Consider the following 144,179-nt stretch of genomic DNA (forward strand, 5'->3'; position numbering starts at 1 on the left):
ACAGCAGAGATGACAAAGCTCGTCCTGCTCAAATTCTTGATGGTACACTGCAAAATGATATGATAATTCCATCACACTGAGTGCACGTTCACAAAGTCAGCAGCTCAGTTTTGCTTACTTTGCAGCATGCCGTGGGCGTTTTAGGGATGTTATTCCATTCACTGGTAGGATGGGATGTTTCACACGTCAATGTGGCTTTGGGACCTCAGTCTGGACGTAGTCAGAAGGTATCTGCATGGTATTTTCAGAAAGACCATCTCCCTCTGCTCCTTCAAATCTTATGTGTATGCTCTCAATATTAATATTTCTGTTTTGGTGTCACTCTTTTTTGTTCTCTGTTTCTGTGAAAAACAGTCCCACTGCATATTTTCAGAGGGATGATCAAAAAATGCAGGTCCCCAGGCATTCAGAAGCATAAAAATGTTGTTGGTTCAGGTGCTTCACTTTAGAAAGGTGAAACCATAGCAATTCAGGCCTCTCAGTTTCCTTGCGTCCCATCATGTGAGACACCTTAGGTCAGGTTATTCGATATGGAAGGGCAAAATGCTTGCACAACCGATCACGTGCAGGAGAACGCGATGAGGACTGCCCGGGTACAAGAATGCACGGGCTGGTATGTCTCCACCCCTGCAGCCCTGGGGAAGGACCCGGGGCTTGGAGACTAGTGATGCTGCAATGGGGTCATGGCTTCACCCAGAACGCACGACCCTGGAGCAAAGGGAGACTGCGGCACGGAGCTGCTGCCGGGGGTACTGGTGGCACTGGAAGGGGAGTGCAGAGCTGCGGCCATCAGGCAGGTCTGATCTCTGAACGTGGAGCTGAGAGGGCCATGTTCCCAGTTCAGGAATGGCATCCGTGGGGGCTACCAGGGACTGGCTGCATCCTATGCCAGCAGGCTGCCTCGTCTGAGCAGTGCCCAGTAACTTCGGTGAAGGATGTGGGCAAGGCAGGCTCTTTGAAAACTGTTAAAAGCTTCAGGAAAGAAGTTGACCTGTCTGTGGGCTGGCCATGGAGGAGGCAAGGAGTAACTGTTGCTTAAAATGCAGCTCCAAAATGCAGGAACCCAGGAAGCTGCTTTAGGTTCATCTTTCATGCTCCTTAGGACATGGCTACAGAGCATGGCTTATTCTGCTATGGCCTGCCAGGGTATCGGAAGTGGCACAAGCTCTTTAATGTGGGTACAGCATATAGCAAGCAAAGTTTGCAAAGAAAAGTAATCGCCCTTGTAAGAGCAACCAGCGCACTGGAAAAAACAGAGATTTCAGGTACTTGGGCCTTTTTGCAGGTTGTCTGCTCCTTACACAACCACAGATACAGACGTGGTTACTACAACACTGTATAGGTGCTCTGTAATACGTGGCTGTTCCCATGGGGAAAAGGAAATATAGACAAACTTATGTAAAAGTTATGTATTGTATTTAAAAACAAAACAAAACAAAACAAACCCACAACAACAAACAAACCAATTCACCCCCCTCCCCCCCAACTAAATCACACTAACTAAAACTATTGAACCCTTCCCAACTCAGTTTGGCTTTAAATCTGGCTTTAAAACCTTTAAATCTTGCCACATATTGCTAACACATGACTTCGCAAAAAAGTCTGGGTTCTCCGCATCCACTCCTGCACAGCTGACAAAAGCATAAGCTATTTCATTAAAACGTAAAGCTGATCATTTATTTTGCTGACAGACCACTTTAGAGAAGGCAGGTACACCTGGATGCTTGGTGACAAGCAGGATCTGAAGGTTGCTTCAAGGCTCCCGGCTGCTGTGACACGAGGGCAGGGCAGGCTGGGAAGTCCAAGCAGCCGCTCTGAAAATTGGTGAGGTTCTGCACAGTCGCAAATGAATACATTCATACATTTGCCTTCCCCATGCTTTTTGTATATTCACTGTGTTATGCTGTGCCTGGGTTTCATGCTATCTAAAAGGTCCACGTTGCCAGTTCTTGAGGGTTTTTGACCACTGACTAGAAAGCAACTGGCGTACAGAGAGGAATGCGTTTTCTCAGTGGTTTTGGTAGCATGATCAGTGATGAAACAGCCAAAAAACTAATTATCCAAATGGTTGTCCGCAGCCTGGAGACCAAGCACCATTGAAATGCGTGAGGCAACGCACACTTTCTGAACACCTTTGGTTTAGTCCGGCTGCCAACTTTGGGAATTAACGCTGTAGCAATTTGCACTTGTTTCATGTTTTCATAGCTACAGATCTGGAGACATAGATCCAAACCCAAGCCCCTACATTTTGGAGAACTGGGGGATCCTGAGCTCCATGGAGTATTGATGAAAGAGTATAAAACCCTGGGTGCCATTCAGCCATGCTTAACGCAGCCTCTGCCTTTGTTCTTGGTGGCTATTTTCTAGTCTGAGTTTGTTTCGTTATTCTTTTTCTTTCTTCCAGCAGACTTGCAAGGAAATCTTTTAGACCTACAATACCCTTGCAGTAGTATAGGCTTTGAATTGAATCAAGTTCCTCTGGACATTTGAAATAATGAGGAGGTCATTAAATGTGAATTTTGTATTGGGCTAAGCAAATTGAGTAAGAAGCGGTTACAGAGAATGCAATAAACATCTCCTAAGTAAGAAAACACTTCAGATGTGGGAGGAAAAAAAAGTCCTGGCTTCTAAAGTAGCTGTATAGACAATAGTTCCTTTAGGACTTGCAACTGAAAAGTTCCTTATTTGATGTCCCAAGATGATGTAAGATCTCTCAGCACAAGATGCTGAGCTATTAGGAGATTTGGATTAGGAAGGCATCATTCCTGAGACTAAGGGAGTACTGTAGCTAGGATTCTTATTCTGCGAAGAAACATAAAGGGCTAGCAGCAGAACATTGTGCTACTGTATTGGCAAGATGACAAGGTTTGAAAGTGGCAAACATCAAATAAATAGGTGGAAGTGCAATTACTCTGAACAAATTGCTTTTTCTCTCTTTTATTTCACTATTTTTCTCACTTTCTTTCATTATTGCTGTTAAGCACTAATTACACTACGATTCATATTACAATCTGTAAGAATAATTGGTCCTGTTTTACAGCACATCCTATAAAAGGACCATTTTGCAAGGCGTTGACAGGAGATTGCTGAAGCTGTTCTCATTCAGTGTCCAATACATCTCTGATAAGACACGGCACTGATTTCAAGAATGGGCTTCTGTGGTTTTGAGTATTTGTTCATGATAACCATCTCGATGAAATTTTGTATCATACAAAAAATCAAAGGACAGGACTGCATCATTAATGCCTGAATTTATGTGCAGTAAAGCAACTTCAACCTTTAACTGACCTCTGATATTTTTAACGCTGCATTTCCTATAAAACAATAAATGCGAAGAGCAAGGATGTGGATACACATGAAGAATTATTTTTGTTTTAAAGGTTCGTGCCTGTCCACTCTCCTCTGAGGTGCAAAAATACTCACGGGGCGAGGTTTTGGTTGTTTTATTTTTAAGGGGGGGAGGGAGAGGCAAAGCAACACATGGTCAAGTATTAATGGGAGTAACGACAGAAACCACTTGTGCATGCCCAAGAAAGGCTGCAGGCATAGATTTTTTTGGCCAAGAAGGAGAAGGAAGGCTCTTCTTCTCAGAGAGTTTCTGATGAGTGGGCAGACCCTGAGCCGGCTGGGGGAAACTCCGCTGCTTCTGCCCTTTGTGATAAAGGGACTGACGGCGGAGAGCGTGGGACCTCCGGCAGCTCCAGCACTAGGAAAAAGTGAAAAGGGGAAACAAATGAGCACCCGTTTAACCCCAAGCCATGCCATGGTGAATAAAACCAACCCAAATGCCCAAGGACACGATAAGGAGAAATGATGTAGCTGCTTAAACCAGTGAGAGGGTCCCAGATAATAAATAGAGGAACTGGAATTGCTCATTTATGAGCATAAATTCAATAGAGATGGCATTGTTGGAACTTCATGGGGAAATTCTGGTGACTGAAATCTTTAAATCACTGGTTATAATCTCTTAAGAAAGGTTTAGTGGACAGAAGGGGATGAGAAATGGCACAGTATCACCAAAAAAAAAAAATCCAGCATGATTTATTTACTAGTGACAAATGACAAAGAAATGATCTCATGGATTGATTTCCCACCATGAAATGTGCAAAATGGAGTATGAGTTTCTGTCTGTGAGAGAGCAGCCATTTTTATGGAGGAGATGACGACTAGCTCCTTCAGCTACTATCTATAATGTATAGGAGGAAAAAGAAAGTTGCATTTTTGTAGAAGACGTTAATCCAAAAGATATATGCTGGCGGTCTCCTGTTGCCAGCACTGAAGCACTTTCAGAATCACTAAATAAAAGTCTTAATTTTCTTGCTTAAAAAGTATTGCATCAGAGACCGGGGAAACTCTAGACTAGACTTTTGCCTCAGCAGAGGGGAGGAGCCACAGTACTAAAAATTAGAGGTACAGTAAAGAAATAAAAATGTTCATAACTTGATTGCGTTTGTTGAAGGCAAACAAAATGCAAATCAGTAGCTTTAGCTGATACAATTTCACAAAGCAGAAAACAATTCCGAACTAAGTCAGTTGGGGGGAAAAATGTAAATGATAATTGGAAAATGTCTAAGAATATTTTACAGGTTGCCTAATAAGCTGTAACTGGGAAAAAATAAGGGTACATTAGTTTTGAGAAAAACAACAACATCCTGGCTGAGAGGGAGCTGTTAAAATAAAAATCCTCCTCTCTGTGAATATATAATAAACGGAAGAATGGGAAACTGAGAGTGACAAATATAAGACAGAAATGTCTAACTGGACAAGCTGATGCAGCTCATATAGGATGAGGTACGAAACACTTGAGGTAAGGTAAGGTATTAAACACTTGAGCCCTAAGCTTTTTAAGAATAAAAATGGACCTTCCCTTCTGAGCCTACCAGTGCTATTGGTGAAATGAAAGCTTTGCAACTAACGGCAGAGAAAGGACTTGAAGGTATTTATAGATACAAAACAGGGATGTTATAGCCCTGTCGTATGACTGTAGGATATTTTCCCCTCCGGTAATAGTTTGGGAGAATGCTATATTGCAGCTAAACTTTTGAAAGCATGTAACTTCCCTCCAGGAAACTGAGGGGAGCCGAGGGGGTGTTGGGAGTGTTTGTGGCGCTGGGGAAGCCCCCAGGAAGGAGGGGAGGAAGCTAACGTGTTTAACCTGTTAGCATTTCAGTGGACACAGCCAATCATGAGTCACGGGAAAAATAATAGAAACCATGACACCGGACTGACAATGCTTTGAAAACAATATAATGAGTGTCAACGACTGATAGAAAAATGCCTCCCATCAAACCAACCTGAGAGCTTTGTAATGTGCTTGTAAAAGGTGGCTGATAAAAATAATGTTGCTATCATATATTTAGAGTTGTAGAACGATTTTTTTTCTTGGATGATACTTGACGCTTGCGTAGAAAGTGATAGTGATACAAAATCAGCATACAAGTAAATACGACCTGCTTCAGCAGAACAGCAAGAGAAATTATTTATCACAAAGTGATGCAAGTATTGGTCTTACCCTTGTAATGCTTCATGAGGCTCCTGGAAGGCAACCTCAAGTCTGATGGCTGATCAAGCTTTCAGAAGGGGTGCCACGAGCACAGAGCCAAGTCAGTTCTGAAAAAGATCAGTTTGAAAATTATATCTTTGGTTTCTCTGTGCAGCTGCTCTTCCTCACCAAAGCAGAGAAAACCGGTGCCTCCTACCTACTGGTAAAGATTAATATATTGAAAAATAGAAAAACATAACAGATGCTATAAAAGTGGCATATGGGTAGGGACCTGACATTGTCAGACTTATACAAACCGGTAGCTATCTCCAAAGGCTGTTCATGAATAATGAAGCTAATTTTCAGATTTCATCTTCATGTTCAGAGAGTTCATAATTCTTCAGAACTGTTTCTTGCCAGTGTTCCTTAATGGTAATTACAGATAAAGGTTAGTGCTTGCAGCAGGTCTTAAAAATGGAGTAGATCAACAGAAAAATTAAGCAGTATTTAGTCTTCCTGTCCCCCACCCATCCGTTGTGCTAACTGATACTTAAGGCAATGAAAGCAATTTCTGACTATAAGAACTGGAGTTTGAGACGAGTTAAATTCTCATATCTCAAATAAGATTGAAATATGCTCTAAAATGGCTTCAAAGTGTTGCTAATTCAATAGCACATTCACTCTCGTAATACTATACTGCATGGAAATGTGGCGTTTGCTTAGTGAGTTTGAAAGCCACAGGCAACGGTTTAGGGAACGTCTGTGCTTTCAGAGTGAAGAATGGCAGGAGAAGAAAGTTTTGGACACCTTTGTTAGGCAAACATGCACATTACTATGTTTACTGAGGTGTCTTCTTGACGACAGCACATCCATTCCATTTACACTAAGTAGAACCAGTTTTCTTTTCACTTTCGAAAGGTTTCCTCCACCATCTCTGGTCTAGAAATGAATTCTATGTTTATTGGCCAAATTTATTAAGAAATTTTGTTTTTAAATAGAATAAACTTAGTGGCAATGAAGTGTCAGACTGGAAGAGCAGGAGTCAGAGATGCTCTACATGAGAAGCGCAAAGGTTGCACAGAGAAGAGCAACAGTTCCCCAAAGTTCCTCTATGCCATAACTTGTCTCAGGGTCTCACTTTTAAAGAAGAAAGGGAAATAATTATCTCCCTCATTTTCAGTTAGGGCGCTAGTTCAGCGTGAGTTCAGCTGAAGTCTGTTTTTCACCAGGTTCGAAGCATGTTAGATCATGTCCTAATACTTCAGCGCTCCAATTCGGTCTCACTGAGATGATGGAACTGGAGCAACGCACCTCCCTTTCATCAGGCTGTTTGCAAATGTAACTGTGCTTGAAGAATAAATGCATTAGGATATTTTCCTGACTTGCTTGCAAAAATTATTTTCTCCTTTGGCATTCCATTTTGCCTCCCCTCATTTCTTAAGGCGTGCTCGCAAGTGCCCCACCACCATCCTTTCCTCTTGTAGCATGTACTAGAAAAGAGGAATCTGATTTTCAAGAAAAACATGCCAGGTGGGAGAAATAAACTCTGCGCCTGCAATGTCTCAGTAAACGTTCTGGGGACAAAACAAAGAGCATGTTTGTCTGAGAATACTGCGTTTCACTGAGTTCCTCCCCCGGGAGAGATATTAGGAGGTACAATCTCCTCTCCCTTTGGCTGCAGATCAGTACGGTCCCTTTGCTTGTTGTGTGAGGGTGTCCCTCCTGCCTGGATGTGCTGCGGTCCTGCTGGGCTGCCCTCACATGAGAAGGTCTCACAGCAAAGGTGTGCAGCAGTGTTGGCTACAACACAGAGGGAAGGGGGTTTTTTGGCTTTGAGGGTGATTCTGTCAACTGGATGCTGTAAGTCCCAAATCAAACTGGCATGAGCAGAGGTGGGTTCTTGTTCCTTCCTAGCTGAGGGTGTTTCTGCGTGTTCCCCAGGGCAGACCCCATGCCTTGGGATGTGTTATCACCTCAACTGCATAGCCAGTGTTTCACATAGCCCTCAGGGCTTTTATACGTTCCTCAAACTCACCGTGTGCATGCTACTATGGGTGCTTTGAACCTTGCGATTGATTCAAGACTGGGATGGGAAATGAAGAAACACAAATTTATCATTGAGTCCTCAGAAGCTGAGAAGCCTAAAAAATCACTATCATTGCTACGTTTGAAAACTGGAAGTACAGATCTATTAAAAAACCTGTCCCGAGGAATGCCGCTCTCCTAAACTTGATATTAACTTTCCTATGGTCAATACTTCTGGAGAGGCACCAGGTCTGCCCTCAGGTCTCTCCAAGGACAGCCTTTGCCCTGGTGTGTAGTGGGCAGCCCTCTCAGGGGCAGCTTTTTCTCCTAAATATATTATCTGACTACCTGTGTGACCAAGCTGATGAAGCCCAACAGGCAAGCTGGTGTCCTTGGGAGCAAGCAGATTAACACAGAGCCAATGCCTCCCCCTGAAAATCTTTCTGAGGTATTTCGTGCTCTCCCTGAGCCAGGCGGTATCGGCAAATTCTGCATTGTCAGCGCAGTTGTGTAGCACAGGGGACAGACTCAAGTATGACCCGAAATGGAAGACCCAGAATGAAGCGTAACTTACAGCTCAGTTCAACAACACGGACATCCCCCTGCCTGTCGCATTCCTGACCGGGGCTGCAATGGAGGATTTTGTGGTTTGTCTGTTCAAATACTGTGAACTTTTCCTCTATAAAAGAAATGACACTGTTTTACGTGCTGTATGAAAAAAGCACAGCATAAACTTTGCAACACAATTGTGCTTTCACCCCTTTTTTTTTGAGTTAAAAACTGCCAAAGTGCTATGACTTACAGTATCTTTTCAAAGTGGTAACATCTTCCCTGTTGAAGCGATGCCAGAATTTTCCTCCATGGTTTATCCTCTCCACTCCTCTAGGGGTAAGTCTTAATTTTAAGCATTAAACAAAATTCTACACTTTGTGTATGAACAAGAAAGTAAGATAATGCTCCCCCCACCCTCCCCCTTCTAGCCCCAGTTGCAGTGACCATCTGGAGACTTCCCCGTTCAACTTTGGATGAACTTCAGCTGAAGTACGAGAGCCAGTTTGGCTCCACACAAGCTGTTCCAAGCCTCATTGTTGCTATTAGCAGTTTGTCTTAGTGACAAGGCTGCATTTTGCCTATTGAAGGTTTGGTTTTAGTGATTCAGCGTGTTCCCATTGTTTGCAATTGAGAGCAGATCATTCAGGCTCTTATGTTTCCAGTGCCGTGGATACAAAGCAAAAAGGCAGCTCTTGTTCACAATAGCTTATTATCCTGGGGTGGGTTTTTTGTTGTCTTTATGGGTTTTTTTGGATAGATGCACAATAGTTGCAAGCTCTTTTCAGGGGCAGGTTCTTTTCTTGATTTCCTTGTACAGTGTTTATTGCAACGGGGCTCTGTTTGCTTGTAGCCTTCAAAGCAAGCCAGTTATGGCATAAGGTGAGGACCAAACCCCCAGTTTTTTGTTAAGGGTGGCTGCAGCCTGTATCTAGCTGTTGTCAACAGGCAGTGCATTGTCACCATTTATCAGGGCACAGGTGACACTTGCAGAGGCTACATAGGAGAAGCTGGATTTTATTGTTCTCTAAGTACATTGGCAACAACAGCTTGGAAAATGATTGCAATGAGGATAAAATTATGGCAATAAACAAAGTTATTCCAAGGATACATTCTTTGCTTCTGATTACATGAAGCTGGGAGTTACTGTCAAAACAGCAGAGAGTGGTATTCTACAGGAAAAACTGGAAAACACAGATAATTTGAATAACAGTAACAAGAAGGAGTGTAGGGTCATGAACCTAGAAGCTTAATAATGAGCTCTCAGCTCATACCAGAAATGCTTATCTGTTGTAAGCAATGGATACAGAGAAAGCCCCGAGTGCATTGGTTAATCATAAATTGGCTTTGAGCTACCGCTGTGGTGTAATGTGGCTGAGTAAAAGACAAATGCAACTTCAGAGCGTTCGGGGGAGGAATTTTTCGAGAACGACGGGGAAATAGAATCATAGAATCACAGAATGGTTAGAGTTGAAAGGGACCTTAAAGATCATCTCATTCCAACCCCTCTGCCATGGGCAGGGACACCTCCCACTAGACCAGGCTGCTCAAAGCCCCATCCAGCCTGGCCTTGAACACTTCCAGGGATGGGGCATTGACAACTTCCCTGGGCAACCTGTTCCAGTGTCTCACCACCCTCAGAGTAAAGAATTTCTTCCTGATATCTAATCTAAATCTCCCCTCTTTCAGTTTAAAACTGTTACCCCTTGTCCTATCATTACTCTCCCTGATAAAGAGTCCCTCCCCATCTCTCCTGTAGGCCCCCTTCAGGTACTGGAAGGCTGCTATAAGGTCTCTCTGGAGCCTTCTCCAGGCTGAACAACCCCAGCTCTCTCAGTCTGTCCTCATAGCACAGGTGCTCCTGTGCTGATTATTTTCATGGCTCTCGACTGGACCTATTCCAACTGGACATGTTCCAACAGATCCATGTCCTTCTTGTGCTGAGGACTCCAGAGCTGGACACAGTACTCCAGGTGAGGTCTCACAAGAGCAGAGTGGAGGGGCAGAATCACCTCCTTTGACCTGCTGGCCATGCTTCTTTTGAAGCGGCCCAGGATGTGATTGGCCTTCCAGGCTGCAAGCGCGCATTGCCTGCTCATGTTGAGCTTCTCGTCCACCAGCACCTCCAAGCCCTTCTCCTCAGGGCTGCTCTCAAGCCATTCTCTGCCTAACCTGTATTTGTGCCTGGGATTGCCACGACCCAGGTGCAGGACCTTGCACTTGGCCTGGTTGAACTTCATGAGGTTCATACAGGCCCACCTCTCAAGCCTGTCCAGGTTCCTCTGGATGGCATCCCTTCCCTCCAGCGTGTCGACTGCTCCACACAGCTTGGTGTCATTGGCAAACTTGCTGTGGGTGCACTCAATCCCACTGTAACGCTGTTTTGCTTGTAAAACTGCACCTGGAGTTGTCTTTACCATATTTTTCACCCATGTTGGAAGACAGATGAATTCAGCTGGAGCAGGTGCAGCGAATGCCAACAGAGATTAGCACTGGGCAGTCTTAATATACAGGAGTAAACTGGAAGAGCTTGACTTATCCATCCTAGCAAAATAAAGGCTAAGGAAGAATGCAACTGTGCTCTATAAATACAAGAGTGAATTAAACACAAGGAGTGAGAAGGCATATTTCAACAAAGGTACAATATTGCCTTGAGCAAATAGGTGGGTATGGTTTGCCTGTGATCAAAGTTCCTAACAAAAGGTTCTGGAATACTAATAGGAGAAAGAAACTAAAACACTCTTCAGATAGATTTTAATACATTTATGGAGCTGTCTGTATGAAATAGTTACCTATAAAGAGAAATTGAAACCACGGGGTCCCTTTTACATTGTGTTCCTAGGGTTCCTGAAGTAACTTGTTAATAACATGTTTTAATTTTGAATTTTGTTAAGCAAGTATTATGCCAGGCATTATGTGTGCCTGAATAGCACTCACCTTGGGACTAAAAGCTTGCAGTTGCAAGTCTTAAATACTCTGGTCTTGGACTAAATCAAGCAGACTCTCTAGTTTAGAGAGGTAGAATTCATAAATGTACCCACCTTCAAAAAATTTCAACTTAGGAACATGAAGTTGGAGGCCCCTCCTTCACCAGAATACTTCTGCTTCTTCATCCCTGTGTCCTTTCTCTCTTTGGTCTTCCTAAGTCTCTGGCTTCTTGAATGAGTTACCAGTTCCTATGACACTTAATCCTTCCCCTCTTGCATGTGTTTTCTGCCTCCTGGTGTTTCGCAGCCCTCCTAGACAACCATTCTGTGCTTCTCTGTGTCTCTTCCCAAGTAGAACTGGTCCCCTCTTGGGTCGCGCAACGAAGCGCCTGGTGCTCTTACTCCATACATTGTGGTGCAGGAGCTTGTCTCTCCGTTGGGATTAGTGTTGGCAAACTACAGTGGCGACCCAGCAGCTGTCCCAGGTCACAGCACAGTGCAGGCAGGTGCCTGGCTGCTGCCAGCCAGCGCTCCCCACCTCTGCTCCTGCTCCCTCATTGCTGCATCTTTTACACCCGCCTGCAGCAGCCTTTCAGCCAGCCTTTCCTTTGCCCAGTAACTCCAAGCCCTTTTTCTCTCCCACCGCCCTGCACCCTCTCCTGAAGAGGAGAGATCCATCACACACCAGCAGCAGTGGCGGCGAGGCAGGCCACACAAATCTGGTCACCAACCAACCAGCGTCACCAGTGACATGCAAGAACAGTCCCCCTAGGTAAACAAATATCAGTTCCCAGCACTTTGAATTCCACTTCATCACATGTAGTCTGGAGAAGCGAAGGCTCCACAGAGACCTTATTGCGGCCTTTCAATACTTAAAGGGGGCCTACAGGAGAGATGGGGAGGCACTCTTTATCAGGGAGTGGAGTGATAAGACGAGGGGTAATGGTTTCCAACTGAAAGAGGGGAAGATTTAGATATCAGGAAGAAATTCTTTCCTGTGAGGGTGGTGGGGCACCGGAACAGGTTGCCCAGGGAAGCTGTGGATGCCTCATCCCTGGAAGTGTTCAAGGCCAGGCTGGATGGGGCTTTGAGCAGCCTGGTCTAGTGGGAGGTGTCCCTGCCCACGGCAGGGGGGCTGGAACTAGATGATCTCTAAGGTCCCTTCCAATTCTAACCATTCTGTGATTGTACGTTGTGCTGCAGCAGTTGCTTGTGACTCTCAACAGCATTTACACCCTTATTGTACCGGTATGGGACCACAGAACAGGCTGTAGAACTGCACACAGGACCAAGCAGAGCCACCTGGTTGGGTTCCTGCTGCTTTCTCTGAACACCCTGTACCACTGAGCTAAAAACTGAGCTAAAACCACTTTTTATTGCTGTTCAACAGTGAGCATGGGAGGATGCCCATGCTGGGTGGGGAAAAGCCTTTCTTCTGTTTACAAAAAAAAAGGTTAGCTTGGATTCCCTTAATTGAATCTGGACATTAGTCAAGCAAAGGTGTGGTGAGCTAATTAAGATGGTTGCGAGTGTTTTTCATTTCCTGCCTCTTTCTAACATTCCTGTAATTGGATGCCTTCCTTTTTATTTGAGAGACATACTGAAAAATGAGCAACTTAGATTAACCTTTTTTGCTTTTTTCCTTTTTTATTCCTGCCCTCTCTGATGGCATTGCGGGCACCAGTTTAACATGAAGTATGACTGCTGTATAACCCTAGCAGTCTCTTAGAATTTTAGACGGGCTGTGCCCACATCTTCATCCTTTTTCAGTTCCTCCCCTCCTGTATGCGAGTTCAGTGGTATTGCTCTCAGTATCCTGGGGGCCAGAGCTGAAGGGGGGGGTGGGGGCTGGGACACCCCTTTCCCCGTTGCAGCTTTCCAGATAAATCAGTTCCTAGATGAATCATAAAATTGATGGAGAAGTGACTAGCACTGTGGAAGGGGAAGCTACAATGAAGTCGCAGTAACTATTTGTCATGGTTTGGGCCAGACAGGCCACGGAGACTGGCCCAACGCCTAAAAAATGAAAAATGTAGGAATAAAGTAGCAGCAGTCAGCTTAAATTTTGCTTTGACTTTCTTCTTACCCTAAGTCTGTTAAGGAGGGTGAGGGAAAAAACACATATATGGAAACTGCATAAACTGCAACAGCGGATGGCAGTTGTATTTAAAAACATCTTACAGCAAAAGCAATGTCCTTAACGGTTTCTCAGTGCCTGAAGAAAAAAAAATTTGCGACCCCAAACTTTTAAGCAGATTGCTCATTTGCTAAAGCTCTAGCTTTTGTTTCCTTCAGGAAACACTGGAATTACCTGGGCTCCCTGTGTGCGAAGGTTACACCCACCCCCTGCCGTGGCTAAGCTGCAATGCCATAAAACTTTCAACTCTATCATTTCAGCCAATTGTTTTCCAAGGGAGCTGTACAAAATGTTTGTGTAGGCAGGGTGGGTTTTATCTTTTTTTTTTTTCTTTACCCCGCAGAACTTCCTGCTCCCTGGAATTCCTCTACTTCTGTAACAAGGGGTTTTGAGAGTCTAATTATCCATCACGGAAACTTCAGTTTATACCTCCGTGGCCATGACTTGACACTGGTGGCAGCTACATAAAGCTCTGCTCAGAGTTTCCTGTCACAACCACGATACCTACAGGTAAGCCAGGGTGTTAAGCTACTTCAGGAACTGCTGAGGGGGACAAAGTCAACTACTTCAAAATGGTTTTCTAATATGAAGACAGCAAAAATCTCTTAGATACCCTCTTGAAAAACTCTTGCATACATCCTGAAGCTGCTCGACCATCCTGGTTTCCAAGCTCTCACCTCTGGCTTGGTGAAATTCCAGCATTAGATAGGAGAGGGCAGAAAGAGCATCAAGCCCCCCAAAAAGCAAAACAGCTGGGCGTGGGAGCAAGATGGGATCCTTGTTGGGGCTGCCTTGAATCTAATAGCCCAGAAATTAAAGTATCTACCCAGGAGTTTTGTTTTCAAGGCTTTACAACTTTGAATTCAAAGATGGGTCTCAAACACTAACATGCAGTTATGAACTTTCAGAGTTGCAGAATGGATGTCCGCTTGTCTGGTTTGTACCTTCCCTACTGCTTATTTCACTGCACAGTTATTCTACGGTCAGAAATCTTCCAACAGAAGGAACTCTGAAGGACCTGTGTCAGAACAGCCAATCGCTCTGATCACCTGAATGCTCGTTTAGAAGATGCTGGAGACTGGAATCAGAGCCCTGCTTTAAAAAAACCCAGAAGTAGTGCAGATATGGGAACAGTGCCCCTTCACCTACCCCTCCTCTACCTGCCTGGCAAACGTGGAGTGGGGATCTTTGCTTGATCCAGTTTTTCCATCGGATTTCTCTTAATATCAGGGGAAGTTTAAAGAGAAAGATTGCCAACCATAAGCAGGCATGTTCCTCTGGGACAGAAGTCGGGCCAGAAGTCAGGCCAGAACTAATTTCCAAGGGAGAGCACAATTCTCCGCCTGTTCTCTTCTGTAACACTCCAAGGCTCCCCACGTCCCTCTGGGAATGCTCTCCACAGTCAGCCTTTTATCTCAAACTCTGGGCAAAAGATACTCACCCTTACTTTTAGAAACAGCGAGTGGCAGGTCTGGCTTTGGGATGCGACTGAATCAAAGAGCAGGTATTCCAAGCATAGGTCCAGGTATTCCAACTTGGACAACGGATAACCTCACCAAGAGCTCTGGTCAGTAAGCTGCTAGAAGACAAGATGCACACAGTGACAGTATGATTAGAGCGTACCTCAATTATTGAACAAGACAACGGTGAAAATAGTCTGTTGGAACCCCCACTAACAGAAAAAGCAAGTTTCCAGAAAACCGTTCTATGAAAAGCCAGATAGCATCAGACTAGAGAAAAAATGTATACCTTGTTTTTTTTAATATTTAAATTAAAATTTTAATTTTACTTCTCAAATTTTAATCATGTGGTATTTTTAACCATGTACCATTTTAATCATGTGGGAAAGGTATTGGAACAGCTCACTTTGAGGTGTGGAAAATTCACCAATTCACTTACAATTTTTAGAAATAAGGTGTTGGGTTTTTTTTTTTTATATAGGTGACAGTATGGTCTAAGATAAGATATAATTGAGGAAGATTCTGTATGTTACCATATTGGACTACATCTCAATCGTTTTCACTGCCTTACATTTTTTACATTTGTGCAAGCTGTAAACGATGACTGAAAGCAAATCTGATGCAAAATCAAACTTACCAACTTACCCCTCATTTTTTTTTTTTTTCAACTTTTGAAAAATGGAAATTACACCATTCAAACAGATTATTAGCTGTTTAGTAGGTCGTCCAGTCTACCAACATTATGGTTTGGAAATTTGATTCACATTACTATTGTGCTGAATGGCCATCCATGAAGGAATAGGTAGCAATTACTCTTATGGAGAGTTACACCGAAGAAGATAAAATGAATACTTACTAAGAAAAAAAATTAAGTGCTGATTATAAAGACCGGTGACAAAGGAAGAAGAAAACAACTACTCAAGGACTAGTAGACATCTTTCCCCAGAAGAGTAATCTGCATGATTTGTAAACCTGGAAGTTATTTCACCTCTTGCATGAGATTGTGAGAAGGGATTTTATTTATTATTTTTTTTAATTAACTATCTATATGTTATTCTCATTTCCTTTTGTATTTATCTGTTGGTGCATGGATCCTTGATACCTTTGTTCCGTTAGAGCTTGTCTGATTGCTCCATTACAAAAGTCTACGCTCCAGAAGGAAACCACCCCTTTGGCAACAATGCAATTTTCACAGGAAAGTTCAGGTCAGTTCTTTAATGGGTCAGAGACCTTACACACCCTCTGGGGATGGAAAAAAGCACTTCCACAGACATAAGATACATAATTTCAACTTGGTGTTTTTAATATCAGTTAGAAATGGTTCTTAATAACAGACATATTTACTTAATGATTCACTTTGCCTTGATTACATAGTAACAAGAGCTGTGACGATTCCATCCTGCATTACTGTATATGGTCTTCTTAAAATGGATTATTATTTCTGCATAAGAGAATTAACTGTAGGGACACATTTCTAGACCATCTCCACAGCCTTCTTGCTTTAGCTGAACAGCAAGTCCCATGTTATGAAAAAGACGCAGATTTCTGATGCTGAAAGACATCGTGGTTGTGCCTCTTCACTTCTTCTAGCTGGATCATTGGGAATTTTACTTGTTTTTCAAACCATTTGGCTACAGTGAGAAGCTGCTTCTCCTGGAATGAACGTCCAATGAACTGAAGCCCAATGGGCAAGCCCCTCTCTGAAAGAGCTGTGGGAACATTTATGGCTGGCAGTCCTGAAAGAAAAAAAGAAAAGATACACATGCAAACACTTACTAATAAACAAATCCACTTGGAGTATTTTTTGTAACAATTCTACTCTTAGAATTGTTTTTATGTAGTAGAAAAAGAGTAGTTAAAAATAATTTCAGTCAGTGAACTAAGGATACTGCCAAGTGATCACAAGAAATGAATCAGAGTGATTTAAGGAGTCAGCATCCTCTGAAAAGACACTCAACTCTCCTAAGAAAGAGATTTTGGTCTCTGGAACTTGAAGGGATTCATCATAGCAGCCCTTATCCAGCTCCCAGGTGCCTCATTTTAAAATCTCGTCTTACATTTCATAGCGTTTCATAAATAAGCTATCCTTATAACAGGTTATTGCTGTTAAGATTACAACACAGAGGGGAAATATCCTGACTCTGAAGAAAAGGTTAAATAGCTGAAGCGAATGGATATTAAAAATGACTAGGCAGGGGAAAACGTAGTTGAATTCCTGTCCCTACTCACCAGCCATGTTTGCAGCCTGTGTTAGGATGTCATCTTGCGTGCTGCGGGTTCTGTTGTCTTCTTTGATGAATTCCCTATATGGTACTGCGTCACTCAGAGTGGTAGGAGTGAGTAAAATATCAACACCGCCCCCGAAAACCTTCAAAAAGTCATTCGCAATGAGACGTCTGACTCTCTGTGCCTTGATAAAGTAATTCTCATAGTTCCTAGAAAGAAATACGGACATGAGGGCCTGAAACTAACTCAAAAAATACAGAACTTAATTTCTTAGTTACTGTAAAAAAGACAAGGCCAGTATTCCTTCCAGTCAAAAGACTAACACTAGTACTTGAGTTTTTGATATGCCAGAAGCTTAGTCATCAAACATGGCGTTTTATGCTCTCATAGCAACGAAGCTGTTAGAGAAGGAAGAGAGGAGGGCATACTGCTGAAGAAAGGTGAAGGGAAAACAAAACCCTAGTTTACAATAACTAACTAAAAATTAAAACAATGCTTTTATGACCTTTCTGAAACTAAACCGTGGATTGAATTTCACTGCAGGGCAGCACAGCAAAGCCTAGGAACAATACGGAACTAAGCAGGCTTGGAAAATAGGCATTAATCATTTAGGATTCAATCCAGCAAGATACTTAAAGCATGTGAAAAAGCCCCATCATCTACGGAGGTCTCCATGTGGTCTATGATCTCTAAACCGTCTCTACGCAATTCTGAAGCAGAAACAAATTAGTCAGTTTTATGTCTACTGTTCCTTTTAACTTCATAATGCAGAACTGGTAAACGTGGAATCCTTAAATTCAGAGAAGTTCAGTTTCAAAAGCAATTGCCACCTAAAACCACAGCTATTCTAAAGAAAAAAAAAAAAGAGGGAGAAGTATTAAAAACTGCTATATGCCAGAGTTTTTTTAGATAACACAACTGAAACTGCCCATAAGCCACTTTGTAAGAGTAATCTAAGGATTTATGTTTCTGAAAAACAGCAATTAAAGTCATTATAATCAATAATAGACATGAGATTCAAGGTAAGAAGTTGTGTCATGGGAATTAGCCTTTTTTCTACAATCATTTCTGAAATCATCCTAGCTGTTAACTTCAGAAAAACAGTAAAAGGAACAAAATGGACCTCAAACAATATTTTAAACTGGAAAGACTATTTTGGGCTTAAATGAAAAAATACTGTTAAATCAAACACATGCTCTCTGTTAATTCTGATACAATGTTGACAAGCTTCCATTGCTTCCTCAACAACCACCTAGTTATTTTACAAATTTCAAAAAAAAAAAAAAAAAGTGCAAAATGCAGTATTTGCAAGAGAGACAGGTGTTTTTTCTCCACTATTTATTCTAAGAATGCTTTCTGAACCCTGGGTTCTGTTCTTCAAAAGTAATTTACTGTGGACAGGAACAGGACTCTCCTGTTCAATCTTGATGGAAGCCAATTGTATATTTCTTCACAGAAGAGTGAACTACCTGAATTTTAAAGCAGCCTTCGGAAATCTGATCGGGACAGTTGTAACCAGAAGGAGCACACTTGGCAGGAATATCGGCATTCCATAAAAGATGATTGTTACATACTGACTGACAACATTCCTGTCTCTGAGAGCAACTAGAAGCCACATGCGATAAATACTCTTGCTGACAGAGGTCTTTCTGTAGCGCACTTGCTTTGAGACTGATTACACGACTAATATTTCTGTTAGTATCTGAACAACTTAAGACATAGAAAAACAGCAGTTTCACTAACATAAATTAGGAATGTTGGATAAGGAGTGAAAACTAGGAAAAAAAAAAAAGTCAAACTGATCCATGCACCAGCTTCTCTACGTGAGCTGGATAAAATCCTGTCTCCTGTAAAGACATCAGCTCAGGATCTTTGCCACAGCACCTTCCTTTCCCTGTATACTGAGGCAAAGAACTGTGGTTAATTTAATTGCCGTATCTTCTGGCTTTCTCTGGAACAGCCTCAGTAGAACGTACCAGCAGTTTTTCTATGCAGTTTTAACGAGATTAGCAGCTACAGAACTTTTAACACTATGACAGTAATGGCTTTAGTATGATTTCAATGGAATACCATAGGATAGATTTTTGCTTAATTTAACTAATAGGTGCCAACAATACTGTGGTAGGAGAAAAAAAAAAAAAGCTCACTGGTAAGACTAAGGGAAAACATTATTTTTCACTATTAACAGTTGACTAGGTATTCTATAGCTAAAGCAATAATAGTAATACAGGTAGCTACTAATATAAGGACAATTTTTTTTTCATGTCATCATGAACGATTCATCACCATTTGCTTAAAATATCGTTAATTTAGCAAATTTGAGTTTCAAGATGTTCTGCTTACTGTTTCAATAAGAAATAGTTTCCTGACAGAATTCTTCCTCTTACAACATCATTAAAGCCTTCTCTTCGTGTTGCAGCATACATACTTTCTGTGGACTTGTTCATGTCAGAACGGTGTCCTGAAAACAAAAACCAATTTGGAAATTAATACTTTTTGTAATCCTTAAGATTTGACAACATTAGGTAACGTTATACATAGTAATAAATAGGCCACTGTTTGCTGCAGTCTGACACGCTCCTATTCTGGAAAAAAACCAAAACACATTCCTGTTTTATTACAGAAATATTGAACAGATTTTAAGCCCAGACACTTTTGTGTCTAGAAATGAAATACATTACAATATCTATTTATTTACTCTTTTTTATTTGGACAGGTTTTTCACTCTATTCCATCTTGGAGAAATAACACCAAACATTCAACCATGACAAGCACCTCTACTAAAACTAATAATTTTTAATGGCATCCAGCAATGTTTCTATTGTCTGAGAAAAAAATAGTTTTTTCAAAGGCCTTACCATATTCCAGTCCATCAAACCTGGCCATATTTGATGCCACTTCTGCTGTGCACAGCACGTGATAGCAGACAATTGAGTAACGAGTGTGTGGTAGACTCACTTCAATTACTTTAGCACCCGCATTCTTAAAGAGGTCGGCAGCCTTTGACCAGAGAGCCAGAATTTCACTAGAAAGCCCTGGTGCATGATATTCCTTAGAGAAAAACAAGAAGGGGAGTGATTTTACATATTGGATTACTTCTAATGGCAACAAAAATGCAAATACTCCTTGCTAAAATACACTGAAACTATTACCTCACCACTATATGATTTAAAGTACTTATTAAAGCTTCTTGCATCTATTAAGTATTATAAAATCCAGCGGTATTAAATTAACAGGATTCAGCCTTCTTAAGAATATTATGTTCATCTCAGTAGGATTAACCCACGTACCACAGACCGTGGAATTTCAACAGTTTCTTCTGAGGAAGAAACTGCCCAGTTGTCCACTTATTTGTCTATTCATGGAGACTACACTGCCCTTTTCTGCAATTCGTAGGTAGAAACTCTTCAGGTTTAAATCCTAAATACTAGGGCTACTGTGAACAGGAAAGATAAAAAGAAGTTACGGCCACAGTGTATCAGTAGCAACTGGCATGAAACAAACAAAACAAGCCACCAAAGAACTACAATCAAGGGGTTGGGAGAAGACTTAGAAAAGCTACGTTCCTGTTTAAAAGGTAAGTTAAAAATATTCCATTCAAATTCTCTATTTTTGAAGATACTTGCGTTAGTTCTAACCCACAATACCAGGCTCATAATACTGTCTGATTTCTGAGTAGCTGTGACCCATGTTTAGTATATGAGTGTATGTGTTTAGGAGAATGTGTAGTAGTAGAAAGCAACTGTCCAAAGGATATGGATAATGAACCAATACCACTATTTTAGATTTATCAAAATCTAACCAGTATGCAGCTACTCTGTTTTCTAGGCATACATTTTTTGCATTTCACAGATCCTGAATAATGAATTGGTCAGTGGACATCTCTGTTTACCAAATTAAATCTTTTGGTATACCTACTCTAGCACAGGGTTAAATACGGAGAATCAAACTAATAAATGTTATTCACATTGTCTCTTTGAAGGCAGAGCCTTTACTAAATTACAATAGGCAATTAAAAATTGGCTGAAGTCCCACAGGTTGTGCCTAAATTACAAGTATGCTTATAGTTACAAACACAATTGAATTGCATGCATCAGAAGCCAGATTACAGTTGTCTTTCAATCCCTATTAGAGCTCTGCAAACCATAACTCCTTGTGCCACTTGATTGCCTTCAAAATTCTGCTTCGTATTAACACAGTGCCATTTAGACAAGTATCTCACAGCACCGCACAAACCAGTACTAACGTCACTGTACGAGAAGGCACTAAACGCAACTTTTTTGAGGTTGTACAGGTGACTGATGAAAGAGTCAGAGAGATCAGACTGATGAAGAAACAGAGAGAACCAAGAACTGAAGTGCCCCGTTTCCCTTGGAACTTCCCGAAAGTGTTTCCCACAACGATGACAGAATGTGCATATGCTCACTCCGAATCGCCTGCACAGACAACAGAGCACATACTGCTCTTTTCCACGAGCTGCTTGTACTGTCTTCTCTGTTTTAAATGGTGAGAAACTGTGAGGGGGTGGGCAAGACACAAATATTTTTTTGTTAGGTGTCCTACTTGCTGTTCCTGTCCACAATTGTTGACAGGATTTAAATGTTACCTTTGGAATTCCTATCGAGAGCTTGCTGACATCAGGCAAACTGGGTAGTTCAAATGGCTTAAAGTTGTCCTGAATTGTGGTAGAGTCTTTAGGATCATGTCCAGCAAGTGAACCTGAAATATGACACGACATATGAAGAACAGAAAAAAGCACACTGGGTAGCCAGAATTCAACTTGTTTTGAGACAATGTTGTAAGCAAAGACATGTTGTATACAAAGACATATGAAGTAGCAATACCTAACACAACTGCTGCGTCATCCACACATCTGGTTAGGATTCCAGGCACATCCATGGAATTCACTAGAGGAATGAGACCATGGCGAGAGATCAGTCCATATGTTGGCTTTAAACCTACTACACCACAGTGAGCAGCAGGGTTTCTGGTAGATCCTCCTGTGTCTGACCCTAAGGCTCTATGGTTTCAAAAGGATTATCATTAGTAAAATAATTCAGAACACTTCCAAATAATAAAAATGCCTTTAAGATGCATGGATTTAAAAACACGTGAATTCTTCCACATTAAAAGTCATAACCCCACAGCCTCAATTTTAGTGTGCTCCCTAGGTGTGCTTTATCTTTTTTCTCTTATTTTTCTTAGGGCCTCTGAATTAGTCATCAGGAGAGCCCACTTCTTTCCACAAAGCAGAGGCAGACAGGCAGAATTTAGGCCATCTGCATGTGGCCCTAAAGATCTACTTCTGCCTTCTCTGTTGGTCTGTTCCAATTCTGTGGACTCCAAAAGATGTGTCTCATATGATTTAGCAGATACATTTCAGACACTGATATCTTATTTATTCAGTAGCCAATACACTCTGAATACAAATCAATAGCAACACAGTACACTTTATGCTCCTAACAATAGGCCATACTTTTCAAAGTCTAGGATGTTTTTCCTGTTTCCAAATTTACAAAGCATAGCATCAGAACTCCCAGTTTAGAGTAGCTTAGGTGTGTTTTTAGAACGTGGTATTTAATTTTTAAGTTGACTTTTTTTTTTTGGTTGTTGTTCTTTCACAGGTGAAAGTTTGTTCTATCTAAACTGAAATGTTTATAAAGAACTGTAATGGAATTGGAAATTCATATTGAAATGAAACTTGCTCTTCCCTTGTTTTGAATAATTTTAATTCAAGCATCGTTAAAAAAAAACAAAAACAAACCAGCTTTCATCCAAATCTTTGCCAAAAATAAATCAAACTTCGGAAGGAAGTATAATTTTTATTGAAGCGGATATGTAACTCTTCCCATAGGAATCTGTTTCTGAGATGGCTCAACCAATTCAATTGACTTTGCTGAAGTGGAAGTTTTTCAAAGCTTTTGTGTTGATATAAAACATCTTCAATTTTGTAGCATTTCTGTACATCCAAATCTCAAATTGAAAAAGACAAAGACTGGCAGCATTCCTGATGCTTGAAAGAAACTAATAGAGTGGATATACAATAGGTTATAGGCAATGAAATAGTTGGATGAAAAATCTCCCTGATCAGACAAAGTGCTGAGCAGTACAAAATAGGAGTTCAGCACACAAAAGATGCCAGACCATATCAGGATCAGGCCAGTCTTGCTCAAGACAAGGACCAGCAGTCCTTGAGAACGGCTGCACTGAGTTCAGTTTCAACAGTATTAAAATATTGAGTAGACTACATCCTAGCAAAGGGCAATGAGATGAAGAGAAGGATCATTAAAAAAAAAAAGAATAAAATAAATTGAGTTTTGTATATAAAAACATTGTATTTGTTTTACAAAAAGCTGTAATCAACATTAGCAAAAAAGTCTGTGCGTAAACAAGGACACAGTAACTAAGGAGCATTCTTGAACGTCTTCCAGTTAAGAGCACAACTGAAACCATCTTCTATAAAATGTGCTCCACTATGTAGCTCTAAAAACCTACATAAAATGAAAGGTGTAAAGCTTTAAGGATCAGATTTTTTTTTAACAGTTGGGTGGGGAAGACACAGACAACTGATTTGCTAAATAGTGTGTTGTTATTCTGTGCAGGTAATAATAGTTGTAAAAAGAAAAAAATATTATTTTGGCTTGTTTAAATACCTTTAAAATAAAAAAAAAAAAACCACCACAACACAAAAACCTAAAACTGTCTTCTAACTTTTTAAAACAGACAAGTTTGTAAGTATCTGTGTATCCTTTTGTTAAGTCAGGGATTTGAAAGCTTTCAGATTCCGAATCTCGTGTATTATTACATAACTCTGCTACAGAAACAAAGGAGGGGAGGAAAAATTCTTCCCATTTGCTGAATTACATTTAAAGCAGGTATTTGTGTAACACACTGAGGAAGAGGATGCATCACAAACTCCATGTTAATTTTAAGAGAGTACGTGGGAATAACAATAAAACTCTCATTCCTTTACTGCCATTATAATTTTATTTCACAAAGTGTAAAGTGGTCACATCAGTATGCTGAATAACACTCAAAATGAACAAGCCTAAATGTGCCTACATAGATTGATTCTGGCTTCATGATATGCCACACAGAAACTAGGGATGCTGAAATAAGTTCTTGCATGCCAGTGCAAATATCCCTCACATTTCAAAATAGATATTAAGAAAACTATAAAATTAAAACCTTGCATCATATTTTGAGACATTTAATAAAAAACAATTTTAAAAAGCCTCTTACGCAAAACATGTGAAAGATGACACAGCAGCCGCACTGCCTCCTGAGCTCCCTCCTGCTATTACCCAGTTAGACTCTTCGTCCTCAGAATGCGATTTTGAGACAGATTTTTCCTTGTACTGTCTTGAATAACTCCAGGGATTTCTGACTGGTCCAAACACCCCATCCGTACTCCCAGATCTGAGATAAGTCAGATAGGACAAATACAGACAGAAGTGACAGACGACACACTGCATTCACCAAGTTTTTTTCTTTATCCAATTCTTCATGCTTCAACCTAGCAAATTCAATTTCAACACAAAAGGACTGATGTACATAAACCCCTGTGGTATCAACTTCGACAATGTTACACAGAGCTGTAAAGTTTATAGATCTTCACCCCTTTCCGACACACAACCTGAACTCTCTTTCTAACTTCTGTTAATGCCACTGAAAAGAATGTAATCACAAAACCATAAAACTGATTTAAGCTACGTAACAGTAAAGCTGCAGGTCTGCTTCAAAACAAAGGTCTTCTGGTTTCCTAACCCTGCATTTGGAAAAGGCAAAAGAAGATGACCAGAATCTTGTGGAAAACCATGCTGCTAGAGAGAGAGGGGAAAAGCCCCGCACTTTTCTGTAAATAACACACTATTACTCACTCTGTAGCCCTCTCCTGAGGCCACAGTTAGCTGGTTCAGAGTGCCAGACTGGCTTCTCAGAAACTGGTTTTAGTCAGCTTGTGGTCACCTAAGTGAGAGCTGCCACCAGAAGCAAGGGCAGGAGTACTTTTCTCCTTCCTCACAACCTCTACCCCATGTTCCCCCTGACGCCACGGTGCCAGTGTTATCAGCCAAATCATCAGACAGAGCAGGCAGTTGACACAGCAGTTGAAAACTAACCTTATTGAGACATCATTACTTTTGAGCTGGATCAGCTCCCTGATCAAGCTCATGGTGCAGCCACGTTGCTGATAGCACAAGAGACCATGCAAACACACACCAGAGATGAGAGGCCAGCAGTGGGAGAAGCCTTTTTAGGAGTATCCTGTGCTTTAATGAGCTTAGACAAGTTGTGATACTGCACAATCAGTTTTTTCCATGCTTTTTCCCTGCTCTTCCTCTAAAGAGTGTCTCTTCAACACAGAAATTACTTTATCCAATACAGCCAAAGTATTTCCACCCCATCCATGTGAATTCCCAATCAAATCTCTGTCTTCAGTTTATGTAAAATAAAAACAAAACCAAAACACAACACTTATCGTTTCTTATATGTAACTGAAGTCCCAGACATTCCTTTCCAGAACCCACCAGTTGTAGTGACAGAGACGCCCATCCATAATGGCCCAATGCTATTCCCTGCTATAGCTTGGCTGCCTTCACTGATTTGCTGGAGAATTAATTTGTGAGAGCATTTCCCAACATGCTCCTGACAAAAAATCATCAACACTAGCTTAGGCAATTTAAAGTGCTGCTCCAGATTAGCCTGTTTACAGCAAATCAGCCAGTACTCGTACAGATTACTCCAGTGGCTGAACGGCAGAGGCAGTGACTGCCATTGGGGGCATGACAATAATTAGCTAAGGGCAAAAACCACCAGTAAAGAGAGAGAAAAAGGCAGCAATTAACTGGTGTTTTAACCAATTCTACTAACACACTACTGGATCTGGAAGAAGTCAACTCACCCTTTGCCTTCTGCAAAGGCTATACCACCTCCTTCTCCTCAAACACAACTATAGTCAAACACTACGTTCATAAAACTCAGCATGTATATAATTTACACAACAGTATAAATCCTCAGTGACAAACTGATGCAGCTCTGTATACACTTCACAGGTAAGTATTCATTATTTTCTAACCTCACAGAAAGAGGAGTTAACGATTACAGGTAGATCGGAACAGACGGTGTGTACTCTATTTAATGTGCAATCACACATTAAAAATAATAAACATCACTCACCCCATTGCAAATTCATCTAGGTTTGTTTTTCCTAAAAGCACAGCTCCCTGATCCAGTAACTTCTGAACTACTGTAGCATTGTAAGGAGAAATATAACCTGAAAACAATGAGAACAATTAAGATAGTGATTGGTGAGATACAGCTGTTGTCATTATTTGTGCGTAAGAATTGCCAGTTCACAGTGCCATATTTTTGCTTCAAGATAATATGAGGAATTTACAAAATCTAGCAAAAGTAAACCAAATGCTGTTTTGTTTGCAATGTCTTTTTTTTTTTCCCTCCAAAACTTTCAACACAATAATTTCTAGAGTGTGGAGCTAAGACTTCACATAAACAAGTTACCACAAGGGTTGCAAATTACTGCATTCAGCCAATTTGCAGGAACTGTCTAAAATTAGAAGAAATGAGAAACAGCTCTTTACAGAGAAGCGCTAAGCTATCTTGAGTTATCTCCCATTGCCATGAGATATAGAAGCATATGGTTAACCACAAGCTGAAATACTACCTGGCTATCCTGTGATCAAATGTGTGCACCCTTGACCACTTAGACCTTACGTAAATCATGATGAGAACCATGACACTTACACGAGATCCCTAGATAGCAACCTTTCGTGAATATTGACAGAGGTTTCTCCACCCCCACCCTCAACAGGAATAACGAGGACAACATCACTCCTAATACTCAGCCATGACATTCCAGTCAACCACAGCAGCTCTGAGAACATGCTTTAAGGAAAAGCATCTCAACTAATACAACACTTTTTTAAATGGCAAACTCATATTTTGTCTTCTTCTACTATTAAAAAAACCGATAATCAGATTAGCATTCTGCTAATTTAATTGAGCCATCTTCCACAAAACTTTTCAGGTTTTGTGCAGAATAAAAGAGATAAGGAAAGTTTTCTACTTTTTCTTTTACTATGAAAACATTCTAACACCTTGAAAATGTCCATGGCATGTTAATAGAAACAATGAGCTTAGGAAATTTAAAATATTAAAAAAGCCCTATAGAATGTGTCTGTATATCAGGAACATAGAGAAAATAAATGTCTAGTCTTCCTATGGCCATATGAAAAAATACTTAAGTCAACAATTATCAACAAAACAAAACAAAAAAAACAGACTGTCTTTGCATTTTGCTAGACAGAACAGCAGCAAACAGCTCTCCTGTGGACCTAAAAGTACCACGAAGCAAAATGTGAACTACAGACCAATTCTATTTTAGCATATGGAGTATAATAAACATCGCATTGTTAAAAGCATGTAACTATATGAATAGAGGAGATAATGTGCTTACACAAGAAACAGATGCATCTGTAATGCCAGATGAGCTTGGCAGAAGAAATTAGATAAACATATTTTCTCAAATGAGTTCAGCTCATTTTTTGAAAATAGATTTCTGGAAGACTCCACTCCATAAACCTTCTAAAGAGAAGAGCAAGAGCTCTGAAATGAGATCTGATTTTACATTAAAAGCTCTACTGTACCTTTTAGCATGTTTGATGCACATGTTGTCTCAATGCCAGCTGTATTAAAGTTGTCTTTTACTGCAATAGGAATTCCATCTAAAACACCCAGTGGCTGACCTGCATTAGAAATTATTGCAAAGACAACAGAGATTAAAGCAAAGCGTGCTATACATATAGTCTTCTTATCAATTACAATTTATTTTACCTGTCCCTTCGGGTGTTTTTTGGAAGTAAGGATGCTATCCACTTCGCATTTTAATGGTTGTCTATTACATTTTCAACAACAATCTTCCATTCTAACTCTAGTATTGAGCATTCTACCTAGCCCAGACCTGACCCCACAGATCTGCAAATGTATCTAAGCCTGAAAGACAGGCAGCTGCTTTCATGTAGGTTAGTTATCCCAAAGGAGTGCTCACCTCTTCAAAAATGACTACGTAATGCTTATTTGAGCCATAGATGCTGACTAAATCTACTCCATCCCTAGGCTGGGAGACATAAATTCTGCCTACGTGACATACACAGTAGCTATGATCTAAAAAAAATTACTGAAGCAGGGAAAATCTTCCCTAGATGATCAATTATCCACCATCTAGAAAAAAATTAAAATAAAATCACAACACCTATGTCAGGAAGAAAACACTCTGGCTGGCAATTTTCTTAAGCTGTCAGAGGACAGCAAGTGTCACCCAGGACGGAAAACAAGTACCCTATTAGGTGAAAGTTTCCCTTTTCTGTCTTCTGGGAAACACAAAGAAAAAGGAGAATGCTCAGCCTCTAAATGCAGGTAACAGGGTTTAATGCTGTTCTGTTCACCAACAAATAACTGCAACTAATGAAGTTGCTCTACTTTCATTTGCTTTCTTAATTTAAAACCTGACAGGCTGAGCCAGATGTCTGTCCACCTCAGCCAACAGGCCTGCAAAAGACCACTGCATCCTCCTGATCGTGGTAACCATTGGCCACCAATTTAAAATAAACTGCTGAGGGAAGGAGGAGGCAACCTGTAGCAGTGCTGTTGAAGAAGCACAGAGCCTGTTTAACCTGCAGTAACTCCCTGGTTTGGTCTAGATCTTTGACTTCTGAAGTGAATACACTGCCGAGTGCCAAGCATGTACCCACCAGCATGCACCCACTGATGTCTTGTCCACAACCCTCAGCCCCCAACAGTCTGCCGAATACACTTACTTTAAAAAGAAAATTTGCTTCATCTAACACAAAGGGCTCCTCCGCAACAGTCCTTTTAAAGGACCTGACACCAAGTACGCGCGAACATACCTCTTTTGTACCTTTTCTCTGACTCTTCAGCCTGCTTCAGAGCTGCTTCCTCCGCTACAGTAATGTAAGCATTAAGAAACCTGGTGCTTTTGATGAGGGCAAGGCACCTCTGGCAGAGCTCCGTGGGGGTGACATGGCCTTCCTTCAACGCCGACGACACCTGAAAGCGCCAAACCAGCTGACACATCCCGCTGCGGGGCGTTCAGGGGCTACAGTGCTATCCCCGACGCCGTTTCGGGACGGGCTCCCCCCCGGTCCTTGCCGCGCCCGGTCCCCCGCCGCCCTAGGGATGGTGGACGCGAAGGGGACGCGGCGGTAGGCCCGCTCGCTCCGCCGGTCACCTTGCGAGCCCGCCCCCCTCCTCGTCGTGCCCTCCCGGCACCGCGGCGGTTCGCAGGGAGGGCTGACACGGCTCACCTCTCGGAGGGAGGCGCGCAGCATGGCGAACCCCCACACTCCCCGCCGCCTCACGCCCGCCGGTCCGCCGCGACCCTTCTCCTGGGACGCCGGCTGGGCGCCGCCATCTTGCCGCAACACCCAGCGGCGCCATTGGCCGGGCCAGCAAGAAGGCGGCCCCCCATTGGCCGCGGGTGCCGCCGGGGCGAAGAGGAGGGTAGGGCAGGCCGAGCCGGGTCTCTGTGACTGAGGGCGGAGGGGAGCGGGAACTGCCGCGTCCCAGACCGATTCCGCGCGGGTGCCCGCTGCGTGGCTCGGCTCGGCTCGGCTCGGCTCGGCCCGGCCCGGCCCGGCCCGGCCCGGCCCGGCTCGGCTCGGCTCGGCTCGGCTCGGCTCCCCCAGCCATGCTGTCACGGGGGGCGGCGAGCGGGCGGGCGCTGCGCGGAGCGGCGCGGGCGGGCGTGCAGTCGCCGCCGATCCGCGGCCTCCGCGCCTCTCCGCGGGCGCGGTCGGCCATGCCCTCCTGGGTCATAGACCGGTACGGCCACAACGACGTGCTGCGCTTCACCCGGGACATGGTGTTCCCCACCATCCACTTCCCCAACGAGGTCATCATTAAGGTTCACGCCGCCAGCCTGAACCCCATCGACCTTAGCATGAGAAGTAAGTGCCGGGCCCGAGGGGCCGGGGCCTGGCTGGCGTGATGGCAGGGGGTGTGCTTAGGAGCGCGGCTTCCACATGTCCCCCGGCGTCCAAAACTGTGGAGACGTTGTCACCAGCCTGCCCCGGGAGGCACCTGTCGCGGCGGTGTCAAGAGGGACCCCCTTGAAGCACTTGTTGCCCCCTGTCCCTGTGGGAAACCCATCTCTTGGACACTTACTTTCCCAAGTTCTTAGGGTAAAAACGGTACAAAAAGTCTTTCTGAAGAGGAGAGTGTGTGTATTGCCGGGGGAAGCTTTTAATCTGAGTGACTAATTGCTGTCCTCTGCAGCCTTGAAGTTCCCAAGTCAGCTTCCCTTTGATAGTAGCATAACCATGGCAGGGTTTGCCTCCTGGCCTTCTCCCCTGTCCCCACCATCTGGGTGGTGGTACTCCCTTGACCAAGAGACTCGCCCTTCCAAGGAGCAGCCATTTCCCCTGAGATGTCCTGGATTTTCCCATCTCTTTGAGGTGAATGGGACTGAAGGTCAAAGTTGGCTCAAAGATGGCACGTGTGACCTAGTCCAGACCATGCTGTTTGTCGTCATGTGTCTTCATCCTGAATTGTCATCTGAGTACCTCCTGTCCTCTACATCTTTGACTGACTCTTCGTATTTGACCCATTTAACCAGTTTTTTCCTCGATTTCAATGTCCAAAATAGAAGAAGGAAGTTGCAGTAGTAGACAACCTTATATTTCATGTTGAGAAGTAATCTTGCATATCAAATAAGATTCAGGAGCGCATGCAGAGATACCTGCAGGCAGCCTACCGACAGAGCTGTAATTTGTGTTTGGGGTCTCTACATTTTTAAAAATCTTTGTATATGGTTGTGGGTTTGATTATGGGACATTTGCTGTCTGAGGATTCCTGTTGAATGACTCACTTGAAGTGCAACTAGTATTTTGAATCTGTAAAAGTATTTGGAAGAAACTACACTTTCATCCTGCTTTCAAGGTGCCTGCTTTTGTGTCTCTCTCTTTTCTTTTCAGTATTAAAACTCTAGCGTAATAGGGCATCTAGGCAGACTTGTCCAAACACTTGGAAGGGCATACATGCCCGAATGCAGACTTTTTTTAGGCTGAGCAGAGTTTTAGATGGGTGATTCTGAGAGTTCACAGCATTTAGCTATTGCTTACTGGGCCCCAGCCAAAACTGTGCCATGCACCAGGCTAAAAACTGAGCACTGCAAATAGCTAAGTACCAGTGCTCAGCCTGTGCCCTGGACCTGTTTAATTTACTTAATTCCCTTCAGTGGTGCCCAGTGACAGGACAAGGGGCAATGGGCACAAACTTGAAAATAGGAAGTTTCACCTAAACATGAGGAGGAACTTTCCTTACTTCGAGAGTGGCAGAGCACTGGAGCAGGCTGCCCAGAGAGGTGGTGGAGTCTCATCTCTGGAGACATTCCAAACCCACCTGGACGCGTCCCTGTGCAACCTGCTCTGGGTGACCCTGCTCTGGCAGGGGGGTTGGACTAGATGATCTCCAGAGGTCCCTTCCAGCCCCTACCATTCTGTGAACAGAAGTTCAGGTTCCTCATCTTAGGGGATGTGCCTTAATATTTTTTACAGTGATGCTCATGTTGCTTTTTATAGTACTTTATTTGAAAAGACAAATGGAGTTCTTGGATTTGTTGCTTGGAGTTCTTTTGGATTTGTAGCTACATGATGCTGTTGGAAAATAGAGTATTTCCAGCAGACTTAGAATTTCTGACAGTGTTCACCATACTATATATTTTTATAATGGAGAGCCGTTTCATGAACAAATAAGCCAGAATGAGATTTGCTCTTTAGTTGTAAATTCTGTAAAAATATAAAGTATTGTGGATTTTTTGCATGCTTAATGTATAACAGAAATGAGGCACATTAGGTACAGACAATGCTTTCTAATTGCAATTGTCCAATTAATAAATGAAAACACAGTGTGGTGTGTCATGGTTAATTTCATGTTTTGCAGGTGGTTATGGTGCAACTGCACTAAATATGAAGCGAGATCCCCTGAAAATCAAAAGCATGGACACTGAATTTCCACTAACACTTGGTCGAGATGTCTCTGGTGTTATTATGGAATGTGGACTGAGTGTGTCTTATTTCAAACCTGGAGATGAGGTGGTACTTCCAATATCTCTTTTTCTAAAATGTATAGATAAAATATGCTATAAGATGTTCAGCTTTCATTTTCCTCTTAAGAAAATTCTTTTTCTTTAATGTTGTTACACTCTGAATGAGGACAATCTGGCAGTAAATTTCTAGAATGCTTTCTTCCCTACTGATTTTTCTCTGAAAAATGTGGTCTTTCCCAGACTTGCTTCTGCAAGTTAATTTCCCTTCTGTTTTTTAATTTTTGGTCCATTTCAGTGGCAGCAAGAGAGGAATTTATTTATTTATTTATAAGTGCACACTCAAGATGCTCCTTCATTTTTGACTCAAGACAGAATTCTAACAGGAAGGGGTTAGTTGTTATTTTTTTCTTGAGTAACTTAGGATAGGAACTCTGGCATAACCCAAGAACCACTTCATGAGTCCCCACATAAATACTGTTATTGTTTGCTTTCACCTTCACCAGTTTGCTTTCACATTTCACCAGTTTTAGTATAGAAGTTCTGATTCTGCTCCCGCTAGCCTCATCCCCTCCAATGTGGGCTTTCTTGGCATGGAAGTAGTTTGGGGTTTTTGAAAAATTATGTCTTGTACACAGTGTATAGTACAATTTATTTACGTAGCTCTGCAGTCCTTCATTTAGTCAGTCTTGTGATGTCTTTTGTGTAAAGAGTAAGCTAAACTGGTTTCTGATAAGCAATAGTAAAGACATTCTGCAAATTGGAAAAAAGATTATTTTAACGAAGAAGACTTTTCTGTGTAGGTATGATCATGCGCTACGTCACAAAAATTCATAGTTGTTTTCTGTTTGGTTTTAGGTGTGGGCAGCAATTCCTCCATGGAAACAGGGCACTCTCTCAGAGTTTGTGGTAGCTAGTGGAAACGAGGTAAACCTTCATAAATGTGGCTAACAGACAAAACCCAAAAATTTTAGACTGGTATTTTTTTTTCTTCATTGTCTAAGTAACTGTTTATTTCTTAGTGCTTGGATTGATTTAGACTCCAGGTAGTTATGAAGATAATTGAAAATGTGGAATACACAATCTGCAATTCAGTAAAGCTTGGTTGAATATTTCAGTGTCACGTAAGATCTGCTGTGTGACTTGGATACGGTTGCTTTTATTTCAGGTGTCTTTCAAGCCAAAGTGTCTCAGTCACACAGAAGCTGCCTCCTTACCATACGTAGGTCTCACAGCCTGGTCTGCAGTTAACCAAGTTGGAGGACTGAACAAAAGTAATTGTGGTGGGAAAAGGTAAGGAAATAGTTCTGATGCTAAAACTTAGTGTTTCATTTTTACACTGATTAGCTGCTTCTAAAACATGTCCAACAGTGATGAAGACTGTTATACCATGATATTCACAAAGACCAGCTGGCCTGAAGATGCTAGGTTCAGTCTACACAACTGCTGAGGGAGGCTTCTTTCAAGGGAAGTTCAGACAAGGACCCTCACTGAAGTGTCTCTAGTCACTTGCTGCTCTCCTTCTCTATATAGTGACTACACAGAGGTAGTCCAATGTGTATCTAATGCATAGGACTATATAAAGAATTTCAGGATGGTATCTCTAGGAATTTATAGGGACTTTGCCTTTCTGCCTGCTATGACAGCTCTCTAAATGCAACATCCTCTCTTTGAGTTATTTTGGCAGCTCACAAAAAGTCCTCTCAGCCACAGAGGTGGGGTTCACTCAGTTCCTACATATGTGGGCCATTTGGAACAGACTGGTTTTCCAGCTTTTTAGAAAAAAATGAGCAGGTGACTGTGTCTCATTTGACCTGTAGAAGTTCTCATCAGAACTTTGATGAGGTCAGGAATGCAGAAGAGAAGAGGAAAACGTGCAAGATGAGCAGCCAAATCAAATAGAAAAATTGGCTTTGTTTATCGGCCTGTTAATCTGACAATGGCAGATGGAGGACAGAAGAGAAAAAATGCATTGAAAAGATTGGAGCAGATACCATTTTTTTCCTGATAATTGAAATTTGCAGTTATTTTGGCCTATGGATGTTTGTATAAATAGATAGCAAAATGTTCAGAACGGAAAGAAGGGCAAAAGTAAAAATACTGGAATTGAAAAATAATCATGAAAATTACTATGCTGCACCAAAAATTTAGGTCAGAGAGTAATTACTGGTCAGCAGGACATATATGCCTGACCTCCTCTTATCTTAGGTGTTGCTGTTGTAGTGCAACACATTGCAAAGGACACTAGATCTATTTAAATTCTTCATCCGCATCTTCAGCAGATAATTGAGTGAGTGGTTGTTCATATGTCACGGTAAATTTCATCACGAAAATATCAAGTTATTGTTTGTTCTAAAGATAAATAATGCTTTGAGAAAATGAAATTGCAAAATTTAAAGCAATTTCAAAGAAGCGTTACTGAAATTACCTTCCAGCTAGTGACAAAATTCTAGATACGTTGCTGCCTTTTTTATTTTTCAGTATTTTGACTTTTTTATTATCTTAGGTTTCACATGTAAATAGAATTAACCTAAAGATATGTTGATAAGCTAGCCTTGTTTAAAGTATCTTTCCAATCTTCAGGTAAGTGATTAGATTGTTAAAAGTGAAATTCAAACTGCATTTATATCGTGTCTTTACATTTAACATTTACTTTTATGTTCCAAATAAATATTTAGTTGCTCTGTCGGCAAAAAACAGTTTAATGTACTTACAAAATTATGATGTTTCCCATCTAGAAGTTTTGAATTGTAAAAACAGCAGAGCTGTATAGCAGAGCTATACATTACTCTCTCAAGGCAATAATTTTAAAATACAAAAATTTACATAATGTTTCTTAATTTCTTGAAATAATTTAATGTTTGGTAAGAAGTTACGTACATATGTGATTTTATGTTGGTCTTTTTGTCTCCTGTAGGTGTATGTAAATAGCTATGTAGAAGGGTGTGTATACACACAAGAGTGTGTCTTATTTTGAAAGAGCAGCTGTATTCCTTGATGAAAGCTACTTCACTGATACTTTATTGCAGTGTTAAGACATCTTAGAAACAGCGAGATTTTTCTATTGGTGTGTATTGTTTTCTTTGCCTCTTTAAGGTGGAAGGGTGGGCTAACCAGACATACTCGCTATCAGTCTGTACGTTGATCTGGCAGGAGTATCTGCTGCATCTGCGCACACTTTCACAAATTTTGTTTTCGCAAGTTACCTGAAGTGTGCTCACATTGTTCATGTCTCCTACTTCACTGTAACTCCAGTCATTTCTCCATAACTTTTATGCTGTGCAACTGTAATTTATGTTGGTATTCTTGCACGAGCCGAAAGTGAATGTTCTTGTTATCCAAAACGTTCAGAATGACTCTGTTATTTTGGAGTTCTCTGTGGATAAGGAGAGCTTCTCATATGTGCCAGTGTCCAGATTCAGTAGAAAAGAGATTGTTTGTCCAACAACAACTGTTAAATATCTTGCTTGCTGTATTCACAAAAAGCATGATAAAAAAACCCAAACCTGACAGTTTGAGAAGTTCTTGAAAACATTTATATTAATATTATGTAGAGGTCTTTTACATAAATACAGAGTCAGTATTTTATTTGTTTAAGTATGCTGGAGAGAGGTGCTGGATTTTGTTACTGTAAGCTATTAAATGTACTCCTGGTTTTTATTGTTGCAATGAAAATTTGAATGATATAATACCTCTAGAAAATATATTTTTTTAAAGTCTATGTGTCATTTCATCATTTTATCTGTTGAGAAGTACAAAGTGAGTGTAGATCGTAAAACTTCTTGATAGGATAAATGCTTCTTGATACAGGAATAAATCTCTTAGGGACATTTTGTTGGCATAATCAAATGCAATTTAATTTTATATTTATATATACAAATTTATATAATATATGTTATATATAAATTTATATACATACACAATTGATATATTTATTCAATAAATATTTTTATTTGGCATGTAGCTGAGTCACTGAAAATTGTTACTTGTTTATAATCTGGAGGAAATGTTAATCCTTGATCTGTACACCCACTGCCCACCCCCTGTGTCTTTTGGTGGAGGGGAGACACCGGGAGCTGAAAGTGCTCCTGGCTCTCTGACGCTAGTTTCTGACCACACCATAGTTCCAAGCAGGGTCCAGGCAGAAGGGCTAAACTCTCAAATCCCATGGCATGCTCATCTGGAGAGATCTGCTGACTCTCTGATTATTTCAACCGCCAGAGCCTCATATGGGGCTTGTTGAATGCTGGCTTGAATTATGTGCTTCTGTCAAAAGGGCGCAAAGCCTAGGGTATGAATGTTTGTTTTGTTCTTTCGAGAGAATTGGTTCTGTTGGATCTCTCTTCAGACCAAATATTTCATTAGTTTGTTCCCTCGTGCACATGCTTATATATTAGTTTACTCCTGACCTCACCTTTGCAGTGAAACAAGTAGTTTATCTGATATGTTTTCCCCTGGCTGTGTTTTCCCCAGGCAATGCGAACAAACTGTGCTTTGGCACTTTCCACCATCTGTGGTCCTTCAGTACCGTCCTAAGAGGTCCTGCACCTTCAAACCCTTCCCCACTTCCTTGTGTTGTGCCAAACAAGATGTCTTGCTGTCCTCAGTGCTGTAAAAATGCTGATCTGTTGAGCTGCAGCACATGGACCTCCTGTGCAGACGTAGTTTGTCTCTGAAGCAAAGAGCTTTCTTAAAGTCACAATATACGGAGAGAGTTTTAAAAATTCGAAGGTCTGGGAGAAAATAGCCCACATAACATAGGAACAAATCAGATCTGGAAAGTATTTCTACTGAAGAATCTCAAGGGCTTTTATTGAAGGAGAAAATAAAAAGAAGTCCTAGCCAAGCAGCCTCCCAAAACTGATATTGTTTCCTAAATCCTTGAGCAAAGTGTACATTTTAAAATGACAGCTTTCTCCCAAATTTGTAGTGGAAGAAATGCCCTTTTAAGCATGGAGTAAAATTGGAAAGGCAGTTTGACAAGGTTTTTTTGAAAGGATTTAATTGTAGCTGTCCTTTGTAACGATAAAGATGGGCTTAACCCAATATCTTGAGTGTAGCATCCCTGAGCCTTTTCAAGTATCACAAAATTTAAATATGAATGTTGCTTCAGGCATGTGTCCTTAGAAGCATGGTTCTGAGGATAAGTGCAGATTTAAAAGCTGCGGGCATTGTGGTTTCAGATTCTTAATCTGAATTTTGCAGCTTGTATCAGTGAAATAGGAGGGAACAGAATCTGATCAGTTACAAAAGAGGATGCATTTTTAAATGGATACTGTGACCAAAGCCAAGTCTCTTAGGTTACTTCAAAGAATTTTTGTAAACTGAGACTCCAGGTTGTATATTACAATTTTGCACTGTGAAAAGCAATTTCCTTCAACATCTAGCACAGTAAGATTTAAAACAGGAACACCAGCAGCTTCTGAAGATACTGAAATTTTTCTGGCAAACAGAAGTTCTGAGAAACATGATGTTCCCCAAGCCTATGCCAAGACTTCCTCTTGGATCTTCCTTTTGGCCTAGAATTAGCAAATGGGCCCAAAGTCCAAGTACTGTTAGTAACTTCGGCAGCAAGGCTTTCTTACTAATTCACTTTCTGAAGTTGAGTTATTTAATAAAATATCCAGATGAAATTTTAGAACAGTGATTAGGCTGCTAGCAGTAAGGTTCTCACACAACTAAACTTGCATTAATTTTTATGACATTTAGGGTAGTGCGTGCATTTAAAATGAACTCTCACTTGCTAATAATTTGGTAATTTCCTCTTTCATTTTCTTCCTTGTTTGCCAGTTTCCACAACCTGGCATTTACAGGGTCTTGTAGAGATGTAGTGAACTAGAAAAATTCTACTGCCTTTTTTCTGAAGAAAAAGGCAGATATCTTCATTTAATAGAACTTAAACTTGATTATGGTGTTGCTACTTCATTGCATTTTTGTCTTTCTGTTAGATAAATGTTATGCAATATGGGAAAATTATGTTGTATGTATTCTGAAGTTCCCAGTCTCCCTAAATAATGTGATACTAAACTACTTTTAGATAACAACAATTTGTATAAAATGTTGGTGAATCAGATTTTTTTTCTTTAAGAGATACAGCAGTGGAGTCTGGGAGACAGAAAGACTCGTAATTGATTTTGTCCCAAACTGAACAATTATGTTTGAGCAAGTGAGGGACAGGGGTTTTGGGTGATAAATGTTACTGCCTGACAGCTCCCCTGCCTGGATTTAGTGGAAAGCACATACAAGGAAGTCTCTTTGGCTGTGCTGAGGTAATGCTCTTGGCATAGGAAAGATGATCAACAATGTTAAGTCACATTATTGGTTATCTGAAGAGTTAACCACTAAGTAACATTGAATGACAAATACAATCTTTTGCTTAAAATAATTTGGTGTCAGCGATGTATAAGAAGCATTAGAATACATAGTTACTATGGAGTTTATTTAAAGAACTTTTTAATATATTTTAATTTTGTTTTACAGAGTATTAATATTAGGAGCTTCAGGAGGAGTTGGTACTTTTGCTGTACAGGTAATATAAACCAGCATGCCCAGGATCCACCTTCAAACTATTCAATATGAAAAAAAATTTAACAGAAGGGAATTGTGAGAAGGAATAGTGAAATAGCAAGCTACTGATCGATCTGTCTGATACATCTGATCGATATTTCCAAAACTGAAATATTTTCAGGTTTATTGCTTTTGATTTGTTATGTTTTATTACTTTAAAGTAGGAAGCAGGGACTTTCAAAGAAAAGAGTGGTGAATGTAGGTAGTGAAAGATCACATTTCACAGTTTGCGTGCAGGAAGTCTGATTGGTCCAACTTGAAATATGTAGCCTGTTTCCGTTATCTTTCAGTCCGCTCTGCTCCATAAATATGAAAAGAACTTGGTGTATGCGTAGATTGAGAATGTATCATCTACCATAACTGTTGTAGGTGGTCAAATGATAGGAGAGGCACCAGGCTTTTATGTGCAGTATATGTAAAGAGCAGTGGTTTAAGATTAACTTTCCCTCACTGTCTTTGCCCTGCTGCCCTTTTGGCTGTCTTCATTCCAGTAGCTTTCAACTTTGGAGAGTCAACGTGCTCTTTTACTGATCCATTTGTTGTGGAACATCCTCTTTTCATGCTGTCGTTTAATTTGGGGATTTTGATCCTAATTGGTGTCATCTTACGCTGAAACATCTTTCTCTTGAGAATAGGAAAAAAATGTAGAAGTTTGGCGATTGCATCACTGTGTTACATGTTACTAGACCATAAACAGTTGTTTTAAAGAGGCTTACAGGAGAGTTTCCAGTGGTATGCTGTTTGCCTGATCCATGGTAAAGCACGTGGCTAAATTAGATCAGTACGAAAGGCTGACCAGCCACTGACTAGTTGTGATTTCTACCTGATTAATTGTGAGTAAGCTACATTAATCTTTTTTACATTTATTCTGGATTAATTAACGTGAATGAAAAATGAGATTACAAAAGAGATAAATAACTAGAAAAATCCTTCACTTTGCTATAGCTTTTGGAGTAGAAGATAACCTGACATCCTCCCTGTGGTAAATCACAGATGACTTCCTTCTTTTTCTCATTATTAACATTTAAGCCATTTAAAGTGAGATAGATATATGAAATACTTAATGAGCAGGTAGGAATATAAAATATTTTAATTTTAAATATTTAATAATATTTAATGGTTGATCTGGTGACAGTTTTGTGGATTGTTAACTTGGGCAATACCTCTTGGTATACATTTAGCTGTCAGATTCAGATGGTAAACTGAGTATTTTATTTAAAGTCTTATTTATCCAGAGACCTGATATCTGTAAGTGGCACTAAAAAACCACCCTCCTTCCACCACACCAACTCCCCCCTCCCCAAAACCTCCTTAAATATTGATAAATTCTAACCACTGTTTGTCTGTGGGATGTGTGACAAGTTACCCTGTGTTGGAGCCTAGTCTCCCTACTCCCTACTAAAGGTCCTAATTTATTATATAAACATAATGAGACTTTGGCTTTTTAAGTGGTTCTCAATGTTTCACTCAATTTTAAACTCTGGACTTTTGTTTTTTTTATACTCGTTTTTAGCTACTGAAGGCCTGGGGTGCTCATGTAACAGCAGTTTGTTCTCATGATGCCAGCACGCTGATGAAAAAGCTTGGAGCAGATGATGTGATTGATTACAAATCTGGAAATCTGGAAGAGCAACTTAAAACATTACCCTTGTACGTGTTTGTGTTGCTTATATTGAGATGAAGGAGTTGGTGGTCAGACCTTCTGCCTTTTGGTTACTTTACTCCAGTCTATCAGAACTCCCTCTTTTTTTTTTTGTTTCTTCCCCATTTCTAAAGTGTTACTTTGTAAAGCAAATTCATCCCATCCCTTTTTGAATGCAGTTTGCCAAGTGAATATCCCAATATCTTTCATTGTAAGACTAAGTGAGTTAATTGGGCTTGTGGAGGCAAGTTCACTTTCACGTGGTTCTCTTCAATGACTGGGATTCGAACAGTTCTGTCACCTTCCCTCCAAGGTTCTTGGAACATTTACAAAGCATGAATAAATTAAAACAAGTCTCAGAAATCCTGTGTGAGGTTAGCAAATAGTAAAATTGATCTTCTAGAGGGAAGAACTGTGTCATGAAGCAGTTAAGTGACTTGCCTGAAGGTCTTTACTCCCAGCTGAGTTGCACAGTGGCTAAATTTCTCTTCTGTACCATTGTGCGTGGCTGTCTCTGATAAACAATTACACTTAGCTTGTCATAGCTGTGTTTAAACTAGCTTGAGGGTTTTCTCTAAAACTGAAGTCTTTTTTCGTTTTGTAATCTTTCCATCTGTTTAGTCTACTGTGATTTGTATTTGAATGTGTTATTTACACTGCTCCTTTTAGTTAGATCACATTAACTTTCTGGGAGAGGAAATAGAAGCTGTTCAATCTACGAAAGAATCTTACTGATAACTAAGATAGTTATCAGTAAGATAGATAACTAAGATAGATAACTGAGAAGGCATGTGCCCTTTAACTATGGTGTGGTTGTCAGCAGGCCTGAAGTCAACTGTGAGGTTACTGTCACTGACCGTATGGGGAGGGTGTGCAGCAACTAACTTAGCAGTTTGCAAGCAGCGCTAAATTTGCCTTTGTGCAGTTCAACATCTTAAATGCTAAACACCCATTCTAGCAAGTGACCCTTTTTAGAAGCTGTCAACAGCACTGTCTTAGGGTACAGTTTTGTGATACGGGTAAGACCACTAGGGGAATGGTCTTCTTTCCCTCCCGTTTTCAGTTGTACTGACTCTTCAGACCCCAGAGTGGGCTAGTTTTTCCCAGAGCATTAGTTTTCATGATTTTAATTTCTCTTGTTGGCAGGTAACTGTTAGGTTGACTGAACTGTAACATGAAATCACATCCTTGGAAGACAGGCAGGAAAACTGTCTTTCCAGAGATAAGAACTTTTCTATTTAATTTGCTTATTTTCCCTCTTATTTGTAGGTTATTTAGGTTAGATGCATGTGTATATGCATTTCTGTTGCAATCTGGAGATTGCTGAAAATATACAGATGAAAAAGCTCACGTGCTGGGATAATGAGAAGGAATGCTGAAACTGTGGCTTGTTGCCAGAGGCTGCATATACCCATTCATGGAGGGAAGGAAGGTTTTAGACCCTTTGCATTGTTAGGTTCTTTGTCGAATAGGTGGAAAAGAGCTGCCAGTAGAGGTAAAATGGCCCTCAAACAAATACGGAAGTCAAAAAAGACTTTTAGAAGTGAAGCTGAGAATTGGGTCACAGGAAAGATGTGAGCAGATAAGATGGAGTAGAGTAGAGAATATTTTTTATGTAACTTTGGCCACTGAAACTGACTTTCACGTGAGTACAGCATGTACAGGAGATGTTCCTACTCCGGGCGTGAGTCCAGACTAGTTTTTACATGCACATACTATATTGTTCAATGCTAGGACTAGACCTCAAGACTGTACCAGTAGTCTTAGTGGGAGGGCTGAAGAGATAGAGTTCTAGAAGGCTTTAAGCAAGTACTGAATGTAGTTGTGCATCTAAGAGTCTACTTTTTGGAGTTTAAGTGCAGTTTAAGTTATCTAAATAGCCTGTGTCTGCTGTGCAGCGAATGTACTCCCGTTGAACAGTAAAACTGGGATTTAGCGGAAATTTTGGGACTTTCGTGCCGCTGTCTTGCAGGCAGATTATTTTATTGCATTGGAGTGACAGATAGAAATGTAAACTATAGCCAGTTTCTGATATGAATTAGCGTAATTATGATGAAATTGTTTTTCCCATATCATGATTTTAAACCTGTTGTTTACATGTCTGCAGATTTGATTTCATCCTAGATAATGTTGGTGGATCCACTGAGAAGTGGGCTCTAGATCTCCTGAAGAAATGGTCAGGAGCAACATATGTTACCTTGGTGACACCTTTCCTGATCAATATGGACAAACTTGGAGTGGCTGATGGAATGCTACAAACAGGAGTCACTGTTGGTTCCAAAACTGTAAAGGTATTTGACAAAATCCTATATATTTTAATATGATGTAGTAGCCTAGTGGCTTCCTTTGTGGCTTGGATGCTAGTCATGTGGCTCATCTAGAGGCATCTGCTTTATTTTCCTCATATATCATTAAGGATACTTCAGATGCATTTTTATTCTTTCCTTCTTTCTTGTACTGAAAAAAAAAATGCATTGGGGTGGTGCTGATTGGTGTATGTGGTAGTCTGAGGTGCTTTGAAGTTTTGCGTCTTTATAGTGCTTTTCATTGTGGCCTTTTCCATATGGCTTCCCTAGTGAGTCCTGCTGACAGCTCGCGTTTCACAGTAAACAGAGCAAATCCCTGCCTCATTGAAGTCAGGCTAATTTTGCTGCTTGCTTTAGGCTGGTCAGGCTTTCTTTCTCTCAAAACATTGTTCCATGACTGATTCTCTTCATCCTATTCCAGCACCAGAGAGTAATAAAATTGGTTGAGGGTGGCTAGAAAGTCTTTTCATCTCTTTCATGTTCGTATGTCTGGATGGTGATACTGATTTTTCTAGTTTTCATAAGTGGATCTTAAAACGTTCTGCCAGTGGCCAGATCAGTGAGGCTTTTGAGAACTTTTCTCTTTCTTCTCTCAACGTGTGTACTTGCTCTCCAAATGAGTGCTTTTCAAGCAGTTGCTATGGTATTCCTGTAATGGCATGGTTGAATGAGATTCTAAGTCCTGCACCAATACTTTCAAAGGAAAGCTCAAAAACAAAATTAAAAGGCTGGGAAGAAATAATGTAATATTATTTCTCAGTGTGCATGTTTCCATGATGAGGAGCATCGTATGCCATGTATTAAAAATCATCTCTCTCTGGCAGATGATGGCTCTTTTTCCTGTAATGATCTACTCAGAGGAGGTGGTCTTGACTTGAGCTTGTGAGTTCTTCCCAAAATGCTTTTCATGTGAGCTGCCATCTGTCATTGGATGGTGGTACCTTTGGCAGATGGGATTGTGGAAAATTTAATCACTGACACTGAGGTGGAAGGTTCTAAATGTCACATGGCTGCGTTTATTTCGCCCTCTTTGTGAATGTAATTATATAGCACCATTTCTCTCTTACGTAATAAATAATGCTGTTTCTAGCTGCAGAGTCAAGGTGGTTGTTTTTCTCAACTAGCTGACTTGTGCAATTGGACACAAAATTCACCCTGATCCTATTGCGGTAATACAACATCCCATCTGTACATTTAATCCACATGCTTAGTGACTTTTTTTTTTTTTTTTTCAGAAACTAGCGTATAATTTCCATGTCTTTTCCTTCAGTTACTTCTCTAGCGCTTCTGTCATTAATTTCAGTTCCAGTTTCAGTTTCTTCTCATGATTTTCTAATATATTTGTGATCTTTCTTGCAGCATCTCTTTAAAGGAGTCCATTATCGGTGGGCGTTTTTTATGCCAAGTGGCCCAAGTTTGGATGAAATAGCAGAACTAGTTGATTCTGGAAAGGTATGTCAGTAATGGTTATTTGGGTATTTGTGCTGAAAGAGGTGCTGCTTTGACTCAAAATGGTTGTCGTTCACAGTTAGGGAATAAAAATGTTATAAGAGTCACAGTGAGGAAAACTAGTTAAGAATTTACTTGCTCCAGTTTCTAATTTCTACCTTTGGCATGGAATTTAGGAGTTCATAATCGTTAAGACTGTTCTGCCTTCTCCCTCTCCACCCTACCTGTTTTTAAAAACACAAAGTTTACCGAGTTATGAGGAAAGAATGTCCACGATTGTTTATTTTTGCCGGTGGGAATCATTTAGCACGAACTTAGTGTTGAAAATGATATGTTTTAAGAGGCCTCATTTGGTTCATTTGGTCAGGATAAACATGACTGCGTGTATCTGCATATGCAAAGTTGCCTAGCCTGGATGATCAGGAGTCCTGCCCCTAATGTGTGCAGAACTAGAATATTCAGGTTATTGCAGGTCATAGGCGATCTGCATCGGCAGAGTGGTGACAAGAATCTTGTGTTTCATTATTTCAGTGCTTCAGAGTATAACGCTTGCGCTAATTCAGCACAGTGACGTGGAATATTGTGAGCGTTCATAAGCTTTCGGGGAATCTCTTAGTGGCCTTGGGGGAAAGGCATGAAGTGGCAGATAGCTTATTGCTTTTTGGATCTGAATTCAGCTTTATGAGCTTGTTACAAAATGTGTATGAGAGTGAGCAGTTGATTGCCTGTTTATTGGACTGTGTGGTGCAGTGTCCTCCCTTGGATAATTTCACGTTGCCAAAATTCCCAGAGTTGGGAATATGGACAACTGCTGTTAATCTTTCTGTATGGTACCTAAGCAGAAGAGGAAGCAGAGTCTGTCATGACCGCTGGTAAATCCCAGCATGTGAACTGTCAGGCCATCTTGTGCTCAAAATTTGTGCATATTAATAAATTTAGATCTCTCAGAGTTTGAGCATTGATCTCCTTTTTCCCTATGCATTGTGCTCCAGAGTTTGGAGAAGAGTCAATAAATTGCTGTCGTACTTAAGGCCTGATTGCTTCCATTTGCCACCTCAGTGCTGCTGATAGGAATAAAAATTTTCCTGGATTCAGCCGCTCCTATTCCTCTGTCGTGTCCAGTGTGCTGCTGACACAGCTAGTAGAAAGTCTGTTGCCTAAAAAGTTACCTACTCATAAATAGAGGCTGCATCAGCAAATAAGCTGTGAGGAAGTGTGTTCCTGGCTACAGCTCTGCACCACTCTGCTTTGCATTATGTCCAGCGCTGTAGGCATTATCCCATGGTCTAGAAAGAAACCCTAGGAGATGCTCCTCATCCTGTGATTGCATCCAGTCACACTACTAAATTATAATTGACTAAGAAACAGAAACGCCCTTGTCTTCGTTCTTACCGTTTGTCCTGATTCTTAGCCACTCGCAATTTGTTTTGTGTTCCGCTCCTACCTTGTGTGCAAAACAAATGCAGAATATGCCCATGAAAGCCTCTTGAGAAACACCTGTTTATGCAATAGAGATAGGGCTTAATTGGTGTTCTCTGCCTAATAATCTGGACAGGTGAATGGTAATGCCATTTAAAATGTACGTCATACATATATAAATGTCCCGATGTACTTTTTGTTGTAAGATGATCGCGAGGACAAAGATGTTTGCTTGGTCTTTTATTCTGTGTGCAAAAACAGGTCATAATGTCAGACTGTTTATCTGCATAGTCATTATTCTAGCAGCATTTTACTCTATTTTGTAAAATGTTGTAAACACCCGTGCTATCATCAGTATTTTATAAGACACAGATGTGTTGTATTTTGACAGATGTTAAAAAGACTATGACCTTTATTGTCTAGGCACTAGAGTTCTCTTAAATGGACAAATCATCCATTCAGAAGAGCAGGTGTTTGGAAAAAAGGCAGGAGAGAATTACTGGAGGAAGTGTACCATAATCTCCTAACTAAGTGAAAAGAAATATTTATGTTTGACTAGGAAGGAATAAATGAGAATTGGAAAAAAACAAAACACAAAGAATAACCGTGTAGCAAGAAGACTTCGGGAAACCAGGAAAATGAGGTCATGTAGTTGAACTTCTTAGTTTTGAGTGAATACAGTTTTGAGTAAGGAAGATTTAGTTATTTTGAAATTTCAGTGAATCGCCTTTTCTGTTACAGACGTGAGATTGTATTAAGTGTGAATAGGAGAGCAATTGGAGAGCTTCTGAAAATGAGAGGCTTTTTTCAGGAAAGTATAATCATGAGGGGCGATTTAAATGAAGGAAATTAAAAAGAGCTGATGATTTAAAGAGATGATGTTACAGTGAGTGAAGCTTTGAAGAGTATATACCCCTGAAGCAGTTACAGAACATACTGATTTATCAGGGTTTTTTCTTTTATTTCTTTTGCAGCAACACAGGTTTTTAGTTCTGATGAGTGAATCTTTTGCGAAAGCAAAAGTATTCTCAATCCTTCCGTGGATGAAGAATGAGAAAAAAGGGCATTTTGTTTAAAGATGCCCGGTTTTCACATGGGTGATCTTTGCAGCAAGGAATAAAGATTTGCAAAATGTCAGCTATGAGGAGTTCTTTCAACAGCCTTTTTTAATGGGGAGGAGAGGATTTGATGAGCTGGTAGTGCAAGGAAGGAGAGTAATTTTCCTTTTGTAATTTACCTGCACATCAGCTCAGTTCTGAGGGTTGTAAAACCATTTTCAGTTTATGAGCTGTTTTCTCTGCCTTGCAGCTGGACATCTTGCAAAGAGGCTGTTGTAGGACTGAGCGGGTGGGAGGCTGATGCCTCAGAAGTGGGCACAGAGGAAATCAAGTATTTCCTCATGAAATTTTAGAGATACTGGCTACTTTCTGAACTGCTGGGAAGTCCCTGTTGTGAGTTGAACTCCGCCAGTTAATTACGAGCCAGTAAAGACTGGCTTAACATGAGTTGATGAAGTTGGGGATCTCTTTCCATGGCAGAACGTTCCTGGTGAATTACAAGGTTCTCATCTAAAGACAACTGAAATCAGCAGGGCCTCGAGTTCAGGACACAGATCTGCTGGCACCCGGTTTGCTGAAGCATTGTCACTGGTCTCTGCTGCCAGCATCATCACTGAAAGGCTTCTTAGGAATCAGTTTGATGTATTTGTGGTCAACATTGTGGATTTAACGTTGACAGTCTTGTTTTTTGCTACTTTTTAAACTTTTTCCTCCTTTCTAAGCATGTGCCATTTAGTCCTTGTGAAAATACACCAAGCTCTCATAACTTACGTTGCCTGATGGAGGCTGAAAAGACTCCTTAGTGTCGTAAGGGGGAGCACTAAGTATGTTGTATATTCCTGCTGGACCATGATAGGACGTGGGTTAACATGCAGCCCTACAGAAATGTGAAATTCAGTGCCATTTAAATGCAGTGCGTGTGTGTGTGTGTGCAGTATTTCGGGTGGCTTAATGCTCTTTTCTTCCAATGGGCTGATGGGTGAAAGTTGATTTTGCAGAAGGAAGGCTAAAGGACAGGTAGAGTCTCCGATCATGAAATGATCATTCTCTGTGTTGCTTGCTTTCTAGATAAATGTTACAGCGCAGGCACAAATAAGAAAAACAATTGCATGCCTATATTAATGTAATTTGTGCCTAGTGTTGATGATACATTTTGCTGAAGACACCAGATGCTTCGGACTTAGCACCTGCTGCTGTGGTTTGGAGGACAGGACGTTGACTGTTCTTTGGCTCTGCTGCTGTCTTCCTGTGCGACGCTGGGCAAATCACAAAACCTTTTGCTAGTGTAATTTCTCTATCTACTAATGAGGACTTTATCTACCTTTGGTGATTTGCTCTGAGATGCCCTGTTAAAATGTGGAATTCAATTGTTTTCTATTGCTAGTCTTTGCTATTCAGGAAGTAAATAACACAAATGGATATGGTCATCCACTTTGATATTACTTGGGTTTTGAGTTGTTTGGATGGCGATGATTTGAGATGGCTTACATTCCTCCTGCTAGTATAGGTTATCACGAATTCTTGATTCTATCTATCTTAACCCATGTGTATTGATTTGTTTCCAATTCATCTTGTTACAGTTCTGCAAATAACTTTTTCCCTGGCCTTTGTTGCACAATTGTTGCAGATTTCTCTCATCTGTATGAGTATCAAACAGCTAATGTAACATAGTGAGTCCTTGAATGTTTTCCAAATCTGGCATCTCTGGATGTGGCCTTCTCTGCAGTAATCCCAGTCTTTGTCTTTATGGCTGCGCTAAGGTATCTTAAGGTAGCCAAGGTGACTCGTCCTTGGGTGGTGCCTGCTTCACTGTCCCTATCTGAAAAAGGACACTAGGGTAGCAATTCTGTACTTAAATGTCTAAATTGACTACAGATCAGTCCTTCTCCCCGCTCTCTTTAGTCACTCACACTCATTCCGACGGCCATCTTTCTCCATGCTAAATTGCAAAGCTCGCACTTTTTTTTCTTCTTTTTTTAAAAAACTTTATGTTTTCTTGTTGCAGTGCTTTTGCTTGCCAGGTTGGTTGGCTAGAGCCCAGAGATGTTGATCAAGGAGAGGTTGCCAAAAGCTCTGTTCAGTCCGTTCTCTTCCAAAGGGAACTTCTATCTGCATTTTGTCACGGCCACCAAAAAAAACCACTGTGATTTTTATTAAAACACATCTGCTCCTCTTCCTCCAGGACATGGTAGCTTGCTTATGCTCTTTATGAAAGTGCTGTGTGATTACATCAGAAAATGTCTGTGAAGAAGACTTAATGGAAATTTTGCATACTGTGGAGAGATAGGGTCTTGAATATGTAAGCTCACATAAACCATGATGAGGTCTGGAAAAAATTTGTCATATACCAGGGATTTAATCAAATGTTTTGCCTCAGCCTGATGTAATTGCATATTCTGTCAAAAGTCAGTCCTAGTGTTCTGAGCTCTAGTCTCCTAGTGTAGGAGGGAATTATGTCTAGCACAGTGGTGAAATGTGGCGTCAACAAGACAGCTCTTGTCTGTCGTGAGTTTAATTTGCTGAGAGCTGGGGAGATGCAGGCCATGTAGGACTGTTCTTCTAATATATATATAAAATACATAATATGCTTTCATCTATAAGTATATATATACTCACATATATATATATAAAAAAAACTGTACATAAGTTTGTTCTGTCTCAATTATATGGTAGCAGTAATTACCAGCCTACATATGAGGACAACTACCATGAACATGACTGCTAGGGGATTCCAGAAGAGAGAGTTGCTCTTTCCTTTAGTTAGTAAGTTTTTTGGCGTGGTTCAGTGGGTAACTAAACCCAGGATCTTCCTCACTTCTACTAATTTAAGCTTGGGCTAGGCTGGCACACACTACAGTTCTGGGCTTGTTCCAGTTTCTTACTGCTCTTCATTGTGTTCTATAGAAGCTGTTCCGCCAGGGCCAATTAATGAACTAGAGATTTTTTTTTTAAGCCTTTTCTACACTCCAGACCATACCCTGATAGCCTGCTTAACTGGGATTTGTCTTCTGGTATTTTAATAATTGTAAATGATACTCATGAGTTATTGTGGGGTACTGTCAGAGGCTTGATGTGAAACAACGTACCTTGCCTTGAAAAACGTGCAAAACCTGGTAATACACTTGTTTGTAAGATGCCTGTGGGAGTAGACCCCAGGACACATGCTTTCCATTCCCACGTCTTAACCACTGCACCACCATTGTTCTTATGAGCATATGAGACTGGATCGGGGGATCATTTTTACTTCTGTTAGGTATTTGGGATAGAAGTTATCACGTATCCTTTAATGTGCTGTTGGATGAAAGTACGTATTCTCCAAAATATAAGTTAATCAAAAATATAGTACTGTATAGTTGCAAAGCTACCCATACAACACATGACCAGAGCCAGATGTTCCAGAAGATAAGAACTTTAATCTTTGTCTTCAGTGAGGGTTGACCCCAGAACATAATGATGGAAAGCAATACGAAGCTGAGCATACATTGTTGCACACCACTTTAAGAGGAAGGAAGGCTGAAGAAAGGGGTGGGATTAAGACCCAAAGAACATGGAACTGGAGTACAGCAGAGAAGGAGATGCTCGGCTAAAGGGAAGAAATGACGGGAACAGCAGTGTCCCAATACAGTATGTTTTCCATGAGATGACAATAAAGTGCTGAACAGATAACTAAATGTTTAATTACAGGACAGGGACTGTTCTTCATAATGATTTATGTTCAAACCTCTTCTTGTCATTGAAGGGAGACTTACTGAAAGCCAAAGGAGAGTATCAAGCTCTGCATTTGTGCTCATCTATACTGCATTTGGGCATGGTAGTAATTTCTGAAGGAAGACAGCCTTTATCTTCTAACTCAGCTAGTCAAAATGGCAAGCCCTCAAGAGGATTTTGAGGTCTGGTGGAGCACATCACAGCTCTTGTTCTGTGCACAAGCAAGTCTTTTCCAAAGCATGTACACATGAGTGTGCTCATGGCTGCTTACCAAGGCGTAAGTAGGGTGCGTGCACTGGGAGGCAGCAGCCGGGAGGGAGGCACTCTGCAAAGCAGGGCTGCCCTGCGGCTTTGACATGGCCATCCTTTACAAACCTGGGGGAGAGCCAATGCACTGTCATTGCCCTTGGAGGGGGGACTTAATTTTCTTTTCTGCTTTGAGCTAGGCTTGCTCTGAGGGCCTCTCAGTCCGGTTGTCTCTCTCCTGAGGATTTCAAGGCTCTAGCTCTCCCTCCAGTGGCAGGAAGCAGCTCCACACTGAGTGGAGCGACTTGTTGCTAATGCGAGGGTCAAAGCTGTCTTCATTCCCTTCATGTTTTCTCGCTTGTCCCCTCCTGATAAATTCAGACTGTCCTTGCTAATACAGAGATAGGGCCCTGCATGGGTGGGCTTTGCCATTAGCAGGAGCGTGTTCCTGCTGACCAGTCAGCTCCTGCCAGTGCCTGTTCGCTGCCTGCTGCGTTCAGAGCTGGATTGGCTGTGGTGCCGCTTCTGTGCTCTATGTCGGATAGCCTTAATCAGCGTCAGCAATTACTCTCTCTATTTTTCCAAACACATGAGTTCATTTCAAGAGACCTGAGATTCATTTCTATAGTATGTCCTGCTTCGGAGAGAATGAAGAGGAAGAAAATACCTTTCAGGCCCAGTCTGTTTTCAGATAAACATTTCAATGCGGGTGTGTGTAATCCTTTCTCTCTCAGACTTTAGTTTAATCCCTTTTCCCTGAACAAATAGGTGTCCTCTGGCAAGGAACTGATGTGTGGCTGTAAATAGGCAGTGTTTTTATTATCCAGTTAATCTCCATTTATTATCACACATTCAACAAACAGCAGACGCTCCCCTACTTGTTTGTCTGTTCACAGGAAGAAATTTTATCTTAGTCAGTGGATTATGGTAAAGGCTGAGTGAATCACTGTGCTGCAACACGGTCAGCCCTTTCAGGGTTATTCAAACAATGGGACTGACCAGCCAGCCAGATAAAACGTTTAATGCTCTAGATTGTCAGGATCATCAATTTAGTATTCATGTCTCTCTATAGCACTGCCTAAAGCCAGCGTTTAAATGGAGCTGGAGGTTACATCAATGTAGCAGATGGGCTTTGAGCGTGTGGTGGCTGCAATACACACGGTGTTTTGAACTGTGAGGCTGAATTCAGGGTTCCTCTGAATCCCTGTGTCACCACTTTTCAAATGCGGTCCTTTGAACTTTACCTAACAGGCTGAGGACATAACATACCTCGCTCTGTCAGGGTTATAAGCTGCAACCTACAATAAATGACTGTGGGTAGCAGAACATTAAAGGGCCTTGTTCATTTTTTTCTCAGCTGCTGCACGTGTCTGAAATTAACTTCTGCCTTTCCCTGGAATCCCTCGTGCAGCTGCACTGCTTGCTTCCCTGAATACCTTTCCCCTCCTCCCAGCCTCTTGCCCTGCTCGGGTCATCCGTGTCCATGCTCCAGCAGCCTGAGTTTCTGTATTCTCTCTTTTTTTTTCTTAACAGAAGCACAGCTTTGTATGTAACTGCCATTAACAATAAGTACTTGTACAAGTGCTGCGCTTGTGTTTGGCTCACCAAGGTTGCTGCATTGTTTTGTTCCCAGGCTTCTGCTACGAAAGCAAGGGTTGGTCTTCATCAAAACAGTCACTGCTGATCAGCAGCACGTTCCTCCTGCTGATAGTCACGGCAGCTGCAGTTTACTCGGGTGCTCAGTTTACCCAAAGCCATGATCTCATTCAGTGTTTTTGCTGCTTTGCTGATGCCCGAGATGACATTTCCATTCTGTGCTGCATGCTGACCAAACATGACTTTGTCTTGATCATTTGTGCCCCCTATTTGTCCCCCAGGTGAGCAGCAGCAGGTGTTGCACAGTATCTTTCTGGGCTCCTGTGCCGCGTGTTACTATTCCTTTTGCTAGAGGTTTGTTTACAGGGATTGTCCTGGCAGAACAAGGGGAAGAAATTACCCAGCCTTGCACCCTGCAGCAGGGCAAGTTTGAGGCAAGGTTGAATGTATTTATTTGCACAGTTGCTCTCCTAGTGATTTGGCCGCTAATTCTCACTTTTTCTTTGGAGGGGGTTCACTCATTCCTACTTTTCTGCCATGTAAAGTTTCACACTACTGCCAAGCTTGCTTTGACAAAATAAAATGGAAAATTTAGTGACAAGAATGGGCGATACTGCAGTGTAATAGTTAGATTACTGATGATTTGGATTACTGTTACTATATAAGCAAAACCAGTAGTTATTTTAGTGCAAAGAATGGGCTTCAAGGTAAGGCACTGCGCATGAATAGAAATAAAACTGAGTTGAGAAAAGGACCTACGTGAGCACAGACGACGACAAGAAGACTGCATTTGTTGTGCTGTTGGGGAGGGTGCTGGGTGGTCAGTGCTGCTGCTGGGAAAACGGGTGCGTATGAAAACCTTTTCTTGGTAGTGCTGCACTTCCACCTTCTAAGCAGCATGTCCGAGTGTGTACCCCTTGCCTTCTGGGAAAAGCAAGCAAGCCCTCTGAAAGATGGCACTGTTCTGATGCTGGCAAATTGTGCGTCTCCTTATTGCTGTTGTATTCCTTTTCTGTTTAGCAAGATGCATGTCCTACCAGGAGAGGGCAGTTGCCACCTCTGGAGTATTCATCAAGACAGAGTGCACGGTAGTAGCTGCGAGGAAAAAGCCTGAAGGTGTTTTTTCACTGACACAAGTAACAAGGATCTTTTTCCAGCGCAGTAAATAGGGTGTTTGGCTCTTTGTTACTTCAGATCTTCATCACTGTGCGAGCTAGCTGCAGACTCATCTACTGTTAATGTTTTCCTCCGATAGGAGGATTAGCATCAGCTCGTCAGTGTGAGAAAATGCACTGGGCTGGTGGTAAGGCATCCACGGCAAGAGACCAACTCGAGGGGGTAGGCAGGATCTTTGGGAGGGGGTGTGGGAGGTACTTTTGTACACAGAGCTTATTTTAGCCTTTGGAAGGCTGATGCAGAACTTGACAGTAGAAAAAGTCTCCTCCCTTAGACTGTCAGCAACAAGTCTTTTTCAGAAGCAGCTGGGATTTCTTACGCCTCTGTCAGTACACGACGATGTCTAAAGAAAGTGCTCATAGGGTTTTTGGACTCCTTAGTTAATGGGGACAGTGAATAGGGTTGTTTCGCCTTCAGTATTAGAAATGAGTCTAAAACAATCCAGAAGGCTACTCTACAAAATTAATGCCGAAATAGCAGTTGATGCAAGCTGGGCTTAATGAGGTATGCCTATTGGAATACACAGTGGCTGAATTTTCAAGTGTATCTAAATGATTCAGCAACAAATGTTTGTGGACTCGTTTTTTTTGTACTTCACTTGTGGCCAAGGCTTGTAAGGGTACTGAGGCACGTACTGATGCAAACAGGCACTAGTTTCATAAGTATCTTTAAACACCTGACCTCTTGAAAATCTTGGGTTTAACAAGAAAAATAGTAGACAAATATGAGAAACAAAAAAAAAAGTTTCTTCCTTTTCCTCAGTGTATCATTATGGACAACAAAAAGCTGAATCACAATGTCATCTTTTAAAGGGACTTAAAAGTTAGAGCCTGGCATGATGACTTTATTGTTAAGAGTCTCCAGTGAGAGCTCCAAACTGGGCTAATAGAGATGTTTCAAAACTTGGGGAAAGAGCAGCAAAAAGCCTTCTCCTGCATGCAGAGGGGTCCCTGAAAAAAGTTAAAAGCTAGTGACTACATCATTTGGCAACTTCTGCCCTAAATACTATAAACTTCCCCTCTTTCTCCATACAGTTTTGAAATGTGAAGGTGAGATGTTATTTTATTCCTAATGTAATGACACTTTTTTCTTTATTCTCTAGATTCAACCAGTTATTGATCAAGTCTTCTCTTTTTCTGAAGTTCCAAAGGCCTTTCTGAAATTGGAAGGAGGACATGCACGTGGAAAAACAGTGATTGATGTAATTAGTAAAAAATAAAGTATCTGTAATCATTATTCTGCCCTCAGTCAGTCCTTTACTGGTAAATTACGCTTGAACATGAATTGGTACATAGCATTTGGTTTCCTTAAAAGCTCACAAAGGGTGCATAACTAAAAAAAAAAAGTGTTGTTTTAGCAAAGCCTCTTTTATTCCTTCATACTCTGCCTGTTAATATGCAGTCAAGAAATGTCCTAATGTCCCTTAGGTATTTCTACGTGATAACCATGTTAAGAATGTAGTTGTGACTTTTGCGGAACACCCCTCACTCTTGGGATAAGAGGAACAGCCAGCAGCGTTTTTGGTTTGGAGATCTTGGAGCTTTTATTTTCCAGATATTTTAACTAAGTCTTGAAGGGCTGAGGCACACCTTTTATCTAATTGTCCAGATAAAGCTTGTGCTGTCCTTTTTTCCGTGGCCTTTCCTAGTTCTGAGTAATAATATATATTAATAAGGTGAACAATCTAGTTCATTCTCAGAACCTGTACGCTTTTCCTGAATTAAGTAGTCACGTTGCTGTCTCAAGACCAGTACCTTAATCTTAATAGGGCAAATCTCTCATGGCATAACTAATCTGAGCAGAAGCACAGAACAAAATCAATCTGTAACTGATAATTACTCTAATTATGTAATTCCCAGCACAGCATTTAGGCAGGTAGGCTAGTCGTGGTTTTGGCAGTAATCGGGAGACCCTGTTCCTTCCACGCCCCCTATCGCTGCTGGTGGTGGTGAAGTGCTTTGAGGGGTCTATGGCTGTTGGTCTGTTTTTAAACTTACCATTTTGCCAGAGATGGGCTACAGACTTCCCCTGCAATTATGCAGGTACGTTGAAGGAAAGTGGTAGCCTCTTAATGGAGAGCTGCACGTTTACTGTGGTGCAGCTACGGTGATGGAAAAACCATGTCATGCTGCGCTTCCACCAGGGGACAGAAGCAGCAGCCATGTGAACTGTGGCCCCACGTACAAAGGCGCTGAAGACGCGCTTGTACAGGAGAAGCATCCATTCCTCAGAGCCTGCAGCTATTCCACACCGCGTATTCACTCCTCATTAGCCAGCGGCTGCAGAGGGATTACAGACAGAGAAAGGCACAAGACAGGAGCAAAACTAACTGTAAAAAGTCAGCTTTCTCCCTTTAAAAATAATTCCAATAAAAAGTTACCTACCTTAAATTTATTTGTAAAATGCTATATTATATATATAGCAAGAGCACATCAATATGACAAAGTACCACTTTGGAACTAATAATAACACATTTTCTATGAAGAACTAAAAGCAGCACATTTCAGAGCAACAAAACTTCAGTACGTCTGTACAAAAGGAAGAAAATTAGTAAGGCACTTCCTTTAGGGTGGTAACAATAAAAGCACCAGTATCCTTTGAGGCAATACAATAGTAATGAAAATGTTAATTTTAAACAGACTTACTATGCAAGACAAAGGCCTGGATGCTCCTAGGAGCAGCTTGTAATAACACTGGTCTAAACCAGAACAAAACACAGCAGCATAGTACAAGACTGGGTTTGTATTTTACCTTTTTGCCAACATTATTATGGAAAACCAGCAAGACCAGATTAAGAGCAGGGCAACAGAAGTATTTCTGCAATCATTAGTGTATCTTACTTGTCACAAGCTCTTTACTAAACCAGTAACGCTTACTTCGAACGGGCCCAGCCCTTGTGACGGGGCACGTACCCAGGTTTGGCTATGCCCCCTACTAGAGCAGTCTGACATTTCTGCTCAGCAGCAAACCAGGAGCCAGCAGCCCACCAGACACTGCTCTCCGACATCGCCAGAAATACCTGGGAGTCCCACATTCTCCATGGTAAGCCCAACCGTCAGCGGCTGAAAAACTTAGTAACCATGGTGCTTAGGTGCTTTTGCAGTCATGTAGAGTGATACTTTCCCTAAGAATTCTTGTTTTCTACCTGATTTTGGAGTTCGGGAAGACTGTACTTACTGGAACTGTTCCAAAGGGTAAAAATTTGACTTGGCAAAAAAGTAAAACAGCCGTAACTCAAAAAGTTAGGCAGCCTAGAAAATGGGCACGTTCTTCACATTTCGATGCATCCTTTTGCCACCCTTCTCTTTTTCTAACAAACATCTACTAATTTACATAGTCTCTCTACATGAGAAAAATCTAGACTTTTTTAATTTAGAACTCACTATATTAGCATACTAACTATATTTGAAGGCACATGTTAAAAACTCTTTGGATGTGCTGTGTGCTAGCAGTCTTTAAACTTTCAGTAAACATAAGTTTGTTCCAGTGAAACAAATATATTAATTTTCAGTAGTGAATATTTCTCTATATTATAGCCCGTAGGTCCAAGTTGCTATACCCACATACACATTGCACTCCTGTCCTTTATGAAATAAGCTTTAATTATTTTTTTAGCCCTTCTCTCAGTTGGAAAAAAAAAAAAAAACACCTTTAAAAATAATTTAAAATTATACTTATTCTCTATTCTGGATTAACACAATTGTAACTCCATGGGGTCTTTCCCACCTTTAGTTCTTCTATTCTAGCCCGAGGCATAACTACCACTCTTTATCTCATATCGAGTTGTGATGATTTAAAAAAAAAAAAAAAAAGAGAAAAAAGGTTGAGAGATACTCAAGCTTTTATAGAGATAATAATCTTAGACAGGTGAAATCATTCTGTTGCTTGTTCTTTTTAAAATTGCAAAGAAAAGACAAAACTCTCATTGCTGATCCTGTATCCTTCAGAGATGGCAGCGCCAATCCTAGTGTCCAGAATAGTGGCCAATTCAAACATCATCTTTGCTTGTTTGGGTTTATACAACCAGTGGTTCCCAACACTGCGTTAACTTTTCTTCGTTGACTGCGTTGACAACAACGTGGTCACGATCGTATTGTGCGCCCCCTGTAAAGAAAAATTTCAAAGAGTGTAGATTATCTTTGAAATAAGAGACATGCACGCTAGGTTTCAGGGCAACTCTAATAAAGTGCTGGTGTAGACAGTTTCTCTTCTCAAGGCACTGAAAAGACAAACTGATTTTCATCACTGCCTGCTATTGGAATTCATTTTGAAACAGGGGAGGGTGCCTGCTCCTCCTCACCCCTTCAGCCACCCCTCGGCTTTTTCAGCCCGGATGGGAAAGGAAGGAAACACTGCAATGCAGTCAGGTGCAGCTCCTTTAAAACTGTCACTTCCCAAAAGTCAAACTTGGCTGTTCAGGTTCCCCTCAACAGTTGTCACTAAGGATGATGTTTACACGATGAAAAAAGTCCTGCTGCTAACAGACAATGCGAGCATGACCACACCAGGGATGAGGTCTGGTACTCATTTACTCCTAACCATTGTAATCCTGTATTTTGACCAGCTGCATCACAAGTCACCACACACAGAATATCACCCGATGTTCAGCTGCTTGCACTGGCAGCTGAACACACCCGAATGCAACATACAACCCTTTCTCAGAAGGGCTTAATTCACTCACGTGATGCAATGCCAAACGTGCCCATAGAAGAGCACCACTAGTATCCTGACTTAAGAAACTCGGAAGCAAAGAAATGCTTGACTGGAGCTGAAAGTCAGAACTGACATGTTTTTCTCCAATCTAGCACAGTGCAGAAATGTAGGACACGTGCATCTCGTGTAGCACAACACACCTGCAGTGGCAGGTAATATTCCCATTGGAAACAGTAACCTGAGCCAACCATTTATACAGAGCACCAGGACACTCTTATGGACGCCGTCTTTCCTTTCTGCACCTCGATAGCCTCGCTCTCCCGGAAAGTGCAAAAGACAGCCTGGCAGCTGACAGCTTATGATGGGCGTAACTGATATGGATTCAGCACATCTCCGAAAGAAATATGCTCGGCACCTGGAGTCCTGCACGGGCAGGCATAACTAAGAGCAGCTCTTGTACTAAGAAAATGCCACCTCAAGCACCTTGGGTGATCTCCGCTTCAGGAGTCTGGGGAGGACCTTCTGGTGCCACTGTCCCAAATCAGAAAGGTCTCTGAGAAGGTTAACACCAACGTGGTTTCTCTCCTGGCCATCACCAGGCAATTACTAAAAAGCAGTAGATACACAGTAGGAATACTTGCAAAGTTCCTCAGAAAGAGGGGAAAAAAAAGAAGGGAATATCAGATCAAACACTCCCACGGGAAAAAAGCCTAACCAGCGGCTACAAAAAATAACATCAGCTACATAGCTCAGTTATCACTGTGAGCACAAAAAATATTTTGTAAGCAGTGTTTGACAGAATATAAACATGTTACAATGGAAAAAGATGGGATTTTTTTCAGTGGAACAAGAGACTATTTTCTTTGCTAGTGCGGTGCTCTGGACAAGGCTTCGCGCTATGCCAGTATCTCCACCAGGTGGCACCGGTAACTGCCCCGCTGAACAACTACATTCACTTGCTGAAGAATTCGTTAGTGCTCGATTTGGGGTCAAGAATGGATCAGCAGAAGTGGCAGAAACAGGTAATGTTCCTACTAGGCTTTCTCAAATAAAAGCTAAATGTACCTAGTCTTTCATATTTACCTTACACATTCACTTTTTTCTTTAAACTAAGGATGCATCTATACTTTCATCGCCAGACCTATCCATTGTGAAGTTCTTCAATTATAAATGCAGAATACGTAATTGTTTTTAACACGATTAACTGAAGACAAGGCAGCATAATAGTATTTCTGCTTGTTTGGTGCAACTCAGAACCGACTTTAGAAACAGGTGTGCAGAGTCACCGTGACTAAAGGCTCTCCCTTGAACTGCAGTCTTTTTGACAAGTTTATAATTAATCTATCACTAGCTTTTTATGTCACTAAAGAGACTTTGTGACTATTTGTGCCAGTGTTGTGTTATGGTCAGACATCAGATAATGCTTTTCTCACAGTTCTGATAGTCCTGCCCTTTTTAGTTCTAAAGTACTGGCTGCTGACTCTGTTTTTTGGTTTGGTTTTGGGTTTTCTGGTTGGGTTTGCTTGGTTTGTGGGGTTTTTTTTGGTAATTGCTGTAATTAATGTCACAGCATCAATGCAATATTAGTTTTAAAACAGCCAAGATTAACAGCTATAGAAAATGATTACTCTCCCCACCCAAAAATGCCGTTATCTAAGAATATCTGATTATGCTAATTCTGCTAATCATTCCATTTGCTGCTTTTTCAGACCTACAAAACTGTGAAAACGAAGTTTAGAAACACTATCTACATGAATCAAATTTCTGTGACAAAAGCGACTGTAAAACACACATCAAGCGTGCACAGACCTTAGGCTGCTATGGCAGAACCTCACGTTTGCAATAAAGGTATAGCCATTAATAAACAAATGAAAAAAAACTTTTTACATCCAATCACATCAGTGTACAGCAGTGTACAGCTTTCCCAATATCCTTTGGCTATTGCATCTACAACTACTATATAAGAAAATTTGCTCTATACAAATTAAAGTTAATGAGAAGCTAGGTTTTTCTTGCTTCAGCATTTTTAAATAATTATATTCACATCACCCAGTGCCACCTAAAATTAACTGAGGATATCTAGAGTGAGTGGACACTGGGAATACAAGATAAGCAAGTACTGTGAGTTACTAAACTCTTATGTAGGAAAAATGAAATTAAGTCCTAGGGCCTGTATAATTCAGGAGGTCAGACTAGCTAATCGGGTCTTTTTTGATTCTAGATTAAAGTACCTATAACACCATCCTTAATTTATAGGCACGTTTAGTGCCTATCCCACTGTAAATACCGTGTAATTAAGACACAATGTAATGAGATAACACATTTGCTTACCTTTGATATCTAAAACCAGGTTGGGTTTCATCTTGCTGTAAATCCTGCCATCGGGACTAATATGCCAATATTGTTTGTCTTCATTCCGCTCAAATGACAGACCGAGTTTAGAGCCAGGAGTTATAAGATTTCCAACAATTGTCAAGCAGCAGTCCTCGGCCATCTGTATAACCAGAAAGGCAACAGCAATTATTCAAAAGGCCTTACTTCTAGTATCCACTGGTTTTTGATCAGGTAGGAGAGATGTCAGCAGGTGCAAACGGAATCTAGGAACTACTTTCCCTAAAGGAATGTATTTTTGCCCCAAACTCAAGACTACTTATTTTTCTTTTGTTCCTGTTTCTGCTGACACTCTCCACTACACAAGAACATTAAAATAACCATGCTGTATCAGATCAAAAGGTGCAATTAGCACCTGCCTCCAGCAGTGGCCAACAACAGATGCTATGGGAGATTACATTCACTCTGCTCTTGGGTGCAGGATGTTCCTCGTAAACTCTCCCAGTCTACAGCAATTTCCAGTCCAGAGACTTTTCCATGCAGAGCTGACACCGTTAGTATCTGGAGGGTTTCTGTCCCATATGTGAATTTGTTACCCACTTTCCACTGAGATCAATGTAACCCTTTTACACGTACACCCTTCTGTATCGTAACGCTTCCATGGCAAGCAGTTCCAAATCTTAACTACTACTATTACAAAAAAGATAAAATGAAACAATAATTTGATAGGCAACTACTAGTTTTATTTGATGTTCTCCTCACCCCTCTTCCCCTCCCTACGTTTGCAGAAATTTCAATCATATCATCCCTCAAACCGCACCCTTTGCAGGCTAAAAAGTCCTAGCTATTTTCTCTCTTCCTTGCATAGAAGCCCTCTGTCTCATCTGGTCATCCTTTTTTTGCTCTTTAATTGTTTCTAGTTCTGCAATAACCTTTTGAGATAAAGGACATAACTGCACGGTGTAGAGTGTATGAATTTCACAGTGTGTCACAGTAGTATTTTCCTCTTTGTTCCATGTTCTTTTCCTGGTCATTTGTATTACTTGATGTCAAAACTCTGCAAATGTCTTTATGGTTAAAAAAAGAACTGGCAAAAAAACCAAATCAAGCTTCCTTGAAAAGAATATTAAGGCTGTATTAACAGTTAATTATTTTATGTGAACAGTGATTTTTCAATAGATCACCATAAGCCACCTCGTAACTTCTGAATAGACTTCAGTGGCAGATTAAACAAGGTTATCTGCCATTGTTGATACGGCCCTAAATTATTAAATATGTAGTTTTGAAGAAGTAGTACTTCTTACTATCATAACCTAGAACTGAAGTAAGTTGATTTAGTTCTGCAGTTCTGAAATTCTCATCTGTATCTAGGCTACTACTTCACCCTTCTCCAAGAAACTCATGAAGAGTGAGAAGACCTGAATTCATATCTGCTATTTGTATCTGTTTCTGACAAAACAAGCAGAAGGACTTTCATAACCTGCTTACTGGTTACCCACCTATCTAAAACAGCCCTTCCTTGAAGACCTCAGCATACCTCAAGGTACCATGACTCACGAGTCAGTGAGATGACCCAAGCTTACAGGAGGAAAGGCACAAGTTCTTCCAGTAACCTGTCTCTGCCTACATGCACGCGACTGCCCACCCACCAGCTTAATTTTCTTTTTAAAATGTGGTGAAAGCCAAATTTTTTTTTGGTGCAAAATACATTTACTGATATTCAACAGAAAGATGGCAGAGCTCTGTAAGAGTTCGGTAATTTAAGATCAATGCTGTGAGCTTGCACCCTGCACTAAGCTACCCGATTGCTGTACAGCACGAGTGTGTATTTTCTGTACATAGAAAAACTGCTTTATGAGATACAGAGACAGGGACAAAAAACAAAAGCATTTATCCAGAGCCATGTAACACCACACTGTCGCGATATGAATACTTGCAGTGAAATGTTTGAGAGGCGCTAGCAAGACAGAAGTCTTTTGTATGCGATATTAAAGCTTTTAGCTTACTTGGCACCATTTTGCTGTCTGCATAAATCTCTTTTACTACCGCATGTGTCCTGTAAACATGTCCAAACAATGCCTTAGCTTATTAACAGTAAGATTCTTCCCTCCAGCATAGATGACATAGTTATAAATGGCTCCTTTGAAGTTATACAATCCTATAGAAAAAGTTCACATGATTCTTTGCTGTCAAGCTGTTTAACAGTATTAAAGTAACTTAATTTTCTTTGGCCGCCATCCCTACCTAAGACTGTTCATGCTTAAACATTATGAACTGCGCATACCTCTGCTCACCTTAATGACAATTCGCACACGATTAGTTTTATGGACTGTGAGAAAAGTAGGACTTCACTTGGAAACTTGTACAGAGGAATGGAAAAGGGATGAATTTGACAAATACAGGGATAACCACTAAAAAAAACTAACCAACCAAAAAAACCCCAAAGAGTGGGATTTTATCTTACAGCTTGCCTGAATGCAGAAGAGGATATAACCTACATTACACTAATTGACCCACCACAAGGTACGCATGGTTAAAAATATTATCAGGAAGGGTCAGCATTTTAAAAGGTCTCCCCTGCTTTGACACTTCTGTGATATTTTCACCGTGGAGAAAGAGGGCATGAAAGTGGAAGGAGCTCATCAAGAGTAGACAACGATCTCCTGGTGTTGATTGTACTTATGAGGCTACTATTCTTTAGGGGAAAAAGTAAAGAATAACTAAAATCTCTCAAAATTTCAATTACATCAAAAAAGGTATCTTACAAGTAGTTTATAACACCTGAAAAGACAGAATTCAACAAAAGACACCAACAACAACCACCAAAAAAAACCCTTACCCAAAAAACAACCCCTACAAAAAGACTGTATTACAGCTGAAATGGAATAAGCTTATAAAATACATTAAGATGATACAGTAGGAATTGAATTCAGAAAGCCCTACTATTGGAGAAGAAAAAATTTCACATTGAACTTGAACCTCACCCGGCACCTTATGAATCCATCCTGATAAACCCAGATTTGATCATCTGAGTCTGTATCTTCTGCAACCTGTATTCTGAGAAGATTCAGATTGTCTAAGTTTCCATCAGCTGACATGAATTTTCCCGTTTCCTTGTTTCGAAGCCTGAAGTACACGCGTTTCTACAGGAAAAAAAAAAAACATAACTCTAACCACAGTCTCAGCACAGAACACATCCTGCTCTGATTAACTTCAGAGCAATTACTGTTCGGTGCTGAACCCCACGCCTCCCTCTTTCTTTCAGAAAGCTTAATTTTCCATTCTAGAATTTAATTCCAAAGTCCATAAATGTCTAGGACAAGCCAAGCTTGGAGAACTCCCCATTCTGCATGGAGAATTTTAGACTTTCCTCTGCAATCAGATCAGCACATGGTGGAAAGCTAAGAATTTTTAATTCAGAGCAGCACCAGCTTCTCTCTGGTAACTTCTTGCATAAATGCTCTTAGCTTTCATTAAGGATGCACTCGTGCAGTGCTGCTTATTTCACTGGCAGCAAGTATTACGCTGCACATTCATGCTGCTGCTTGTTACACATTAAATTTCTGTTTAGAGAAGCTCTCAGCCAGGGCAGTCAAAATGCATTATTCCTAACTCTGCTTAAGGCTATACAATGACAGCAAGCAAATGCATTTGGTTACAGGTACAAGTAATCCGTGAATTACAAAAACTTGCTTCCTCAATAAAATAGGGCTCAGCAAGACCCTCAAATATTAAAGCTCACAGGACTGCTGCAGCATTGGACCAAAGCACATGGTCCTTTTTTAGAGAACAAAATGAAAAGGACACCACAAGAATAAATTTTGCATTAGATATGAAAATTATTCTGCTATGTAATAAGCAGGGAAGGACTTTACCCCCTAAATCAACACAAAATCACTACTAATTGAAGTATCCAATTTTGTAGACCGACTTTCTTGTTGTTCCAAAAATAATGCAGATAGTACAGACAGTACACCAGTGACCAGTGTGGGTGCTAATTATAAAACAACTTAAAATAATTTATATACAGTAGTTATAGCCATTATTTGTTAAAATCATTTAGCCAATCCTTATATGCTGTATTCTCTATTTTGGTTTAAAGTATACTTAATGAACAGTTTAAGAAGTAGAACTGCAAAGCCACGTAGCATAATCAAATAGCTTTTATTACAAGCGAAACCGTAGAGCAATTTCTTTACACAATTGCCACTACTGAAGCTTATGACATGCATCAAGACCATAACATTGCTTTGAACTGTGTAATATTCCCCCACCCCATTACAAAATATAAATTAGTACTTGACAATCTCACGTCAGAGCCTACTCACCTGCAGTAAAGGTCTCAGAGAACCTATCTGGCGATAGCCACTCATTTTATGCCAATCTGGAATTTCATTTGGTGATAACAACATCTGACGCCCCCTATAATTACTATGCTCATAAATAATCCATCTATGAGGGGAAAAAAAAAAAAAAGAAAAAGAAAAAAGACAGAATGCTTTTACTGCCAAATCCTGCTTTGGAATCAATAAATGGGTTTAACAGAAATTTTCCCCACATAGTAGTAGCATTTAGCTTTGGAAAGGCAATGACCTTCTTTTTAACTCAAAAGTAATAAAATCATGTTCGGATTTAGATCAATAGCATTAAGATGAGTACACTGGAGTTCACATTTTAAAGGCCTGTTATTTAAAAATTACAAGCTGAATGAAACAAAGCATTTTCTTGCCTTAAAGGGAGAACCCAACTTTTAAGTATCATCTGTTTTCAGGAGGTACTCTGACTCCTCAAGGAGCATATATGTATATGATATATATGCTGTATATGATAGAGTGCTGCATGTGTAGAACCAGTAGTTCTGTGTATCTTAATTTGCACAGGCCTGACCCACATGGGAAAGAACTACTAGGGATGCAGACTGAAACAGGCAAATACTGGAACTGCAACAGGGTGAAGTTCTCTAGGGTATTTTGATAGAGGTTTTATTTCAGAACACCTTTCCTCTTTCCAAATACCTGAAAGAAAAAAAAAGAAGGGAAAAAAAGAAAAAAAAGACAGAGAGAGAGGAAAAAAAGGCATAGGCTAAACAAAAAACATATTTTGTTTAGCATAGCCTACCACACATCCAACCACACTTACAATCAGATTGAGAGCAACCTGTCAGAACCTGACTTCTGCTTCTCTGCTGTTGGCACAGGCAATAAATTCCAACTAGACTTTGAAATAGGCTGCAATGCAGTGAAATTCCTTGAGTTTTCTCTCACTGAGTTGTTGGGACTGTCCAAGAGCCATAGGTTTTTGAGTACAAGAACACTCAATATGCACATTTTCCCTGTTATCTCCTTTCCTCCAACTGATTTGTCAGTATTTGTCTATATCCTATATCCAGAAAAAGCACACTCACCTTAATTTTGCTGCTTTTCACAGCCTAATGCACATCTCTGCCGAGGTATGAAATTAAGAGAATCATAAATGGATGTCTCTTAGCAAAGGAAGAGAAAACGAAAACCCCTTCATGAAGAGAGGCACTAGGGGCAAGGACCCTCTGAAACCTGTATTTTAGCACATTTCAGCAGCTGACCCTGCTAAAATGAAATCAGAATTTTCATATCATACTCTATACGTTTCCAATGATCAACCAGAAAAAACATATCTATTCACTGGACAGGAAACATGCACAGTTCACAACTCCGTTACCCAGAATCATGGTAACCACGTTCTTGGCAAAGAAGTAACTTGATGCTTGAGTTCATGTTATTTCACGTTATGCAAAGTGGGAATCAGCTATATTGTGGTTATGGTGAAAGATATTGAAATCTCAGGAGACTTCAGAATACGGAGCATGTACCTTTATGTTTCAAACTTCAGTTCAGCGTGCTAAGGAAACCCTTTGATCAGCTTATACAAACGGGGAAAATGGTTTGCTCTACAGATCTGGTATTAGCTATCCACTTGAGGGCAGTCTTAAGCTATCCAACAGCATCTCTCTAGCACACACCTTGGAAATTTACCTCTCCAAAAGAATACATTTAAATGCAAAGCAACAGTAACATGGATCCATCATTAAAAAAAAATAAGTCACTTTCTTCAAGTTACAAAAAACCTGAACATATACTTGGGGCAAGTATCTTGGAGGTAGAGGCTAACAACAGGGAAAAAAAGAAAAAGAGAAATTTAACAGCACTAGAAGATAGCACAGTAGTTTTCAAAAGACTTCCAGACAGTTTTTAAACTTCATCACAGACTATTTTTACAAGATCTTCAAAAAGAAATTTAGAGAACACAAGTGCTTAAAAATAGCTAAGGAATTTAACTGATAGATTTACAACCCAGTTCCTGAAGTAAAAGGGATTATTACTAATGCCAAAAGGGGCCAGATCACGATCTGATTGTACCATTGCGTCCATAACATCAGGTAAAAGGATGAACGTGAAGACTTGTTAAAACATTTGAACTTACAACACAGATCACAAATTGAATGATTTTATTTTATTTTTTTTTATGACTGAGATCTAAACAAAGAGCACAGAAGTTGCTTTTAAGGATGCTGTGCAAGCTGGCTTTTATGATATGGCGTGAGAGAAGACACTAGTTTCCTTGTGAGCTTTATTCAAATTTATTTAAACTTCTAGCACAGGGCACCAGTCAGTGATAAAATTTTATTGAAAGAGGATGTGAAAAGGTTCTACAAGAAGAAACTGCATTAATGCACTACACACATTATGACATTCTAATTTTATGCTCCTTGCTTTCTAACATCTGTATTTTTTCTGTTGAATAACTACGTCATTCTAAAGAATCAAAAAGTGATTTTAAACTTACATGCCGCCAAGGACTTGAACTGAAGCTATTCGAGGATTGTATCCCAGGAACTGGAGATTTAAGATTTCCGTACTGAATTCAATTTTCTTTCCTTGGAAACCCACCTTTTCAAAAAGAGCTATGCACGGCTCAGAAAGCTCCTGCAAAAGGAAGATGAGCACTTTTATAGGATGTTAGAACTCCAGATGCTAACTGTGAACATCATTACTCCACACAGCTCTTTTATTCCAGAGGCTTCCTCTTGATTGTTTTAAGATCAAAGACCCTGAATAATGTTTTTGCTCTGCAACAGGTTACTTAGAAGAAAGTTTTAAAAGTAGTAATAAAAAGCTCTTATACAAAACACACAAGGAATCTTCTCGCATGACACGTAAAACTTCCTTATCTTAAGGCACACACAAATGTCTCTGTAGTTGATTCTTGCATAGTACCTTAAGTATGTTTTTAAATACATTTTAATTAATGCCATATCCCTCTTCCATTGCACTAAACACCACTCATTGTAGGAATTTTTACCTTCAGACCTGCACACACAGTAAAGATAATATTGATTTCTACAGCTTCAAATGATGCCAGCCTTGCCTCACTGCTTATCACTTGCTGCTCTCATTATTAACTCTTGAAGTAGCTTATGGCAACATCAATCTCTGACTAGACAAAAGCATCAAGATTCGTTCTTCTGAGGTGAAATTCACAACTCAAGCAAAAACCATAAAATCTGAATCCTCCAAATTGCTGTGGGGAGGTGATTCTTCTCCCTCTGTCAAAACACTTCTGGTGTCAAAGGGATTCTGCCCACATGAAGCCCCCTGCATCGTTTAAATGCCTTCTAGGTAATGAACCTTGGACTCAATTTTTTTTTCCCCATGTGGTAAGGTGCCTGCAGTGGACTGGAAATAACCTCTCACAATTAAGGCCTTCCCTTGGAAGCTGGGAGGTAAGGGTTTGAAAACCCTCCGGGTAAAGTCAATTAAGCCTGAGTGTCCTGGTGTTAGTTTATGCTCACAGATAGAAATGACCCTGACACTCCCTTTCTTGCAAGTCTTCCAGCAACGACTGCATAAAGCCAACGCCACAGCCAGAAGAGCTCCTTCCTGCTGGCATGTGTTCAGCATGCTCGAAACACATCAACTGGATCAGGAACGCCCGACATGACGCGAAGTCTCGACAGACCCGCATCGGGCCTCAGGCATGGAAACAGGCCCTCCAAGGCAGAGGGTGGCTCCGTAGATGCACGGCAGCGGATATTCGCGCTTCCGTGTGACTTTGTTAGGCAAGACCTCATGTCTACCAATTTCTAGACAGTGCTTAAATTCCTCTTTAATCTTCCTTTAGATGTTTAAGGGCCCAGATGACAACGTTGCATGAGCGTCACCATTATCCACGCAGCAGTCCAGGTTATCACTCAGCAGCTGAGCTATGCTCCCTGATCGCACCCACACTGCCAGGCTGTGGCAAATGCCAGAAGACGTCTTCCAACTTATACCAAAATCAGAGTATGCTCATCCCCACCATGAAAGGTTAACGCCAGTTAGACTGTCATGCGTCATCACAGGTAAAGAGCCCACCAGGAGCAGTAAAACCGTTATGATGTGAGGTGCCTGCGACCCCTCAGCCCTTTTACAGACCTGAACCTGCACTCTGAGACTCACTACTGGCCAGGCAGCAGCCCTTGAGCCATGTGCAACGCTTCAGGAATAACCTACTTACAAAGAAAACACACAGGCAGAAAAGGCAATCCTCCAATTTTCGGCCACAACTTCCATTCTAGGCATTTTTTTAGATTGAGCAGTACCACTGTTCTATAAAATGTTCCCCACAGAAAGAAGTGCAAGGTCAGCTCACGAGTTTTCTTTCAGTACTTCCCATGTAGTCCACTGTACAAAGCTGGTGCTCCTGTTTATCTACATTCAGTTACTTCACAGAGTTGCTCATTAAAAAGAAGTATTTTCAGCATGACTGTTCAAGCATAAACCACATTCACAGGTTTGGGTTTTTTGAATCATATGTTCAGGAAAAAGAACATGTAGCCAATTCAAGAAGGAAAAATGCTATTTTCTATCTGCAGCACAACCACATGGAGCATGCAAAGCAAGCACAATCGAGCAAAGATGCAGTGGTACAAAAAACCAAAACCCCTGAGCTTATGAATAAAAGCCCTTTTAAGTTTCACTTTCAAGTTCATTGAATATCCCTTTCATTTCCTTTTTTTATGGTTCCTTCGAAATGGAAGGAACCTTCGCAAAGGGGAGTTAAACTAGATAAGTATAGTAACATGACATATTAAAATAGCAAAGGTGCTTCTTGTACAGAAATGTCACAGAAAAATCATGAGGAAAGTTATGGGAATGGCAGATGGTGGGGAGGCATTAAGATTGGCACTGCCAAAAACACAGTCCCAAAATAAATCTGACAGGTGAAACCAGTATTTAGAATAATATGGTTCAAGCTTATGTGAAATTATGAAAAATGAACAGTATAATATGATCATTTCCACCTAACTTCTTATTCTCTGTATTCTGGTTTACTAATAAACCACTGAGCAAAACAACCCATTTTCCTCTTCTCTGCAGGTAGGAAGCCTCTGAAGAAGGAAGCGGCAGCACATGACTTGCAGGCAGACGCAGCTCCATGCTACTGTCTGACATGTGATAAATTGTAGGGCTAGAATAAGTTTCAAAAGTTTTAAGAACTTGAAGAGGCACAGAACTGGCATTGGCTGTTTTAACACAACTGTTTCTGTAACAAATAATAAATTTTCCAAAAGCAAGCTGATCATTCCAGCTTGAAAAAAGCATTTTAAACCCAAGAACTCAATACTGACATGTACAAAAGAGCCTATTTTAGTTCACGGTGATCACCCACCAAGCTTGGCTAGAAACACTTCTAATACTTTTAACAGGATCGTTCTACTGGACAGCCAAGGAGTTCAGAAGGCAGACATACTTGCTGCAGATGTTTGTTTACACTGTACATCAAAATGCTCCAGAGACATGAAAGAGGATGACACATTTTAGTTCTCCTTTGTCAACTGCTACATCACTGACTGGTTACCAAAATTACAGTGGTGTGCAATAAAGTTGCCAAATTCAAAGAGAGTCAATAGTGTACTGCTTTTTAAAAATGAGTGCCATCTCTTCATATTGCTGTAAGTTCCTGGATTCTTGACCACATTTTGCTAGTAATTACTTTGATCTTAAAAGATATTTGCAGATTCCTCAAGTGATCCATCATAATGATTGGTTATAGGCTTGAGCAAACTTGTTCCTTGCCACTGATGAGTTACAAAATATGTAAATGTTGTTTAGTTTGTATCCACCACACATAACAACAACACTGTCTGATTTTGCCAAATGGCACTGGGTGTTGCTTTACTTTATCTGGAAGGATGCATTATTTCATGATTAACTCAAATTGCATTTCCTTGATGATAGCAATAGTGGTTTATAATTACATGTACTTCATGCAAAGTTGCTTAGTTAAGTCTGCTTTTTTAATATGCATAAAAAACAAGGTCCTCAGTACAGATGTTTCTTCAAACTGTCCTACTGACATTTTCTCAACCCACTCTAAGTGGTCTCTCCTACTGGGAAATAAAGAGTCTATCTGACACATCCTTGACTCCTTTTACAGAAGGCCTTTTTATAAGCTGTTATTAAGAACAGTGATGCCAGGCAGCTGCTTCTGTGATGTCCTCGCCTTTGCAGAAACAGCACAGAGGTCAAAAAAACTGACTGCAGCTAGGACATTTAACTGCTACTGCATAGAAAATAAAAATAAAAATACTCCTCTGCTATCTGTGTGTCCCTAGCATTTTTACTGTTGCAAAAAATGGGGAGGGCAGAGTCAGTGTACTTAGCTTTACTCTACAATATTTCTAATAGCTTTACTTACAATATTTATAATCCGTAAAGATTTTAGAACTGCTTGGGGTGAACAACCCATTGCCGTCAGATCAGGATAGATTCCTTCTTCTAACACATACTGGTTACCAGAGAATTCTTCCTCGTCATACACTACGCAGCTGCAGGAAGAAAGAGAAGAAATTGCCTCTTAAGAATTCTATTTAAGTAAAATGATGCTAGTGTTTCTCAGTCTTTAGCAAGAGCTACTGACAGAGACTGTATTTACAATGTTTTGTCCTGAGAAGCTGAAGACCGATGTGTAAACTTCAAAGCATTGTTCTCTGTAACTCCCCATATGCAAAACCACTTCAGGTATTAGAAATCTTGTTGCTTTTTTACAACTTTTACCATTGTAGCGATTTTGCAATATTCACTCAATATAAAACTTACCTGCCATCTAAAATTTTTGAAGACTTCACAGCAAATGAATCAATACATCTTGTGTTTTTTTCAAATATTTGGCAGTTACCCTTGAATTCAGGCTCTGAAAATAACTGGACCTTTAAAAAAGTTGCAAACATAGTTTAAAACAATTCATTCTTCAACCTTCAGTAACATGTCTCTAGCATTACTTCTATAACTAGATAAAAACATACTTAAAACACCCAGGTATCCTCAGTTGCATATATTATTTGTTAGCTCTTCAGTGTTGCAATCCTTCTTCAAGATAGAAAGGTAACAATACCAAAAATTACTTCCGGCTGTAAATCACTCAGTAATATACAAAAGAATTAAAACATTAACAAAGATAGCTCCTTGGACTATCCGCTAGAGAAGATTTTTAAATTCCCACAGAATAGCCAGAATAGGCACACCTTTACTAAAGGGCCATGAGTGGTTTTATTTTATATTATTAATCCATTTAATCTCCGAAATACGTACTCTTCCCACTAAATGAAAACTGTCTCTCAGATCATAAATGGTGCATAATCTTGGCAAAGTACTCAGACAGCATGCCAACAGGCATAGTATATATTCCCAGGGCAGATGGGCTTTATGTGCCTGTTACAGCTATAGTTACAGTCATGTCAGTGCTTCTTTCTCTGCTCGGAGGATAAGAGAAGATACATCAGACAGAGTCTTTTGTCCTCGTTAAAAAGAAAAAAAAAATCTAAGCAGCAAACCTGCTAATTTGCTTAGAGGATAATTAACCCTGATCACACAGAAGTCATTCACATTATCGCATGCCTACCAGCTTTATTCACTCTTAGCAGAGATGCAAGTGTGGGCATGTACAGCGTTCTCCAAAGAGGAACATGCTGACAAGGGATGCAGTCTGTTGACTACAAGCCATTACTTCTTTGTTTCCTTAGGATAAGGTCTTAATAGGCGCATAATATATAGTTGCAAATAATTTTTCATGCACATAGCTGAAAATAAGCAGCCTTGAGATTTTTATTCCCCACAGTTTATACATTTTCCTATGCAGGAGATTACAGAAAGGCATGCTACTAATCAAGAATACAAAACGAGACAGCTAAGACTTCTCTCCCTAGTTTCTAGTTCCATAACACGCTCACCATTTTGACTGAAATGAAAATAAAAGTAACTTTGTACAGAGACAAACATGAAAAGGTTCAGAATTATGAAAGGATGAAAAAAGCCGCCCATTAGTCTCACTGTCAAAAGTACGTATTAGGTCTTGCACGCAGGAGACAGTCCAACGTAAAAATATGTTAACTCACTGAACGGACAAGTTCTCCCTGCCATTTCCTTCTCTTAGTTATTGACAAAGATGGCATTAACTTTTAAGCACAACTCAGCAGTATTTGTGAGTGAATGAGACTCCCTTCTACTGCAACCACCATTAGCAGAACTGTTAAACAAAGAACTGGGTTCAAAAGGAATTAAGTCACAACTGTACCATCAACAACATCTAACTTGCAGAGCCCTCACCTCAGCAACAGACTGCGGGTACCTGCACCTCTGCACAGAGGGCTGCAGGCTCCAGCTCCTCAGAACAATCACCAACACCCCCAAAAACAGTTCACTTGCTAAACCAAATCATTGCCTGTGCCCTGAGAAAGTTCTGATGGCAGCTGTGTATTAAATCCCACCTTCCTTGGGCCTTAATGTGCCATACTTAAGAGGTCTGGAAAGCAGCCTTCCTTCACCTGCAGTTCTCACTCTTTGTCTGACTAGTCAACCACCTGTGCAAATACCTGGGTGTTACACTAGACAAAAAAACCATTTCTTTATTTATACATGTTACAGATAGTACACAGTATGTTTCGTGCACTTATGAGAAGTATCTTACCTTGACTTTACCCCTTTCGCTTCCAACAATATCCTGCATAAGTTTGGAGAGGACAAAAAAAGAAAAAAAAAACCAACTTTTTAAACAGTGATAAAATAACAAACATACAAAATTTTACTATTGATTATTGTTTAAAGAATGTAAATAAATTGAATTCGATAGAAAAAGTATAGCTCCAAACACTTCAGAGAAACTTGAAAAACAAGTATAAAATGAACTCCTTACCATAATGATCGGCTGAACAGACGATATTTTGCAATTCTTTCCTCCCCATGCCTCAATGCTGGGATATAGCCCTTTAGACAGTATATACTGCTCCCCTGTAAACTCAGGATTCTCATAAGCCACCCATCTAAGAGAGACAGAAGAAGAAGGTGATGGCTAGAAGTCACACTACTTTTCCAAAATACAGATGTGTATATTCACTACTGTCTTAATGTAAGAACAAATAAAAAACTTTTTCCCCCCTCAAGAGCCAAAAGGTGATGCTATTAAAACCCTAAACCACCACATGTATCTGATACTCCAAAACCCATGCAAATTTCACTTCCATTCACCCTACTATGTTGATATGAATCAGAGTGAATTAGCTAAAGCAGACCACAAATTCAAATACATCATCTGCTAGATATCCTAAAAGCTGTCTCCAGTAAGAATATTTTGAGATGTTTCACAATTCTACTGTTTTATCTAGATCAAGTTCTTCTCTAGAAAAAAAGACAGATATCGGAATAGAACTTTTTGGATAAAACTAACTTTCAGAGTCATCTTGGCAGTAAAGATAGGAATACTGATTTTTTTAGTGTTGCCTGTACCTACAGTTCAGTTGTGTTTAAGCAAACACACACCCCAACAGAAAGCTGAGCTGCGACAACAGGCATGTATGCTAATGAGAGCAGACTGCTCCCTGCTAGGAAGCACAGACATCAGCAGGAAGAACATCCTTGAAAGTTAAGCATTAAAACCATCACAAATTTGACCAGATTAATGTATTTAAATTCAAAGCCATTATTGTATGAATGCTCAGTCAGATCTCATGCCTAACACAGGCCACAAACTCAGATTTCTGCATCAAAACCATAACTTCTGTCTCAGTCAGAATATGCCTTTTTTAAAGACATTGAACTTTTGAGATACACACTTGAAGTATTAGAAAAGCAACCAAATCACTACATATATATCTCCAATGTTCAGTTATCCCTGGAGTGCTTTATTTCTAATCTGAATTATCTGCTATCAGCTAGTCTTGCTACGCATAGCCTACTACATTCAAGAAACCTTCTATTACGGCATTCTAACCCTGACTCCATACCAAACGCCCAGATAAAGCATTCCCACATCAGCACTACCTTTGGTTTTGTGATAACCTGCATAACTTCTGCTGCCTTTCACTGCTCGACTTCCCAACCTTTCCCATAATTATATTCTGGCTCTTTTTTAAACTCATCTTTTTTTTCTGTTGTTTGTTGGTTTTGTGGGTTTTTTTGAGTGCTGATATTACAGCTGGCCCCAGTAACAGCTGAGTCTCATTCATTTTATTTATGCAGGGATCAAGACATCTTGCTGGTTCCTGGTTCTACAGGATAATCTTCTACTCATAGTCAATTTTTAATTTTAGCCAACAAGTATATGCTAGGTTATGCCAAAACCCACTTTCAGTGCAGTCTTCTTATAGTTTCAACAGTAACAAAAAGTTTCACATCATAAAGCAGTAAAATGATACGAAACTTATAATTTGCAGTGGATGCTAACTCTCACCAGCTAAATTCACCATAAAATGGCCTACATGTGTCAAGCAACTGGATTCTATTAAACTGTAGTTTTATTCCAAGAACAAAACGCCAGAGTCTCTGCAAATGTAAGAAGTGGGATAACTTCAAACTGAAATAAAGCTGCATCAACATGTATGTGCTGAGAGTATGAAATTTGTATTATTTATCCATGGCAAACACTCATATTGTGATTCACATTTATCACTATTCACATCTCTTGGTTTGCCTCAGATATAATCAATTATTCTAACTTGTTATGCACTAATTACTTAAGGCATATTTCAAGGCACATTTCAAAATCACCTCATAGTAATTCATCAAAGAGACATCGGTATGTACAATAAATTGAGCAGGCAGTTCAGATGTCTCAGGTGTGTCTATACCTGTATGCCACATATACCAAAAGCTGTGAAAGTGAGGTTTCCTTAACCAATTTCTTCAGCAGACATTCATTAGATTTTTCAATGCACAAATGCCAGGATACAACTACAGTGCATGACAGTTTAACTTGATTGACATCTATGCAAACAAGTGTTTCTGATATTAAGGGAATGATAAAACATGCTAGATGCCTCCTAAGAATCTCTCGGTAGCAGTTATTTCGTTTCACCCCATCTAAAAAGAAGGCTGAATATAGAAGTAATCAACATATCTCACTTTAAGCATATGTTTATGTTGAAATCAATGGGATTTAAATAAGCAAGTACCACTCTCCCATGCAAGTCAGCCCATACAGTTAGAGAGTCAGGGCTTATAAGTGACATACTTGTGCCTTTACACTACCTTCAGAAGCCCACAGAAGCTGCTGAGACTAGTAATAACAGCAGCAAGGCCAGGCAGCTGAATTTGGTACCAGCTAAACCTGTCAGACCTCATGACTATCCCCTAGGAAGGAGCAGTGCCTTAATCCAACTTCTGAGTAACAGAAAGGCCTGGAGAGCAAGTCATGGCCTCCATATCTAAGCAAGAGCGTCACATCTCAGCTGCCAGGCACCACAAAAACTGAAGTACTGCTCTGCAGCAAGGCAACAACAATCCTGCCCCACAGGGAGCTAATTCTCCTAACGCAACAGTTTTTGTAACCCCCAGCCCTACAAATTGCCTTAGTTAGGCTGAGCAACAGCCTCGTCCCAGGTTGCTGGCAGGGTGGTGCTGGAGACCTTCGCTCCTCTGCACCATCCATGTCCCTGGAACCACAGATGGAGAGAAAAGTGTCAATTATATATTGTTGATACTATTACATGCACAGTATCTTTTCCCAAACCCTTTTATATATGATATCTAGGAACCGCACCTCCAAACAGGGTCTGGAAGAACAGCCAAGAAAAGAACCCAGAGGCAGTAACTTGCCAAATATCAGCTTTGCTCATGGTTAGCCCAGGATTCATCTTACCTAACTTTACCTTTCAAAACATTGCCCATTTCTCATAACGTATGCTCTTCCTAGTGTTAGCTGAGAGGGGTAATCCCCCCTTTTTGCATTGCTCAGACTCATTTTAGGACAGGACAGATTACTTAAATCCTGGAAGGACCTTCTCTCTCAGCTACGGAAGAAATGGCAACATCTTCATTTAACTAAATGCCATAGTTGTAAAAAGTAAGCTTTCAGGCACAGAAGCAGTCCTTCAGGCCTGAAATAGAATTCACAATCTTTAAAGCTTAAATACTACACAGAGACAATGGGGTTTAAATCACTTGCAGATTTGTAGCATGATTAACAGAGGTAATAAAATTCTGTTTATAGGAAAGAGAGGAAACAGGTTCTTTACATACCCCTTCGTTCTTGTGGTTCCTAGTACCCCAGGGACATGCGAACTTTAATTTCATGAATCCTTGAAAGGTTTTTTCAAATGTCAGTTCAGCTCGGTTCAGAGATGGAGGGAAGATTTGTTTGAAATGTTCTCCCACGGGGTACCCAAGGGCTCTTGCCCTTTTCAGCTCCCAGGGGAGGTTTGTTCTTGTACCTTGTGTCTCTTTAGTTTCACCCATGTTTCCTTCCCCAGTGCATCCAGATTAAATTTAATATATTCTGTCTCCTGTATATGAACTACTCATCACCTAATGACTTCCTTAATATCACTATCCATATGTACACTAGAAGCAGCCAAATCTGCACTGTGGACTACTAACTTAAAAATTAGGGGAAAACCAGGCTGATTACAGGACCACAGTAAAACAAATGCCTACTTAAAAAAAAAAACAACAACAACAAAAAAAACCCCAACAAAAATCTGAAGTTCTTCCACTAAGTTCAAAAAGTATCAACTAAAAGACAGGGGCTTTTTCAGTATATTTACCAAAAGTTTGGTGTGTTTATGGATAAAGAAAAGGCACACTTCAAATGCAATTCCTGTTATTTTGATCACTATTAAATACAAGGTTGAAGAGTTATTAAGCAGAGAGGAAATCAAAATTGTACAGCAGTTGATTTTAGTACTTGCTTAAACTTGTAAAGGGTGTTACTTGTTGCTAGTAAACACTTCCATTTTCCGACACTTAAAACTCTGCCAACTTGAAGGTAAAGATCAAACCCTACTTAAAAGAAGAAAGCCCTCTCCTATTTTCAGACAGCCTGGATTCCTTTTCTCCAGCCCCAACAGCAGAAGAAAAAAATACTTTTGATTTTATGTTTGCCCAATCTCTGAAGAATGATGAAGAGCAAAAGATGTACCGATTTTTCAAGAGTCAATCCTCATCACTTTAGGATTTTTTTTTCAAGATGTCTTTACAACAGATTGAGCAAACACATTAAAATATTGCTTGGAAACATTCTTCAGAAACACAATAGCTGAAAATTTTCATGCAGCTAGCGCTCAGTTAACCCAAAATGGAGTATTCACTCCCCAAATACAGAGCTGGGCTGTCTTCAGCATACAGTCTAAAGATGCAGTTTAGCTTAGAACTTGTTCAGTAGTATCTGTGCTCTGCAGTGTCAGGCTTTCTTTTCTTTGATATACCCTTTAAATTACAGAGCAATCAAATTAATTATGTGGGAAATACAGATCATCTGTTATCCGTTATCATCTGTTATCTGCTTAACCCAGAAACCCGTAGTTAAAAAATTGCTATGAAAGGTTCAGGGCTTCTTACATTTTTGAGATTTTTTTTAATGAAGTCTTTTCAATACGATACCAGGAAGGTTACTTCGAAATAGTATGAGAAGCTTCTATTAAATCTGTCACAGTTCACTATGACATCATGTACGTTACAGTCTAAACAGCTCAGGAAATTGCTCAATGGATTATTCATCACTCGATGACTGATTTCTTGGAAGGAAAGATATAAAAATTGTCTACCTGAACAGTTACTTAATACTTAAAATAAAGCATTTTATTACGAAGCATGACTTAATGTGAATCACTCACCGTTTCTCACACATTAGCATTTAGCAAGAACACCACCACAAAATGCCCAAACACTCACAACCTCTTTGGAAACAAAAGGGTCGTACAAGACTGGTAAGAGTTGAGTGCTAGTCACCTGTTATGAACAATGCACCTAAATTTTTAAAAAGCTTATTGCTACCAATGACATCTTTAAGAGACTACGAGGTGAGATTACAAGAGCATTGGCAGAGTCTGTGGGACAAGAGTTTTGTTTGTAATGACTTCTAGCTGCCTTTACCATCAGAGCATTAGAGTCGCTCTTAATGACTAGAATACTCAAACTCGATTCCTATCTCAGCTGCAACAGACACATTTACTAGAACAACTACACAAAGGGTGTGATAGGTAACCCACAATTTGTTTCCCAACCTTCAGAGGTGACTCTTTCCCATGAATCTCCCTTGCATATTACAGAAGACAAAAGGACACAGTGGCTTCAAAGGTCACCAGGCAGAAAAAAAACCTGCTGTCGCACCATGTTCATGTACAAATTAAAAGCATTCCTCTGGAATGCACTGAGCTTGATTCTGCAATCTTTATCCAGATAAAACTTGCAGAGATATCACACACATAACACACAGAAAGATTTAGGGTGTGGCTGGGTAAGGCAGAGCTTTCAGCAAGTCACCTACATATACCAGGCAGGGAGAGAGACTGCACATCTCATACTCTTTTGGTTCTACTACCTTAAGTAATTTTGTATGTTTGGAGACATGATTGCTAATACCTGTTTGTATTTCCAAAACACTTTGATGCAGACTGCAAGGCTGTGAAACTCAATCTGCAATTGATGTACTAAACAAATCAAACAAGTCTATCAACTTATCAACTGTGTGTGCCAACTCACATGGCACAGAGAGTAAGAGTTGTTAATGACCACGACAATGCAAAAGTTTTGGGAACCACTGTGTTAAAAAAAAAAAAAAGAAAGCAACATTACTTTTCAGAACAGTTAAAGTCCCCTTAAGTCTCCTTAATATCAGAATGTCTTCGTGAGCATGGTAAGAGTTATCTCCATTTTACACACAACTGAGAGAAAGTGCAAGGAATTTGCCCCTGGTCAAACACAAGAACCCTGGAAATTACCTCTGTAACAATTTTGCTATTGAAATGCTTAAAAAGAAAAATAAAAATACAGCCATGAGAACATGCTATTTCTACCTTCCTGATGAAATCTCATCTCATACTTTCATACTTTGTGTATCACATGTCAACATTTCCTGGGACCATCTGATCTTATCGTGAGAAGAAAACCAATTTACTGTACATATTCACAAAAACTTCTTTTCACATTCTGCAGTCAAGGGCAGAAAATTTTATCTGAAGACTCCACACAGACATTAGAAGTCAGAGTGCTGAAAAACATCTGCAAATACTATCAAATTCTAAAAAGAATAGCACACTTTAAATTACACAGGGATTAAAAATATCACTTACACGCCACTTAGCACATTTATAGACTGTGTCCTCAGCCCGTATCCAGTGTCTTTCAAATTGGAAATAATTCCTAACACATTAATGTTGGAACCCTTTGATCCAAAGTCTTTTTCACTGTACATTATCATATGGGAGCTTGTGAAGTCCTATTAAAACAAAGAGAAGCATCATAAGGAAAATGCAACAGGATGTCTCACTGCACTCAGGAGATGCCTACTACATGTTCTTGGAACTTACACCAACAATCGGTCGCAGTGACTGCAACTCTTCATCATAGCCACCCCAGTCTGTCCAATCCCGATACGCTCCTTCTTCCAGCAAGTACTGATGGCCTTCAAACCGGGGCTTCTCATAACCGACCCAACTAAACAACAACAACAGAATCTGCGTGTGAAAATGGACAACTGCCACTCCATGTTGTTATGGAGCAGATACAGATGTGTGAAATTTGTTCTTTCGCTGTGAACGTTTGCAAGTTTAACCCAGGCATATCTCTAAACCCAAAACCTAGGGAAACAGGGAAAACAAACAAGTACTGAATTTGTCCACTGCAATTTCCAGCCTATGGAGTTACTACCTCAGTGATGCGGAAATATTGCTGCTGTTTTCCCACACTTACACTCCTCCCAGTACTTTCATGGATCCCACTGATGTAAATGGAAGTCTTGTCTTTTCTTCTGATTCCTTGTCATCAAGCGTAAAGATCTCTGATTCTATTTCCACATTTCTCCCTTCAAAGAAAGGCTTCTCATAAATGATTACCTGTAGTGGAAATGAAGTAAAAGAAAAGTTGCAGACAGCATGAAAATACTGACAACAGACAGTTTCTTTTGCCATGACACATAAAGAGAAGGCACGATTATGAAACTAATTAGTGGGATCTCTCTATTGTCTTCAAGATGTCTTTCCCTCAGAGATGCAACATGAGGGCTTGAATGTTCACTACCCATCTGCATTATCCAGATAGCTGTTAATGCTGTCATATATGTGACATCACATATGATGAATGCATAAATGTGACAAATTGCAGTTTCATGGTGTGGTCACATACAGCAGGACTAGCCACTAAACCGTCAGTAGTTGGTACACAATCAAGATATATTTATCTACCCATGTTTAGTTCATGTGTTATAAAATACCTTTAGACAATCGAATAAATATTGACTTTTACCTTTGGCTCTCCACTGAATTCAACTTTGCGACCACCCTGTTAAAAAAAAAAAAAAAAGAAAAGAAAAAATAAGTTGCCTAAACTTAGTCAGACAACTTACAGGCAACTATAAGAGTCATCAACTCTTCACAAAAAGACAGAATTAAGATGAAGCCTTCCTTGAAGAACACAAGTGAAAATAAGAAGGCAGATTAAAGGCAGAAATGGATGCAATCAATTGTTGAAAGTTCAAGAATTTTATAGACTAAAAATTTTGGTTTTTAAAGAGTTACTTTTTTGTTAGCCTTGAAAAATCTAGCCACCTTAACACATTATTTCTAACACATAAACACAGGTCACATAACTTGCTAGTAATAACAATATTTTACCATTTTCAAGGGCCTCATAGACCTAATGTAGGCTTCTTTCTTGTCCCAGAATGCTAAATTAGGATATTCACCAGGCTCCAACATTAAAGGGATTCCCTGGAAACCAGGTTCTTCATAAATTAGCCATCTAAAGCAAGGAAGAGAGGAAAGCAAAAGATAAAAACCCCAGAACACTTCTGAACAGTAAAGAACAAGACAATGTGCTTACTTTAGAAAAGACATCATTGTACCCCCAATAAAACTTCGTTTCTTTACCATCAAAATTGCCAAGTACAAGCTGACACACTGCCAAAGTTCTGTGCCCGTGCAGGAACCACCAATAACGCATGTGTTTTGTTTGAATAGGCAAAAAAAAAAAATCAGTACAAAGGAGAGACAGTTAAGAATTTGACTGTCTTATCTGAGGGGAACCCAAGTTTTAAACTGAAGTTTCAAGACTTAAGCTTACTCTGTATTATTTTTAGAATAGTTTTAAAATATGCAGAACCAATTTTCAAGAAGTTGAAAGATCTCTACTAATCTAGACTTGGATTTGTTGCAAAATCTGTTGAATAGAGAATTCTAAACTTGCGTTACTTACTAATACATAGAAAAACCTGACAACTCCTTAGAGATCTACTTCCACATGGCTTGTATCTGCTAATAAATCTGCTTTGAAAGACATGACTTTCAAAATTCCTGACTGGGACAGCAACAGTAGCTTTTCAAAGCTTTTTCAAGAAAATCTTAACCAGTAATCTGACTGGAAACAAAGAAACATACTGCTGATCTCTGCATAAGAATGGCAATGTATTTCTTCCAGTTAAATTTACTGATCTCTCAGAAGTGCAGCATGGAGCAGTATAAAACACATCCTGAACAGGAACGTTTTAGCTTTAGTTTTATTGCTGTCTACAGCTGAATGTTTGATATATTGTGTGTCCTGTAGTCACAACGCCCAGTAAACCCTCAACTTCACTGCAAGAATTTAAACACATGGAAGACCAAAGAGAGAGCACAAGCAGAAGATAAAGGTGCATTGACTCATTTTTGTTGGCAGCTTTTAGTAAACAGCAATTAACCATGAACACTGGGAAACCTTAAGAAGATACAACCACACCCACATGGCAAGGTGACTCAGAATCAGAGCCTCCTTCAACTGCCAGTGCAGTGAACTATGTTATGCCTGTAAACCAAGGAAAGAAAAAAAATCCTGCAACACGCAAAAAAAGCTGCAACAGCTTACCGAATTTCTCATGCAAGCAACCAGCAGAAGCAACTTCTTTCTACACGGGACTAATGAACTGACATCCGAAAAAGGCCAGGCTGGATGGGGCTTTGAGCAGCCTGGTCTAGTGGGAGGTGTCCCTGCCCACGGCAGGGGGTCGGAACTAGATGATCTTTAAGGTCCCTTCCAACCCAAACCATTCTACGATTCTATGATTATTTTTCAACTGTCTGTTTTGCTTTCTGGTGCAAATATTAGCCTGCTTTCCCTCAGGGGATCCAAATGCAACAGAGTGAAATTACAACTGTAAGAGTTTATACACCTTTAGCACAAAGACTGTCACACTGATGCAAAATAAGGACCAGTCCGAAGCCCGAGAGATGTACACAGACTCTGCTTCCTTTCCAAACATTTTGTAATTTCACTATTCGCAGAATGCTTTTAAGTGAGGGACAGAAATAAAGTGGAGAGGTCGATAAATCAATTAATAATCAATCTCCAAATAATATATCTGATTTCATTACTCTCGGCAGATGTGTAATTTGGATTAAGCTTGCCATTCAACAGAAATAACCTTCTGTCAGAGAACAAACTACTTGGACATCTTAAAATTTCCCTATATACCTGAGTGCTTCATTTTTTCCACAAATCAAGGTGTAAAGATTTAATCAGATAAAATACCCTCTACTGAACAACTAAAACGCCCCATCCATCCTGTGGCACATTTAAATATATCTTTGCAATGGTATGGAACGCTTCTCTTTAGTGGGGCAGTTTTTGACAGTTAAATAGACCACCTGCAGCAAGGCAAATGCTATCAGTGGCCCAAACATAACACGGCCAACAGGTAACAACCAAGGCCTGTAAACCCTGTAAAATGTTCTGCAGGACCCAACATCACTGAAAGCGGTTCCACCCTCTCACTTTTTCTGAAACCAGCCTCCCTCTTCTGCATACTTTTCCCAGTACCACTTTGAGGCATATTTTCAGTACCGATTTACAAGTTTGTTTATCAAGTTATCAAAACTACCACTGGTACAGTGTCTGGATTGCTCCTGAGAAGTCTCCTTTCTCATAAGGGCTCCCTTAGTTCATGATATACACTACACGCATAACTCAAACGGCTAGATGTTTTCAGGTGATATACATACATGTCCTAAACTTCACCATAAAAACACTGATTAAAATGCACTGTGAAACACAAGAATGCTTTCCAGAGTTTACACATGACACCAAGTCTTCCTTTCTAACACAAGAGCTTGAGAATTCTCTTCTCTTAGTACAATGATTTCAAGTTTAGAAGAGAGCAAGCAGGAAATGTGGTCTTATCGTAACAGTTCATCCCCCCACTCTCACATATGATAAGTTTGCCTGAATGAGAAAAAGCAGGAGAGGCAAACTCATTCCTTTGCTACAAATACACAAGGGTTACTCTGTCTTTACTACACACAAGCAGAAGAAAAACTGGCTCCAACACAAAACATTAAGAGGTCAGCCTCTCCAAGAGTCAAGCATTACAATGATGTACTAACGCTACTGTCAACAAATACTTCCAAAATGTAGGACTAGAATAAATACAGCCTGCTTGCATGTCTGATAGGTGTAACCAATGGTTTAAAACAAATTCCTTTCATAGCAGTACACGTTCATACAGAATTACGCACTTACATGCCCCAGTGTACTTTGATAGAACAAGTCTTCTGAGTGGTGCCAAACACCCCTGTTTCTTCCGTGTCGTCAAAAAAGGAAGTCACGATTCCTAAGCCTTCAGGTTCTGTATACAAATCAATTCGGCAAACCCTGTAATCCTGAAAAATAAAGATTGCCATAATCACTTGATCTGTGCTGCAAGTTCTGTAATTAATGCAGGTAACTAAATCAGTGTTGAAACACCTGTTTATTTTAAATTGTTTCCCCTCTTGTCAATTACTACTGCTATTAGATGCCTATAATAAAAGCATAACTAGGCCAGTTTTCCTGTCTCTGTTTGGACCAAGACAGTCAGTAAATCTATAATCAACATTTACATTGTTTACTTTCTGCCATCTAGGAATGCATCTTCTTTCATCAGTTAACATCTCCTCTAGCAAATTAAATCCTAACATAACACCAACCAAGCCATTCTTGAAGACAACTGCAATTTAAACAAGAATTGTAGTTACAAGCAATATATATTCCTCCTTTTTCCTGTCCTAGTCAAGTAACTTAATAGCTTATACTTGTTTGGGCAACCTGCAAAAATAACTACTTAATAGCAGGTTAAAAGTGCATGTAGGAAGGCTGTTCCACCACGTGTGAAGCTCCCTACTAAGTTTGCACATACAGGGCTATTTTTTGAGTATCAAACAAGGTTTGGTGTTTGACACTGAAGTTCATGTTGAATGGAAATTTGGTGAGAAGAGAGAGGGGAGAGAGAGGGGAGAAAAGAAAAACACACACACATGCTTTTGAAAAATATGAGTCTGTGGAATTATGATGTTTTTCCTGAGAGATTGACCAGGCTAAAAAGTATATGCTGTACATAGCATTTTGGAGGCTATTCTAATGAAAAACACCCAGTTTTCTTCCTGCCCTATCCTTCCAGTGGATGTTACTATAATCTCCATTATGCAAAACTCCCCACATTTATTTTGTGATTAAACAAGAAATTCAACATGGAAGAGTGTTTCATGCATTTACAACTCATGTTACACTTGTGTCCTAATACACCAACCACTCTTTGTATCAATACAAACCATCACCAAACATTAACACTTGTACAAAGTTTTCTTTGTTTCTATTACTTGCCTTAACAACATGTCTTATTGAACCAATCACTGCAGGCTTTAGAGATTTGCATTCATTTTGCTCTTCTGAAGTATCTGCACCCCAAATATCTGGGAGTTCCAGCTCTCCTTCTTCCAGGGGAATAGAGGGGCCTTCAAAATTTGGTTTCTCATAGAGTACCCAGCTTAAAATAAAAAATTCTCATTATTAATGCTGCTTGTCAAGTGTAATTTGGAAAAATCATGATCCCATTTAACAAATCCTTTCACAAGAAGTATTACTTCCAGACCCTTCCCGCCACCCCAATACAGCTGATGCAAGCCATTTCTGGTCTCTGTGATATTTTTAAAAGCAATGATAAAAACAAAGATGCCTACTGCTGACTCTGTAATTCCATCAAAAACTCCTCCACCTTTTTAAATTGATGATTTGGGGCAGCAAGGCTACTGTCTATGAATACCAGACTTTTGCATAAGATACTAATCAGGACCAATTTGTAGGTCAGAAAATGTTGACACGGCAGACTTCTGTGTCATGTATAAACACACAAGCTACTTGGATCCTGTGAACAGCAGCCTGGAGTTCCACAGGGGCTGGTACAGATCTGCCAAAGGATGATAAGACTGCTCAGAAGACAAGCACAACTTTATTTTTAACCGCAGGTTTGAATATATAACTAGATAAAAACTATATCCATCTGCAAATATAAAACCCTCCCCTGGAGCTCTCAGTTAAAGAGGGGAGCAAGGGGGAAACACAGTCCTCTAGTCCATGCTGGAAAAGACTACCTGATTCACACAGATCAAAAGATTTTCATTCCAGTTTTCTGAAGCTACGCAGCAGTGTGCTTCCCAGTGCTTCCTACTGCAGCTAGCCCTTGTTTCTGCAGCTTCCTATCAGATCAATACTTTTGAGAACCTGCTATTTGACTGTATTATAGCCTGACCACAACTTAACTTGCCATGCTATCCACACTAATAATGGCTGTTCTGTTAATGCTACGAAAAACGTAGGAGATCAACTTGCTTTGAATTACTCTTAGTCAATCTAGCTTTTAGAGAAAAAATCCCTCTGGACTCATGAGAGAAACAATTACCTCTACAGCATCACCTTATACTTTTGGACGTGGAATTAATCTCTTGCATCCAAACTCATGTCAGACCTGTCTTTAAAACCCTTTGCTAGCCTTTTAGCCCAATCCAAATAATATGCAAGCACCCATAAAGGGGACAGGAGTCAAAAGGCAGCATAGCTGGACAGAATCTGACATTTCATCCCATCCCTATGCCTGGTGAAATGGTGCACCCCTCCAGATGGTAACACTCACTCAATTTGTCAGCAAGATAAGTTTTCTGACCAGAACTTCCTATTGCAGAGGTAAAATGCCACATTTCTTGCTCATAGGTATCTACATTACATTGCCATTTGCAAGGCAGACTTACTGTGAATTACATACTGGTTCTGTTTCTAAAGATTTTTGGACAGACCAATGATAAAGAGTAAAAATTAATCTCTTACCATCCTCTGATGACTTTAACTAAAATTGTTGGTGACAGAACCCAAGAACTGCAATCCGGAACATCATGGAAAACTTCAATACCATTGTTTTGATAGTCTGATTCACAGTATATCACCAGCTATGTTAAAAAACAACAAAACAAAACAAAAAAACACCAACAACATATAATTCTATCTTGCTATGCTTTAAATATAGAGAGGAACAGTAAGGATCATAAAACTGATCTTACCTTGCCAGGTCTGGGATTGATTTTACTTTGTCCGTTTCTTGAAAGTGCCTAATAGTGGCGAGAGAAAAGTTACAAAAAAAACCAAACCAAAAACCTCAAACCAAAAATGTATTCAATAAAGAGGCTCAGCTATAAAAAACGAGCTAGTGAACCAAAATAAAAACTAGTCTGAATCATAAAAAGTCGATAACACTTCAACTACACCTACTTACTGCTTCAATTCCTTCTTCCTCATAAAAAGCAGTATCTTGCAACAAATGTACAAATTTACACACTTGGGATTTTTTTTTTAATCTTTTTAAACTGAATTATCATCTCACTGAAGCCAACTAACCTCAGACTTGAAATGTTTTAAAATCCTTCTAATCAACTTCCTATACATTCCAGGGGTTTCATACCAAGAGACTACTTTAAAAATTGGCATTAATAAAGCACACGCTGTACAATGATAACAAGAGTAATGGAAGCTTAAACGTCTGGTAACCATAAACCATGAAATAATTTTGAGGGAATACATGAAAAGACTGAAGAGCATGATGGTATATGCAAGCATGAACTAATTAGCAAAACCCATTTTGTGCTGAACAGCTTGTAACAAGATAGGTTTCTCCAAAAAGTGCGAAACACTGTGCAATAAGTGATAGAGTAAAATGCCAAGAACAAATAAAACACATTGAGGTATACAAAATCTAAACCAATATTGAAGTCAGTAGTAAATTATATGATACAGAATACATGGGAAAGTTATGGTTGCATTATGTCATCTTAAAACAAATAAAAAGAGCATTGCAAATATGCATTTAGTTTCCTAGCAAGGACAGGAGTGCTCATTCTGGGACAGGGTCTTGCTCTTCTAGGAACTATTCATACAAACAAAAAACTACCTAATAGGTCCTGCCCCTAAAATAGGTTGTACCTTAAGATAACCAGCAACATGTGCAAGGAACTAATGAGAACATATTAGTCAGCACACAAGGGCAGCCAGTGGTCTCAGCACAGAGTTCCTAACCACCATCAGATTTTTATAGGTATCATCAGAACACGTTGAAGCATGACTCGTTTTTTAGCCTGTGCTTCAATTCCAGTTAGAACTTGCTCTGTGTTTTAAGGAATACTAAAGTCATTGTTTTGGGCTGCGCTTACTCTTTTCCTTCACATTACCCACTAGCCATTGCATCCTTATTTTTTTAGTCAGTGGAAGATGCACAATAGGTACGCATCATACAAAATAAGAGCACCATGATGAAACACATTCATGTTAATAGATGCCATCTCATTTTCATGTATAGCCAATATCAGATGGTACCATACCTACATTCATCTCTATGTATTTGTAATCTATGTATGGCCCTAAGAGGGAAAACAAAACAAAACAAAGTATGCACATCATCCATAAAAATATAAAAGCTGAATAACCTTCCAGACAGATTTTAAATGCAACAATACTTACATCCACATCTAATAAACCAGTGGGGACATTTGATTCATATCTGCTTGTCCCTAACCAGCTGGCAAAACTTTTCTCAGGGTTCCCATAGTTGGGCATTTGTAAACTTAGTTCTTTTTTTGCACTATCTGCTTGCATGTACTTCTCCACAAAACTTGGAAACTTCATATCTGAAAGAGACTGAATTGCAAAAATCAAAATTAACAGGCATTCAGCAGGTAGACAAAAATTTACGTGGTTGCGTTTCATGAATGACCTTTATTACCTCAGATTTTTGAGGCATGCCGAATGGCCCAGAAGCATCCTGTTGTAAAGGAGGCATCCCCGAGGAGTCAGTTGTAAAAGCTGTTGTGGTGTTATTTACTGAGGTGACAGAAGAATTAAAAAACTTTTCTTTAGATGTAGAAGACAGCAAGCTTGAGAAGAGGGAGCTTTTTTCAAGCCGGGATCTCTTAATTTCACCATCTATACCATCAATGTTCTCTTTTCCATTTGTTTCCTGAGTAAAGGCAGGTTCCTCTCTATTACATGATTGCAGGGCTTTGAATATGATACTCTGCTCTGTTGATGCACGCTTGGGCCTGACTCTGGCTATCGTTTCCAGGCTTTGCATTTTAATTTGTTGGGCCGGTAACAGATCCTGTGTTTTTTCCCTCCTCAATCCCAAACCAAAAGTAAATACACTAGGATCAAATACTTTCTCTAAGTTGTCTTCATGAATGGGAGGCATTGCAAAGTGGGGGGCTGGGGACTTGGGAAGCTTTGACCTCTTCTTTTTCTGGGGTAAACAAACCGAGCTGTCCAAGTTTTTTATTGTTTCAGCAAACTTCTTCATGTCGGATGGGGAATCAAAAACGCTGTCGTCTTCAGCAGATCCATTACAGGTTTTGCCTGGGCTCTTCTGTGTATTGATGTTGTGCTCTGATAGCAATATACTATCTTGACTGCTGTCATCATACTGTAGTGCTGCAAAGCTCAATTCTCCCAGCTTTGCCTTTTTATCTCCATTTTCCATCTTCTTAAATTCTGATCTAGAAACCTGATGAGATGGTACAGGATATTTACCTTCACCACTAGATGATAAAACCTCTGCGTTTGGGAGGGCCTTTTCTTCATTTCTGTGGAATTCTGAGCTTGTGTTATTCCTTTGGTAGGAAGTATCTTGAGCGTTTTCATTTTTACTGGATGAGTACAAAGACAGTTTAAAAGGTGAACTTTCTTTTTTAGCTGTGGTTAATTCTGGATCGGGTTGCTTCAGAGAGACACTACTAGCATCAATTTTGCTGCTTTGGTTAAAAAGGGATATTGCAGCTTTTACCTTAAGTTCTGTTGTCTTCCCAATATCCTCAGAAAAGGCAGAGCCTTCTTCATTTTTGCCTTTTAATTCTGCAGTGCTTTCTTTCTCTGCTGTGCCATTCTCAAATAACTTCTGGCGACTGCTTTGCTTATTTAATGTTTTATCAGGCTGTTCATTTTCCTTAGGTTGTTTTCCAAATTTCAGCTTTGCTCTGCCAACAAACGTGCTTGGTACAGTGCTATTTTTTGAAGCAGGGATGTCAGCAGGCCTCTGGCTCTGGTTAGCGCATTTATTTTCAAACAATGAAATTTTGTTGGCAATGTTGCTGTTAGTTTTATTAACTGGTTTTTCAAGAGTATCCTGCTCACTTTCTAAACTGTCTTGATTCGTAGATGCTTTAAAATTCAGCTCTACATTCTTCGGTTTGGCTGGACTACAGGAGGCAAAGCGATACAGAGTTACATCTTTGATTAATCTTGAAAAGACTTGTAACAATTTTCAAAGCAATAAAATGTAGCATTATAATGAAATTTTCCATAGTCATATTCAGTTTAAAATTTGGTATCTCAAAAGTAATTAAATAAAAAAAAAGGAATAACTATAAAAATGACAAAAAAAAATATACACTAAATAAGGAGAATACATTTCAAACATGTACACAGTTCTTAAATGCTCGGTAAAACAAAAAACACAGCAGCCTACAGCATCTGCAATTGAGGCAGAGAACTTAACTAGTTATGACTGACAGACATTAAAATTTAATAGTGAATAGGCAGAATAAATTATACGCATGAATTCCCTACAGAGTTTAGGAAACAAATCCCAATTCATTAAGGTGATAATGAGTTGGTTAACATTTGAATATACTTCTCCAACAAGTTTTGAAGACATCTGCCCAGATTCTTTGCAGTCTTTACACTGCAGAAGCAACCTTGAATGGAGCAAAAGACCTCTTCTGGCCTCATTAGTGCTGGTGGAAAACGTAACTGTCCCCCGTCACTGCATCACCACCTGGCTAAGCAGACACCAGATGCGAGGACTCTCCCATTTCCTTCAGGTAAAGTCAACCAGCAATTTATATTGTGTAAACTAAGCCTGCTGATTTTACAAGAATTGAATTAGGAAACACAGAAACTTCTCCATCACAGTGGATAGAGAAGTGCATACAAGTACATAGCACACAGTACTCACGTACTATGGCAGAAGGCTGATGACATGCAGCTGAGTGTTTTAAGCCTCCTTCCTGGGCATGTGTCTTCAAAATTTATCAGTCAGATATAAGGAGCGTCAAGGAGCCTACCATCACTTCAAAGGCAGACCTGTTCTCCAAAGAGGAATCTGGAGACACTCAGTGGTGGGAGAACAGGCAGAAATTGCACTACATGAAAACTGACGATGGTGGGAGATAAAAGAAACTAGCGGCTACAATCTCCAGGGCCTCAAATGCTCTGTCAATCAATGGAGGATTCTGGTATTTAAGTGCTTTGTTCTTTTTTACCTACACAAACTGTGTTCACTGAGCTCTCAGACAGCTCTTTAGCCCAAGAAAGAAGTGTAAGATACAAGTGAGTTAACATGAACAACCCCAAAACTGAGATCACTCCTTTCTCCTCTTCCTCAAGAGATCCATTGCAAGTAAGAAAGTAAACCTTACTAAAGCAAGACTCTCCATTGTAGAAGCTTCCTTCCTTGGGAAAAGCATGAAGAAGAAACTTACCAAAATAACAGAAGGAACCCAAAATCAGCTGCCTGTGAATCTATACAGAAAGCAGCTGTTAAAAATCACCACGTCTTTTTGGAGAAGACTTCCTGACAGTGCTCACTGTAACTACCAGCCTGCTCATGTTGGTTCACAACAGGAAGACTCTTACAAAAAATACATGATCAATAAAAAAGTAAATATTAAACTTAAAAATGACTGACCATAATTCAGGTAGGTGCTAATAAAATACCCTTGGAAACAGAAAAAAATTATTCCTGAAAGAGGCAAGAAAGGGAGGGAACTATCACACAGCATAAGACTAAATATATTTAAAGACACTACTTTTCATTTGCAGCATGACTGTTTTTCCTAAACTTTTCAAAGTTAAATTATTATATTCTTTTTCTTTTTGGAAAATGAATACAAGTTGCAAGGGACCTCTAAAGGTCAGCTAGTCCAACTTCCTGCTCAAAACAGGGACAACTTCAAAGTTACATCAAGTTGTTGCAGGCTTTGTGTGACCAAGTTCTGAGTATCTCCAAGGGTCAAGATTTCAAAGCCTTACCAGGGAAGTATTGCAACAGGTCAGCCACTGTCACTGTGAGTTATTTTTGCCTTATATCCCATTGAAATTTCACTGTTGCAACTTGCAACCATGACCACTGCTGTCCCTTCACTGCACACCTCAGGGATGAATCTGGCTCTGCCTTCTCTATAGTACATCTACAGGTAGCGAGAGATGAGAGGTGTCTACCCGTGTGCTTCTCTCAGTTGAACAAATCAATCTCCTTCAGCTTCTCCTCATATGTGATATGCTCCAATGGCATCACCTTCTTAATGGCTCACCACTGGACTCATTCCAATTTGTGAACATTTCCCTTGTACTAAGAGAAGAGAGTTGGAAGAGGAGGGAGGGGTACAACTCAATATAATGCCCCAGATGCAGCCTCCTGAGCACCAAGTATCTTCTCCTGGCTATGCTCCTGCCAGTGTAGCCTTCATCTACTACAAGGATGCACTACTGACACATGCTGAAATTACCGGTTCACCAGGACCCTTCATGTCCTTTTCTGATCAGAAGAAGGTACTTATCCTCTCCTTCTACCTGTATTTTCAAGAGGTATTGCTAACGGCCTGGTTATCTTAACAGACTCATTTCCATACCATCCTTTTGTCAGCCTGTCACTTGCACTACTATGTGTATTTCAACATAACAAAATGTATCTTCCTAATAAAATCTGTCTCTCCCTGAATGCCTTGACACAAGCAAGTTTAATGGTTAACACTGATTGTTATCAGCCACACCTAAAACCTGTTTTAAATGAACAGCTAACACCTCAAAGGTATAGTTTCAAGCTTTGCAAATTTACCCAGAAACAACCACTTCAGCACTTGGTAGTTTACATTCTGCAGTATTTCTGCACAGCAGCAGCAAAACAGCTGAGACCGAAGAGCAATAGAAAGTTCAGCCCTGGAGCTCCATCCACTACAGCAGGCCTCCACTAACTCATCTCTCCATTACACCTTTTTCCACACCTAGAAATACTGGTGTTAAATACAGCCAAAAGATGCGCCTTATTGCAAGAACTGAGTTTCTAAGCTTGTTTAAACGGAAGGCATGTTGTTTGAGTATCCTTTAACCCTCCGTTCTAGTATGAGGGGAAAGCATTGAAAGATGGATTCATTTAACAGTGCAAACTCTTTCTTACAAACAACCCAGTGTGGCTGATTCCTACTACCCACTGCTGATCTGCAATGCCAGGAACAAGCAGGCACAAGAGAAATACTGATGTCCTCCTCTTTGGCTACACCTTGCAGCTAACCTGTGGAAGCAAGCAGTTAAACCTCTCCCAATCTAGTCGTAAATGGAAGGTGAGTCACCTAGTTGAAGCATACCGTCCAAACGACCACGTCAAGCATGTAACTGATGCCAAAAAACACTGATGCCAAAACATCAGATTGAGGTGCGCAAAGAAAAACGGCACATTAACAGAGCAGAATAATTCAACAAGTGGGCATAAATGCAAAGGCAACTACAAAACCATGTCTGAACATCAAATATGACAACTGAAGCCAAGTTTTCCGCTAAGCACATCAAAGTAACTACTGCCTGAGGTTTTATTTGCTGATTAAGTGTACCATCAACTCAGCTTAGTCTCAAACCTGATAGGTTTCCCTTTCAAAAGCTGGAAGCAAAGTATCCCGTGACTTCCAAGTTGCCCAGTACACAGACATAAAAGGAGAAAAGACAGAAAATGCTATCATCACTTTCAGGGAACCAGCAAAACCAACTTGTCTTAAAAATTGTTTTTAAAGAAACTTGATTCCCAGAATCAGCACAATGTCATTAGGAAGAAACATTTTGCATTTTTAAGTGAAAACTACTCTGATTATACAAAATTCATCTTACAGGAAGCAAGCAAGTCTGTGAGTAAATGAGTATTTTTCAACCCGAAAAGGATTCATGTGAAGTATCTAACAGTAATTTTTTAACCTTTGAAAATGGAAGAGTATCTTTTCTCTAGTTCAAAGCAATATCAAGAGAACAAAACCACACCTTCGTCTAGTAATGGCACCATCTTTTCATTTCCTATTTTACAGCAGCTTAATCCCCATGCAGGCTTATAGTTCGTGGGTTCTGATGAATGACTACAAATTATACCAGGTAATCTGACCATATCAATTTGGCTAAAGAAGCTGCCATTGCACAGTTATCAGACGTACCAGGAACCCTTCATGCAACACCGTGGTCCCCACCCAGGGCTAAAGTTCCTATAGCAGCAGATAAGGCCAAGACAGAGTGTGCCACACACCCCACGAAAATCAGGTGAATTAGAACAGGCTGTTTATTCATTAAAATTAAATCTGTCAGAAAGGATACTTGTCTATTACTTTAAGAGTACAGCAGAAGATAACTCACTGTACAGCAAGCCAAGGAGATACCCAGAAAAATGAAATCCAGCTACGTGAGCATTTAGAACATCATCATCACTAACAGTAGTGACCCAAAGAGAAAAATATGAAAGCTACCTTTCCTTTGAAGTTATGAAGACACAAAAATTTAGAGTTTAAGATTTGTGATCTATACTGCCAGACGGCAAAGCATCACCATGTACAAAAATACCACAATTTAACTTTCAGTACTAGGTGGTTTTAATTCAGTTACAAATGAACAAATCAGATGTAGACCATTACAAACAGTGCAAAGGAAATTGTTCCTAATGCTCCTATGCTTCTCAGGTGTGGGAAGCATAATTGGAAATGTATGTGTTTCTTAAGCCATAATATTGAACCTTCACATCCTTCTAACACGGCGGAACAACAATTCTGAACACTCAGTGTACCTCGTGTGGACCTACAGAATTCAATGTACTCTGACACCTATAAATGAATGTACCAGAATGAGGAAAGCAATAGCGTATAGTACACAGCCGTGATGATTAAACAATAGAAATTATGAATGTAATAAAATGATTCACCATAGAAGAGAACTGTAATAGAATCCAGGAAATCAATCATGGCACTCATACGAGTGATTACAGTGAAAGTTATAAATACATCCACTTCTTTATAATCCTAAGGAAAGCACTGATCACCTCTGTTTGACAGATGAGAATTTCTTTGAGTTGTAAAACCAAATCCTGCAAACTAATATATGCATAATTCTGCAAATGCCCGATGTTATTCACATGCATAAAAATTTACATGAGTCATCCTGCATATACTTATGAAAGCAACTATACGTATTCAAACTTCTGGAGTGTGATCTATCGTATCATTTGAAGGATCAAGTTCTACAGTGCATCCCACATTTCTTCATAAAATAATAGCAGAGCTTATGTTGTTTCAAAGAACAACTTGAACACATTCCTTATTCAAAGACTTTCACATACAAAAATCTTCAACCACATCCTCAGTTGGTTTCAGATGGCAAAAACTACATTAAGGTCAATGACAGCCGAGCTAATCTGAGCAACAACAGGAGCACTGACAATGATAACAGAGCAGCTTTTATGTATGTTAAATTATTCCATATAATGGAATTGACATACAAAGAAATTCCCTGTCCATAAGAAAAAAAAAATAGAAAAAGAATTATTTTTCTAACACACGTAAACTACAATGCTTATTAAGTGGTAACTGTAATTATGATAAATCAAAAAAAAAAAAAGGCAGTTCTTAATTTAAAATAATCTAGATAGATAACAGATACATAGCTAGTGTTCCTATAGAATCCTAAACACAGATACAGGCAAAATTACAGCTACAGGGATAAGGTAAACTAGGTAAACTAGTTTATGTTACTTACAGGCTAATCTTTGTCGTGACTGTTCTGGAAGCATCCAAACTCTTCAGCTTTGAGCTGTCTAAATCAGAATTTGTCTGTCTCTCAGCTGACATACACAGGTCTCCATTTTTAATCCCATCAGTACGCAAGAAAGCTCTTCCATCCGAACCATTTCCATGCTTTACTGCTTTGGTATCATTTCTGCCTTCAGCAAACGCCAAGGCAGTGTCTTCTGTCTTATCGGCCAAAGAAACTTTGGGAGACTCCAAGCTGTCTTCCCCAGAAGCCACAGGTATAGCTCCCTTTTCCACTGAAGTTCTTTTTGTCATGGGGTTACTCTCTGGTGATGGTAAAGGTTGCCTTTTTGAGGAGTAATCTTTTACCTGACCCTTCAAACCAGTAGGGGAAATGGGGACAGCGTCCGACTGATTCTTTTTATACGATCTTCTCCTTGCAGGGGTTGTGTTTGAGATCTGCTGCTTGCCTTTGTCAGCTTCAGTTTTACATGCCCCTTTGTGAGCAGATCCAACTTTTAGGTCCTGATTGTTACCTGGGGATGAGAGATTCCTTTCAGGAGTCTGTTGAGGAGACTTTGCTTTTCTTTCCGAATTTATAACCTTGTCTGAAAACACCTCAGAAGCATCATCCTCAAAAACGGATTCCTCTCTTGCAGCAGTGTCAGTCTGGTTTCTGTCTCCATTTGGAATGTCACCAGACGACTGAGATTTTCTCCTTTTCCCAGATCTTTTATTAGCAGATTTTTTATCCATTGCGTCCGAGTCACTACAGTTCTCTTCTGATGTAACAGTCACGGGTTCATTAAGAAGTTCCTCTGTTTTTCTTAGATAGATATCAACCGTTAACACTCTAGCAGAATGTGTGTGTTCACTTGCTGCAGATTCCAACTCGTATGGCAAATCCTTTGGTTTTGCATGCCCAGGCTCCTCAGACACCCAGGTGTTCACAAGCTGCTTGTGGCTTAAGATACTCTTTTCTAAGTCTTCACTAGACAAACTTCTCAAGCTTTTTATAAAATCTGGAGTCGTGGAATTATTTATATCTGTGATGGACTCTTTCTCCAGTTCCAGGGTTTCCACATTCAGGCTACTCTCAAAGAAAGAGTTTTTAATGGTTTCACTGCTGCCACTCCAATCTGCTGACCACTCGCTGTCAGAAGAGACACCCCTACAACTCCATTCCGAAATGGTATCGCGATACGGTGGTCCTACTTCCCCACTAAAATTATATTCCTGCGTCTCAGAAACAGCACTCACGCTTCTCACTTGCTTCTGTACCTGAGGAGCTTCGTGTGCTTCCTTTACATGCCTACAGTATATTGGCTGCGCTCTGTGAGGAGAAACTGACCTCTCCCCTTTCCGATGTGAAGCGTGTTCTATTGAACTTTTGACATTCTTTCTTTTCCCTGTGCCAAACAAATTTCCAAGTCGTTCTAAAACTGGTTTCTTTTTATTCTCTTCTCTGGACGAATCTGGAAATTGTGAGGTGGACTATAAAAACAAACAAACAAACATTTGGTTAATGTTAAATTTGTTTCTATAATACATTTGTTTGTATTAGCACTACCTATAAATTAAAAGGACACAGTGAATTGGAACAAAACAGCTTACTGAACAATGCTAGTTCTCAAAAGAGAGCAAGACAAAACACTCAAAAAACAATTAAAATCCCAAGATCCTTCTGTATGTTTTTGCCTGTGTTTGTTTATAAGTATGCTCATCTCGCCGTACAACACCAGCAGTATATGTCCCAAATCTGAAACTGTTGCACTATTAGTTAATGTCACTCAACATAATACAGGAAAGCATCACTCTGCAAGACTGAGGACAAACTGCTTGGTCAAAAATTTCCTTACAGAAACAAGAGTGGGGAGTTTAACTTTTCCCTCCATACTGGCAGAGTTAGTTTTGACACTTTAGATGGTAGAGAATAGTTTCAAAGGTGTAAGTTGTATTACAGTTCATACATTTCTTGTTAATGAAGTCCACTAAATACACGTCTTGGTTTTGGCCCAGAAAACCCAGAACTATAAAAGCCACTGCATCACTCAGTGAGCGTTACTGGGTCAAGCACTGCCCTGGATTACTCTTGGTGCAAGTTTTCCCTTACAACTTCTAATTAACATGGTAAACAGGAAACACGCAACACCACTGCCGAGTACACATGTACATTTGCATTTTAATATAGTCGCACTTTTTACATGCCGGTACGATGAATACTTGTTTGGAGATGTCTATCCCAAAAACACCCCGAGTTATTTCCCCACTCCGCCGGACCGCAGCCCTCCCCAGGAGAGCGCGGATCCCCCTCGGCGCTACGGACACTGATGCTTCGCCGTCTTTTTACACTTGGGGGGCGTCGGGGGGTTTGATGGGGACCCCCCGCTAGTGGGGCAGGTACCGGCCGGGTCCCCCCCTCCCGCCGCCGCCGCTTCCTTCCCCGCGGGGAGGGCTACGGAGCACCGGACCGGTCCCACCTCAGCGCCCGCCCCCCCGAGCCCACAGGGGAGCCGCGTTACGGGGAGGGAGAAGCCCCCGTTCCCACCCCCACCCCCCGAGACTGCCGCCGTCCTTCCCCATCCCAGAACGGGACGAACGGGAAGAAGGAGCCGCGGCGGACTCTATCCGCCCCCGGCCGCGCCGCATCCTTGCCCGGCTCCTCCGGTGCGGCCGCCTCGCCTCGCCGCCAACGGTCCCGACACTCACCGCCCGGCCCGGCCCGGCCCGACCCGGCTCGGCAGTCCCTACACGGAGCTGCCCCTCACGCCGCGCACCCCGGCGCCACCTGTCTGGGCGCTCCGCCCCCGCCCGCCCCCGCACCGCGCCTCGGCCCGCCCCGAGCCACCTCCCTCGGCCGCGGAGGGAGGGAAGGGCGGCGCTGCCCAAGGCCGCCCGCCGCCCCGGCCTGGCCTGGCCCCGGCGCGCCGCCCGCGGGCCGGGGCCAGGCCGGGGCGGCGGGCGGCCCAAGCCTCGGGGCTGCAGCTGTAGGGGGCCGGGGCGGCGGGCGCCTCACGCCGAGGCGTTTCCCCTCCCTCACCTGCCCCCGTCCCCCCCTCCGGGGCGCCGTGAGAATGACTCCGCCGCCTAATGGTGCCGGCCCTCTCCCCCCGGGGCGCTCAATTAGTATGTAATGTTCAGTGACTGCTAAACTAGTCCTCTTCTAATTAAGGCTTAATGACTTATGCGGAGTGGAACAGCTTCGGCAGGAAGGACCACGCAGGTCTCACCTGGGTGCTTCTGAAGGGCCCTGGTGCGGAGGCGGGAGAGACACCAGGTCAACCCGCCTGCGGCTGGCCAGGCCGCCCGGCCCGCAGCCTGTCTGGCCCTGTGGCTATTGAAGAAAATAAGGGGGGTTTTTTATGTTTTTTTGTTTTGTTTTGTTTTGTTTTGTTTTTTTTTAACATGGTCGCTTCCTCCGCCGGGTGAAAAAGTATTAAGTTAGTTATTTTTGCTTCACCGGCAGACTAACGTTTGGCCTCTGTTTCCAAAACTTCCCCCAAAATGTGAGTTGCGAAACATCATCTCAGCACAAGGAGAGCCCCACGGAGCCTCCTTGCTGCCAGCGGAACGACGTGCAGCAGCGAAGCTTGCCCAAACACGTGAAAAATACCTGAACTGGGGAATATGGAGCCTTAACTTACCATACTGCAACCAAACAGAAATCCACAGGAACCCTTGTCTTCGCTGACCTGTCTTACCTGTGTTACTTAACCAATAAGCAACTGTACCACCAGCGAAGTCCCATCTCCACACATATAGTGATCTTCCCCCAGCATCTTTCAAATAGGCAAGTCTACGATCATGACCCTAAGCTTGAGTTTTTGGGTTTGTTTGGGTTTGGTTTTTTTTTTGAGAGATACTGACATGATCTGCAAATGAGAAAATTTTATGTCTGTTTTTTCCCTCCCTTCGCCAACTTCTTTCAACCAAAACGCTCAATTAAATAAAGAGCAACATTGAGGGTTGCGTTGAGTTCGTACAGCTCAGACAGTTGAAGTGGTTTTGTGATAACAAAAACAACTATGAATTTCCCTATCAGATGCAACAATCATGAGTAATGCAGCCCAATTACTATCTAATTTCTTGATGTTATGTATGTATTGCCAGTATTAACTAATTATAGGGAAGGGATAAGGAGACAGTAAAGAACATTGCTAGCTAAAAAAAAAGTAAAAATACAAAATTTTCAGTAACACCTAAGCCAATAAGCAATGAGTGACACTAATTTCTCTGAAAATTCACAATAACTAAAAGTGTGAGGAGGATGCCTATATTGTTCCTATTAAAAACCACTAAAACACCAAAATAGGGGAAACCTAACTTCATTATGGTGTCAATCTGCATATTAATATTTGGATGCATAATGGCTGTCAGTCCTCTAAATTAGTCGGGATTACATTATCAACCCGACAGTCATTATTACACTTGCAGTCAAGTTTTGGGTTTGCAAGATTATGCTTGGAAAAAATTACTTATTTGAACTGTGGATCTGTATTTCTCTCTTCCCAGCAGCTGATTTTCATAAAGTCCATGGGAACTTAATTATCTTTGAGACGTCTCCCCCTTTCAAATGGAGTTTAAACTGTCCAACAAGTTCAAAAGGTGTTGGATGGAAGGGAGGAGGGACAGCCAGCCAGCCAGCCAGTCCAGTCACATAGGCCTTGTTTCCTCAGGGAACGAGGCTAAAGATTTTTTCTTGATCTTGAAATAGCTGCCCTATGTAAACTGTTTTGAAGTAATTTCTTCATACAAAGTACCTTAATTATATACAGCTCTTTCAAAACACATAAAAGGCCAGGTACTTGCCCTGAAGAGCTTGTATTTTAACTCAGATAAATGTAGGTGAGCCAGTATTGCCAGTGCAAGAGGGCACAGAGACCGAGCTTCTCAAGAGGCTCCCAAGTGGGGCCCAGCCTGACAGAGCACCGCGCAGGAATGCTTGATTTCCAGAGCACCGCACTGAAACGTTTGATTTTCAGAAGGCGAGAAGTATCCTTGCTCTGCAGATCAGGCTTCCTCAACGTGTCTCTGCACAAGTATTCTTACCCTTGAGACATGAGCCGTTTCAGGGATCCCTGATCAAAGGCGTTGGCAACTGAAAAAAACAGAGGACTTGCCTATCCGTTCCTTGGACAGCATGGAGGAAGCTGTTTCAAGTACACTGCATGAATCTTTAAAGCGCTGTTCTAATCTGAAAGCAAAACGCCGCCTTCTTAACCAAGAAATGTAAATCTTGTTTGTATTTGTATTCATACCTGTTTATGTTAGCATTAAAATATTTCCTCTGTTTTTGGCTGGGGTTTTTTCTCATTAGTTAATATAAGTTGCCACAGCCAAACCCCTAATTTAACAATGTAATTAAACATGTGCTTTGCTGGTCTCCAGTGGAGAGAAAGCATAAGCTACTGTGATTTGTTGAATCAGAACTTCAGGCTGTGTCTCAAGGGATCAATTGGATGTTATTTTCTTAGATTAGTTCATCTGAGTCATTTGAACATGACTGAAAACAGTTCTTGGAGCACACATTATAGAAAAAAGTAGTAATTTTACTAGTCATTAGCAACTTTGTGGTAGCTAATAGGTAGTAATATCTAGTGTGGACAGTTCTGTAATTTAAACATTTATTTGCTAGCATATGCTCACCTTCAGAGAGGGGAAAAAAGCAGTATTCATTATTTAGTGAAGAGTAAGTTTGAGCTTTATCATTCACTAGAAGGTCATAAATAACTGGATTTCAAGTAACATGAAAACCTGTGAGACCCTTCTATCTTGAACAATTCTAATAATGTAGGACCCTTCTAAGTTCATACTGGAATGCCAGTAACTTTGGGTATCTTTAAATCACAGTATCGTAATTCTCACAACCACGAGAAACAGAAAGCCTCGGAGTTCCAGCAGTCACGTGGTACCCCAAAAAGTGCATTAGCCAAAAACATTTAAATAAATAAACTACTACTCTTCAGGCTCTAGCATTCTGCAGCGTCTGACTCTCAAATATTCAACACTAGCAATGCCAGGCTTTGTTAGGCTGAAAATTCGTCTGGAGTATTGCTGCCACAATGTGCTGAAAAATATTAGTGGGAAAGCTAGAAGGAAGGATGTGCGAATCAAAGCTGATTTGAGAGAGAAAAGTCTGAAGCACAAGACGCACTCGAGTCCCTGTTTCAGGTCCTACAGAGAGAAGATTTCATACCACTTTCCTACAGGTGAGTGCCCTAACTACTGGCAGAGCGGGGGGGGACGGGGAGCTGTAGATGGAAATAAAGGCTTTTGCTTGTTTAAAAAGCACAGGAAAAAATTTATACCTAGCAAAACATTTGACGCAAACCAATTTTTTTTTTGTGATTCACTGAGGGAAAACAAGCAATTATATTTCAAGTTAACCTAAATGATGTCTAAACTTAACCTTGCCGTCAGTCAACTAGATTTAAATTACTTCAATTCAGTAGAGTAATTTTTCCTTGTTTATGCTGACCCTTCACAAAGCCACAAAAGAGGGGTTACTGTTATGAAAAGTACAACTTACGTTATTTTAGCCCACACGCTGCCTTCTTCCAAATACCAAGAGTTTGGCATATACACACTAAACGTTTTTAGCATTTCTTTTAAATGTATTAGATTCTAGGTTGACAGAGTCCTCTTCCGAGGCTGAGAAAGAAATACACTCTAAATTTAACACATCCACTCTAGCATGGCATTTACTCCCTGCCTCTTCCAGCTCTTTGCCTGCTACACTTAAGAGGCTGTAAACAGCAATAGCTGGATTTTAAACAATTGCAGCTTTAGCTGAATTCTGTGTACACGGAATGTAGTTATCTAGATTGAGGAACTTACCTGAATAACCAAGGAGCTATGAATGTAAAACTGTTGAGCAGAGCGAAGTGAAACAAACAAAAGTTTTCTTAATAGTCATATTTTTCCACAAACTGTATTTTCTATTTTCTACTAATTCAGTATATTTTAGCAAAGCAGTCCACATTTTCAAGAGAACAAGACCTACCTGCTTCCAATTTATTTTTTCACTGTAAAATTATATTTTTAGTTCAAATGTACACTGAAAATTTACCATTTTCCAATAACATAGAGACTAATGAGAATACTGAGACTGCGTGTTTAACTGATTTTTTGAAAGGACATAATCAGTTCAAGAAGCATAGATGTAAGTATAAAACCCATATTATTTCATAGGTGCCAAACACAGAGATTTAGATATTGGATGTATCTAAAAAACCCCAGCAAAACTGAAAGAAGCAAATCAAATAAATAGAAATCTTTTGGAAAAGCTCATGAAAGACAAAGAAGCATAAATAAAAATTGAACAGATCCTTACATGAGTATTTAGGAAAGGAGGTTGATAAAAAAGAGCAGGCATGTCAGAAAAGGCATGCCTGTTCCCATCTCCTCTTCCCCAGAGCTAGTTATTTCCATATACTAAAATCTTTACCCCCTCCCCTTCTGTCAACAATAGCATCTGTCAGTTAAAGAGACGCTCTATAAAACTAATGGAGATCAGTTGATCTTATGATTTTAAAAAATCAATCGCCTATTAACCCAAAGATTTCTGGTGGGGTTTGAACAGAGAAAAGAAGAGAGTGCTGTTTGCCTTACCATGATGATGATAATTCTTTTTGCCGTTTACAGAAGAATAAACAAACTATGGTGTGTGAGATGCAGTCCTGCGTGTCATTAACCAAACCCCTTTTCTTAGCAATCCTCCCACGCTTTAACCCCTTCTTTCTTCTGGCAGCACTCAGTTAAAAACAAGCAAAAAAGGAAGTAGTATCTGACTTGAGCCTTTCCAACTGATAAGTCATTTGGCAGACAAATTATAACTATGAAAGGGACTCAATTAGAGGATAGGAGAAAGAGCTGCAGAAGTTGTGGCAGCAAGTCCTTCAGTAAGCACCTCTACAGAAGCAGAGAACCTGTTGCAAAGAACTATGAAGTTAGTGTTGGGCAAATGCCTTACGTGCATTAATTAACATGCAATACTAGAATGTAGATATGCAACAGTAGGAAAAAATATACCACACACGTTGGTTCTCACAAACTTGATTACTGTTTCCCGATCCACATTTAAGATGGCTAAAGGAAAAAAAAAATCACTCGTGCCTTTATTCAACAAGAGATTGATTTATGCAGGCATCCTTGGTTCTTCGGCTTCCTGAGTTAGTATATTAAATCTGTATTTTTCTAGCGACTTGTAGATAAATGATACTAAAAAGGGATTTGAAGAAGTAGAAAACAAGCAGCACCAAAAGTAGGAGGAGGGATCATTCAACAATGAAGAACTGAGAGAATATTTAAACTCTTCTGAACTTGGAAGGTTTCCCAAAATAAAATTGTATGCAAAAAATAGCATTAACATAAATTATTGTACTCTTAACTCTTCATGTTTCAATGTAAGAGAAAGGGAGAAAGTCTGATATAAGTTAGCCTCACGTCTTTGCCCTCAGGATTTCGAGTCTTGCTGCTGGGTCAGAGCTGTATCATTAGATCATCTGCTCAGTGTAAAAATTCAGTGAGACATCACCTCTTTTGAAGTAAAGAGTGAAAATAGACAGATTTTATCTGTGTTTTATTCTGAGACACAGGAACTTGAAAGTACTGTTTCTGTTGAATAATAGAGGATAAATGACCAAAGCATTTTGGAGGGTAAGAGAGGGGCTTGGAACTCTTTCAGGTCTCCCTAACCAGAAGCCACAACTAGTAAGTGTAACCTCTTTCCTTTTTTTCTTTTTCAATTGTGAATGCAATTCACAATGATGAAGAATCTGTTGTATAAATGGTTTTGCATTTACTAGGTCTCTTTCTTCTAGGTTTGTAGGTCTCTCTTCTGTTTTGTGAGAGCCTACAGTGTCCTGTCACTTACTCTAAATGGTGCATATTGGTAAGTATAGATTTAACGTAAGTTGTATAATTTAGATCTTTAGATCATGGTAACACTTCCCAGTTCCTTTTTGAATAAGTATTTATGTATAACTACTGGAGATAGGAAATTGGATCCTTTTGCTGCAAATCTAAGAACGTCTGTACGACAGACTAAACTATAAATCTCTGGAAATCAGCTCTTTCTTAGGCACCATCAATCTTGATCTCTTCCCCTTCCTTTCACACGAAATTATTGCTGTCAATAGGAGCTCCACAGTCCTGAAAGTGTATGACATTTGAAAAAGTCTTGCAGCATTTTAGAGCACATGCAACAATTTCATAAAAGCGTCAGTAAATTCCCTGAGCAACCCCAAATTAGGTACTATTACAAAGACTGATAGTTTTACTAATACTACTGAACTTACCTACAGTCAAACAAAAACTGCTGGTTAGCAGTTGTTTTCCGTTCTGCATTGTTCTCATCTAAGAAAAAGCATTTTAAGTAGCAATCCGAATTTATTTATTTGCTAAGCACTTAGGTACAGTAAAACTGATATATATTCCCAGAAGAGAAATTATGCATACGGAAAATACCTTTGAAATCAGACTGTGGAAGTTGTACTAAAACTGTCACACTCATTGTAATCCTTGGATCTCATTCCAGATACTCCAGTCCATCTTCTCCAGACTGTTTATACATTTTTATACTAAATGATTATGGGACAAAGAGGAAATAATCCCAAGGGGCCACATATATTATTAGCCTTTGCCAAACACAGCACTGATGTGGCTCCTCTTTGGCTAGCTTGGGCAACTCTACATGATTCTGCAGGTAGCTCAAGAGCAAGGCAGGATTTCGAACATGTTCCTGTTCAGTCTTTCTTGTTAGCTAGCCCTAAGTGCTCAGCAGATGAAGGATATAGATTGTCTCACTCTCTGCTTGCACTAGGTGGGAAACCTAGGTCCTTACCTGCAGTTTTAATTCAGTTTAGGGAAAATATGCCTAGGAGTTAGTTTAACTAACTAAAGCACCCAAGTGTTTCAGTCCTTCAGCGGCTCTAGCTCTAAAACTCTAAAAAAGTAACTTGTTGAATCATTTGAAATTTAGAAAACTGGGATTCTTTTCACTGGGTAAAGCAGACAGTCTGAAACTATGAATGGAAAACTGAAAGTCTTTTGCTAGTAACACAAGGACTTTCCCCAGGTCAGGCATAGTAGAAGATGGTTGTCACAGGCGAACAGGGCAAAAGGCAGAAAGCCATCCTTCTGAGCACTGTGCTGTTAAGGTGAGACTGAAAAACTGCAAAAGTAAACAAGCTGCAAACTGGACTGCTCATCTGACCAAAGACAAATTTAATAAGCAACAAAGTGAACTGCATGTTTGACATGCTTGCTTTGGGAAGCTGATGTGACGGTATTGAAACAGGAAAAAATTACTGTGTGTTTATGACTCTGAAAATCATTCAGTAGGATGAAAAATGACAATATTTAATCAAAGTGTATTTAAATATGAAATTAACAGAATCTCTCTGCTCCACAGAAGTTCTCATTAAACAGATAAAAATTGTGGAATGTAACTTCTATTCCACATTATGCCAGGGTACCATTTGGTACCTTTAAACAAACAGAATCTTTCAACTGAAATGTGTCGCCAAGTCAATCCCCCAACATGAAGGCACCCAACACAGCAGCTGCTTTGGAAAATTTGGGCTTGATAGTCTATGTGCTTCAAAGAGTGCTTTTGTAAAATGTGTAAAGTGTTTACACCCCTTGATAACTTCTTTGATGTATAGATTTTTCATCAGATGAAGACTACTAAGTACAAGGAACTATTATTAGTAAAATACCTTATCCTGAATTTATAAAAATGGCTGGACATCTCATTTTACATTTGAATTACAATGTTATAATTTAGCATTTATTCTAAATAACAGTGTTCACCTAAGGCTCCCAGAATTCCCTCAAACTAATTATTATAATAATTATTACAGAGAATTGCCTTGTTATTAATTAGAATAAACTTTATAAAACCAGTATAGAGAAGATAGGAATGACTCAAGACCCACTGGTTCCCTGCAGTGCAGTGGGCAAAAATTAAATCAAGTGGAACAGTCCTGCAAACTCTTTGCTCTTAATCCCACGATTACATCAGTATCGCCTAATATTCACCATTAAGCAAGAGAAACTTCTAAGAGAAAATGTTTTAATGAAATGCATTTATATTCTGAGGTGTGTTTATTTTAGGCTCCGAACAGAACTAATTAGTATATAAAACATTAAAATAAACAATACGTGTCTGTCCAGAAAACAGATTCATTATTACTTCTGAAGAAAAAGGGAGATGTATGTTTTCCTGCTATTACAGATATATTATTACAGACATGTTGCATTATCCTACTGTGCACCCAAACTACTAAATGTTAGCTGCTAAAGAGATATAACTACAACAACATTTAAATTTCACGAGTGGATAATTGGATGAAAGTTCAAATTCCTACCTGGTATTCTTAAAAAAAATAATCAGATCTTACCTCTAAAAATATATTTTGTGGATTAACAATAATGCAACAGGGAATTGGATCAAACTGGATGAAGCTATGCTGTTCAGAAATCCCAGCATTTCCAGGAAATGTCAAGAAAAACACAGGATTACTGATTCTGCTCTTGAATTTCTGAATAACACGTTAGTTTGCACACAGGCCAATCCAACATACTCCAGGATTGGCATTGGTGTCCATGGCTTAGAACAAGAGATATTACAAAGGTACTTTTAAAGCTAACCCTTAAAAAGCATCATGATTAACCAAACACAGTTTTAACTACAACAGTTCTAGTGTTGGGCTCAAACTCTTTTAGATCCTTTCTAAATAAAATATGGTACAAACACTCCATCAGCAGCTCTTGGGGACCACTTTGCATAAACTTACTCCATTATTTGTCACTGCTTGAGAATATAGGAGGGAGATGGTTGCCTACCATTAAAACCTGGTAGGTGACAAGTGCTTCCTGTGCGTAGAAGGCAGGTGTGTGTCTTCTCTCCTGCTCCTACTCTGCCGCTTCCTTCCCACGCCTTCTTGGCACCTGGTGGGAAGGGGGTGGGAAAACAAATCTCTGCTACTCTGTATGGTTTTCCTCTAGCTACCTACCCTTTTCATCTGCAAGTGACTCCATCTTTTGTCTCTGGTGCAACTCAGGCTTTCCCAGCCAGCCGCGTGATGAACCTGACAAGTCTCTTCAGTTTCCCAGTTGTGCACAAGGCTCTGAACAGCAGCCAGCAACAAGCAGGGTGAGCTTCTGTTTCACTGGGCGGCTGCTTAGGAAAAAAAACCCTCACAAACTGTCTATACCTTTCTCATGTTCGGAAAGGCTTTTTTTCAATTCCAAGAGTCAGAAATTTATCTGATAAAAATTAAGCCTTACATGCCAAAGAGAAAACATACCCTCAGCATTTCCAGAAGCAAAACAATCAAAACTCCCCTGAAGAAGAGGGAAGGGAATATCCAGAATTACCACTGATAAGCCTTCTAAAATCACCAGTTTATCTAGATGAAATACAAAAAAAGTAAACAGATCTTAATGTTCTTTTTATCTAAATTCTGGCTTCTAAACATTTACAGTATAGTTTGTTCAGATTTTTCAGACTTTTCAATAGCTAACTTTTCAATAGCTAGACTTCTCAATACCCTAGAAATCAAATCAGTAAAAAGAAAAGGAAAAATAAGGGGAGAGGGATTTTGAAGATGAGAGGGGAAAAGAGGTTATATTATATTTGCATGTCATAAGGTATAATTTAGAGGAAGTTACAACGGCATGTTCCATTATAAAAAGCAACATTTGTAGAATGAAACATTATATTTAAATCTTTAGATATTGTTTGCAGCCACAACAAACTCAAAGCTTACCTGTTGAAATGTTACCCACTGTGATTTTGAAAATTATCTGAGCAAAACTAGTTTGTAGGAATGGTAGATTTCTTTTATAATCTCTAAATCTCACTTAAACAGTAATTTAGGCAATTCTTTAATAAAGTGGATCACACTTTGCTTTTGCAGATCTTGAGCTATGGCAGACAAAGTGCTTGTTTTAAAAGGATAAGTGAAGGAGCATTCCACCTTATTCACTATAAATCATTTCTCAAGAGAATAAAACCAGAAAGGTGAAGTTTTTCATGACTATCCTTTACAAACCCATTATTATACTGCAGCTGGAACTACAGAGCAATGAATTACACATATATCTATATACATATACACATTCCTAATTGTCATATGCATTATATAGCGTATAAAGTGGCAACAGCCTGGTCAGGAGGAATGAACTATTACTAAAAGCTTTGTGTCGCAACCGTCTCAGATCTGAGGGCGCACAGGTGTCCTGTGCATATGCTGAGCCACCTGGTCACGTAGCATGGCAAAATGGAAATAGGGTTACGCCCAAGCAGAGAGCACAGCTAGCTGCCAAGGTCCTGAAAAACCATTCCAGCTCATTGCACAAGCGTGGAAGTGGTACAAGAAAAGTATGATGTAAAACCCTCTACAGCTCTCCGCGTGGATCACTGCACAGTAGCCCAGCGCGGAGGCCAGAAAAAAAAAAACCCTGGTGATTCAAAGAGCAACTTCACAGGACTGTACTCACCAAGGGAAAGAGAAGGGAGGAGCATGCCCTCTGGGGAGAAGGCAGTGAAATGTCTGGTGTCATCCCAAGAAAGAGTTACATAGTAGCATGAGCAACACCAGCGAAATGTTGAAAGGCTCTGTAGCTAGGTGTTTGGCATGATGATACACAAAGGTGGGGCAGGTAAAGGACAGCCACTGATAACGCTGGACTGCCTGGTGCACGCTCCCATGTCACCATTACCAGACTCATCACATACTGTCCATGCTTGATCATTGACGACAGACCTCCTTAATGCTTTGCAACGCATGAATGGCTCGTTGCCTTCCCTGGGCAGTGCCACTCCGAGTATGTGGCTATCCATATTATCGCATTCCTGCACAGCGCAGTACTGCGCTGGTTTTATTTTGTCACTGCTTGGGGAACTGTAGGTTATTCAGCAATCCAGCCCTGAAGACCTCAGCATTGCCACACATCCTGGATCATTGCTCACTTGTCTGTATTTTAAACCATCACTAACCCTCTCCAACAGAAACACAGTTTCACCCATTGCATCCTCTAAATTTGTTCACAGTATTACATGGAGCGTGCAATAACTAAGATGACATTCGATTCCAAAGATAGCTCGACGTGAAGACTACGCAGGATGCAAGTCCAATATAAAGCTGGACATATCCTTTTTATAATTCTCCTGTATCAAGGTGGACGTGTTGAACTGCTTGGAAGGTGAGTCCTCCAAGTAACGTTTGTCTTAAGTTGCCAGCCAAGAGTAAATAAATGCAAGCTGTCTGATACATGTTATGGTTTGGGGTTTAAACTGCATGTAAAAAAACACCAGCAATCTCCTCAATAAACTGTGTGAGTGCTTGAAAGATGTCTATCAGAGTAAGAATTTACTGGTATTCCTAATCTGCCTTCAAATTTATTTATATTCTGAAGAGGTGGAGGGAACCTTCTTGCCTCAGTACAGCCATTGCCATCTTGAATGCCAAAGTGCTAGACTACAAGACAGATTCCTCTCGCACCAATATTCCAGGAGCTACGTTTTTTCTATGGAAATGCTACGTTACTCCATGCCATCTTCCCTCCTGTCTTTTGCACTTCTCTTCTCTGAGGCCCATGTTAGTTGTCAGCTGCAGTCCTGTACACCTGCAGGCCTGTACACCTGCAATCAACCATAGTTTCAATCCTCTTATGCTAAACTCCTCACCAAAAAGCAGCAGAAATACAAGAGAGAAAGACGTTTTCAAGGTCTCTCTGAACCAGCCATAAGAACTGGACATAACCTAGATGTTATTTTTAGGAAGTAAGAGAGTTGGTGTCTTAAGCCAGGTTGGAAATAGCAAAATGAAAACCTTTTTAAGTTAATACAGAAATGAATTTGTGGTTCAAATGGGGATAAGAGGAATAATGAGCTGGGAATATGGAAAAGAGTGGACTGACAAGGAAATTGCAGTGATGCCATCAGTCTAGTCAGCAGAATGGTATTTTATTAAGCAGAGAAGTAATTTTGTTGAGCAATACTCAGAGAAGTTCTGTCAGGGAAAGCTGAGAACCTCTCTTGTGCTCTAATTAGCCATACATTTCCAGACTTTTTGGACGATAAAAGGACGAGCAGGTCTTTAGAGAGCTGTAGTACAAAGCCAAAGCATAATAATCAGATAGTTTTACAGTGGACCTGATGTCCAAGCTTTTTGACATTGGGACTTCTCAGTATTTTGTTCTCTGCCGACACAGTATGTTCATGTATAACTAGCTGCTGCATTCTTCTGTCTTAATTATTAACAAATGCGGTTGAATAGAGGGCACCTGGCATTTTCTTCTGTGAAAGAATCATAGGTTTTTATGCAGACTATCTCTGCTGCAATGCTATGAATGCTTGCTGTGTCCTGGGATATATGGGCAGAATGCTTAACTAAAGGGACATACTCTTAACTCAGGAATTCTTAATTCCGTTGTGCGCCTTGGACAGATCAGTCCTGTTAGAAAGAAAACTCTATTATCAATGGCTTACTTTTCTGGGGATGCAACTACCAGAATTGTAGTTCTTTAACCAGAGACATAAAATAAACCAGACTTGGTAAAGTCCTAGAAATGCATAAACCTGATATCAGGTAACTGAAAGGACTTAAATAACAGAAACAGCTTATTTTATCTTCTGAACATTCCTACTTACATTTTGGGGTTTGCTTTCTTTCCTGTCTGCTGTGAATTTGCTCAATAGACAATTAATTGTTCTTGCTTTGGTTTTTTGGTTTGCTTTGGTTTTTTTGGCTTGCTTTGGTCCAATCTTTTCAGTCTCTCCTCTCTGGTATCCCTCTTGTCCCTTCTCTCTCCTCCTATCGAGGCCTTGACAAAGATACGAATAAGGCAATGGACATGCAATTATTGTAGCCCAAAGCAAAAGTGCCCAATATACACAAATTCACGTCACGTTTATCTTTATTTTTTTCTTTAAAGCAGCTATCTAAGTTCTGTGAGCCCGAGAAGCATTCCCAATAGTGATTTACAATTACGGATGGCTGTCTCAGTGTCCTGATTCAGTATTCCTAAAGGTGCCACAGTACCCGTGTGCTTGTATAGGGGCTTGGCTACTTCTGTAGTTTTTAGTGTCAATGTTGAGAAATATTTACATTAAAAGACAGCATCATAAGTTATAAAAACTGAAAGAATTAACAAAAATTAGTTCAGTCCTCTGCCGTTATTTAGTACTCTTCTTTAGGAAGAGCTGGCCTACACATGGGTTCTTGCTAGCAGGTGGTATTACACAAGGACTGTCTGTACGTGCTGGGGCCAGTTTAGCTTTGTTTCCATGATTCTGAGCACCCCTTTCTGTCAAATATACTTATGGCAGTCAACACTGCCATTATGTTGCTGTAGACCATGTTCTTAAATATTCTCTCAATGGAAAGCATTTCAATAGAAGCTGTCTTCAAGTTATTCCCCCTGTACTTTGTGGGTTTTAACATTTCACCATGTCATTTCAGGTTACTGGTTTATGATGCCACTCACCAAATACTGTGGACAAGTAATTTAAGATACAGTGGCTTCTCGGAGCACAAGTGTTTGTGGGAGACATCACTGTGACTTAAATGGTCAGCATTTAAATTCTGTCCCAGTTCTGTATTTCATGATGATTTCAGTACTATTTAAATTTTCTTTGCTTCTTATTGGTTGTGGTGGTGTTGTGTTTTTAATTATGAATTGCATATTTATCAACTAAATAATTCTGAAACAATATTTCAGTATTAATCATCGTAAACTATTGCAAAACATAGCATGACTAAGAGCTAAGCATCCTATGAAAACTTGAAAAGTTTAAAGGACAGAGCAAATTAAATATTTGCTAAGTGTAGTATAAATACTTTGTCGACCATGTAAGAAATGCTGGCATGGCCAGGACAAAACGAGGCATTCTTTTCCCTTCCCACATCTCTCCACCCTACTCTACTGGTTTGGTTTGAAAATGTGATTACTTTTTTTTCCCCCCATGAATTTCAAAGTAAAGACTTTGGTGTTCTTCTCCTATTAACATCACTTTCTTGCCCAAACCACAGCATGGTTGCAGCCCAAGAATAGGAACAAATTGCGTAGATAGGATAAAAGGAAAAAAAACCAACTTAGATAAACTATTACAGCTTTCTCATGTTTTCCTAGACATTTTAAACCACAATAAGGAATTAATGTGCTGGCCGGCACAATAACATCCTATTAAAATCCATATTAGAAGCCATACAGACAATGAATACTGTAGCTATTCTGAATGTTGTCAAAGACCTCTCATGAGATCCATGCTGCATCACATTTGATCTTCTTTCATTCTCTCTATATACCATTCTCTTCAATTCGTACAAATACATCAGGACAGCAATCCCAAATCCCTGCCTTATGGATAATATCCCCCAAACTTTCTTCAATCCATACCTAAATATAAATATACATCCATACGTATATATCTGTATACATGTATAAATATAAATGTAAATAAAATTCCTACACATATTCTATCCTATAAAAATCTCCATTGCTGTATTTTTTGATTCATTTAAACCAAAGAAAACCAAAGATTTCCCATGAATCAGTGCATTAGAGGCATATAACATGGTGGTGCCTGTCACAGGCAGATCTGGCCTTTTAAAGAGGTTAAAAGTTATGCTTTAAAATTTAAAACACGGGAGGCTACTGTCTCCTCTGCAGGAATGACAATGGAGAGCAATGTGATTAAAAAGTAGCCCTACCGGAGTGAGCACAAGCGTGACTAATCAAAAAGGGAGTAAGTAAATGTCAGCTTTTTGTGGGGATTATCAAGGGATTTTGTCTAGTAACAAGGGGGAATTCTCGGTGAAAAAAAAAAGAAAGGAAAGAAAGGAAAAAATAAAGGAATATTATTTAACTTGTTCAGCCTGGGAGGGAGATAGGAAATGTGACCATTGTTTCAGGGAAACAAGTTACGCTGTGGGGAGGAAGGTGACTGGAAGCATCCTGTGGTAGCAATGAACTGTCTGCGCTGAAGGTGTGGTACTAGTGAGGCCTACCACCCAAATTTGGTGACCCTTGCTATATTGCCCACACGAGGAATTACAGTAATTTTACCAGTTAAAGAACACAATAGTTATACTGAAGAAGAGGAAAACAAACAAACAAACAAACAAAACAAAACAAAAAAAATCCCAACAGATCAGTGCGTTATTTTATACGAAAGTTAATTAGACAGATAGAAACTCTGGCAAGAATCCGGATGTCCAGCACGGCACTGAGCAGGCTTTTTCCCATTTTTTTTTTCAGGTGATACAATAAAACTTTGTCTTGCTGCAACATTTAATCAGCTGGAAAGGTATAACCTATTCCAAACAGTTGAGGACCTATCCCGATTTTAAGAGAAAACAAAACCAAACCACTCCCCTGTCCTCACCTAGGCCCCTCTTAGGTGACTGCCTTGCTATACCTGCCCTTCACCTCAAAAGAAAAAAATCCTATAACGTCATACAATTTTCCATCCCTTTTTCCCCTTCAGTCTTTGCACAAGGCAGCTTAAGGCTCTCCTGAAATTGTTGGGTTTTTCTACTTTGAGAAAACCTACACCAGCAAATGTTCTCGCCCCCTGCATGACTCACGTTGTAGGACTTTGTCTGTAAGGTTTTGTTTAGCTTTTGGATTCCAAGCTGGAGAAGGACGCCTTCTCTTCTTTCGGTCTTAAGTTTTGGGAGGAGATTGGTTAACCACTGAAAGGCCTTATCTATTAAACATTGTGGTGAACCTTAAGGCAAAGACTTGTTCTCCTCAGGGCAGCCTCCTCTCACCTATCCACAGCCTGACAATTTTGTTGCCTGTTACTTTAGAAAGTGGCTCACCTGCCTTCTCACTTATTTGATATTGGAAATCTATCAAACGGCAATATAAAATGCTTTGTTTCCACCATTTAAAACATCACTCTGGGAGGTGATTTTGTAACCCTGTGGGATCCCAAATAGGCTTTGGGCTTTGTTATTTCTTGAGAAACGAAAGCACCGTAAGGAGAAGCAGTATGAGGACCTGGGCTGGATGTCTTGCAAACATTTCTCTAAGCAAGGCAGAAATGAAATTAAAGAAGCAGATGAGAAATTCTAAACTGAAAATATCCTACACCTTGATTAACTATCATCTTGAAAGATAAATTAGAAGTGCAGGAGGAATCAAGGATCTGCATATCTGCTGTCTCAGGAATATGGCAAAGGCAGCGATAGAATAAACTTATTTAATCCAGTAATTTGACACAGAATCAAAATGGGCTTCCACAGCCACACCTGGGTGTTAGAAGTACTCCACCCAGTTTCCTTCGTTAAATATTCATGTCATAGGACTGAATCTTTGTGTGAAAGGCAGTGGCTGTGTTCAGGTAGCAAGTAGGTGTGAGAACTCTTATCTAGATGGAGAATCCTGAGAAACCCTTAGACAGGTACCTTGTTATAGGTCTGAAAATATGACTAATCAACACCTGAATGAATATAAGAGAGACAGCATTAGAGCACATAGATGTGACTTAGAAAAAAAACAAACTGTTTAGACCGAAGTATCTCACATGGAATTTTAAAGTCTAGATTTTTGTGATCATTATTCCTACTCCACAGGAAATGTATAAATAATGAAGGATTAAGAACTCTCTTTTCATTCACTCATTTTACTATCAGCAGAAGTCAATCTAAATTTGAAATTGTTCTCTGCAGGAATAAATGCCTTTCAGCTTAACTATATGGAAACCTATCAGCTTAAAGCCTATTTGTCTTTAACTACATAATTTAAGGTCATTTGAGTTTGCCATATCACAGGTAGGACTCCTTCTCAATTGCTATTAGTATTTTGTCCCTATTGAAGCTGTACAACTGCAGAATATACATTTATCTGCAATTTGGTCCTCAAATGGCATTCTTATTTATTTGAAGAGAGTGGAATGAATCCAACAATCAGGAAGTTGTTTCTTCATTCGTAGTGAGAACACTGTCCACAGTGTTTTATTAATTAAACAGTCTTAAAGATATTAAAAAATAAACAGTCATAAAATGATGCCACAGCTATCTACTTCATGCAGTATAGGTTACATGACAGCTCAAATAATCTTCAGTGTTGATCTGCATAGACCTTCTAAATATAAACAGAAATGTAATCAAGCTATTTTGCTTTCATTTGCAAACAAACTCAAAGACACCAAATAGTCCTCCTATTTAGCTCCACCAAGTAAAACTCTGCAAATGTAACCAGGGATGGAATGCATTATTTGGGAAAAGCAAAAGGAATAAGCTGAGTTTTAGAAATCTAGAAATAGAGTACTTTGCAGAACTGACATCTCTAAATTATTTCTGGGGTTTTTTTTTAGTATTTAATAGTGTGTTACCAAACTTCTATTTGCCAAAATACCAAAAGAGAAACTGCTAACCTTCATTTTTGTAAAACAAATGTTTTGCACATTAAATAGTATATGTAGAAGAGTCAAGAAAATGAAATGTTTTTTTAAAATTTGTATAATTTATTAATTTCTCATAGATTTCATTTCTGCCAGTGATTTAATAAATATATGCTATATGTATATTTGATAAGAGCACCTAAAAATCTCTCTTTCACTGTTACAGAGCTGACATTTTCACTTGTTCAAATCAGAAGCTTACACTGAAACAGAGTAATAAATTCCAGAGGGCCTCACAAAGGGAAAAAAAGTGGAAATCTCTGACAGAACTTGAAATACATAGGAATCGGCATCAGAGGTATTTGATGAGAAAGCAATACTGATATAGAAGGATGTCACTTTTTTCCTAAAATAATGATGTAGTGAGAGGAAATATTTTTGCCTTATAATTTGGGCCACACAACATCTACTCACTGAAAAACACTATCAAACAAGTGCTTTTAAACATTATTTTTTTTAATTCCTGTTGTTTTACTAACACCATTTATGAAAGTCAAACAAAAAGAAAGAGAAACAAAGTTGCACTGTATATCAAGATCAGTTGCTGTGAAGTACAGGAATAGGTAAGATGAAGATTTGTTAAACAACCCTGGAAGAAGATGAAAGGGGAAAAACAGCGTGTATTATGATAGAAGTTTATTATACACTAGTTAATTGGGTGGAGAGAAGACTTTTTTGATCAAGCAAGGGAAGCATCCAAAAGGACAGAACCTGACGGCTTTAATTACTTCTTGGAATTTTTTTTTTTTTCTGTTGGAAAAGAAATACAAGACAGAGACAGTCCAACAAGTTCTTGGAATATGCTGGGGACAGCTTTTTCTTCAGAAGGTGAACAAAACCATTAAGGGAGTGGCTATTTTAGATCTTCTGCTGACTAGTAGGCACGAACTGGCTGAGAGTGGAAGGGAATTTAGGTGAAAGTGAACCGCATCATTTCATGATCGCTACTGCAAAAAGGAAAGGGAAAGCAGCAAAATAAAATTACTCCGCCCCCCCCGCCCACCCCCCCACCCCCGAAAACAAAACTAAATGTTAACAAGCTCCAGAAACTGATAAGCAAGGTTTCTTAGGAAGACTGTTTAATTAATAAAAGAATGCAGGAGAGCTTGTCTGTTTTAGTCATTGCTGGAGTCAGCTCTTAATTATCCGAGGTAAAGGGAATAACCTAAATTAGGCAAAAACAGAGGATAATACAAATTAGGCTGTGTAAATTAGTCTGCAAGACTCTACTTAGTACATTCACCTTTGAAAGGCTTATGAACAGATTTCCGTAGAGAGAACAGCAACAGAGAGGAGCCTGGTGCAAACAGCTTATGTTCTGTGTCATGCACCATTTTCTACTGCTCTCCCACAAGAAATGCTGAGGGAAGGCAGGGCTTCATTAAATCCCAGTCCCCATAAACCATCTATCATCAGCAGGTGACTCTATTATTACACACGTTAGCAGATTATGCCAATACAGAAGAAACTGCTGAATTCACACACACACGCGCCACACACACAATTTCCTTGATTTTTATGATTTATCTAACAATCAGACCTTTGTGTTATGCGTCAAAGTATAAAATGATGTGGCCTGCTCTGATACTCTTTTAGATGCTTCATTTAAAGGCTTTTAAATGTTCTCAGTATGAATGGATTTGGTCCAGGTTAGAAGAATGACACCCCAACAGTTTAACTTAGCTGTAAGTACAAAGAATTTATTCCAAAAGAGGAACAAATTGCCAACTCAGAGCTCACTAAATAACAGCTGAATTCTGCCATTCTTAAATTTCCACTGAAAAAATCAAACATCTACTTGCTTTTCTAGGAGAATTCCTTGCAAGGAGTTAATACACAAGTCCATCCAAGACAGCAATAGGGTGAACAGCAATTTTTTCTGTTGGAAAGCTAATTCCCCAGCTAGCTCTAGTGCAATAGAAATGTCATCCCACCGCAGTACTGCACTATTTTGCTGCTTCATAACTGTGAAAAACTGAGCTCTTTTTGGAGGCATGTTTCTACAGTAACAGTAGAACTAAGATGCTGAAGGGGTTTGTGCTCGTGCACAAGGGATGCTTGGGGTTTTTATTATTTGTGTATTCAACTAAAGACCAATGAGTCTTTTCCAAAGGCTTCATACAGAAATTAGTAGATGAGATTTGCTGGCTTGACAAGACCACAGAATAAATTTATTTGTTTTAAAGACAGAATATTTTAAGCCCTCATCAAATACATTCAGATGAATATTAGTTCCACAACGAAGAAAAAAGCAACTTTTTCAATTATTGGCCTGCTGTGTACTTTGTTAATGTGGAAAAAAAGTATTTCTCCCTCCATGGAAAGATTACAACAAAGACAAAATGGCATTGCACAACCTTGTCTGCAATCTGAAATTAAGTTCTCACATTAGAACAGAAGTAATTAGCATTTTCCCTAGCTTGCTTCCATGCAGTAATACTACTGCCAAGCAAATGAGTAACACTACATAAGCTAAATGAACACTAGAAGAAAACAAATGCGTAGCCATTTCTCCTTCTCTGGAATAAAACTTAACATAGAAAACAGTACAGGTTAAGTGAGAAACTGTGAAAGTGTAGGTGCTGTCCCTTTATTATCTTGGCTTATATATATATTTTATGAACAAAAGGAAAAAGCCGTATGGTTTGCGAGAGTATGTGGAACATCTCCTCGAGCCATTTCCTTTGTTGGCTCTTCATGCCAGCTATAGTTATTATGTACCTTCCTTATTTCCGTATATGATATTCATTTGAAAATTTTCCAGTGCTTTAAACACAGGTCTTTTAAAGGAAGAGTACAATTATACCTAGTTTTAGATTCTGTTTTCAGAATAATCATCTTCTTTACAATATACCTAAGTGTGCATATATATATGTACTTTATGTAAACACACATATTTAGTTTTCTCTTACCTTTCTAAGTGCTGCTGGTAATGAGGCTGTAGACATTGATATCGCTGGAAGAACGTAAGAGTGCTGACAGATTACGGATGGTATTTGGTTTTCTTCAACAGTATAGTGTCTGCCTGGTATATCATAGTACCTGAAAGAAGAGTAAGCATTGTTCAATTAATACATCCTAGCGAAATAAAGTCTGAGCTAATATCTGCTGCATTTCTCAACAAAACACATTAGGCTGTTTTCTCTTGTTGTAGTGGTTCCAGGCCTCCAGTACTTCTAAAGTTTATGGCTTTATTTTAGCCAAACTACTTGCTTCTCTTGATCGACATTAATTCGTCCCACCTGCTTTCGCTATCTGAAACTCTAACTTGTCAGCTTTTTTATGACAACAAAACAACCAAAAACCGAATACAATATTCAGCAGGATAACCACGAGAGCCACAAGGCAGAAAAATCAGCCGTCTTCTCTTATGTCACTCCACCTCTACAGACACAGCAGATTACAACATTTGGAGTTTATAGTTCCACATTACATCACATGTTCTGTTCACCTTCCTTCTGGAAGCTGTCTCAGTAAAGAATCAGTTGAATTCTCAGAACAGAAGGTCATTTATTGAGAAGATGCTGTCACAATGAAAGCCTATACAATCTTTAAAACAATACATTCATTTTTAGCAAGTCAGTCCTAAAGCTTAACAGACCTAATTTTGCTTATGTTTATTCTGCAGTGTCAATCTTGAAATTCTGAATCCAAAGAACATGTAAAAGTTCACTCAGTCTCCTCCTCAGAGAGAAATAAAATACTAAAAACTGACCAACTTATATCATCTCTTTCATTTCACTGTCTGAAAAATCAAAGCAGCAAGAATACAAAATTCTCTTAAGATATGGTTTCATTGAAAAGGTTTATATTTTATATATTTAGTCCTTTGGATGATTCAACAATTTGTTAAAATCCAGCTTTTTTTAATTTATGTATTTTGATATTTATATTTCAAAATTGGACTGTATTTTTCATAGGATCATAGGACGGTTCAGGTTGGAAGGGAGATGAGGTGGTCTCTGGTCCAACGTCCTGCCCGAAGCAGGGTCAGCAATGGGATCAGACCAGGTTGCTCAGTCAGCTCTTGAAAACATGCAATGACAGAGACAACACAAGCTCTCTGGGCAACGACAAAAATGTTTTCCTTTACATGCAGTCTGAATCCCTCCTTTCTCAATTTTTGCCTGTTGTCTCTTGTCCTCCTGCCATGTACCACTGTGAAGACTCTGGGTCCGTCTTCTTGGGGACCTTTTCACATGTACTGGGGGGCCTCCAGGCCTCTCATCACCCCCCAAAGCTGCCTCTTCCTCCGGACTGAGCAAGCCCCATTTCTCCATCCTCTCCTCACAGGACAAGTGCAACCTCACAGGCAACCCCTGACCGTAGTGGTGGCCATCCGATGAACTCACTCCAGTTTGAATCACAGAGATGTTTCTAGGCAGAAAATACCCTCACCAAATATTTTTCTTTCGGCAAAAAAAAAAAAGTCTCAAAATGTTTTTGTTTTGTTTTGTCCTTAAAATATGCATATTTTCCATTTCAGTTGGATCAAAAAAACAAAGTACCAAATCCAGCTCTGTTTGTAGTTTAGCTGCAAATTTAGTTTTATAACTGACTGCCATACAGAGTTTTCAAAGAGTAAATAAGAGAGCAGAAAAGCCTCAGGCATATTTACAGAGGCATTCAGTTTATTGCATAATTGTGGTGAAAATGTTCTGACATTTTAACACATATCCTAATAAACATGTGCAATTATTTTGTTTATTTACCTATTTCTAAGGAAGAAACTGCATCCCTCTCAATAGCTGGTTACCTTCTCCAAGCCATAGCTGACTTTGAGCTGTCCACTTGATTTTCATTTTCTGCCTCTGCCAATGGAGGTTACATTTGGGGTAGTTCCGCACACATCGTATACGAGAGAATTCAACAGTCACGTTAACCAGCTGCTCACCTAGTGCTGAAAGATTCTGTTGCATCCTACCCTGTCTAATGTATATACTGGAGGCCTCTGTAAGACCACTCAAGGGAGCTACAGTTGACTGAGGACTATCAACTCAGTGACTCAGAGCAGTGGAACAAGTGACATAGTATGGGCAGGAGACCAGGAAGGCGCTTGGTTGAAGTCTGAGTAAGAAGGAAGAAAATAACGGCACGCCGTAGGAAGCGGATGGAAGAGCTGTCAAGTGCTGAGGTGACACCAACTCTCCGCGAGAGGCCACCGTTCGCAGTGGCGCTTCTGGGCTGGTGCCAAGCGTCTGCACCCCAAGTGCTGTATAATGAAGGTATGTCAGAAAACAACGTGCCACCGATCCCACATGTCGAAGTGCCAAGAGGAGGAAGCTCTGGGAGCAAATGCTTCCTAGGTAGGAAGTCGTGATGTTTCCCCAGGATCCCTTGTGTCCTGCTGTGGAAGGGCGCTGTGCCAGTCCCCAGGTGAGCCAGCAACATCCAACTGGGAAGCACTTGCTGGCTCCCCTCCAGCAGCAGAGGCAGGACCCCCCGCCCAGGGCCACCCTCACACCTCGCCCCCACGGGCCCACTCCTGGCCACACAGGAGGACCATCAGTCCCTGAGACACCGTTAGGCCTCAGGGTGCTGGCAGGTCCATGGCGCGGTAGCCAGGAAGCAGCTGCTTTCAGAGTTATGGTGAACCAGCAGTGTTTCTTTCAGGCACCTTTTTTTTTTTTTTTGTTAAACAGACACTATTTCATGCCAAAAGCTGGAGCTGACAGAAGCAGCATGAAAAGTTTCAACGCGAAGACGGCTGGAAAACAGCCAACTCCGGATTTCCAAGTGGGTGAGAAGAGCCACTCTTTGAATTTCTTCATGGTTTAAGGTCTATCCTCCCAACAATCTGCTGACGAGCTGAGCTCACCAGAGCCTCCCAAAAGCTTTATTTTATGGCACCGGGCAGTTTTCCAGGGAAACGCTGCGGTATGCTTCCCGCCCGAAGGCACAGGCACGCACGCAAGCTGCCGGGGTGGGGGGGGCAAGCCGGGGTGTGAAGGCACGGCGCTGCACCTCCTCTGCCCTGACTGCCCAGCCACCTTCCCTCCTTCCGGCCCCAATGGGGAGCAGCTCGCCCCAACTCCCTGCGGAGAAACTCACCGTGGGGCAAGGGCAGGCGGGTGGACAGTTACCGGTGGAGGAGCTGACGCACCGTCAACCCACACCCTTGCTTTCCTCACCCGGCCTTGTTTGTGTAACCATACCCTCTCGCTCAAAGCCCCGAGGGCCCAGGGGGAAAAAGGTGCTTGCAACACGCTAGGCATGTTTTGAAACCCTCCCAGACATTTTGCAAGGCCCATCAATTGTCGGAGGCGCTTGGAGAGGAGCTTTGTCTGTGGAGGTAAGAATTTTTAAATCAGGAAAAATATTCAGGGGTGAATATTTATGATAGACTGAGTAGTTTATTGGTTTTTTACATGTTTGGCTACTAAATAGTACAACTAATTACGTAAAAAATGCTCAAAGTATGTTTACCTGGTCTACAGCAATGTGTGTCTGGCATGTTCTCATCTAGCTAATGAAAATAATAACTAATTTCACAGTGAAGCAAAGGAAGAGCAGGTAGGAGGCCTTGGAAATTACCAAGCTTTTGAGGAGAGCATGAAGCACTAAAAGGAGGAAGGAGAAGTTCTGTAGGTACATACATCTCCTCTTTACCAGTTCAGGGATACTGGTTCACAGCAGAACGACTGACTAGCAAAGGAAACCATCAGACAGGTATTAAACTGGGCAGTGCTCTCTTTATGCTGAAGACCGCACACCTCGGCTTTCTATTGCCTCTAATGCTATCCTATTAACCAACTTAAGATATTGTCTTAAAATATCAGGACAATTACAAATCCTTCTGAAGGAAATTAACCGGAAGACAAAAATATACGAAAACACTAAGATGACACCAATAAGCAAACAATGCACAAAGAAAAAGAAGAAAAGAGAACATTGTCATACCTTTTAAACTAATAATGCTTACTAAATTGGCATCTTTATAATTTTACAGCCATGGCTTCCCTCATAATCCATCATATTCAGCCCTGATATCCATCTCCAGTCTGCTATTTTTTAGAACTGTCTTCACTCTGTGCCCAGTAGATCGTTCTTGCATATTAATTCCCATTTTTCAATCAACACTTTCACACAGGATGAGATCATTTTTTAAAAAAGAGAGAGCATGTACGAGCAAGAGCAACTTGATTAAAACGGAATGACATTTTGTTTGTTTATTCAGATCCTCTGCCCAGTCTCCCCCCTCCCACGCCGTATCAGCACTTGAATTTTTCCCTGGGACCAGCAACTATCAACTCGATCAGCAAAGTTGTCTATGCTAAAGATTTACTGCAAAACATAGAACAACATTAAGAGCAGTAAAGGGCTTTTCCCCAGCACACCCACCACACAGGTGCTCATCACTATGACGGGTGCACCTATGCTGTCAAATAATTTACCTCCCTGGTTCATTCCCTGGTCCTGGTCCCCTTGTCAGCCATACTGCACATGCACCACTTTGTGCTTGGACTCTCCTCTGGAGGAAACCAGCTACTTCCCTCCGAGGAGAAGCCGAGGCGCAGCTCTGTGGACGGACTGCCCTACGGATGGCAGAGCAAGGATGGGACTATACCAGCTTTGGCTCCTCCTGCCCTACACTACCCCAGCTAGCCTCCTGCCCTCAGACACCCCCTCTATGCCCCACACCCCACCCCACAGTATGCAGCATACCTTTGGCATAATGCTATAAAAACACCAGTCTTGCAGGCAGCAAAGCAGCCCTCACATTACCTCAGACACTTTGAACTGAGGCCACAAAAATATAATTATGGTCTTAGAGCCACGGGGGCATCAGGCCCAGGTCAAGTTTTAGGCAGCACAAACACAGCCAGTTCACTCTAGAGGCGTGTAATCTTTAGAGGTGTGGATGCATATATAAGGATCGTTCCCTGGGGCAGATCCTTTAGCAGTGTAGACTCTGTTTTAAACAAGTGTTGTTTTTTTTTTATTGCACATTATTTGAGTTGCTGTAGCTACAGTCTTAATGTATTTTCAGCATTTCAAACAGCCTGCTCTGGGCTGAAGTTTTCCATACAGAGCTACTGCTTGTTAGGCCTTCTGTCATCTCTTCCACAAAACCAGTATGTGGACTTCCTGAGCAGTCTGCAGCGAGCTACGTACTGCACTCACATCACCTCCTCCCACTGCCTCAGCAATCCCATTACTGTATCCCCGGTTAGAGGAGAGAAGAGCTTCTTCTCCTCCCTTCATCAGAGCATCGTTCAGACCCGAACCGACTTCAGCTCCTATACAAAGTGGTTTGTTACACTGGGGTAACTAAACACCTCTTTTACCTACCTACCTACCTACCTACCCACACAGGGTTTCAAGAAGTGAAAAAGCCAGAGCCAGACACAACGCGTCCTTGAAGGGACGTGTGCTTGGGACACGGCTGTTGTATGACCTTCTGCCGTGGGAGTGACAGGGTGTGATTTTTATAGGGAAACTGAAAAAAACTCAAACTTCCCCCAGGCCCTGGGACTGATGGGTGGCTCTGAGCTCCTCCTGGGGCATGGCTTTCAGAAGTGGCGGGGAGGCACGCACCCTCTTGTGCCATCTAATGGCCAGGCTTCAGCTTCACAAATGAATCAAGTTTTACCTTTCTGCCTCCACCTTTCTAGATCCTAGAGATAGAAAAGGCTGTTTAAACTACCTTAGGTCACATCTTGTCGGGGCAGATGTATTCCTACTGGCTTACTTCGAATGGTTTTGTCATACATCTTAATAACAGGGTTAAAACCTCACCTAAAAGTACCCTTTATTATAGTCACTCCGCTCTGCCTTACTATGTCAGCCTAAATAATTCCTTTCTTTGTTTGGCAAATTCACACCATTTAAATATTTGCAGGCTTCAGCTGTTAACTCTCACTCATCCATTATTTAACATAATCTTTCCTTTTGTAAATTAATTCCTGTGTGCTCCTCTCTATTTTCTTCTGACAACATCTCTCCAGCAAAGATGCATCCAGAGCTGGACACAATGTTCCCATTCCAGTCACACCAAAAATCACGAAGAGCAGGTCTGGTGCCTCGTCGCTTTGTTCCACGATAGATTTGCACACACAAAGACTGCACAGAGTTTTTTTCTGAGCCACTGTAACACCACAAACTTGTCATACTTGTTGTCCACTGCCATACCTACACGTATTTGTTTTTTCAGCCCTACTGCCTTCCCAGTACAATATATTAATTTCAGGTTATTAAATGTATTTGTTTGCATTTGGCAGTTTGTTGAAGCTCTGAGCAACTGCTCACGAGATGAAATGGTTTCAAGCTTCGGGCTTTCTTGTGCTTCAAACAGCGTGCAATTGGAAATACTACAGTCATTAGTCCTTCAAAACATGTTTTCCCTGAGCCAAATCTTTAACACACTGAATCCAAGCAGCTTCTGGTTTCTTATTCCAAGGGACCCTTTTCCCTTTTGCAAAATCAAAAAGCCCCACTGTCATATAAATTATTGCAGTTATTCATTATGTTTAAAGTTAACTTCTTTAGCACCTCAACTAATTGGGAAATAAACCAAATACAGACACTTCAGACTGAGAATAGCTGCGTTTGAATTACGAGGTTATCTCCTAGATAATCTGGAAACTTAGTGAATAATATTTTTAGCTGCACCAGAAGCCCAGCCATTATATAGCTAGTTAAAATCTTCATGATATAAAGCTCGATCTACGTCGGGCCGGTACCAGATGCTCATCACCATTTCACTCTTTTGCCTCCTGGTAATCTCAACTAAGGAATTTGATCACTGTAACAGATTAAATTTTGTATCTTGCTGGCATAGAATCATAGAATCATTTAGGTTGGAAAAGACCCTTGGGATCATTGAGTCCAACCATCAACTCCACTCTACAAAGTTCTCCCTTACACCATATCCCTTAACACCACATCGAAACGAGTCTTAAACACATTCAGGGATGGTGACTCCACCACCTCCCTGGGCAGCCTATTCCAGTGTCTGACCACTCTTTCTGTGAAGAATTTTTTCCTAATGTCCAGCCTAAACCTACCCTGCTGCAGCTTGAACCCATTCCCTCTTGTTCTATCGCTAATTACCTGTGAGAAGAGACCAGCACCAGCCTCTCTACAATGGCCTTTCAAGTAGTTGTAGAGAGTGATGAGGTCTCCCCTCAGCCTCCTCTTCCTGAAACTAAACAGTCCCAGCTCCTTCAATCGCTCCTCATAAGATTTATTCTGCAGGCCCTTCACCAGCTTCGTTGCCCTCCTCCGCACTTGCTCCAGCACCACGATATCTCTCTCGTATTGAGGTGCCCAGAACTGGACACAATACTCAAGGTGTGGCCTCACCAGTGCTGAGTACAGGGGGACAAATATCACAAATATCTTCTCCGCAACTCCACTTTTCTCCCTTTTTTATACCTATGAACCAGATTATCATTCCGTATTAATGTTGCTATGAGGAGATGCATCATAAATTTCAGTTAACACCTACCATAGACATTCACTTTTCTTTAGTTGTACTTCTAGCTCTTGTTTGTGTAGGAAAAAAACACAATCTAACATAAACAACAAAAACAGCACCTTGGTTTGGTACAAAAACACTTGAATATATACCGATACACTTTCTAAAACCTGGTTTCAAGGGAGGAACACATTTTGTCATTTGATTATTTGGAGACTATTTAAATTAACTGAAGCTCTTTCTTGTTCTGTAATTTGAAGACCATTAACAAAATTTGCCAGTTACTACTGTTTGAGAAACTGAATCCCATGTGCTGATCATGAAGTCTAAAAAAAAAAAAATTAAAAAAAATATTGTAAGATGCCCTCCTTTGATAGTGCTTTTTTTTTTTTTCTTTAATTACCATTCGGCCACTGGGTGGCACGATGTGCCCCAACAAACCATGTTCCCTGTGATAACAACTCCAATCCACAGCTAAGTGTTGACATTACATCAGCTCCGCGTATGCAGGCAGTTTGGGAGACAGCTGAAGTTTATTACTAAAATAGACTTTGCAAAATATTCCTGAAACTTTCCATTGTAATTTTTTTACTCCCAATTTTTGGGACAATTGAAGCTGTATAAAATAACCTGTCAGTGGAAACCTCATTCTTTGAATACGTGTAAATACTTGCAGCTTTTGAGAGCATCTGATATTTAATTGGCAGATGTGACAGAGGAGATACATAATGACATTTGTTCCTTTGTATTAATATAAAATAAATGATGTCTGACATCGCAGTAGCATCCAGTGAGCCCAAGCAAAGACAAATTCCAGTTTGGGTGGGCAATGAACAAGTATACACCACGGACATCCTTGACTCCAGAGATTATTTCTAACTATGCTGCACTGGAGTATCTCACTGAGTGTAGAGCTAATCTTTGTATTTATATTCTGGCCTAGCTTTAAAGCATTGTATAAACAACAATCATCACATTGACTTAACCTAAGAAAGGTAGTATCTCGTTTTATATAGTAAGAAGCTCAAAGAACCAGATGAAGCTGTTTGACTGAGGAGACGGAAAGCCAGCATCACTCATTTCTTTAAACACATGATGCTTTTCTTCCTTTGTTCCTATTGACTCACCACGACTTGATGAACAGAAATATCATGTTACCACATAATTTTGCTACTTTCTGTAGCTACACTGAGAGATACAGAAAGGTGTTTACAAATTCAGGGACATGAAAATACTTCTGAACATACAGACTCACACCTGCAACAGTTTCCCCCCTGCTCTTTTATGCAAGTATTAGCATTTGGTTCAAAGTGATGGCGGGAAAAAGTTTAGCAAAGTCTATGCTCTCTGCTGTTTAAGGTTTCTGCCTTAGACTAAAGTTCCACTTTGAAAAAGTGCAATTCATCTGGGCATATCTAAGTAGAGTGCAATTCCAGCAGCAAACAGGAAAGTCTTTAATTCTTAGAAAAAAAAGTTTCTGCCTGCAAGAAGGGATGAAACAGGTTCATGGTACACCAAAACGGGCCCCCCAGGTTCACCCTGGCCGAATGCGAGACAGCCTGGACAGGATGGGTGCAGAGGCAGCAGGGAGGGAAGCACTGTCCAAGCACACCTGAACACATCTTGTCATACAGAAATAAATGACCACAGCGCCTGCTGCGGCTGGGGACCACAGCTCCCAGCGAGGTCCCTTTCAGCATGAGGTCCCAGAAGATTACACGGCCTTTCAACAGCTCCGGCTCTTCCCTTCTCCAGCCTCTCCTGCACCCATCGGGCCAGCGAGGAGACCCCCGGGCAGGTCCCGTGAGCTGAGCGGCATGCAGGGGGGGTGACACCACACACCCCCCAGCAGCACAGCCCGAGAGAACGAGGAACAGGCCAAACGAATGAGAGGCATGCAGGACTTGTAAGGTTTGGCTGGTGCTGCACAAACTCATTGATTTATCTATTCATCAAAATCTTCGTAAACCACACCCTGCAATTACAGCAAAGGAACTGACCTGAAATGAGTTGATTTCATGAGCTAAATTAGCCCACTGTCTAGAACAAAGACAACCAATGAGCGTGGTACCAGCCATTTTACATTCGCATCAATTATGCTAAGCCTAATTGAAATTCGGGCTTTTGGCAACAAAGCGCTGAGCCACCTTTTGCTCAGAAAATATCACTGTGGCTTATATTCAATGGGGACTTGTGATTACAAATTGCATTGATGTAAGAGTTTATTACATAATTTCTGAGTATCACCAACCTAGGAAACCTATAAAGCAGTTCCAAATATGCTACAGAAAAAAAGCAAATGTATTTTTTAAAAAGTGGCACTATAGAAGCACCTGTTAACAATGTAGACTTGGAAATTTAGCTTTAAAAATTGGCCATTAAAATTTTACTGAGAAAGGAAGAAATTTATTACAACAGTTGAGCAACCATTTTTGATGCCAGGAATGGAAAATCGAATTAAAATTACATATTCAGTAAGAAGTAATAGGAAAACACGAAGCTATACTTAGATAAGTCAGCTCACGTAATGTGAGATGTTTTGTTGCTTCCAGACTTATTAATGGACTGTATAATTTCAGGTTTCAAATAATGATAACTTCATTGCAAAAGATATTAATATAGATTTTCTCATTTGTCTAAAAACACGCACCTGTAGAGATTTTAATATAAATCCTAACATTTTACTATTTTGGTCTAAGACAGCACTAACTACTCTCATTCAAATTCTCTGCATATTTCTACATGAAACAACCGAGGGAAGTTTGAAGCATGGCTTAAAGTAATAGGATGAGAATACTCAACCACTATTTATAAATGTGTTCAACAGGCTAGGTCCATGGCTGTCATGTCTTAGAGCAAACTATCTTCATGTTCTATGTGTATTTACAGGTATATTTATGAGAAAAAAAAACCCAAACCCCTAAAAATGCAGACATACTTCAAGATACAACTTTGAAAAATCTATTTTCCTACTTGCTATGGTTTTTCAAGTCATGAGTCCAGCAGAAAAAGTAGTTCAGAGAGATCCTGGGAATCATTAAGCCAGGAGAACAATACAGAAGGCAAAAAGGCGACTCACAAGCAATATGTAACAACTGCAGTCACAGATGCAGCATAAAAAGTGGTTTTGTCACAAACTGTAGCACAGCATGAGCATGAGATACCATTTCACATTACATCCTATAGCCTTACAGATCATTATCAGCGGTCTTCATTCTTATAATCTTTTGAGAGCAATGAATACAGATATTTATATTGTCAGAAGTTACACATCAAATTAAACACATGGATGTGGATGGGCTTTCTTCATACCTCCACAGAGGACAGGCTTTCTGCCAGCTCAAACAGACATCATAACATCGATTTATACTATGAAGTGCTTCTTTGAAGTCATATTGGCTTTTTAGGAAGGACTAACTCACAGAGCAAGTAGCAACAAGCTTCAGGATTCGTCCTGCGTACGAGCTCGCGGCAAGGCAGCCTACCTGCACCTCTGCATCTTAACTCTATGGAGCCAGCAGACCATGGGCTTCACATTTAGAGTCTGTTCTGCTTCATCTTTGGAGGAATGAGAAGTTGTCTCCTGACAGCCTTTTTGCCTCCTGCCAAACCCATTTATCACACCCCTCTTTTACCTCCTTCCCTTTTCCACAGTTACCGAAAGTGATCTTGCAGGCGGTGCGGGAAGGTAAAGGAAAGGATATGAAAAACAGGAGAGGGAAATGAAAAATGAACATCAGAGGATCCTGAGAAAGGAGGGGCAGACAAACTAGAGAGAGTATTTTTTTAACTGGGACACTGACAGCCCAGTTAATTTTGTGTAAGGCTTTGTTATTTAAAATTATGAGCATTTTGTTACAATTCAGTACACTTACTTAATGCTCTTTCCACTTTGCTCATTAACAGCCCTCTTCTGGATTACTAAACTACGAGGCCTTCAACTATTGGTTACGAACAGCTCATCTTCCAACCTCAATGCTTGTTCATCCTAGGATGCTTAAATACCTCCTGAGCAGGAAACACCTTCAAGTTAATTATATTAAATGTCTGGGATGGAGACTGCAGACTGCCAAGCGGTTCTGAACACAGGAAAGCAGGCAGAGACTCTTTGTAATGAGTAAAACCAATGTGCTCCTATAATGAGATCATTATATCAAAAGAAAAATCCTAAGAAAAAACTAAGTAAGTTTTTAACTTTGAGGAAGCTGGTTAAGACAAACTCTTTATTTCTATCTCTTGTACTGATCTCTGGCCACACCTCTATAAAAGAAATACATTTATCTTGTCTCTTAGATTTAACAAACAGATAGCCAGAGCAGAGGTGTCTAATCTCAATGCACATGCACTTCTGAGTGAAAACAAGTTTGATTGTCCACCATAAGCGTTAACTTTCAGCCACACCTACTCTTCTGACTGGGTCAAGTCTATTATTAATGAAATCTCCCTCTCCACGTGATGAGCAAATTTAGATAGAGTCCTCCTTATCTTCAATTAAAGATGCCATCTATAAAATTATAAGATTACTACGGTTGTGTTTGAAGACGAATTAAGAAGAAAAACTTCAGGGACTGAACTTGCTCTTACTAGCCTGCAGCTATAGCACCACATATTCTTACCACGTCTACGTGATAAGGTCTATACCGAGCAGGACTAACCTCCGCGCTGTTCGCTGAAGGAAGTAATTTCCCCGTCTCAGTGTCATACTTCAGTTCTGTGTCATCAAGAAATGAATTCTTTTGGGACAACACTAAGTGACAAACTATACCGTTCAAGTCTGCATGCATACTACCTCGGCGATTCTAATACTTTACGTACTTTTGGTGTGTAAGCTCCTGGAAGCTTCTAGTCTCAAAAAGATCACCTGACCATTTAAAAAACAGACAAACAAAACAAAAGCACCACATACAAAGTTTTCTGGTGTTCCTTTGGAACCAAAGGAGTTTATACCATCCTACCATCTCAGTAGGTTAGGCAGCTCGGTTTGGATTTGGGTCTTACGCAAGACATCTTATTGACAGTTGAGTACAAAGAGTAATTTAGTAAACAAAGAGTAATTTAGTAAACATCTCAAATCACGCAAAATAATTCTACTACAATTTCAATCACATTTTAATTTTTAAAAGGTTCACACATTAAACTTTATCCTAAAGCATCACTTGGTACAAATGTATTATGAGTCTTGGACTTTACTCATGAAATACAAGTCATTCTGGAGCCAGTTCAAAGACTGACTTAAGTCACCTAGGATGTCCTATTTACAATAGCTTACTACAGAGTCATCTGCCAGCAACTCTGTAGTTACCTGCTAAAACCTTCCATTTTAATTTCTGTATTTGCCTACTTTCAACCCTCTAAGGGCTAGAACCAGTTTAACAAGGCATTTATCTTGTCATTTGTGACCCAGATGGGGCAACTCCTTCACAAAGGACAAAGAAATTAGAATCTCCCACAGATAAATCCTCGGGATTTGGGGGCAAAACATTTTTGGTACCAGGTTTTAGACTGCAGAGTATTTTGTCTTGACGATTTTTACATAAACCCCTCCTTTCTTAAAAAACATTCTCCCAACTAAAGGAGCATAGATTCCTTTTCAAAACCCTAAGTAACCCCCAAAAAAGAGCAAGAGTAAACAACTGAAGTAATCAATGCTTTGTTACTAGAATTGGCTATGCAAGGGAAAAGAAAGGAAGTAGTCATGTTCTTGTTGTGTTACATACACAGTGAAACAAGTGACAATTTCAAAATCTTTGGACTCGGTCTCCAAACTCAGACCTTCAAGCATTCTGAAAGCCTGCTCTAGGCTGCTGTGTACAGTAAATCCACCACTGAAAATAAGCTAACCTGGCAGCAGCCCTTTAGGGCTGCAAAGTTTCTTCCTGCAAAGATAAAGCCTCTGAAATCTCTGTCAAGAGATAGTCATTACCCATAATGCAGAACTGTATTTTTTTCTGTCTTCGTATGAGATAACACTCAGTTCAAAGAAGCCATGGATTAGAAAAAGGCAACCAAGAATGACAAATAATTGCTAAATACTTGAAGTTCATTTTCAAAATCAATCATAATTTAAATGTTGTAAATCGCTAAATTATAGATAAAGCATATATATATATAGTAAATATAAAATGGTATGATTTTGCCGAAGCATCATAAAGAAATGACCTCACTAAAAGACTTGATATGAAGTATGTTTCCATCAGGAGGCAACACTGTAGCCAGGTCTGGAAGTCTCTTAATTACAAATCTTTCACATGAAAAAGTAAATGAAACGTATCATTTTCTATTAATGTTTCCATTAATTAATGGGGAAAAATAGGAGCTGCAGAAACAAGAGGACACTGAGGTCTTGGTTTCACTAATTAAAGCTAGTTCAACATCATTTTAGTAACTCAGGTCTCACTAATTAACATATGCAATAACATTTTTAGGAACTTCAGAACAACAGTGGCTGGACCTGTAGGCAAGACCCTACCATTCCCAGGCAATGATCTCTGGGGTAAGTCCAGTTGTACAAAATAACTTACACAGGCATGCTTAATAGTCTCCTCCCTTAAAGATGTGTCACAAGACTAATGAAAATGCAGGCAATAAACACTAAAGAAACTTCACAAATTTCAGCACAAAACCCTAGAATTAACAAATTTCATCTTACACATCCATCTCACTATCAAACCACCTTGTTCATTTATTTTCTTACCACGTAAGTCTGGATACCTTAAGTATTACCTCAAATCCCTTTTATCCTCTCAGTATTGATGTTTGAGCAGAAGTCACAGAATATGTTAAAATGCAATGTCAGTCTCCTAAAATAAAAGACACAGCCAAGGTACAGCCAGTATAGCCAAACACCTGTCTATGTTAATTGGCATAAGGCAAATTAATAAAAGCAGTTATTGTCAGTGATGCAGAAGAAAAGACAGAAGCCCTCAACTAGTTAAATACAGGAAGGGGCAAAACAAACTGATTATGTTACACTCTGTGCTGGTTTTAGTTTAATTCTACGTCCTTCGTCATTCGTTTTTTAATGCTCTACTCGGCATTCAAGAGTTGGCTCAAAAAGTAGTTTTGCTATAGAAACCTTGGCAGGCACTTCGAAAACTATTTCTGCTAAAAGGCTCTGCTCGCCCCTAGTAAAAAGGCGCGCAGTTTTCATTAAAGAAAAGCTTCAGTTCCCCTTTGTTTTCGTAAGCCGTGTACAGCGGTATTTCTGCGCCTCACTCTGTGCACACGTACAAGAAAACAAACAAGCACCCTGAAAAGCCTGAGCAGATGGAACCATAGACCACAATAACAGAAGATGCGAGATGACTGAAGGGTTTTGTTTTACAGCTAACTTTTGAAACTAGAACCGCCTCTTTTCCTCAACCCTCACCTTCATTATTAAATTGTAATTTGGTCTAGATTAAAGGACAGTGGAGCAGCATAAAAGGAGGGGTGGAAAGCTAACCAAAATAATTGGTTAGCACATTTGTAAAGGGACTTAGAGAGACGAAAGATTACTGAGCAGATGAAAATAATGAGACTGTTCCAGGCATATGAGACATACAGAAATCAGAGCGGAAGAAGTAAAACACTTCTCAAAATTGGACAGATGAGAAAGGTACTTTAAGAAAGGAAAAAGAAAGGAGGGTAAGGACTTTTTTAACAATTAATAGATGGTCTCCTCAAGCCATTTTTTAATCATGTATTTCTTACTCTTGGAGGAAGTGGAAAATAGTTTTAGGAAAAAAGAATATGCATAAACATTAAAAAATTGTCTGTACTGATTCAGGCTTTTGCGATTTGTTATTTTCTGTTGCATACATGCTGTGTAGGCGCCATGTAAAAACTCAGACTCAAATATTAAGCAATACAATGTAATCAACAGGTAAACCATATTAAAGACAAAAAAGAGGGCATAGGAAGTAAAATCTAGTATTATTCACACTGCAATTATGCTGAGAATCTGCAGAGTCTCGCTGTGGTAGGTCCTGTCCCAAAAAGTGGGTATGGCTAGTAAGTGGGAAGGGAACAATTATGCTGAAACATCTGCAATTATCATAACCGTTTCAGAAGAGCAGCTGCTTCACCAGATTTATCACCACCAAGACCCAACATCTGACAGGGAAGACTTGTGGTGGGAGGCACCAACACCAGGTAACAGCAGGTGTGAACATCAAAGCCAACTGATAGGATGTGAGCAAGCTCCTGGGAGTCACACAAGGTATACACAACACACGTACCTCTGTGGTCTTTCGAATCAAGATCACGGGACAATAGTGACGGTCACCCAAACCTGATGGCATTTCTCGTAACCTCCAGGATAATAGATGTATCAATGATAGCACTTCCTTACTAGCTAAGCAATGACGCAGGACAGCAGAGAATGTCACATTGTGGTAAAATATGTCCAGTTTTTTGTTTGGACACAGATTTGTGTTCAAATTCATGTTTACATGGATTAACAACGACCACCAGATAAGTACAACAAGTCTTCCAACAAAAAGAAAAAGTCTACAAGGAAAAAAGAAAAATTACACAAGAAAAAGTTAGAGTGAAATAATGTTAATGTGCAAATCTGCATTTCATTAAAGCATTAAAAAGACTATATTTAATTTATTTTGTAAATCAAGTGGGGAAAATTTTCCCCTAATTAGGCAACAGAGTAAATAGTGGGCAAAAATACCTTTCCTGTCTTCCCTAGGCAATCTTATTAAGCTCTGAAGTCTAGGATTTATTTTTTTCTTACTGTAAGGTTACTAAATACAAATGTTTTAATTTGTAAAAATTATCCAGGACTTTTCTAAAACTAAGCTGCAGCATTCGACCTCATGGGCACCCCAGGCAATTCATTTCAAGAGCTGTCAAAATGCGGTGTCATTTATTCTTCCTTTTTTAAAAAAAGTTGGCCTTAGATTTCCTTGAATAATTTGGTGATTCTTTCATTAAAGATTCTGTGTGGGTTTTAAACATATATAAAACATTCTTGTTTGTAGTATTTATAAAGAAGACATTAATATATTTTCACCTTTTCTTTGGTAACTTGGGTTATTTTGTACAGACCTTTCTGATCTTTGGGTCACGGCTATTTTGTTTTTCTCAGTCTTCCAGAGTATGTATTTGCATAAAACTCATCACACATCTAACTATCATGGTTCTTCCACCAACCTTTTGGTCCAGCCATGCCTTTAGTAAGACAATCCACAAACTGATATAATAAATACTTCAGTAGACAACAAATCACTAACTATGGATAAGCACCCAAGAGTGTGTCCTGGGTCTGGCTGGGATGGAGTTAGTTTTCTTCATAGCATCCCGTATGGTGCTATGGTTTAGAACTGTGACCTAAACCAGCATTGATAACACACTGATGTTTTTAGCTATTGCTCAACAGTGCCCGAACAGCACCAAGGCTTTATCCATTTCTCATGTTGTCCCCCCAGCAAGTAGGCTGTGAAGGAACAGCTGACCCAAACTGACCAAAGGGATATTCCATACCATGTAACGTCATGCGCAGCAATAAAAACTGTGCGTTTGTGCCGGGGTGTGCCTTTCCAAAGTAGCTGCTGCACAGAGACTGGCTGGGCATCAGTCTGCTGGTGGGAGTTGGTGAGTGAGTGAATGATTGTGCATCGCTTGTTTCTGTTTTGTTTTTTTTTCTCCTTTGCTTGTTAAATTATCCTTATCTTGACCCATGAGATTTGCTTGCTTTTGCTTTTTTCAGTTCTCTCCCCCATCCCACTGGCAGGGGGGAGCGTGCGAGGGACCGGTGGGTCAACCCGTCACAAATACTCAGACCTGATGAGCTTTTTGCAGCACTACCTATGCATTTGATGTTCTCTGAATGTAGCTTAATGTTTTTTCCACCATTGTCATAAAGGGTAGAGCATGCCCAAAATTTCAGGTTCCTCATGAGCATGCGAGCCCTGGTTGCCTTATCTGTAGAGCGAGTGGTTGCAGAAGGTGCTTATGGACAACGTATCTTCAGGAAAGCTAAATAGCACATTGGAAAAAAAAAATCCTTTCCTCTATTTGTGATTGTCCACAGGCACACATGTGAAAAATTACAAAGGAATAATCAGTCCACTCAGAGGTGGGAAGTAGAAGGGAGACTTCAAGGACTGTTTTGCTGAATATACCATCAAATCTGGATGCCCTGAGAAACCATGTAGTATTTTATGAATATGAAACTGTAAAACTGTCCTTTGGAATGCTTAAATAAGATAAATACCGTTTTTAACCCTGCTGGAGGTGCTACTTCCACAGCCCCGGCAGCATTGGTCAGTCTGGCAAATCCATTATCCAGAGGTCACTTGTTTATAGGCACCGACACTGTTCCCAAGGCTGTTCGCTGAACCTCCAACAACGCTGGCTGGCTCTTTGATGGGGTGATACGCTCCATCACATCTTAGACCTTAGCTCTGCGAAATCTTTTCACTTGTAGGGTGCTCATCTACAGACAACCACTTCTTCTTGAGAGGATGAGCTGGGAACAGGATCTCCAACACCTGTGAACTCAGTCACTGTCTTACAAACATCTTCTTGCTCTGGGGACTGCTCCTGGGTGGATGCGAGGATGAAGGGTCCCTCAGAGGGCCACCCTGTCCACCACACTCTGCACTCCTAGAATGTCTCAGAAATTACCTCTTCTTTCAGGACCCACTCACATTGGCAAAGACAGAGTATTTACATCCACCACATCCTCCTAGATTCCTGCAAATGGCGAGGAGTCATAGAGAAAGGCAACACCCTTCCTCCACAGCGACAGCCTTGACACCAAAGGCAGCAGGGACATCATGTGAACTGAATGCCGTCATCAAGGTAGTTTCAAGTCCTGGAGCATTAGTCAGTGTTACCTGCTGCTCAGATGCCCTGTCATACCCTGGGTTCTCTGTCGAATACAACCTGGCACCCTGGGCTGAGCCAGCACTGATACCGAATGCCACAGTGGTTAACAAGGAGCAGATAACAACATGCTATAGGAAGGATGGGTGTCCAAACTGTTTCTTTATTGTCTTTTGCCTGTGATCCAACCCTGGGAGAGAAGCAGAAGGCACCGGCAGTACCACAGCACTCGTTCCTCACCCAGGCACTTTGGAAGCAGGTCACCACCATCAGAAGCTGCATGAGCACCTCTGGAAAATATTCACACTTCCAGTTTTGGGAGGTGCTCACTACTCCTCCAGATGCCCCCGATCACTGCCTTGTTTGTTCACGTGTCCTTCAGCTCTGTGAAATCTCTGATGAGGGACCTAAACCAATGGACCCAGGCTTATAAAAATTATTGAAAACTGAAGTTAAAAGCTCCCCAAGAACAAGAAGCTTGCACCAAGGCTGAGGAGTGACTGAAACACCTGAAGACATTTAGCCCTCTATTCCTCTGATATGAAGCAAAAGTGTCAGCAGCAGATCTATGGATACCTATGGATACCAATAGATTAGAAAGTCCTTATGTTTGAGCACGGTAAGCACACCCACATCCACACCTGAACATGAATGGGGACTATTGCTCAAAATCAAACCAGTCAATTTAGAGTATATGTGTGGAGAAATAAAAGGTTCTGCGAAACCCTCTTTCTGAGGAGCCATTCATGGCAACTTTCTCTCTTTTAGACCAATTTCTAACTTCTGTAAAAACCTGACCCTAAAGTTCAGAAAACAGAATAATGAAAAGATTCTCCAAAGTATCAGTGTTCACAGGCTAAAATTACAAGCAAATGAAAGGCAAGCAAGGGCAACCCAGGGCAGATAAAAGAAATGCTAAGTTGAGTAAGTCTGCCTACATTTTAGTAACCACTTAGATAGCATTTAATTTCAAGACAGTCAATATCATTTATTTCACAGCTGTTTCCTCTGACACTCTTTACATTATAAAATAAAGTATAGTATTAAGAAGTAGTTCAGTGTGGGAATTTTTTAGTTTTATGAGTGGCATCCAGATGATCAAAAAAGTGAGGGTTTTTTTAAAGCAAAATGATACACTAACACTTAGCAACAATACTACAATTTACTGAGAGAGATTAATACGCCCAAAGAGAGTTTAGAAGGAGACAGGGATGTTGTACTGCCTCATAAATATGGAAAGCACGACTGGAGAGCTAAAGGCAACTGCTTGTGTTCTTTCCACAAACTGAGTAAGATACTACTTGGAAGAGGGTTCAAAACTCTTTTCAAAGGTGGAAATGACTCAACCACTAGACGGAATATCCCATCGTGAAACAACAAAATCTACCCTTGGAGAATCACACCCTGATTGCTTTTGAAAGGAAAAAAAGTAAGCACGTGTATTTCACGTACACCATGGCCTGCTACTGCCAACACATGGCTGGTCATGCCTGCTTCATTAGATGACATGGACACCTAATTTGTCATCATCAGCAAAATTTCTGTATAATCACCTTCAGACGTAAAGGACATCCTGCTAGTACGAAAACACAGTCAATGAACCAAAGTGTGTAAGTTAGAATGAAAACAAGTATTATGTGTTGTATATAAAATTAATTTACAAATTATTCATTTATATCCAATAAATCTACTCTACACACCGATGCGCAACATATGCTGTAAATCAGTGAGTCCTCTGGAAGGAGATAAAAATATATTTCAGAATTATGAGAGAAACAGATCAGATGGTGGACAGCCTGGGGGATATTATGTCCGGAAGAAGAACTGAAGGAATCGCATGTTGGTAAAAAATAAGCAGTATTACTGATGAGAGAGAAATACGTCTGTCTTAGTTACAGAGAGGCATAACCAGGAAATAAACATTAAACTCTATCAACTCTTATGTTCTGTGGAACAAAGTCAGAACTGATACCTCTCACTGTGGGAAGAAACGAATACATGATAATAGCTCATTGTTTTGGCAACTGTCCCAGGCTAATGACCAGAGGGTTCAACCTCAACTGGAAAAGCATATCCAATCTGTCATTGGAAGAGAAGGCATTCCATGGACCATAATAAAGAACAATGGGAAAAGAGAATTTCTGGACTTTGATAAATCTTACAAGCCACAAAGAAACGATTTATCAAAATGTGGAGTCTTCAGAGCATAAAGGACTTGCTTTAAGGTGGATGCAGGAAAAGCACTACTCCTGCAGAAAACACCGTGGGGAGAAAACATTGTTTAACAGAATTACATCTAGGAAATATGCCAAAGGTTGGCAAATAACTCTGATCTAACTTAGAAGAGATTAGACATGTCCAAACAGGTATGCAGAGGTTTCTTTTTCTTTTAAAACCAAACAAAACCAGGCAAAACAGAACTGTAGAGTATAGCAAGTTAGTCATCTACAACTGTAGTACTACTAAGGAATCACCCTGATCATATTTAGTAAAAAAAAAAAAAAAAAAGAAAAAGAAAACAATTCCAAAGAAAACAACTGCTAAATAAACCTAGGATGACAACCTCGACAACGAAAACAGGCAAGCAGCAGTGAGAAGTGATTTAGATACTTTGATACTTTTCCAATGGTAAAAAAACACCCCTCACGGACTAATTGTATTTTGTAGTTTTAAAAGAAATTTGCCAGAATTTTAAAACACAAATGCCCATCACAAAATCCTGATTACATCAGGCGATGCTACAATGTCATCAAAAACACTGTTGTGCGCAATATTTGAACTTGCTAGAGCTCATTTAGACACAGAATTTGAGAATTTGAAGTTGCCAAGTTTTTGCCAGATAATTCCTGTTCAGTCCCTCCTCAGCAGCCACAGCCAGCACCTCCGCAAGGTGTAATCAGCGCTCGAACACTGCCGTGTAAGCCCTGAACTATTATTATTCCCTCTGATGCTGCCCCACTGGTTTAGCAGCTAGTGGGACATTCTTCCAGCCCCAGCAGCCTGCCGGCTCCTGTCGGGCTCTTGCACAGCTTCTGAGCACTCTACTGTAAAGGGGGAAGAAAAGAGAGATATCCCAGTTAAACAAGGTTCGTTTGGGATGCAGAGCATTCATAAAAACACTCAGGTCTAAATTACTACACAGTTTCCCATACTAGCAAACATTTATAATTAAGGTCACTTTTTGCTCATGTTTTCAAATTAGAAGTCTGATTATCGCGTTGTATTCAGTATTTACAGAAAAAAGGGACTTTTTGCATAACAAAAAAGATTAGTCTGTCATCTGACTAGATTTACTTCCGCCAAAAAGTTATATTACGAAGTACGTGCTTTCTACTTTTTTTTTATTTATAAGACATTCTTAGCACACTGGCACACATGTAAAAGTTGTTTGGGATAAGACTCTGATTTGTTTTGAACTTAAGTTTATAAGGGTTAAACATTTTCTAAACTATGCTTTGATCCAAACATAGTATGCTGGCGCTAACAAAGACTTCTTCAAAGTCAAGATGAGAAGTCAGGTATCTTGACAGAAAAAGCAGCATTCAGGCTTCAGGGTTTGAGTTTTTTTCATTTTGTTAACTATAATGAGCCAGTAGAGAGTGCTGTCACATCTCTACCGATTTTTTTCCCTTTCGCAGTGAATTATAGTGAAAACATGAAATCCCTCTCACAGAATTTAGCTTACTCATCAATTTATCTCATATAAAACACCAAAAAAACCCTGTGTTAAAACTATTAGCTCTATCTTACCTCAAAGGCTCTATATAGTCAAGACATCTATTTGTCCCAAGCAAGGAAGATATCATCTAGATCTTACAAAGAACTGGTTAGTTCAATTACCAGTCGCTCCAAGCCACAGATAAGCGGCCTAAGATAGTGCAAACAATGAGACAGGCTCACATAAATAATGGTCCAACTCTGCCTGCCTTTGGATTTCTACTCTACCAGCAGAGAGGACAGAAACCTCCATAATTCAGATTTGTTAGAACTTTAAAGACAAGGATTTCCCTGAAAACATCATCAGGTTTCATCCCAAATACAGGAGATGAGACCTTCCCTGAAGCCCTGGCTGTGCTCAGTTTCCATCAGATGTGAAAGAAATGGGTATTGAGCTGTTCATTGGGAACCAGGCAGCCAAATTCACGTGAACAGACTTATCACCTGAAGGACTGTCACATATATTGTATTTAAAATACACCCCTGTGGAATGTTTATAGGCCTCAGCCTCTTTTTTAATTCTTCACCTCATACACACCCTTTAAATTACACAAGGACTATAAAGCCTGATGAGTTCCACTCTGAAATTGCAAATGATATGTATTCATTCACAGCTTTTGAAAGGTGCCAACTTTTTTTTGGTCTTTTGTGCTGTTATTTACTATTTGCATATAGAAGCCATAGTCAAAATCAGACTCCATTATTCTAGACATTTGACAAACACACAGCCTAAGCCACCACAGCCTGGGAGAGACTACTCAGTAAGCTAACAACACAGACAAAAGGTGTGAGAAAAAGATTTCTTACTGCCTAAACTAAAGACAGACAAGGTTGCCTCCCATTGAATAAGTTAAGGAATCCAGCCTCAAATCAGAAGAATCCCACGGGGTTAACTCAGAATATGTCTACACGGTGGGGTGAGGCAGATGTGTGTGTTCAATGTGTCCAAGTTTAAATCAGCCAGGTAAAAAGCAGTTCTCATTTGCAAGCCACGTCACTACGTTACTTAGGTGCTGTGTCTGCGCATTTGTCCTTTCAGGCTGAATATATAATCACAGAATGGTTTGGGTTGGAAGGGATCTTAAAGATCACCCAGTTCCAACCCCCCTGCCATGGGCAGGGACACCTCCCACTAGACCAGGCTGCTCAAAGCCCCATCCAGCCTGGCCTTGAACACTTCCAGGGATGGGGCATCCACAGCTTCCCTGGGCAACCTGTGCCAGTGCCTCACCACCCTGACAGGAAAGAATTTCTTCCTGATATCCAATCTAATTCTCCCCTCTTTCAGTTTGAAACCATTACCCCTTGCCCTATCACTACATGCCCTTGTAAAAAGTCCCTCCCCAGCTTTCTTGTAGGCCCCCTTCAGACACTGGAAGGCTGCTATAAGGTCTCCCCAGAGCCTTCTCATCTCCAAGCTGAATAACCCCAAATCTCAGCCTGTCTTCAAATAAGCTCATATGTGAGCTTATTCTCAGTGCCGTAAAAAAAACCAAACTATCAGCCCAATCAATCACTCTGCCTCCCCACAGGATGTGACAGTGTAAGCTATCTGTGTCTATGCTAGCTATACTAGCCCATCTAGGTTGCTTCCATACAGAAGGTACCTTACTCCTAGACAACTTCTAACCCAGGAAGACTGAATATGCGTAAGTATATACTTCTTACTGCAACCTAGTCTGCACAGTTAAGAATACAGAGCTAACTCCAAAGGTAACATGAGGGCTGCCACTGAATTATCTAGTCTTACTGTCAAACATATTTAGAAAAAACAAACTTGACAATTTGTTCCTCTTTGCTAAGTACACAAATATTCTTCAAATAGAAAGAGCATAAGGCAGATATCCTTTCATTTCCATGCCTGTTTTCTCCCCTACTGCTTCAGCTTTTGCACATAGCTAAGGGAGGTCACAAAGATGCTTCAACTGGGGACAACAGGTAAGTTTCAGCATGTATCTCCAGATGTCCTCCCTCCACCATGGAGTATGAATTATTTGTGGTTTATCTGCAAATTGGTAACTATGGGTGCATCATCAAAACACTCTCCTTAAAGATAGAGATGGCACTATAATGTTATAGACTCTTACTAGTAATCATATGGTTTGGTTTTTTGCCAAACATGCTTATACTGTCCCAAATTTCTAAATATACGTTCTGTCTCAAGAATTACTGGTTACTCACTAAATGATTCATAAATGGCACAGGATTCCCAGTCAAGAGTAGGAAAACGTGTCAGCACTGCTAATCACAGAGTATCTCCCTGGCTGTTGTGGAATGTTCACCATGAAATCCCAACTGGCGGTTTCAAGGAATTAAAATTATGGAAACCAAACCAAACAGATCAGTAAAACCTTCTGGAAGTCGAAGAATAAGAAACTATAGGCACTCCCCCAAAAAATCCACAGGTTCACAATGACACTTGGAATTACCTTGTACTTCTCAGTGCTGAGTCTCTGCAAGTCCTTAGTTCTCACGTTATTCTACTATCAGACATTATTAGCAGTGACAACGAAGGCTACCTGTACATCTCCAGTAAAATAAAAGTGTACAGAATGGAGTGAGTACACAGAAGGGCTACCAAGAGGCTTAGGTGCTGGGGGATAAGACACGAGGAGCACCTGGAAGAGTAGAAACTGGCTACCTAACAGGAGCCAACCTCTCCTCTGATGTGCCCAGGGACACACCAAGAGGAGAGGGATATCAGCTGCAGCATGAGAGATTCTGATTACACCTGAGGACAAACTCTCACAGTCTTCACAGAGACGTTGTGGAGTCTCTGTCCATGCAGATATTCAACACACGACTAGACAAAGATCTGAGCAACCCGATCTAACTTCAGAGTGGGATCTAACATCTCAGTTGGCTCTGCTTTCAACAGGGAGTTGGACGAAATGAGCTCCAGAGGTTTCTTCCAACCTAAATCAACCTATTTTGTATCTATGGTATAAATGAGGAGAGCATTCTGCTCATTTCCTGCCAGGAAAAAACATACAACCTCCTCACTTCCTAAAAAGCAGCCTCTCCTCACAAGCCCACTGATATTACAAGTTCTCTCCCACTTTCTTAGCATTAATTAGAAGTCATCTGTGACTCTATGTGAGCCCTTAGAGACCGTGTTGTGACACCTGCTCCTGGCCACAGAAGAAGGTACAAATGGAAAATGACGGTTACCA

General features: G+C 40.3%; 3 protein-coding genes across 3 annotated transcripts; 1 reads left to right on the forward strand and 2 right to left on the reverse strand.

The window, feature by feature from the left end:
* Positions 1–15,862: 15,862 nt before the first annotated feature.
* Positions 15,863–29,296, reverse strand: QRSL1 (glutaminyl-tRNA amidotransferase subunit QRSL1). Its single transcript, XM_063329854.1, has 11 exons — positions 29,148–29,296; positions 28,731–28,890; positions 27,471–27,569; positions 25,984–26,080; positions 24,049–24,225; positions 21,651–21,826; positions 21,413–21,525; positions 19,665–19,857; positions 19,150–19,267; positions 16,810–17,015; positions 15,863–16,316 (listed from the first exon to the last, which is right to left on the reverse strand). The coding sequence occupies exons 1-11, from the start codon at positions 29,169–29,171 to the stop codon at positions 16,105–16,107; spliced, it is 1,575 nt and encodes a 524-aa protein (XP_063185924.1). The 5' UTR covers positions 29,172–29,296; the 3' UTR covers positions 15,863–16,104.
* A 42-nt stretch (positions 29,297–29,338) lies between these two features.
* RTN4IP1 (reticulon 4 interacting protein 1) lies at positions 29,339–54,288 on the forward strand. Its single transcript, XM_063329855.1, has 9 exons — positions 29,339–29,789; positions 31,783–31,934; positions 32,744–32,812; positions 33,054–33,178; positions 38,366–38,414; positions 39,966–40,102; positions 42,202–42,385; positions 43,760–43,852; positions 54,155–54,288. Exons 1-9 carry the CDS (start codon positions 29,531–29,533, stop codon positions 54,269–54,271), a joined length of 1,185 nt encoding a protein of 394 aa, XP_063185925.1. The 5' UTR covers positions 29,339–29,530; the 3' UTR covers positions 54,272–54,288.
* Positions 54,289–56,769: 2,481 nt separating this feature from the next.
* CRYBG1 (crystallin beta-gamma domain containing 1) lies at positions 56,770–98,385 on the reverse strand. Its single transcript, XM_063331107.1, has 22 exons — positions 98,333–98,385; positions 95,631–97,117; positions 88,588–90,052; positions 88,326–88,502; positions 86,876–86,923; positions 86,646–86,764; positions 85,149–85,311; positions 84,030–84,169; positions 81,155–81,281; positions 80,787–80,822; positions 80,235–80,377; positions 79,853–79,979; positions 79,616–79,761; positions 73,246–73,372; positions 73,021–73,053; positions 71,154–71,263; positions 70,753–70,882; positions 66,859–66,998; positions 64,365–64,488; positions 63,021–63,179; positions 60,037–60,199; positions 56,770–57,156 (listed from the first exon to the last, which is right to left on the reverse strand). Exons 2-22 carry the CDS (start codon positions 96,377–96,379, stop codon positions 57,068–57,070), a joined length of 4,515 nt encoding a protein of 1,504 aa, XP_063187177.1. The 5' UTR covers positions 96,380–97,117; positions 98,333–98,385; the 3' UTR covers positions 56,770–57,067.
* Between the last annotated feature and the right edge of the window lie 45,794 nt (positions 98,386–144,179).

Source organism: Chroicocephalus ridibundus, chromosome 3 (genome assembly GCF_963924245.1).
Source record: "Chroicocephalus ridibundus chromosome 3, bChrRid1.1, whole genome shotgun sequence".
Classification (NCBI taxonomy): domain Eukaryota; kingdom Metazoa; phylum Chordata; class Aves; order Charadriiformes; family Laridae; genus Chroicocephalus; species Chroicocephalus ridibundus.

Excerpts from the sequence above, each read along its gene's own strand:
- CRYBG1 (XM_063331107.1), bottom strand. The coding sequence starts at position 96,379 with ATGGATAAAAAATCTGCTAATAAAAGATCTGGGAAAAGGAGAAAATCT. Across the intron at positions 86,765-86,875 it reads TCAATCCCAGACCTGGCAAG|CTGGTGATATACTGTGAATC; the intron begins GTAAGATCAGTT and ends TTTTTAACATAG. Across the intron at positions 79,762-79,852 it reads CACTGCGACCGATTGTTGGT|GACTTCACAAGCTCCCATAT; the intron begins GTAAGTTCCAAG and ends TTGTTTTAATAG.
- QRSL1 (XM_063329854.1), bottom strand. The coding sequence starts at position 29,171 with ATGCTGCGCGCCTCCCTCCGAGAG. Across the intron at positions 28,891-29,147 it reads TGCGCGCCTCCCTCCGAGAG|GTGTCGTCGGCGTTGAAGGA; the intron begins GTGAGCCGTGTC and ends TGGCGCTTTCAG. Across the intron at positions 27,570-28,730 it reads AGAGAAAAGGTACAAAAGAG|GTCAGCCACTGGGTGTTTTA; the intron begins GTATGTTCGCGC and ends TTTCTAATGCAG.
- RTN4IP1 (XM_063329855.1), top strand. The coding sequence starts at position 29,531 with ATGCTGTCACGGGGGGCGGCGAGCGGGCGGGCGCTGCGCGGAGCGGCG. Across the intron at positions 40,103-42,201 it reads CAACTTAAAACATTACCCTT|ATTTGATTTCATCCTAGATA; the intron begins GTACGTGTTTGT and ends ACATGTCTGCAG. Across the intron at positions 42,386-43,759 it reads TTGGTTCCAAAACTGTAAAG|CATCTCTTTAAAGGAGTCCA; the intron begins GTATTTGACAAA and ends TCTTTCTTGCAG.